Source organism: Mesoplodon mirus (assembly GCF_964341445.2).
Source record: "Mesoplodon mirus genome assembly, chromosome: 7".
Taxonomy (NCBI): Eukaryota; Metazoa; Chordata; class Mammalia; order Artiodactyla; family Ziphiidae; genus Mesoplodon; species Mesoplodon mirus.
The window spans coordinates 56,331,170-56,474,802 of record NC_138983.1 but is presented as its reverse complement, the minus strand read 5'-3'; the positions used below and the strand labels follow the sequence as shown (position 1 = coordinate 56,474,802).

General features: G+C 40.5%; 5 protein-coding genes and 1 pseudogene across 9 annotated transcripts; 4 read left to right on the top strand and 2 right to left on the bottom strand.

The window, feature by feature from the left end:
- Window positions 1–18,635: 18,635 nt before the first annotated feature.
- On the top strand, window positions 18,636–18,842 carry LOC309807819 (H/ACA ribonucleoprotein complex subunit 3-like; annotated as a pseudogene). The gene has a single exon. The product of its transcript is annotated as an H/ACA ribonucleoprotein complex subunit 3-like (transcript).
- A 15,049-nt stretch (window positions 18,843–33,891) lies between these two features.
- Window positions 33,892–84,547, top strand: MRPL48 (mitochondrial ribosomal protein L48). 4 transcript variants are annotated; one of them, XR_014294551.1, is made up of 9 exons: window positions 33,893–34,027; window positions 44,361–44,413; window positions 45,638–45,675; window positions 57,666–57,754; window positions 71,661–71,830; window positions 80,999–81,101; window positions 82,591–82,680; window positions 83,225–83,494; window positions 84,300–84,547. XR_014294551.1 is itself a non-coding variant. In XM_082626716.1 (8 exons), exons 1-8 carry the CDS (start codon window positions 34,007–34,009, stop codon window positions 83,297–83,299), a joined length of 639 nt encoding a protein of 212 aa, XP_082482842.1. In that variant the 5' UTR covers window positions 33,893–34,006; the 3' UTR covers window positions 83,300–83,530. The 4 variants fall into 4 exon arrangements, 3 of the variants coding, with proteins under 3 accessions (XP_082482844.1, XP_082482842.1, XP_082482843.1); XM_082626716.1 differs by lacking the exon at window positions 84,300–84,547 and having other exon boundaries at window positions 83,225–83,530; XM_082626718.1 differs by lacking the exons at window positions 82,591–82,680; window positions 84,300–84,547 and having other exon boundaries at window positions 33,892–34,027; window positions 83,225–83,530.
- On the bottom strand, window positions 46,827–47,889 carry LOC309807314 (large ribosomal subunit protein eL13-like). The gene has a single exon (XM_082626719.1). It carries the CDS (start codon window positions 47,514–47,516, stop codon window positions 47,163–47,165), a length of 354 nt encoding a protein of 117 aa, XP_082482845.1. The 5' UTR covers window positions 47,517–47,889; the 3' UTR covers window positions 46,827–47,162.
- A 590-nt stretch (window positions 84,548–85,137) lies between the features above and the next one.
- Window positions 85,138–85,987, top strand: LOC309807606 (adenylate kinase isoenzyme 6-like). Its single transcript, XM_082627429.1, is given in 2 exon segments — window positions 85,138–85,521; window positions 85,525–85,987. Coding segments are annotated over 2 exon segments (516 nt in total). The 5' UTR covers window positions 85,138–85,179; the 3' UTR covers window positions 85,699–85,987.
- A 5,549-nt stretch (window positions 85,988–91,536) lies between these two features.
- Window positions 91,537–95,413, bottom strand: COA4 (cytochrome c oxidase assembly factor 4 homolog). The gene is made up of 2 exons (XM_082626560.1): window positions 95,283–95,413; window positions 91,537–93,054 (listed from the first exon to the last, which is right to left on the bottom strand). Exon 2 carries the CDS (start codon window positions 93,040–93,042, stop codon window positions 92,788–92,790), a length of 255 nt encoding a protein of 84 aa, XP_082482686.1. The 5' UTR covers window positions 93,043–93,054; window positions 95,283–95,413; the 3' UTR covers window positions 91,537–92,787.
- A 16-nt stretch (window positions 95,414–95,429) lies between these two features.
- Window positions 95,430–143,175, top strand: PAAF1 (proteasomal ATPase associated factor 1). Its single transcript, XM_082626559.1, has 12 exons — window positions 95,430–95,604; window positions 96,777–96,817; window positions 100,198–100,301; window positions 105,047–105,136; window positions 118,584–118,682; window positions 119,308–119,458; window positions 126,991–127,185; window positions 132,422–132,513; window positions 133,863–133,978; window positions 135,527–135,609; window positions 141,243–141,325; window positions 142,728–143,175. The coding sequence occupies exons 1-12, from the start codon at window positions 95,558–95,560 to the stop codon at window positions 142,803–142,805; spliced, it is 1,179 nt and encodes a 392-aa protein (XP_082482685.1). The 5' UTR covers window positions 95,430–95,557; the 3' UTR covers window positions 142,806–143,175.
- Window positions 143,176–143,633: the final 458 nt, after the last annotated feature.

Here is a 143,633-nt window from a genome sequence, read left to right as displayed (position 1 = left end):
CGAGTGAGGTGGCAGCGCCAGAGCGCGCGCGCTGCCCTCCTGCGGTGGAAAGCGTCTCACCGTGGCGGCCATGGGAAGTGTGGCCCGTCGCAACTTGAGGGGAGGGGAGGGAATTGGGGTGGAGGCGGGGCCAGAATGGAGGCGGAATTGACCCCAAGTGGGGGTGAAGTCGGAAGGCCCTAAGGTGTACAGAAGGTTCCTCTTTCCTGAGCCCTCAGCTGTGCCTCACAGTCCTCAGATCCGCCCTTCACCTCTGCACCCACCTTCTCCATCTTCTTTCTTATAATTCTTCAGACGATACCCTACTAGGTACTGTTGCTCCCAGGAGTTTCGTAACAGAAGCAGGGCCTCCACATTTTTGTAGACAAGAAAGCTGAAGGTCACAGGAAGGAAATGATTTACAAAATACGTAGAGCCATAAAGTGGAACCCAGGTTTTGTCTTTTCCCCCAATTGAACCTCCACAACCTCCTCGTTGATAAGCCCATCCACTTCCCTAGCTTCACCTGGCTTGGTCTTCTCTTACCAACCTTTGTTCCTCAGATATGGACAGTTATAAATGACCCCCACCTTCTACTGTGATAGAAAAGGAGTTAGACGTCAGGTAAACCAAACCCTTCATTTCACAGGTGGTGAAACTGAGGTCCAGATAGGAAAATGGAGTTGCAAAAAGGTCACACAACAAATTAGAGGTAGAGCATGGCCCTGATGCAGGGAAGTAGACATTGAAAGATCACCTGGGGACTTCCCTGGTGGCGTAGTGGTTAAGAATCTGCCTGCCAATTCAGGGGAAACGGGTTCGAGCCCTGGTCTGGGAAGATCCCACATGCTGTGGAGCAACTAAGCCCATGCGCCACAACTACTGAGCCTGTGCTCTAGAGCCCATGAGCCACAACTACTGAAGCCCATGTGCCATAACTACTGAAGCCTGCATGCCTGGAGCCCGTGCTCCACAACAAAGAGAAGCCACCAAAATGAGAAGCCCACACACTGCAACGAAGAGTAGCCCCCGCTCGCCGCAATTAGAGAAAGCCCGCGTGCAGCAACGAAGACCCAATGCAGCCTAAAATAAATAAATAAATATATTAAAAAATAAAATAAAAAGATCACCTTTCTACAGATGTAGAAAACAAACATGGTTTATGGGAGGGGAGGATTAAACTGATAGATTGGGATTGACATATACAGACTACTATATATAAAACAGATAACTAATAACCTATTGTATAGCACAGGGAACTCTACTCAATACTCTGTAATGACCTATATGAGAAAAGAATCTAAAAAAGAGTGGATATATGTATATGTATAATTGATTCACTTTGCTGTACAGCAGAAACTAACACAACATTGTAAATCAACTATACTCCAATAAAAACTAATTTAAAAAAAAAGATCACCCATTCCTTCTAAAGCAGGGCTTCTGAATCTGCTGTAGGTGAGCCTCCCTTAAATTAGACATCTGCAGCATGTGTATCTTTCTGTGGAGAGAATCCATAGCTTTCATCAGATTTTCAACCCAGTTCATGACCCAAAAAATGAAGGTTAATGTCACACTCAAGAGGAGCTCAGGAATACATGACAACTAAGTGTAATGTGGGTATAACTAACATAACTAAACTGGTAAGTTTTAAGCTGAATGGGATCCTGGAACAGAAAAAGGACATTAGGAAAAACTAAGGAAATCTGAATAAATGTGGACTTTAGTTAATTACAATGTATCAATATTGGTACATTAATTGTAACAAATGTATGGTACTAATGTAAGATATTAATAGAGGAAACGGGGGATGGGGAGAAGTATATGTGGACTTTCTGTACTGACTGCTCATTTTTTCTGTAAATCTAAAACTTTAAAAAAATAACATGTATTAATAAAAGATAAAGGTTAAGAATTATCAAATTAGAGAATTTGTAATCCACACCTTACCATACTTCAGCCACAACTCACCATACGATAGGACAGCATTCGAAAAAGTAATCCTTGGCCTTGAAAAGGATGCTTTTAAAAACTGGTATCAAAAATAGTTCCAAGTTAATAATAAAAAATAAGTCCTTAAATTTGTGTTTAGAGCCTTACCATTCACAAAACACACTTGTGTACATTTTCTCATTATTTGAGGGTTATTATTTACTTAGCTGTAGAAATGGCAGGATCAAACAAGTGCCTTCTCAAACCCAGGGATGAATTGCTGAATGAACTAGAATAAATTAAGAGGAGGAAAAGAGATTCTTAAATTTTCATTTATTCTGGCCTATCAAGACAACAGCTATATCCCCAAATCTCCTTCTCTATTAAAATTTACTAACTTCTAGTTCCTCTCAGCCAAGCAGCAGAAAGATTTTAGATCATGCATCTAAAATGAAATGGTAGAAACCTGAGTTGTCACATGGATGTCTGATTTTTCTTTTTTAATACTTGATTTTAAAAGTAGCTTGTCAGGTCTGATAAGGCTCGCCCCACCAGTAACCCAAAACCCTAGTACACACAAAGTGCAGCCAATACCAAGACAATATTTAAGAAGAAAAGCTCTGCAAACAAAAATGAGTGGCTATTTTTTCTTTCTGATGGGTACCAGGTTTTCATTATGTTTCCTGAAATAGCCTTTAAAGTAACATCTGAGGATTGGAGCTATAATTACTTTGTACTTCCTCCAGAACTTTATGAATCAATTCTTCCCTGCTGCTTTGGTCTCTGTAATCACCTAGGTAGGTGAGGCTATTCCTATCATTTTGAAGAGCGATATGATATAATCCACCTCTTACCTCAGATGTTTTTAATGTTTTAACTTGACACATATAAGGCCTCATTCTCCTCTGAAGCCAATATCATATTTATCAAGTGCTCTGTGTAAGTCATATGTTTTATCTTTAGAGATCTTATGGTCTAAAAGTTACATATGTGCTATGGGGTTCATCAAATGGAGAAATTACTTGGGAGAAGGAGGAATTAAAGAGGCCTTTTTCAAGGATGCTTTCACCAGCACTTTCACTTGAATGATTTCTCTTAATCTTGAACACGTGCACCTCCCTCCCTCGTCTGAATTCCTACTAATTCTTTAGGTATCATCTTTTAAAAGTCCTCAAAAAAACCTCTCTGTCTGCTCGAATTCCAACAAAGAGTGTAAGTACTCCTGCCTGTCCTCCCATTGTACCCTATTCTTCCCCATCACTTAATTGTTTTTGTTAATTGTCAGTCTTCCCCACCTGACCATAAGCTTCATGAGGTCAAAACTCATGTCTTGTATTCCCAGCACTTTCAGAGTGCTTGCTCCACAGCAAGCATGCAACAGATATTTGCTGAATAAATGAAATAAATGAGAGAGATTATTTTTAGTTTTCTTCAAAAGGTGAATGGGATTTGGGCATGTGGAGATGGAAGGGCAAGAGCGTTTTGGAGAAAGAGAACATCACTTAAAATCATGTGATGTAAATTGATACTGCATTCCTTTACGACACTTGTGAAAAAGATGCCCAGATCAGATCTCATAACTAAAAACTGGGGACAATGGGAGAGGACAGCTTTGGCAGCTCCAAAGGGAAAGTACCTAGAGCTGTTTTTTTTGATCAGCTTAAAAGGGATTGTTGGGGCTTCCCTGGTGGCGCAGTGGTTAAGAGTCCGCCTGCCAATGCAGGCGACACGGGTTCGTGCCCCGGTCTGGGAAGATCCCACACGCCGTGGAGCGGCTGGCCCCGTGAGCCATGGCCGCTGAGCCTGCGCGTCCGGAGCCTGTGCTCCGCAACGGGAAAGGCCACAACAGTGAGAGGCCCGCGTACCGCAAAAAAAAAAAAGGGGGGGATTGTTAATTTGAAACCCATGAGTATGAGCAGGAATATAACATACAGAAATTGCAATATAATTACAGCTTGACTTTCAGAGACAAAAAACTTCTTGAGGGAGGACTGAGATTTCATCTTATTCCCTGTGACAGACACTATTTGTTGCCTATCCAACAACACACACACACACACACACACATTCACACACACACACACATTTCCACAATATATATTGGAAATGATAGATACTTTTCCAGCTTCCCTTCAGCTAAGCTATAGGCACCTAACTTGATCTGAGCCAGTGGGATACAAAGGAAATGTGCCAGAGACTTCTGAGATAAATTTTCTTCCTTGATGAGAACAGGTAGATGAGGAAAAACTGCCATTTATGTGCCATTGGATATGGTTATATGACATGATATCTAGAGCAAAGACATCTTGTGAACTTAATATATAATCCTGAAGAAAAAAGCCAACCACTGATGATGGCTAAGCAAAAAGCTAAAAGGAATCATTGGGCCACTGTACCAACCCTGGAACTGGACTTCCTCTGGATTCCTTTTTAGCAAAATAATAAATGTCTTTATATGTATTAATGTCTTCATAATATGTCTTTGTCATTGTTACTTGCAGCTGAAAGCATCTGACATTCTCATCTTTAGATCCCTTAAAACACCTCACACAACTCCTTGAACATTAGGCACTCAATACTGTGTGTGTGTGCTTGTGTGTGTGTATGTGTGTGTATGTATATATACATGTGTGTATGTGTATATATATATACGTATATATATATATATATATATATATATATATATATATATAAAATACAGTAGTGGTTACCAAACTGTAAAGTCTTTTTCTGTTTACTACCCCCTAAAAGGGATTTATTACTCTTGGAGAGGCAGGAAATCAATAAAAGGAGAAAAACTGCCCAGGTAAAAGGACTGAAATCATATTGCTCATATTTGAAACAAATAATAGCTCTGGCAGGAATTCAAATTCCATCAAATGTGAAGCCCTTCTAACCTACTCCACAAGTTATTAGAATCATTGCTACTAAAAATAATAGTGGGTCAATATACAAAGCATAAAAATGACAAATGCCCAATAATTCAAGGTGACCAATTAAATAAGCACAATTAACACAAGGTATGTTTAAGCAAGTCTCATTTCAAAAGGACTACAATTAAAAAAAAAAAAGACATAGGAGGCCTCATGTCAAAACCTGTTTTCCAAATACCTTGACCTTCAAGGATGTGCCATGGTAGAAGTATAAATGTTATTCAGTCAAGGTGGAGGAGAAGGCAGTTAGAACTTCAATGGAATTGTTCTACCTATTATTATGGCCAATTTATAAGCTATGTTACAAGACATTCTTGCTGCAGAGTGATCTACAAAATCTATTTTTGATAATTCCATTTTGTTCCATTTATGTGAATCATGGTCCTTGTTATGAATAATGTGATTTCTCAGAGCCTTAGATGTGAGGTGTTACTTCTAGGTTTTGAAATTGCAGTGGGAGAAGAGGTTGCTTCTTTTTATGTAGGTCCAGAATGTGTAATATCTGACACATTGCTGGAACTCTCCTCTCCCCACACTCTATTCCCCACAAATAATAAAGTCTCCTCTAAGATGTGCCAGAGAATGAATCACTCCACTTGCTACTAAGAGATAATCTCTCTCACAGTAGAAGAGAACAACTGCTTCTACTGCTGTTTATGTAAAGAACAGAGCATCTTAGGAAAGAAAAATGAGACCAATACTGTTTGCACTGAAATGCCAACAGACTGTACAGCCAAATTGTAACTTGCCTAAGATGCTAAGAGAAACCATCTCTTAGTGAACATTTTTTCAGATTTTTGAATTTTAAATAAAAATCAAAAGATATCAAAATCATTATGGTAGCTTAAAGCTGAAACTATCCAGTGAGATAATAAGCTGCAACGCCATTCAGAAAAATTGAACAAACTTCCAGTTTTAGGATGGTAGATTAAAGGAGTTTCTGCCTCCTTCCTTTTCTGAAATTGTTCCAAAACAAGAAGAAAAAGTAAAAACACAAACTCTGGCTGTGACATCTCTAACCCAGACCCATAATATTTTAAGTTGGGAGACAAAGATAGAGCAACGGTAACTGACTAAACAGAGGATAGAAAGTGCTTACTGAAGGGGAAAGCAACAAGAAGCAAGTCAATCAGCCAAGCAGAACCCCAGAAAGGATCAGGAATGTGAAATACCAGGTACCACAGAAGGTAGGGAAGAGAAAAGGGGCCCAAAACAAGAGAATTGTATCAAAGACGATATAAACAGTAGTTACAAACCTATCCCCATCTGTGGAGGAATGGCACGTAAGAAGCTCTAGGCTCATAAACCAGGCATAGTAGACTACTAGAGTGAGGTGCTGTCAGAAGATCTGGGGATTGATAACCAATGGTCTCTCTCCAAGCACCTTTCATAACACTGGCAGCATCTTATAAGCCTGAAAAAGAGATGGAAAGATCCTTCTGTATATAAGCTGAAACGTCCCAGAGAAAGGATCTGTAAGTTCTGAATATAGAGGTAACTTCAATAAAAAAGTCAGTTCACCACCAAATTATCTATAATGAACTCTTCTAATCAAGAAATTCTACCCCTCACATTGAGCTTCCAATTACTTTGATGCTTCTCTTAAATCTGAACAAACTGGGGCTTCCCTGGTGGCGCAGTGGTTGAGAGTCCGCCTGCCGATGCGGGGGACACGGGTTCATGCCCCGGTCCGGGATGATCCCACATGCCGTGGAGTGGCTGGGCCCGTGAGCCATGGCCGCTGAGCCTGCACATCTGGAGCCTGTGCTCCACAACGGGAGAGGCCACAACAGTGAGAGGCCCACATACCGCAAAAAAAAAAAAAAAAAAAAAAAATCTGAACAAACTGTAAAACTTACCATATATTTGATAAAATCTCCAATATGAAATAAAGAAAAATAAAACAAATAAGCCAGCAAAAAGAAAGAAAGATAGATAGATAGAAAGAAAAGAAAGTCTATGATAAAAGATATTGCATTTTTCGTTTGTTTTATTTATTTATTTATTTATTTATTTTTGGCTGCATTGATGCATGCAGGCTTTCTCTAGTTGTGGAGAGCAGGGGCTACTCTTTGTTGTGGTGTGCGGGCTTCTCATTGCAGTGGATTCTCTTGTTGTGGAGAGCAGGGGCTACTCTTTGTTGTGGTGCGCGGGCTTCTCATTGCAGTGGCTTCTCTTGTTGTGGAGCATGGGTTCTAGGCACGCGGGCTTCAGTAGTTGTGGCTTGCAGGCTCTAGAGCACAGGCTCAGTAGTTGTGGCACATGGGCTTAGTTGCTCCACGGCATGCGGGATCTTCCTGGACCAGGGCTTGAACCCGTGTCCCCTCCATTGGCAGGCGGATTCTTAACCAGTGTGCCACTAGGGAAGTCCCACTATTGCATTTTTGAAGGAAGAGCAAGATCCTATTTTTTAAAAAGGAACACTGTTTCAAAACAGGCTTTCTTGGAAATTAAAATTATGATAGCCAAAGTTTAAAAATAAAATAAAATAATTGGAACATAACATTAAGGAAATATTCCAGAAAGCATAGCAAAAAGCTAAGAGATGAGCACTAGATAATTTGAGGAGTATCTAAGATTAATCCAGGAGACTCAGCATGCAAATAATAGAAATTATATAGAGAAAAAATGAAGAAAACTTTAATACAGAGATTATTATAAAATAAATTATATAAAATAAGTTCTCACACCTGGTAGACATGAGTTTCCAAATTGAAAGTGTGTGTCAGGACTTCCCTGGTGGCGCAGCGGTTACGAATCCACCTGCCAATGCAGGGGACATGGGTTCAAGCCCTGGTCCGGGGAGATGCCACATGCCGCGGAGCAACTAAGCCCGTGCACCACAACTACTGAGCCTGTGCTCTAGAGCCTGCGAGCCACAACTACTGAAGCCCGCGTGTCTAGAACCCATGCTCCACAACGAGAGAAGCCGCCTCAGTGAGAAACCCACGCACCGCAACAAAGAGTAGCCCCCGCTCACTGCAACTAGAGAAAGCCCACGTGCAGCAGCAAAGACCCTGTGCAGCCAAACATAAATAAATTAAATTAATTAATTAAAAAAACAAAGATTCCATTGTAAAAAAAAAAGTGTATGTCAGAGACCCAGCAAAAATAAAAGAAAATCACTTCACACATTATCATGAAATTCCACATCAGAGACAAAAGAAGATCTTAAAAGTTCCCAGAAATTAAAACAGGACATATCAAAAGGATTAAAAACCAGAAAAGGGAGACTTCCCTGGTGGTCCAGTGGTGAAGAGTCCATCTTCCGATGCAGGGGATGAGGGTTCGATCCCTGGTTGGGGAACAGGGATCCCCCATGCCTGGGTAACTAAGCCTGCGTGCCACAACTGCTGAGCTTGTGCACCTCAAGTAGAGAGCCCACGTGCTGCAAACTACAGAGCACACGTGCTCTGGAGCCCTTGTGCCACAACTAGAGAGAGAAAACTGCATGCCTCAACGAAGATCCCACATGCTGCAACTAACACGTGGCACGGCCAAAAATATAAAATAAATTAAAAGGCATCAATGTTCTCAATAATAACATTGGAAATTGGGGAAAAAAACAAAGAAACTTCTAAGTGAAAAGATTTTCAAACTAGAATTCTATTCCCAGGCAAACTATCATTTAAATGTGCAGGTAGAGTAAAATATTTCCAGATGTACAAGGTCTCAAAAATTCACTCTTTTCCAAAAAGCTATTGAAGAAGACAAACAAGGAGTTAAACCAAAGAAAAGGAAGTTATAGATCTAGAAATAGTAGATCTTACACAGGAAAGAAGTAAAAGGTATTCCTAGGAAAAGCAAAAAAAGTCTAGAGAGTAACCAACCCAGACAGAGTAGCAGGATGTAGTTAAATTTAACCATACAGAAAATGGAGTTGAAGGAAAACTTGCCAACAAGTGCAAAAAACTAGACAAATGAAAAATAGCATTTTAGCACTATTAGACTTTTAAAAACTATGCATATATACACTTGAATTAAACGTAATTGAATTTTATAAATGGTGTTGGGAAAACTGGACAGTCACATGCAAAAAAATGAAACTAGACAACTATCCCACACCATACACAAAAATCAACTCAAAATGGATTAAAGACTTGAATGTAAGACCTGAAACAATAAAACTCCTAGAAGAAAACATAGGTATACTTTCTTTGACATTTGTCTTAGCAGTATCTTTCTAGATGAGTCTACTCAGGCAAGGGAAACAAAAAAATAAACAAATGGGACTACACCAAACTAAAAAGCTTCTGCACAGCAGAAGGAACTATCAACAAAACAAAATGACAGGGACTTCCCTGGTGGTGCAGTGGTTAAGAATCTTCCTGCTAATGTAGGGGACACAGGTTCAATCCCTGGTCCAGGAAGATCCCACATGCCGCAGAGCAACTAAGCCTGTGCGCCACTACTACTAAGCCTGTGCTCTAGAGCCCGCGAGCCACAACTACTGCGCCTGCGTGTTGCAGCTACAGAAGCCCATACACTCTAGTGCCCATGTGCTGCAACTACTGATCCCGCATGCTAAAACTACTGAAGTCTGCACACCTAGAGCCTGTGCTCCGCAACAAGAGAAGCCACCGCAATAAGAAGCCCACACACCGCAACAAAGAGTAGTCCCCGCTTGCTGCAACTAGAGAAAGCCTGCATGCAGCAACGAAGACCCAACTCAGCCAAAACAAAACAAAACAAACACAAAATGACAACCTACTGAACGGGGGAAGATATTTGCAAATGAAATATTCGATAGGGGTTTATACCCAAAATATATAAAGAACTTATACAATTCAACAACAAAAAAACAAGCAACCCAATTTAAAAATGGGCAGAGTAGCTGAATAGACATTTTTCCAGAGAAGACAAACAGATGGCCAACTGGTACTGGAAAAGATGTTCAACAGTACAAATTATTAGGGAAATGTAAATGAAAACTACAATGAGATATCACCTCACAACTGTTAGAATGACTATTATCAAAAAGGCAAGATATAGCAAGTGTTGGTGAGGATGTGGAGAAATGGGAACCCTTGTGCACAGTTGGGGGTAATGTAAATTGGTACAGCTACTGTGGAAAACAGTATGGAGATTCCTCAAAAAATTAAGAATAGAACTACCATATGATCCAACTATCCCACCTCTGGGTATTTATCCAAAGAACATGAAAACACTAATTCAAAAAGATATATGCACCTCTTTGTTCATTGCGGCATTATTTACAAGAGCCAAGGTATGGAAACAAGCTAAGTGCCCATCAATGGACGAAGGGATAAAGAAGATGTAAGATAGATATATATATTCATATATATGTATATATATGAATACTACTCAACCATAAAAAAGATGAAATCTTGCCATTTGTGACAACATGGATGGACCTTGAGGGTATTATGCTAAGTGATATAAGTCACATGGAGAAAGACAAATACTGTATGATTTCATTCATATATAGAATATTTGTTAAAAACTCAAAACAAAATAAATGAACAAACCAAAACAGACAAAAACAAAGTCATAGATATAGAGAATGGAGTAGGGGTTACCAAAGGGAATGGGGCAGAGGGCAAAACGGATAAAGGGAATCACCTTTTATGGTGACAGAAGGAAGTGCTCTGAGCACGCTGTGAAGTATACCGAAATAGAAATGTAAGGCTGTACACTTGAAATTTATTTATTTATTTTTAAATTTTTATTGGAGTATAGTTGCTTTACAACGTTGTGTTAGTTTCTACTGTACAACAAATTGAATCAGCTATATGTATACATATATCCCCTCTTTTTTGGATTTCCTCGTTCCTTCTTCTTTGGATTTGAAATTTATATAATGTTATAAACCAATGTTCCCTCAATAAAAAATAAATCTAGGCCTGGTAGCACAGTGGTTAAGAATCCACCTGCCAATGCAGGGGACACAGGTTCGAACCCTGGTGGGGGAAGATCCCACATGCCGCAGAGCAACTAAGCCTGTGCATCACAACTACTGAGCCTGCACCCTAGAGCCCACGAACCACAGCTACTGAGCCCGTGTGCCACAACTACTGAAGCCTGCGTGCCTAGAGCCCATGCTCTGCAGCAAGAGAAGCCACTGCAATGAGAAACCCGTGCACCACAACGAAGAGTAGCCCCCGCTCGCCACAACTAGAAAACTTTGTTGCCACGCAGCAACAAAGACCCAACACAGCCAAAAATAAATAAATTAATTAACTTAAAAAAAATCTAAAAAACCCTCAAAATTTAAAAATGTAATTGAATTTTTTTAAGTACTGAGATTCTTCATGCCAGACCACAATGATCTTTCCTCCTCCATGACTCCTTTAATTCTTATAGTTTGCACCAGTCCTTCATTAAGCATTAACCATATGCTACCTTCTATTGTTATTAAACTTCTTTTAGAAAACTAAATATTTTTGAGTATTTATTAAACACCCTAATTTATTTATACTTCATAATAACGCTATGAAGTAGATATTATTATCTTCCTTTAAAGTTTAGGGAATAAGGGAATCAGTCATAGAGCCAACAAGAGATGGGAATCACTTAAATCAGGATATTTACTGTTATCCTTGACCTTTTCTTCTTCTGTATCATTCATATGTAATTAGTCACCAAACCCTGTGAAAGCTATCTCTTTAACATCTCTCTGTTACAATTAGCTCCATTTTCACCGTTACCACTATTAAGATAATCTGAATGAATATATGCCTTTATACTCCTACCACAGGCCCATTTCAGCATGGCACCACAGTCCAAAGAAACACAAAATTGTCACTCTCTCCACTCCACAATGTTCTCCAATAGAGAGTCTCATTACACCTACAGTCAAAATCAATCTGAGGAATTTGTCAAAAATAAAGATTATGGAACACCAAGCTGAAACTACTGAGTCAAAATCTCTGAAGGTATGGCCTAGGAAACTGATTTTTAACAGGTGTAACAAGTGGACTTTTATGCACCCTAAGTTTGAGAATCAGTATGCTACTCCATACTTTCTTTGTGTCCTAGTTTGTCAATTAGATCATAAGCTATGCAAGGTAGGGTTGTACCTTATATGTATAACGTACCTCCAGGGTCTTGTAGGTATTTGATGCTCAGAAATATAGGTATTTTGGTACATCAGAGTTACATCATGGTGCATTGTGTTTATGACAAGTGTGAAATCTCAGCTGCATCTTGGCATACAGGCAGAATTTGAATAGATGGAAAGGGAGGAGAAAAAGGTAAAAGTACTGAAACTTGTATAAATAATATCATAATAACTACAAAGAACCAGTGTCAATATATATCTTAAAGTCTCCTGAATATAATTACCATTAGAATTCTCCCCCGGGGCTAAATAGTGCCAGCAATGAGTGGTAGAATCAGCCTGAAAATTCTCATTATTTTCATCAGTAGAAGCAAGAAGTTTCCATATAGCACTGACCCTAAAATATGTCTTCCTGGCTTCACCTGACATGCCTGTTATTGTTTTTGTTGCCTAGATCTGAGACTATCAAGGTTAGTGTGCAAAGGGTCTTTTTCAGAGGAGGTTTGTAAGAACATCTACATTACAGCTGGAGTCCAACACAGACAACAGAGATGACAACAGGGTCGACATGTGCTCTTTGTCCACACTCCATTGTAGTCTAATAAGGAAAAAAAAACCCATATAGGTTATTTGCTATGTTATCTGTTTACTAAAATTATTGGTTAAGATTCTTTCAACTAGAAGAAATAGAAAACTCAACTCTAAATAATTTAAATAGTAGGGCAAGTCACATAATGAAGTCCCAAGTTAGGGCACCTTCAGAGTTGGTTAATTTCCATCCAGCAATGTCGGCAAAGACCACCTTCTTCTGTCTTTCTGTTCTGCTTTCCTCGGTTTATTGACTTTGTCCTTAGATACTAGCATCCCCAGTATTCACAAGATGGCTGTCATAGTTCAAGATGTCACTTCTAGACACTATAAAGTCCAAAGAAAGAAGATGCCTCACTGCAACTCTTTTTATCTTTTTTGGCCCTGCCACGTGGCTTGTGGGATCTTAGTTCCCTGACCAGGGATTGAACCTGGGCCCTGGGCAGTGAGAGTTCAGAGTCCTAACCACTGGGCCACTAGGGAATTCCCCGATGTATCTCTATTTATAAGTGAAAAACTTTCCCCAGAATCTTCCCAGCAGACTCCCCATTACATCTTTCTTTTTTTTTAACATCTTTATTGGAGTATAATTGCTTTACAATGGTGTGTTAGTTTCTGCTTTATAACAAAGTGAATCAGCTATACATATACATATATCCCCATATGTCTTCCCTCTTGCATCTCCCTCCCTGCCACCCTCCCTACCCCACCCCTCTAGATGGTCACAAAGCACTGAGCTGATCTCCCTGTTCTATGCAGCTGCTTCCCACTAGCTATTGGTTTTACATTTGGTAGTGTATATATGTCCATGCCACTCTCTCACTTCGTCCCAGCTTACCCTTCCCCCTCCCCATGTCCTCAAGTCCTTTCTCTGGTAGGTCTGCGTTTTTATTCTCATCCTGCCCCTAGGTTCTTCATGACCTTTTTTTTTTTTTTTAGATTCCATATATATGTGTTAGCATACGGTATTTGTTTTTCTCTTTCTGACTTACTTCACTCTGTATGACAGACTCTAGGTCCATCCACCTCACTACAAATAACTTAATTTCGTTTCTTTTTATAGCTGAGTAATATTCCATTGTATATATGTGCCACATCTTCTTTATCCATTCATCTGTTGATGGATACTTAGGTTGCTTCCATGTCCTGGCTATTGTAAATAGAGCTGCAATGAACATTGTGGTACATGACTCTTTTTGAATTATGGTTTTCTCAGGGTATATACCCAGTAGTGGGATTGCTGGGTCGAATGGTAGTTCTATTCTTAGTTTTTTAAGGAACCTTCATACTGTTCTCCATAGTGGCTGTATCAATTTACATTCCCACCAACAGTGCAAGAGGGTTCCCTTTTCTCCACACCCTCTCCAGCATTTATTGTTTGTAGATTTTTTGATGATGGCCATTCTGACTGGTGTGAGATGATATCTCATTGTGGTTTTGATTTGCATTTCTCTAATGATTAATGGTGTTGAGTGTTCTTTCATGTGTTTGTTGGCAATCTGTATATCTTCTTTGCCCATTACATCTTACTGGCAAGAATTTCTTCATATAGCCATCCTAAATCTGTCACTGGCAAGAGAAGTAGGATTTCTATGATAAATACAAAAGTGTATGGCTATGTGGAGGGAGATGGGTTATTACAAAAAAAATTACAATTTTGTAATAAGGAAGAAAAGATGGAAAATGACATTTGGTAGTCCACCACCAATGTACACTACACTAACACACCAGTTCAGTTTCAAGTATGTTCTGCCCTGATACATGCATTTATTCATTCTACAATACTTTTACCTACTTTATACCAAGCACTGTGCTTTCTTACTGGAAAGACAAAGCAGAAAAAGATTCGGTCCCTGCTCTTGAGTTTATATCAATCTCCTGGTGAGACACATATGTAAAAATGTAAGCTAGAATGAAGTAATAGAGTAGCAGGTACATTAAAATTCTATTTTACTTGCAAGATCTGACAAGAAGAGTATATTATTGTCTATAGACTTCAGCGATCATATGTATATTTCATATTTCATCCATCACTTTGATACCTAATACAATATAGGTGAATCTTAATTTCCTCCTCCAAGAGGAACAGGATTTATCTGCTAATTTGATGAATTTTCTGTTTGCATTTTATTATAGCAAGAGCCCAAGAGAAGAACCACTGTTGATGATAAGTAGTTTTACTATACTATACCAGACTGGAGCTCAGGGCACAAGTCTAAGCTGGAAATAGAAATTTTGGAGTAATTGGCTTACAGATGGCAGTTGTAGCCATGAGGATGAATATAATCACTTAAGTAGGTGTAGGCTGAAAGGCCAGGACAGAACTCGATGGAACAAAAATAGTTAAAGTAAGGCACGGGGACTTCCCTGGTGGCGCAGTGGTTAAGAATCCACCTGCCAATGCAGGGGACACAGGTTCGATCCCTGGTCCGGAAAGATCCCACATGCCGTGGAGCAGCTAAGCCCGTTGGCCACAACTACTGAGCCTGCGCTGTAGAGCCCAGGAGCCACAACTATTGAGCCCGCATGCCACAACTACTAAAGCCCGCGTGCCTAGAGCCAGTGCTCTGCAGCAAGAGAAGCCACCGCGATGAGAAGCCAGCACACCGCAGCGAAGAGTAGCCCCCGCTCACCGCAACTAGAGAGAGCCCACACGCAGCAACAAAGACCTAATGCAGATATAAATAAATAAGTAAATAAATAAATAAATAAATTTTAAGTAAGGCAGGGACTTCCCGGGTGGTCCAGTGCCTAAGACTACGAGCTCTCAATGCAGGGGGCCGGGGTTCAATCCCTGGTCAGGGAAACAGATCCCTCATACCGTGACAAAAATTCCGCACGTGGCAAGGAAGATCCCGCGTGCCACAAGTAAGACCCGGTGCAACCAAATACATAAATAAATAAATATTTAAAAAAATAATAAAGCTTGGCAGAGAAAGTAATCTGTGAAGAATTATCAAAAAGTTAGGAGAGAAACCAGGAGAAAGTGATGGCTAGAAAGAAGGGAAGAGAAAGTTTCAAAAGGAAAGGTATGGTCAGTAGGGCCAAATGTATTCAGAGCAGTTAGGTAAGTTGTGGACTGAAAATCATTCACTGAATCTGTTCTCAAAAGGTGAGTGACTGCAAATGGGGCCAGGGCTCTTTTCAAGGCAATAGAAATGTTTTCAGATTTGATTGTGGTGATGATTGTACAATGTTGTAAATTTAATAAAAATCGCTGAATTATAATTAAGCCACTTAAAATGAGTGACTTTATCATATGTAAATTATATTTCAATAAAGTTTTCCTTTTTTAAAAGGTCACTGTCCTGAGTCAAAGAAGTTTCAATGGAGAGAGGAGGAGAGAAGCCACTCTTGGGTTTAAGAGGAAATGGGAGACTAAGAAATGGAGGAAAAAAAAAAAGAAATGGAGGCAAGAAGTGAAGACTCTCATTTAAGAAACTTTGTTCTGAAGAGAAGGAAAGAAAAAAGAAGGTAGCAAATAAAGAAGTGGGGCATACAAGGTCAAGAAAGGTAGGAAGATAGTGAGTTTAGTTTTACACATATTTCATTGAAGTAAGAATCCAATAGCTAGAGGTAGATAATTATTATTTATTGTTTTAGAAGTAGCAATTGCCATGCAAGTTTCCACAGTAGGTGGACATAGGATTGAAGCTGGAAAGGGAACAACACACAGCGGATACAAGTCCCCTCTCTGGTCTCCAGGCAAAGTCCTTTTCCCATAATTACTGAGCTCAGAGAATATCTGTAGCGCTTATTCATCTCTATCAGCTTCTAGGCATATAAACATCAACTGATCCTTTAGTATACTATATAGTGAAGAAAATCTCTCCACTCTCCCCATTCCAGTTCTTCATTATCAGGAAGTTTTTTCTTGTATTTAACTCGGATCTCTCTTTTAAAAATTGAGTGCTTTAAAACTCTTCATTTAAGCAAAATGTTGCATGCAGTTGTGCTTTCTGTTGTTAGTGTTTACAAGATCACCAGATATCCTAAAAAAATATTGGGTCACATCTCCAACCTCTCTAACCTTGGTTTCTCCATCAGAATTAAATTAAATGATGTCTGTAAAGCATGTAACATAGTGCCTGCACAGAGAAGGAACTCAGTAAATAGTTATCATTTGGAGGGAAAGATGCAAAAAAAAAAATGTTTATATAGAGATGTTACTCTTTTCCCCTTGGGATAACATCCCTTTTGTATTATTTGATAGAAAACTTAACATTAGTATCTGAACTATTAACCCATTTTACTTATAAACTCATAAATTAGAGAATGAAATTACTCACATTGCAAAACAATTCATCCATTGCAAAGGGGTCATAGGCTTCCTTTAAGTATCATCTTCTTAAGTGTTTGCTTAGAGTCATTAAATTCTTAACAGAAGGCAAACCCAAAAGCTCAAAGTATAACAAACCACTACTGATTAAATATCAATCACAAATTAAGATAAAGCAAGCTTGAAATTATAATGAAAAAAGAGCATTTAAGTGTCTAGCTTTCTAATTTTTCACTTTGCTGTATAGAGTTAAAATATTGAACAGTCCTGTTCAATACCAGGTATTTATGCTTTGGTAGTAATGAACAGGCAAAAGTCATGCTAATTCCAAGACAGAGCTTTACTACAGGGGAAGGACTCTGTTCTTCCAAATACAAATACCTGAAAGGGACCAATACTCAACATTCAAAGAAACAAACTACAGAGAGACTGACAGGCAGCTCTATATAGTAACATTATTATACATGTAGTTTTCATTTGTTTACATGTAATTTCAGTGTTCTGCCTTATATCTTCCAATATTATAAATTCTTTGAGGACACACATTTTACCTGTGGTTTGACCTACAAAGCCCAGCCCAGTGTTTTACTAAAATGTAATTTCAGTGTTCTGCCTTATATCTTCCAATATTATAAATTCTTTGAGGACACACATTTTACCTGCGGTTTGACCTACAAAGCCTAGCCCAGTGTTTCACTCTAGGGGTGTTCAATAAAAACATATTAAGTTGAAATAATGAGTGCATAATATTGGTGTATTAATTAGATTGGGTTGCCAGATAAAATACTGGATGCCAAATTAAATTAGAATTTTAAATTCTATATTCAAATTTAACTGGGCATCCTTATTTTTGTTTGCTAAATCTTGCAACTCTAATTATGAGTAACCTCTAGTAAGAAATCAGATCTTGCAGCCCCACAGACTGGCTAAGGGTTTCTTTCTTTAGCAGTGAGACCGACCTAATCCAAAGGCTTTAGAACCAAGCAATCTCACATCCTCAACAGAGAGACTGAACTAGAAAACACATACTATAATTGTCTGATTTTTAGAGAGGATAGAATAAAATACTCACTATAATTCCTAGTTGCAGAAAATTTGGGAAGGAGCAAAGGAGATAATTATTATGCCTTTTATATGTTCTTTAGAAGAGATATACTCTGCAGGTACAAAAATCATATTTAGATACACTTTTCTTTCAGGTCTGTTTATTTTTTTATTTTTTATTTTTTTTGCGGTACGCGGGCCTCTCACTGTTGTGGCCTCTCCCACTGCGGAACATAGGCTCCGGGCGCGCAGGCTCAGTGGCCATGTGGGATCTTCCCGGACCGGGTCACGAACCCGTGTCCCCTGCATCGGCAGGCGGACTCTCAACCACTGCCCCACCAGGGAAGCCCTGGTCTGTTTATTTTTAAAGGTAATTCTGATAGAAGATTGGCTCAAGGGGTGGGAAGGTTTGTGGAAAGGTTTGAAAGAGAGAACATTATAACTGGCAATTTCTGGGACTTCCCTGGTGGTCCAGTGGGTAAGACTCCATGCTCCCAATGCAGGGGACCTGGGTTCGATCTCTTGTCGGGAAACTAGATCCCACATGCATGCCGCAATTAAGTGTCATCATGCTGCAACTAAAGAAGCTCGCAGGCCAGAACTAATAGCCTGCGTGCCACAACTAAAGATCCTGCATGCTGCAAGGAAGATCCCGCATGTTGCAGCTAAGACATGGTGCAGCCAAAATAAATAAATAAATTTTCTTAAATTGGCAATTTCTTCACTTATAGAATTGACTGCTTAGTGAATGCAGCTTCTATTTTGGACAGATTCTTTTTTTTTAATTTCCAAAAGTAAAAACTTCCATATTTTTTTTAAAGCACAACATAATATGGGCAGACGGAATTGGACCCTCTGGCTTTGGTGTGGTCATGTTTCTCCAGTATTATCTCAATGAGCAGGGAGACCGGATCTACTCGCTGAAGAAGCTTGACCCTATGAGACAACAGACCTGCGTGGCCCATCCTGCTCAGTTCTCCCAGATGACAAATACTCTTGACACCAAATTACCATTAAGGCATGCCTTAAGGTGCTCGTGACCCAGCAATTGCACCCCGTCCTCTGAGGATCTCTTAAAATTTCAGGTCTCTTCTGCTGTCTGCTCACCCTCAAGAGACTTTCTGAAACCAAGCTCTTCAATCTGTGAGCCTTGGAGCTTTCCTACGACCCTTGCTCTTTGGAATCCAGTCTCATGATTGCCTTCGATCATGCTTGTTGTGAGGCAATCATGGTAGCATCCCCTTTAAAGGGAAGACGTTTGAATCTTCTTATACTTTGAATCAGTGCCAGGTTATTAAAATGATTTGAAGAAAAAAAACATAATAGGACCCCACCAACATTACCACCTACTCCAATTAGGACAGGGTCTAAAAATCCCTCCTATCCTTGTAATTTCTAATTGCTCTCTATCCCAAACCTTATAGTCTTGAAGGAAAAAAAAAAGCTACTTAAAGATGTCCAGAAATGAATGTGATGGGGAAGCATTGGCACTACATATACACCACACTTCATCTTGACTTGGACACATGCTGGAAGGACTAGCCTTGTTCAAGCCTTAATAGAGAGCAACATGTAAATCTCAGAGAAAGAGAAATTCATAATATTTACTTTACAAATTAATGAACAAAATAAGAATAAAGACAGTAACAGACCTAAAGTTCTCTGTACATATTTGTTGAATAAAATGATTTTAAACTTCAGACATATGTGCCCAATTTTTTTTAAAGTCAAATTTTGCAAGGACATTTCTATTAATGTACACGGGTAGAAAAAAAATTTAAGTGAAATTGACATTTTGGCTCTTGGCCTCAACAGGGAGCCCTTCATGTAACTCAGCCAGTAAAGATTTAGATTTCTAAAATCTTGGTATCCAAGGCCATGAATTAAAGGCCCGTTCTATAAACTTTATGTCCTGAAGTAAGCCAGGATCCTGCTTGTTGATCCTGCTTATTTATGTTAAATAAATAAATAAAATAAAATAAAATAAAAACTGGAAAATAACAAGTTTTCATGAGGATGTAGAGAAATTGGAACCCTTATCCATTGTTTTTTTTTAAAATTTTATTTAGTTTTTGGCTGCATTAGGTCTTTGTTGCTGTGTGCAGGCTTTCCCTAGTTGCAGCGAGTGGGAGCTATCCTTCATTGTGGTAAGCAGGCTTCTCACTGCGGTGGCTTCTCTTGTTGCAGAGCAGGGCTCTAGGTGCACGGGCTTCAGTAGTTGTGGCACGCAGGCTCACTACTTGCGGCGCAGGGGATTAGTTGCTCAGCAGCATGTGGGATTTTTCTGGACCAGGGATCGAACTCATGCCCGTGCATTGGCAGGCGGATTCTTAACCACTGCACCACCACGGAAGTCCCCCCTTATCTATTTTTGATGGGAGTGTAAAATGGTACAGCTGCTGTGGAAAACAGTATGACAGGTCCTCAAAAAGTTAAAACATAGAATTACCATATGACCCAACAGTCCTACTCCTAAGTATATACTCAAAAGAATTGAAAGCAGGGAATCAAACAAAATACTTGTATGGGAGTTTTCATAGCAGCATTATTCACAATAGCCAAAAGGTAGAAACAACCCAAGTGTCCATCAGCTAGCTAATAAATGGAAAAACAAATTATGATATAACCATACAATGGAATTTTATTAAGCCATAAAATGGAATGAAGTACTGATACATGCTACAATATGGATGAACCTTGAAAACATTATACTGAGGAAGTAAGTCAGACATAAAAGGACAAATATTGCATGATTCCACTTTCGTGAATTGCCTAGTAAAGGCAAATTCAAAGAGACTACCAGGGGCTGGTGAAATGGGGTAATGGGGAGTTATTGCCAAATGGTAGGGTTTCTATTTGAGGTGATAAAAAATTTTGGAAACAGACAATGGTGACAGTTGCACTACACTGTGAATGTAATTAATGCCACTTAAAAATTATTTAAAAGGATTTGCAACAACATGGCTGGAGCTAGAGGGTATTATGCTTAGTGAAATAAATCAAATCCTGTGTTTTCACTTATATGTGGAAACTAAAAAATAAGCAAATGAATATAACAAGAAACAGAAACAGACACAGATATAGAGAACAAACTAGTGGTCACCATTGTGGAGGGGGTGGGGAAGGGACAAGATAGGTTAAGGGGATTAAGAGGCACGAAGTAGAAGATATAAAATGAATAAGATACAAGCATCTAATGTAGAGCCAATGTTATAACTTTAAACGGAGAATAATCTATAAAAATATAGAATTACTACATTGTAAACCTGAAACCAATATAACACTGTAAATCAACTACACTAAAATAAAAAAATTAAAATGATTAAAATGGAAGTGTTCGGTACATACATTTCAGCGCGCGCGTGCACGTGCACACACGCACACACAAACAAAAACCTGGGCCTAAGACTTGATCTGGAGTAGGGTGACTCTAAATTCCAGAACAATCCACATATATGACTGTTGGGCCAATGGTAATTAATAGTATCACCTTAGGCTTTCAAATTTGTGCCAGTTTTAACAATAAATTATATGGTCACCCTATCGCTAAGGATCTGATTTTAAGTGGTTCTGAGATCCTAACAACAGGGCATTAGGACCTTGCAAAGGTTTTGTGATGACATCTCCTTTTGAAAACTAAAACCCGCCGGCCTCCAGGGAACTGGAGGCAGTGAAGGAAACCTCTGCACTTCACACGAACGCCCCGCTACCAACTGGCAAACCGCCCTTTCCTCTGGGTCCTGATAACCCGAGACTAAAGAGAAACACTGGGAGGATAAAAGCGGAGGCCAAAGAGCGAACTGCGCCGGCAACGTCTCGTTCCCGCCACACTCAGTATGGCTGCTCCTGTCGGAAGTGGGGGAGGGATGCACCACCTCTCGTACGCCCCAGAGGGGCGGGCCCTAGGAGCCAAATGAGCTTCAGCAGACCAATGGGGAAAGGCAAGGGGCGGGAACTCGCCAGGGGCGTGGGCCAGAGGGCCGCCGGGGCTGGGGTATTGTGGTTGCCACGTTATTCCCAGTTCTTGTGGCTGGATTTTGCCCTGTCGTGTGCCACCGTCAGCGCTTCCGGGTTGAACTCGAACTAAGCTGATCAGTCCTCACCCTATCCAGTGCTTGTCCCTCCCCTTCAAAGCCAGCCCTTGTCAATGCCCAGCTGGCCCCTCCCTCGCCTTTGAGATGACTCATCTTTGTATCCCAACAATAAATTGGCGGCGCCAGATGTGGCCTAACACGTTTGAACATAAAACATTTTTTTTTCTGATTATAAAAATATATGCGTAATTTAGAAAATTTGGAAATTTGGGAAAGCATAATGAAAAGAAAAATGCTGATATCCCACCGGCCAGAAATAATCATGACTGATTTTTGTCATTCTTCCTTTTTTTTTTTTTCTGTGTATCTATTTTAACACAGTTGGGGTAATGCTATATAAAGTCATGTATTCTTTGTTACAAAGTAAGTATTTTTCTTCGTCATTTTAATTGAATATATAGTATAAAGTATTCCATGGATGAATGTGCCATAATTTTTGTATTTCTCCAATGAGCGATTAAATACTTGGGGATTTAAGTGAATAGCAGATTAGGGGTGGGGCAGGTAGAGAAGGAGAGACAGCTAAGAACTGGCTACTCCACAACTTGATCTTCCCTTTGTAAAGTTGTTCCACAAGAATTACAAGATTTTAGAGCCTTTAGACACTTTACAGTCTTAAGATTCTAGAGTATTACACTCTTGAGAAACTCAGAATCATAATATCTTGGGGTGGTAAAGATCTCTGAAGAAACAAAACCAAACTTTCACCAAAAGTAGGAGTATCTAATAATCAGAGCCTTCTCAAAAGTTGGGTGTTTTCGGACTTCCCTGGTGGCGCAGTGGTTAAGAATCCGCCTGCCAATGCAGGGGACACGGATTCGATCCCTGGTCCGGGAAGGTCCCACATAATGCAGAGCAACCAAGCCACAACTACTGAGCCTGTGCTCTAGAACCCGCGAGCCACAACTACTGAAGTCCTCGTGTCTAGAGCCCGGGCTCCACAACAAGAGAAGCCACTGCAATGAGAAGCCCTCGCACTGCATCCAAAAGTAGCCCCCGCTCGCCATAACTAGAGAAAGCCTGCGTGCAGCAACGAAGACCCAATGCAGCCAAATAAATAAATACATACATTAAAAAAAAAAAAAAGTTGGGTCCTTTACATTTAAGATGTCACCTCTTACTAGATGTACTCAGTCTTTCTCCTGTGTTAAAATGGCTGTAACAACTCTTCACAGCCTGGTCAAGAAATATGTTAGGTCTTGTAGCCCCAACTTCTGGTAGGAGCTTTCCTAGTTATCTAAATGTTGTCTTGCACTACAGTTTCTAATTAGGCAGATAAGCAGGATAGAGAAGGAGGAGTTTTCCATGATTTTATTCACTTATTTATTTACTTGACAGGAGAGAAATAAGTTTTGATCTCTTTTGTTCCCTCCCATGGGACTTTCCATGGGAGTAAAGGGACTGACTGCTCAGGGAGCCTGTAATAATGGTAAATTGGCCTGAATGTGGGTCTCCAAGTAACAATTATCAAATGAGATAATGTTGAGAGGTAGAGGCTGGATGAAAAGAGCATTGGGTTAGGAGGCTAAAACCTGAGTCCACTTTCTAGCTGTGTGATGTTGAGCAAGTCACTTCAGTCCTCTGAGTCTTAATTTCCTCATCTTGCGATGAGGATGTAAGTCCCTCTACTTTCTTTATAAGATTGTGGTGAAGAATAATTGAGAAAATGTCTGTGAAGGTGTTTCAGGAAAAAGAAAGCACTGTGTTGCTGTTATTATTAGATGGCATAAACATTTTTTAAAGAAAGTTTTGAAACTTTTGAAGAATCATAATCCAGAAAAATTGGGGAAGAAGATATGGCAAAGGTCAAGTGGCATAGTAACTCCCCTAGGCCTATATGGCCGTGCATGTAGGGGAGTCCTTCATGAGGTCAGTGACCGCTTCTTACTTCATGACAGCATTATCAACAAAGGGTGACTTCTGTTTTACTCAGAAGGATTTACCTCTTTGGCTTGGAAGGAACAGGGTTACCTCAAGTGATTTAGGGTGGAGATTTGTTGAGCATTTCATGGTAGGGATACACTTGCTGGAGGACCCTGAAATGCTGAGCAGTCCAGTCTCAGGAAGAGTTGGAATTCAGGAAGAGAGGGTGGTTCTAGATTTGAGAAGGGGCTAGGGCCCACAATAGAGTTGGAAGGTCTGGCCTCCTTTTAGCCAGGCTTGAAGAATAATCTGTTCACTTGGATTGAGCTTTAGTTTCCTCATCTATAAAGTGGAAAGAATAATGAACTGCCTATGTATGGCAGAATAATGGAATCCAAGACCATTAGAAATGGAGGGCCTTCAGAATTATATACACATATAATGGATTAAAAGAGAGCTGTTCTAATTAAAGAAGAAGGCAGGAGTTTTGGAGGGTAGCCCTATCTACTTGGCCTTTCCCTTGATCTTAGAGCTCCTAGTGTATCATCCTTATTGTACAGTTTTGGATATTGAAGTCTAGAGAGAAGTGACTTGCTCGGGGTCACATAATGGTGGTGCTGGGACTTGAAAACAGGTTTCTTGAACCCCAGCGTGATTTTCTTTCCCTGAATATAAGCTGCTTCCTAAAACATGATAAGAGTATGTATAAAAGGCTGAGATTGACAGGAACAAAAGTATTAAGACTCCAAAGGATAAATGGGTAACCAGCAATTCACAAAGGAAATAAAATTGTATAACAAAGCATGGGAAAGGTTCAGTCATACTAACAACAGAAAATGAAAACTATGCAATTTATACTCTATTAGATTTGAAAAGGTTTTTGATATGAAATTTTTTACTTAACAAAATTTGGAAAGTTTTCAAATATATTAATATTCAATGTTTCTGGAGGTGTGGTAAAACAGGAAATACAGAGAAATAAAGTGATAGCAATTTGACAAAATATATCAAAAGCCTCAAAATGAATCTATCTGGAAGTAATTCTGCTTCTCATGATAGCTATCATTAGGAAGTAATTTTAACATGAAAATTTAGTATAATCTATAATATTAAAAGTAGACAATTTAGGATCCAATGATACATCTTTGTAATAGAATATTATTCAGCTACAATATGATATTTGCAATGAGTTTTTTTTTAGTAAACTAGGGTATAGATTATGTTATAATATACTGGAAACAAAACTACTTCTAAAATTGGATGCAGACCATATTAAAATTATTTTTTAAATACATGGATAAAAGAGAAATATAATGAAATGTTACTGTACTGGCTGTCTTTGGGTAGTGTTGATTTTGTTTATTTTTAAAAATAAATTTATTTATTTTATTTATATTTAGTTTTGGCTGCGTTGGGTCTTCGTTGCCACGCGCAGGCTTTCTCTAGTTGCAGCGAGCAGGGGATACTCTTCATTGAGGCGCGCAGGCTTCTCATCGCAGCAGCTTTTCTTGCTGCGGAGCACAGGCTCTAGGCATGTGGGTTCCAGTAGTTGTGGCTTGCGGGCTCTAGAGCATAGGCTCAGTAGTTGTGGCGCACAGGCTTAGTTGCTCTGTGGCATGTGGGATCTTCATGGACCAGGGCTTGCACCCATGTCCCTTGCATTGACCGACGGATTCTTAACCACTGCGCCACCAGGGAAGCCCTATTTGTTTATAATTTTCTATCTTCTCCAAAAGTTTTGCAGTAAGTATGCCCTCCCTCCCATTTTTAAGAAACAGTCCTCACAGACTCAAATAGGAGTAGCATATCATGAGAACTATTTATATTTTGATTAGGAAACTTGGGGCCAAAGATGTTAGTATTTGTCAGCAAGCCCAGTGTTTGTCCACAGATATTTTCTGGTGCCTCCAATATGTACATGCAATAAAGATGCTGAGAGAAACACAATGCTGAATCACACAGGGATTCTAAAATCAAAGAGCATGATCTGGGGGTCAGACAAACACATCTGTAAAGAACTATAATACAAGTGGTAAAGTCCAAAAGGGAGGTATAGGAAAGTAGGTTGAATGGAGTTATCAGTGTAGTAGAAGCAATGGGTATATAAATAGGAGTGGTTGGAATGGTAAATTGGAGATAGATCATGAGAGTTATGAATTCCAAGGAAAGGAGTATGTTGTTAAATTGGAAGGCTATAAGTAGCTATTGAAGGTTTTGGTGTGTTTTTTAATGTTGTTTCTTAAATAATGATCTCCATGATATATACTTCAGGAAGGCAGCTTTTGGAAATAAACTGGAGTGGGGATGAGACTGAAGGCTGTAGATCAATTAGAAGCCAGCACAATAGTTCAGGTGAGAGACAGTGAAAGTGGATCTTGGGAAGTAGATGTGGAGGTAAAGAGGAGGAGGCATTCAAATAAAGTCAGATAACTGGAGGATTGGACAATTGGGGATGAAGGTTAGAAGCTCCTATCTCAGTAGGTCAAGAAAGTATTCCCTGGGCTTAGAATACAGGTTCTGGGCTTCTAGAAAGATTCTCAACTGAGTTGAACATGTAGCTGCTTGGTGAGAGGCTCTTTGCACCCTCTCCCTCTCTTCTTATGGGCTTCTAAGATCTCACTAACCACTTGCGCTTCCCTCTTGCAGCCTCTTCCATCATCCTTTCTCCCTCTCTCCGGAGTTAGGTAATCCCCACTCACTTGGCCCAGCCCTGCACAAGCAGAAAACTCCTGGTAAAGTACAGGCTGGGGAGTCAGCACCATTTCTTTCTGGCTTTTTTTAGGTAGCCAGCTCTCTTCCGCCTCTGGCCTTCTTTTTTTTTTTTTTTTCCCTTTCAAGTATGATTTTCTTTGTACCAAAACTATACCAAAAAATAGAAGCAGAAGAGTCCTACTTGAAGCTAAAATAGTTTTCAGTTGGAGGTAGCTTAATGCATATATTTTCACTTAAGCCAAAAATTAGAGCTATTTGACATCCTTGGGAAACTTTTTATAATAGGTACCACAGAATTATTACTTTAAAGGAAGTTTAACCTGAGATCAAACATATTCTTTTAAAGGGCCTCCTTTTATTCTCTCTTGTTCCCTAAAGCTTTCTCTGATGTGGTTGTGCTGTGGGCTGGAACAGATATTTTTAAAAGCTTTTAAAGACAACTGGCTTGTAAAAATAAAGCCAGAAAGGCAAAAGTTTCTCCATGCTTTTGTGTGTGTGTGTGTGTGGTGCAAGATCTGGAAAAAAAATCTAAAATCCATAATTATATCTAGAAACCTATAAATATCACTCATTCATTATTCCATTTAACATTTTAGGAACCTCATTGTGTTCTACAAACTGTGCCAAATGCTGGGGATACAAAGAAAAATGAAGAATATTCCTTTAAGAATGTGCTACACAGGACTAAGTATAACATTAAGTGGACAAAGATTGGGAGACATCTGTCTTGAGGGGGAGGAGAAATTTACAAAGCTGAAGAAGTTGGTGTTTCAGTGCATTTAGCCTCCATTCTTATCTGGGAAAAGACTGACCTCATTGTTAGTTCCTCAGTTAAGTTGCTCGGGGCCCAAGTTCATGTGTGTTGTGTAAATGCCAATTCACCAAGTGTTGGTTTGAGATTTAGGATTGGCAATGGAAGGATCTCAGAGCTTCCAGTTTGCTTTTTGCTGTTGTTGACCATAAGAATGGACTTCCAGGGCCTCCCTGGTGGCGCAGTGGTTGAGAGTCCGCCTGCCGATGCAGGGGATACGGGTTCGTGCCCCGGTCTGGGAGGATCCCATATGCCGCGGAGCGGCTGGTCCCGTGAGCCATGGCCGCTGGGCCTGCGCGTCCGGAGCCTGTGCTCCGCAACGGGAGAGGCCACAACAGTGAGAGGCCCGCATACAGCAAAAAGAAAAAAAAAAAAAAAAAAAAAAAAAAAAAAAAAAAGAATGGACTTCCAGAGCTAATAAAATCTATTGTCATTACCCTGTTTTTGTCATGTACAAGGTGTTTAAGCTTAGGCAAGCCACCTATCTTCTTCCCTTAGTTTTGTCATCTACAAAGTGAGAAAACATACCTATCATCCTACCTTTGGTAAAACTGCATAATGTTCATGTAGGTGGTTTGATTATCTTTGTTAATATTTGAGGTGGAATAAAAAAGAATACTCTTTTAAAAATGCTCACAATTGGGACTTCCCTGGTGGTCCAGTGGCTAAGACTCCGAGCTCCCAATGCAGGGGGCCTGGGTTCGATACCAGGTCAGGGAACTAGATTCCACATGCCACAACTAAGAACCCGCACGCCACAACTGAAGATCCCACACTCGGCAATGAAGATCCTGCATGCCGCAACTAAGACCCGGCACAGCCAAATAAATAAATAAATTTTTAAAAATGCCCACAATCTAGTGGGAAAGATATACAAATGAGCAAATAGTTACAATATGCTGTGTTGAGGACATGAAAAATAGGCCAGAGAAGTATAGTGGAGGGACAATACCATTCCTGTGAAATGCATGCAAGAGGCTAAATAGGAAAGGTAACATTCAACTTGTGTCTTGAAAGAAAAGTAGCAGGGCTTCCCTGGTGGCGCAGTGGTTGAGAGTCCGCCTGCAGATGCAGGGGACACAGGTTTGTGCCCCAGTCCGGGAAGATCCCATATGCCGTGGAGCGGCTGAGCCCGTGAGCCAAGGCCGTTGAGCCTGCGCGTCCGGAGCCTGTGCTCCGCAACGGGAGAGGCCATAACAGTGAGAGGCCCCGCGTACTGCAAAAAAAAAAAAAAGAGAAGTAGGAGTTTTCCAGGTGGATGAGTAAAGAAAGGTCATTTCGGCAGAGAAAATTGCAGGTACAAAGGCAGGGAGGTGTGAGAGAGTATATCATGGTTGAAGAATTACAGGAATTTATGTTGACTGGGGAGTAATATTTGTGTTGAAAAGGGTGGCAAATGAGGCTAGATACGTAGACAAGTTCTAGAGAGTGAAGGACTTGGTATGTTGTATCCAGGAGTTTGGACTTAATCCTATAGGCTACTCTAGGGAGCCACTAGCCATATGTTGCTATTTACATTTTAAATAAAATTAAATTAAAATCCAATTTCTAGGTTGTACTAGTCACATTTCAAGTACTCAATTGCCATAGGTGGTTGGTAGCTACCATACTGGACAGAGCAGATAATAGAACATTTACGTATTTGCAGAAAGTTCTGTTGGACAGTACTGCTACAGGCAGTGTGTGGGGAGCATTAAACATCCTTGGGCAGGGAAGTGACACGGTCATATTTGTTATATTTGTGATTAGAAATATCACTCTGATGGCAGCATTAAGAATGGCTTGGAGGAGAGAGAGAGAGGGATTTGTCAAATCATTTTAAAAGTGAAGTGATCATAATTTACTATTTGGTTACCTCTTCCTTAGCCCTACTGTCTTAGCTGCCTCTCCTCTAGTATCCCTGCATCATGAAGGCAAAACTATCCAGAATTTAGGCCTAAAGGATGTACTTCAGGCAGCCCTTACAGGTGGCATTCAAATGTTCCATCCCTTTTCTTCTATTTCTCCCAATGGGGAGGTCACAAGGGATTTGTTGAGCCTCAATCTATTTCCTACTCTAGGCTGATGGCCCAAAAGGCTTCTAGAAAATAAAGAGAGGGGAAGCAGCATATCATATGCCTGGGAGAATAGGAAACTGGCTTATCTGCCACCTATTTGTAGACGGGTACTCAGTACTCATCCCAGGATATAACTCAGAATGTCCCTTACTGCCCACATCTAATCAGGCACCATTCCTGGTCATTATACCTCCTTAACATCACTTATATTAATTCCTCTCCATCTCTATCAGTGCCTTAATTTAGGCCTTCCTTCTTCTCTCTTATATTACTCCCTTAGGGAGCTTCCAGGTTGATGAGCACCTGAAGATTTGGGGAGAGTGGTGTGCTCAGAGAAAGTATGGAAGCTCCTCCTCCTTTCCCCATACTTTGCCCTATGCATCTCTTCCATCTGGGTGTTCATCTATAGTCTTTATCATATCCTTTTATAATAAACTGGGAATCCAGTTTAAAAAATTCCTCCCTTAGTCTTCTGGCTGGACTCGCTGGCTCCATTCTCTCGTCCACTATTCCATTCTTCACTGGCTCCTGACTGGTCAAATCTTCCCCAACCCTTTGGCCTAGGATTTAATGATGTGACTCTGTTCTTCCTCTCTAGTCTCTTTTCTCACCATTTTTTCTCTATGTCTACATTTCAGCCAAACTTGAAGCTCCCCAGACATTCATCACTCCCTCTTTTTCAAAACCACATAGTGAGTAAATGGCTGAAGCAGGATTTGATTCAATACATTTTCTCCCATCCTTATGTCTCTACAATGCCACTTGTGAAAGTGCAGACAGAAATGCTATTGTAGAGATGGGTTAGAGGTAGGAGAAAAAAGAGCTAGAAGAAGAGGAAGATTTCAATCAGTTCACCAGATGCATATTACCATGGTTCAGGCCCTGGAGTAGATACTGGAGATACAAAGACAAGTCTATAGAAGGCTGAAGCAAGAAGGTAGGAGCCTTAGTACCTGGAAAGTAGCCTGTGTTGAGGTGTGTCTTGGTATCCCCAAGAGAGTTTTAGTTTTTAGAGTCTGGAGACAAAATAAGTCAGAGAAGCTACAAAATAATAGATAGGGAAGGATATCTGATCATATCTGTATGAAAGTGTCCTTCTGGAAAGTTCAGTAAGCTCATATACCTTTATAACTCATGACATAATCAACAAAGCTTGGCAACAATAATATAGATTCCAATAGATTAATAGATATTGCTAAGGTATCTTTACATCCATGTATGCTGATTTCACCTCCCTTTTGGGTCCTTGATTCCTGACCTTTTAAAGTATTCTAGTTTAAAAGGGAAGCCTTTTACTTCGATACATAGAACTAATTGTCCTCTTCTTTTTACCTCTTCCCTTCAGCTTCCTCCCTCCTCAGAGTGTATGAACAACACAAAGATGGATTTGTATGTTACCAGATAGCAGTTACCTGGACTAGACAAGGAAAAAACTCTCTGGCTTAGCCAACCTGCCCTTCTGGAAACCTGTATTTGCAGTCCTATGGAGCCGAAGGAGCACAGGTGCTGAAATTAGCCAGCTCATCGCTTACAGTGTGCCTTATGTTAACTAGGTAACTTCTCTGTGCCTCTGTTCCTCATCTATGAAATAAATATAATGATCCCCAGCTTCACAGGGTTATTGGGAGAATAACCTGAAAAGATCTGACCTGACACACTAAGAACTTGAAGTGTTTTGTTTTGTTTTGTTTTGTTATTTTCTATTTAAAAATTCACTTCTGGGACTTCCCTGGTGGCACAGTGGTTAAGAATCCGCCTGCCAATACAGGGGACACTGATTTGATCCCTGGTCCCGGAAGATCCCACATGCCACGGAGCAACAAAGCCCGTGCGCCACAACTACTGAGCCCACGTGCCACAACTACTGAAGCCCGTGCTCCTAGAGCCCATGCTTCGCAACGAGAAGCCACCACAATGAGAAGCCCGCACACCGCAACAAAGAGTAGCCCCTGCTCGCCGCGCCGCAACTAGAGAAAGCCCGCGCACAGCAAGCAATGAAGACCCAACGCAGCCAAAAATAAATAAATAAATAAATAATTTTTTTAAAATTCACTTCTAAAAATCCCAACAGTTTTTAGATACCCATGCAGACAATAACCTGTGGTGGAGCTATGACTTGTCTGCTATTTCCCCAGGAAAAACGAATTGCCATCTCTATGTTGCCCCCAATACTTTACACACAATTTTGCTATTTCATCTGCCATACTATGTATTAATTATTTGTTACTTTCTCTTTCCCATGTTTGATTGTGAGCTCCTCAAGGACTGACATCCTGTCTGATTAATTCATTCCAGCACCTGGCACAAGATGTGTAGATCTGACTTCTAACCTCGATGTAAAAGCTGATTGACCCTAAGTGAATTTTCCGACATTCAATTGCCTCATAAAAATTGATAATAACTATTTTTTATTTGAGTGGCCGCTATGTGCAATGCATTATGCTCAGTGCATCATTTAACTGTGAATTTGTCTCTTTAGGTGGTCTCTTAGCAACTCTTCTCCACAGGGGTTAAGGGCTACCTTTGGAGGATGTAGATTTACCTACATAGCCCTTTGTAGCTCCTTGGAATTTCATCATAGGAAGGATTGATAAAGCAATAGGACAAGGTACCTTGGCAGGGTTTCTGACAACAAAGGAAACTCCCTGTTACTGAAGACCTATTCATATTTACCAGTTTTTACAACTTTTCCTTGCTAAGTACAAAAATAATAACAAAAACAGTAGCAGCAGCAATAATAACAGCAACAATAAAAATAACTGCATATTTGTTATTTCACTTGATGTTGACTTTGTAACCATGCACTCCCTTCATACAGAGTTTATATGTATATCTCTGTAACTGGAATCCTCATTGCTTTATAATTGTTTACAACTTGGTCTCCTTACTAATCTCTATGAGCCACTTAAAAATTGTATATATTTAAGGTGTAAAATATGATGATTTGATATACATATGCCTAGTGAAATGATTACTACAGTCAAGCTAGTTAATATATCATTTCCTCACATAGTTAGCTTTTTGTGTGATGACAGCACCTGAAATCTACTCTCTTAGGCTATTTCCAGTATTCAATATGGTGTTATTAACTATAATCATGCAGTACATTAGATCTCTAGATTTATTCATCCTGCATAACTGGACATTTGTACCTTTGACTAACATCTCCTCATCTCTCCCCTTCACCCCCACTGCCCCAACCCCTGGTAACCACCATTCCGTACTCTGCTTCTATGAGTTTGACTATTTTACGTTCCACATAGGTGAGATCGTGGATTGTCTTTCTGTGCCTGGCTTGTTTCATTTAGCATAATGTCCTCCACGTTCATCCATGTTGTCACAAATGGTAGAATTTCCTTCTTTTTAAATGCTGTTGTAATATTCCATTATACATATACTGTTTATACTGTTTTTGATAGTGGCTGTACAAATTTACATTCCCACCAGCAGTGTGCAAGGATTCCCTTTTCTCCACATCCTCACCAGCACTTGTTATCTTCTGTCTTTTTGATAATTGCCATTCTAACCGGTGTGAGATGATATCTTGTGGTTATGATTTGCATTTCCCTGATGATTAGTGATGTTGAGCATCTCTTCATATACCTATTGACCATTTGTATGTCTTCTTCTGAGAAATGTCTTAGATCCTTTGCCAAATTTTAAATCAGGTTAGTTGTTTTCTTGCTATCAAGTTGAGTTCCTTATATATTTTAGATATTAACTCCTTATCAGATGTATGATTTGCAAACATTTTCTCCCATTCCATAGGTTGTCACTTCACTCGCTGATTGCTTCCTTTGCTGCACAGAAAAACTTGTAGTTTGATGCAATCCTCTATGAGCCACTTAAGGGCAGGGACCATGTAAATATTCATCTCTGTCTTCCCAAGGTTCAAAGGATTGGCACAAAGTCATGCTAAGTAAATGGTTGATGCGTGTAAAATAAGTAAATGAATGTGTGCTGTGACATTATCTCATGTGAGAAGGGGTATGTCAGAGGGAAAACACTTTGTATAAATGAGACAGTTTGAAACTCAGCTCTGTCTCGGTCGGTTGGCCCTAGACAAGTCTCTTAACCTCCTGCAATATCCTTACATGTAAAATCCAGTGATAATATCTCACTAACAGGCTTCTTATGAGGAGTAAATTGATGCTCTGAGCATAATGCGCTGTACATAGTGGTCACTCAATAAAAAATAGTTATTATCAATTATTATGAGGCAACTGAATGTCAGAAAGGCTCACTTAGGGTCATTCAGCTTTTAAATAGAGGTTAGAAGTCAGATCTTCACGTCCCGTGCTAGACGCTGGAATGAATTAATCAGGCAGAACTTCAGTCCCTGAGGAACTCGCAATCAAACACGGGAAAGAGAAAGTAACAAATAATTAATATATAGTATAGCAGATGAAATAGCAGAATTGTGTGTAAAGTATTGGGGCAACACAGAGATGGCAATTAATTCTGCCCGGAGAATTCGCAGCGATTGTGACACGAGCTGTAGTGGGCGATTTCTAGACACTGAGCCTCAGAAGCTGCCGGAACCAAAGTGCTGCGGGAGTTGAGTGAGTCTCGGTCGGATATTGTTACCGGACCGGATCGAGGCCGTTCCGTCGGTGTTTTCGGACGCCCAGCGGTCGCGGCTTCTTGGGCCGATCTTCAGCTGGCACAATTACAGGCCGCGCAGCAGCAAAGGATGAATGGAGCTCTGGGAAAGGTAACGTAGTTTCCACGCACGCTGGGCGCGGGGGAGGTGGTGAAAAGAGCTGAGCTGCGAGGTGGCCGCGGGGCTCTCGCGCTGCTGCAGACGTCCGGGTAAGAGACTTGGGAGAGAGCAAGGCCCTTCCCAGAAGCACGTGCGGCGCCTTGTCAAAGGGTTGCGCTTAGTTGTCTGCTCCCGGGGCGTTAACCCGCGCGCCACGCCCCCCTTCGCGCTACCCTCGCCTCGCATTGGCCGGAGCCCCGCATTGGGAATCACAGCGGAATAGGTCCAAATAATATGTACGACCTTGAGCAGGTCATTTTAATTTTGCTTTAGGTCATCAGCTTCCAGATTTTTTCCTAAGAATACCGTTTTGACTCGCTGAACAGATTGGGATGTGAGGCTACTTGGCGACAAGGGAAGGGTAATAATAAAAAAAAATTTTACTTACAAAACCTTAATTACGTGACTGCAGTAAAACCGTGTGAACCACGTAAAGCATTCCTTGACTTTCCCTTGTCCTCTTAACAGATTTCAGCTGTGCTTTTTCAGTTGTACCATGCTGCTTAGAATAATGACTTTTTTTTTTGTAGTAATTCATGGTAAAATTTTATTCGAGGCATTAATTTGGAGACTGTACTCCATGATACACAGCATGATCATTGCTGCTCATGGATCTATTGGTCCTAACTTTGGGGCAGCCCCTGAATGTCTCTAGGTTTGTTTCCTTAAGGTCCCAAACCTCACTTCATGCTTAATGAAGTAACTCTCTGTTGTTCACTGTAGCCAAATTGTGAGAATTTAACTAGATCTGGTGAAAGGATAATAGAAAAAAATCAAAGTTTTAAAATTTAACTGTTAAAGATGGTCAGATTGGTGGCTCCATGCTCCTGCTCTAAGAGCCTTGATTCTGAGGAATGCTGAAAGGGAGGGATCATTGTTCAGGGAATACTGTTTTTGGCCATTCTATACTCCTGAACAGCCCATGGAAATCTGTCATAGGCTATCACCTAAAGATACAAGGGCATATAGGGCCCCTCTGGGTCTGATGCCACTGTTCCCTTCCAGACTCCTTTGTTACTGACTTCACTCTTCCGTTCTGCCCTATTGCTTTGGCCAGGTAGTCTCTTCTTTATTTACCAAATGCTGATTCCTAATCTTTGATCTTATGGAGCTTTCTCACTTGGAATGCCCTCACCTTTTTCACCACCTATCCAAATGCTCCATGGTTCAAGGCCCAGCTCAGGTCTCATCTTTTCCTTAAAACCTGTCAGACCACTCCAGCCAAAGTGCTTGTTTATTTTTTGAACTCTTAGCTGGTATTATCTTTTGGCATCTAATCATATGCAGTCTTGTGACCATCCTTGTCTCAGCCTGTCTGGAAGTGTTAGTTAATGCTTTACATTTATAAGGAAAACACATGGGATTTGCATCAGACCTGTGTTCTATCTCTTGCTAGCTGTGTGACCTTAGTCAGGTTACTTGACCTCGCTGTGCTTCAGTTTCTTATCTGTAAATGCAGATAATGGTGCCCATCATATGGAATTGTTGTAAAGATTATAGGAGATAATGTAAGTAAGAGTATTTTCTAAGTGTGAAGGACTATACAAATAGGAATATTGATATTATTCTATAGTTAATAAACTGCTTTCATTTCCATAATTTTATTTGAGCTTCATGATATGAGATAATACTGGAAGACACAACAGATAAGGAGGTGGAAGCTACTGGTGCAGTGTCTGATACATAATAGGTTCTCAAATGCTTTACCAAATGCCTGAATGAATGAATGCCTTGCTTATAGGTCAACAGTCTCTTTTGTGGTAGTGCTGAACTTGAGCCTAGATTTTCTACCCCTCCTAAAACCCCACTGCCTTTCCTCTTCTGAGTATTTTGTATCTCCCTAATTTGATAATAATCTTGGTTTCTCTCATCTGTGAAATGAGGAATGAAAACCTTCCTTGACCTTCCCAGTTGTCAGTCCTTCCCTTCTTTGTGACCTGTGCAGCCCATTATACTGATCTCATTTCAGTGTAATAAATAATTTGCACATCTACTTTCCTCATTAGAAAGATTGAGGGTAGGGACTTCCCTGGTGGCCCAGTAGTTGAGAATCCACCTGCCGGGCTTCCCTGGTGGTGCAGTGGTTGAGAGTCTGCCTGCCAATGCAGGGGACATGGGTTCGTGCCCCGGTCTGGGAGGATCCCACATGCCATGGAGTGGCTGGGCCCGTGAGCCATGGCCGCTGAGCCTGCGCATCTGGAGCCTGTGCTCCGCAATGGAAGAGGCCACAGCAGTGAGAGGCCCTCGTACCGCAAAAAAAAAAAAAAAAAAAAAAGAATCCACCTGCCAATCCAGGGGACACGGGTTCGAGCCCTGCTCCGGGAAGATCCCACATGCCGCGGAGCAACTAAGCCTGTGCACCACAACTACTGAGCCTGTGCTCTAGAGCCTGCGAGCCACAACTACTGAGCCCACATGCCACAACTACTGAAACCTGTGCTCCTAGAGCCCATGCTCTGCAACAAGAGAAGCCATCGCAGTGAGAAACCCACGCACCACAACAAAGAGTAGCCCCCGCTCACCGCAGCTAGAGAAAGCCTGCACGTAACAACGAAGACCCAATGCAGCCAAAATAAATAAATAAAAATAAAATAAAATAAAAAATTAAAGAAAAAAGAAAGATTGAGGGTAGGCAACTGTATTTTCTTCATGTCTGTATATACTCAGCCTACAGTGTACTTGACCTGATAAATATTGAATGAATAAGTGAATGAAAAAATGTTGACATTATGTGGTAAGTACACAGTAGAGCTGGGACTAGAACTGCAAACTCTCAGCTCAGTGCCTGGGACCCTAAGAAATCATCTCAAATTTTAGATGAGTGAGAAGCTCAGCTTTACTGGAATAAAACTGGGCGGGATCACATACCTCTTTAGGTCAACAGAAGTAGTAAAGCAGCGTTGATCCAATTAAGACACTAATGCTGATAGTCATCTGACTTCAGAAAACATACTTTTTGATCAAGATAGAAGGATGGTGCCTGTGGAAGTCAACATGCACAGGGAATTGGTAGTGACTCACCTGCTGAGTTACTTTGCAGAGAAAATGGATGGTCCTGGAGTGTCAAGCTCAGGTCTGGATGTCACTCACCCTCAGATTACCATTCTTTTCAGGGATTACCATACCCTTGAACCACAAGGATATAATTAGGGGAGGGGTGGTGATCACAAAAGATATGCTAGCCTTACCAGCCCAGAAGGAGCAACCTTGGGGACTGATCACGTAGTAAGATGTTTTCAAATGAAAACACTGAAAGCTAACATGGAGCAGAGTTCATATAAACAAATAGCAGTGAGGATTGAAAAAAATGACAAATCAACAGACATGAATTAGGAGGACATAAGAAGATATGAAACAGGAGGACAGGAATTTCAGAGGGCCTAGCAGGGCAGGGAGTCCAAAAGCCCAGCAAAATGGTCAAGAAGTTGGCTATTTCCTGGTCACTACTAGACTGTAAGTTCTGGAGGACAGGGACATTTCTCCATTTTATTCATGGTTTTATCTTCAGCACTTGTCACATACTAAAGTACATTGTTTAATAAATGAGGAACTGAACAATCACCACAGTTATTGTCACTGCTCCCAATTTGACCATTAACAATGTGCCTTGCAGTTGCTAAGTCCTTTTCATATAATATCTAATTTAATAGTATCAACAACTCTATGAGTTTTTGTTTTTTTTGTTTTTTTATTTAACTTATTTTTTTATACAGCAGGTTCTTATTATATGAGTTGCTTTATAACCTGTTTAGAGATAAAGAAGTGAGGTTTGGAGAGATTTACTAATTTGATCAGCAAATATTTATTGAGCACTTGCTATGTGCCAGAGTATGCTAGATGCTGGGATGTAGTAGTTCCTGTCTTCAAGGAGCTTATATTTCCAGCAAAATAGACTAATTAAGCATATAACTACCTTTTGCTGTATACCTGAAACTAACAAAATATTGTAAATCAACTATACTTCAATAAAAAAAAGTATAATTACTTAACTAATTGTGATAAATGCCTCAAAAAAAAAAAAGATTCTGTGTGCTATATGGTGTGTATAACAGCAGAATTCAAGTAAGTCTGAGCAGTCAAGCAAGTTTTCTTGGCGATGTTACACGACTAAGACTTAAAGAATAATAGAATTTAGACTGGGACAGCATGTGCGAAGGCCCTGAAATGAGAACACGTTTGGAGTTCCAAAGGGCCCAGAGGAAATTGGAGGAGAGAGAAGCAAGGGAGCTTGTATCAAGGGAGAGTGTGAGGAGTATGGGGATGAGAGTTGGGGAGATGGTAGGGGATTGGGCTTACATTTCAGTGACCACAGTTGTTTTGAAACATTTAAGTCCTGGAGGAAGGTAGGGAATTGGGCTTAACAGAGCTCAGCTGTGGCCTAAAAGTGCCATCCAGCAATACGGTGTGAGGCCAGATATTCCTTTCTTCCTCCCTTCCTCTCAATCTCTCTTTCTCTCTTTCTTTCTTTTTAAAATCGAGATATAATTCACGTACCATGATATTTACCCTTTTAAAGTGGATAATTTAGTGGTTTTTAGTATATTCATAAAGTTGTTCAGCCATCATCACTAATTCCAGAACATTTTCATCACTCTAAAAAGAAACGTTGTACCCATAAGCATATACTCCTCAATTCCCCCCTCTGCCCACCCCCTGGTAACCACTAATCTACTTTATGTCTCTATGGATTTGTCTGTTCTGGTCATTTCATATAAATGAGATGATATAGTATGTGAGGCCAAGTATTTCTTTTCTTTTTTTTTTATTATTATTTTTGCGGTACGCGGGCCTCTCACTGTTGTGGCCTCTCCCGTTGCGGAGCACAGGCTCCGGACGCGCAGGCTCAGCGGCCATGGCTCACAGGCCTACCCGCTCCGCGGCATGTGGGATCTTACCGGACCAGGGCACGAACCCGCATCCCCTGCACTGCACCACCAGGGAAGCCCCAAGTATTTTGTAAGTGACTTGCCAAAGATCATACAGCTAGTAACATGGAGGAGCTGATATTCAAACCCAGGTCTGTGTGAATCTATAACCTGTGTTCCTAACTGCCTAAAGACTCAGTGCAAAGACGGGCTTTGATAGTCACCATATTAAACACATTCAGAAGAGAATGGCCAAAGGAAAAATTACAATCAATTTCAAAAGAACTTAGGAAAAGGTCAGCTCAAACACCACGTATTAGCTGTGTGCATCAGACATATTAATTAACATTTCTGAGCTTTGGTTTCCTCACAGTAATATGGGGGTAGAAATATCTACTTTACAGAATGGTTGTGAGGGTAAATGCAAATGATGTTTGGCATAAAGCAGGTGCTCAACAAATGGTAGGATTATTTAGGCTATTATTATTATCATTATTATATGAATTTCGCTGCTATTAACTTGGTATTGTTCTTTTGAGAGGTAGTATGGCAGAATGGAAAACATGGGTTTTAGAGTCAGATTTGGTTTGAATTCTTGGCACCTCTTACCAAACCTATGACTTTAGGCAATTTACCTAAGCCTCTGTTTTTTCTTCTATAAATAGAGGCAATTATTTCAATGCCTCTATTAGAGGATTGGTGTAAAGATTGAGCAAAGTGCTTAGCGCAAAGGATGTACTCAATAAGTGATAGTAACAATGCTATTTTAAATAATATTTGTTAATATACAAATATATTCTGTTAATATTCATAAGACAGTTGCTTGCCTCATGGGCCCCTTACCCACTTCTGTCACCATCCACCCCAGGGCTCTGGTGTCTGAAGCTACTCACACACCATAGACTTTGCCCCGTGACTTCAGTTCTTAGGTAGCTGTGTAGTCCTTTTCTGGTTCCTGACTCCCGAGCTCATGGGACAAGTATTTTTGTAACCCACTGCAACAGCTCTGTCCTCATTCATTCATTCAGTAGAGTCACTGGCCTTTTCTTCCATTTGGTCCAGAGCTGGAGCTGCTCTTCATTTGCTGACTGTGGGGAGAGAATATTTGTGGATATAGTCCCAAAATAGATTACTTTTGTCCTGATAAATGATGCCGAGCATTGCAGGGGAGAGGAAGCACGTTTCCCAGAACTGAAAGGGAGAGTTCACACCACAGTTTGAATGTCTTCCAGACAGTTGTCAACCTTTAAAAAGGTTTGGCTTTTAGATAATTAAATCCATAGCTATTGTGGAGACTCAGAAATATGAACAATTAAAGTGAGGAAAAATCAGTCTCATCTAGATCTTTCTTCCCATCCAATACCTCTTCTGTATGAAGTGACCCATTTAAGAATACATTCTGTTCACTCTGATTTCTATTCTGTTTGTCGTGGTTGATAGATCTTGCACCGGGAGGGACGTTAGAGTCATCTGTTCTAACTCCAGAGAGGGGAAAATTACTAGCCAATCACTAGTATGGTGACCAATGTAGGAGGAGCCAGCCAGAGCTCCTGTGTCCTGGGGCTCCCAGTTGCCTGCTCTGTCTTTTATTCTGGCCAATAAAAGGTTAAGCATATTCTACACATGTTTACAAAGTCTTTTAGTATCTGATTTAATTGTCATTTTTAGGATTGTCTGCATACTTTGTCCTTCCTTCTGTTATTCATATCCTTCCCAATCTTCATGACCTCACATTCTCTGAGAGACTTTTCCTAAATTTGATCATTTCCCCCAGTGAATTCCTAAACACTAATACATTCATTTATGGCAGAGAGGGTGTAGAATAGTGGAAAAATTATAGGCTTTGGAGTCAGAGAAACCTAAGATCCTATGCTAGTTCTGAAAGTAGCTGTTTGACTTTGGGTAAATTACTTAATCTCAGTTTCCCCAACTGTAAAATGGGATAATAATACTTATCCTGTAATGGAATTATGATTTAGACACATGGTAGGTGCTCAACAAAATAGATGTGGGTGGTAATAAATGGTAGCAATGATTGTCACTTATTCACTTCTTCCTAATCATCTATTTATTTACTAAAACAACAGGAAGATGATATGACTCTTGCCCTTGATCTCTTGGTTTAGCATAGTGGCCTATGGGTGATGTTAAGAGTTTCAGTGAATCTCTTGAAGTAGTATGCAAACGTTTTTTCCCCCTTACTTACTTAATTTATTTGGTTCTACATACTACATTTAAATTTTTTTTTTTTTTTTTTGGCCACACCATGCGGCATGCGGGATCTTAGTTCCCCGACCAGGAATCGAACCCATGCCCCTTGCATTGGGAGCGTGGAGTCTTAACCACTGAACCACCAGGGAAGTCCCCACCTGCTACATTTAAAAAAATTGAAGTAGAGTTGATTTACAGTTTCAGGTGTACAGCAAAGTGATTCAGTTATATATATATGTATATATACACATATTATATATATATATATATATATATATATATAGATTCTTTTTCATATTCTTTTCCATTATAGGTTATTATAAGAATATAGTTCCCTGTGCTAAGTATGCAAACTTTTGTATATTCGTGTCTATATGTATTTGTCTGGGGAGAAGGATCATGATTTGGGGGAGATTATCAGCAATATCTGATCTATAACACCCCAAAAGCTAAGAACTTCTCCTGGCCATCAACACCTGGATTCCCTGCCAGAGGTGCTTGTTGTTTGTGCACCTATTTTGACTTAATCATATAATACTGTGGTATTGCTTAGCTGTTTAATACAAATGTGTATTCATATCTTCAGCCATTCAAATTCCTATAAGACAGGGGTTGTGCTTACATTTTTTAAACAGCTTTATTGAGATATAAGTCATATACCATATAATTTGTCCATTTAAAGTATACAATTCAATGGCTTTTAATATCTATAGAGTTGTGCAGCCATCACTACAATCAATTTTAGAACATTTTCATCGCCCCAGAAAAAACCCCATATCCCTTAGTTGTCATCCCCAGCTCCCCAGACCCCCCCAGCCCTAGGCAACCACTAGTCTTTCTTTCTCTATAGATTTTCCTATTCTGGCTATTTCATATAAATGGAGTCATACAATATTGGCCCTTTGTGACTGTCTTCTTTTATTTAGCATAATGTTTCCAAGTTCATTCATGTTGTTATATTTTGTTTTTACAGTCCCTTTCATATTCAGCACACTAGTTGACACATAATAGGCTTTTTAAAAAATCTATTTTTATTTTTAAAAACTTTATTTATTTTTGGCCTCGTTGGGTCTTCGTTGCTGCGCGTGGGCCTTCTCTAGTTGTGGCGAGCAGGGGCTACTCTTCGTTGCGGTGCGTGGGCTTCTCGTTGTGGCGACTTCTCTTGTTGTGGAGCACAAGCTCTAAGCACATGGGCTCAGTAGTTGCAGCGCATGGGCTGTAGAGCATGCGGGCTTCAGTAGTTGTGGTGTGTGGGCTTAGTGGTTGTAGTTCGCAGACTGTAGAGTGCAGGCTCACTAGTTGTGGCACACAGGCTTAGTTGCTCCGTGGCATGTGGGATCTTCCTGGACCTGGGATTGAACCCGTGTCCCCTGCATTGGTAGGCGGATTCTTAACTACTGCGCCACTAGGGAAGTCCAGGCTTTTTTTTCTTAATTAAAAAAAATTTATTTATTTATTTACTTATTTGGGCTGCGCCGGGTCTTAGTTGCAGCATGAGGGCTCTTAGTTGTGGCATGCAGCCTTCCTAGTTGTGGTATGTGGACTCTTAGTTGCGGCATGCGAACTCTTAGATGCGGCATGCGTGCAGGATTTAGTTCCCCAGCCAAGGATCGAACCCAGGCCCCCTGCACTGGGAGCGCAGAGTCCTACCCACTGGACCACCAGGGAAGTCCCCATAATAGGCTTTAAAAAAATAAAATTTAGAACAGTTTTAGAATTACAGAAAAGTTGCAAAGATAGTACAAAGAATTCCCATATACTTCATATCCAGTTTTCCCTGTTATTATCTTACATTAGTATGGTACGTTTTTCATAACTAATAAACTGATATTGATATATTATTATTAAGTCCATACTTTATTCATATTTCTTTCATTTTTTAAAATCCAGTGTGCTTTTTCTGTTCTAGGTAGGATCCCATCCAGTATATTATATTACATTTAGTCATCATGTCTGCTTAGGTTCCTCTTGTCTATGACAGTTTCTCAGACTTCCCTTTGTTTCTGAAGGCTTTTACACATAATAGGCTTTTAAGACATAAATGTTGAAGGAACTGAAATTGTTCCTCAATAGTGGACAGGATTTTCTCTTTGTGTTATGGGACCTTAAGGGCATTTATTATTTATTATCTAGTTACTTTATAAAAAGAACTCCTCTATGTTAAGCACTCCCTTAGTAAACCTATAGCAGTGATCTTTTGAGTAGGTGCCAGCAGGGCAGAGTGAGATTAAAATAACTGGGTTGTTGGGGGTAAGATTGTGGGGAGTGGGGGAAGCTGCCACTGCAACTGCCTCCTCTCATTGTTATTGTTTTGTTCATGTTGATATATTATTATTATTATTATTATTATTATTATTATTATTATTAAGAGAGTGTGGTGTAATAGAGGCATAGTCTTTAGAGTGAAACAGTCCTCTTAGCCACTTATTAGCTATAATTTCTTGGAATATAAATTCTATGGGCCTCAGTTGCCTCACCTGTAAAATTGCCTTGCAGTGTTTTGAGAATTAGGGAAGAGTTCAGAAAGTCCCTTGCATGGCGACTGTGCTTGACACATACATAATAGTTGTTGATTGATATTAGAAAATATAAATTAAGGACTTCCCTGTTGTCCAGTGGTAAAGAATCCGCCTTCCAATGTAGGGGACGCAGGTTCGATCCCTGGTCAGCGAACTAAGATCCCACATGCTGTGGGGCAACTAAGCCCACGTGCCACAACTACTGAGCTCATGTGCCACAAACTACAGAGCCCATGCACCCTGGAGTCTGTGTACCACAACTAGAGAGAGGAAACCTGCACGCCACAACTAGAGAGAAGTCCGCATGCTGCAACGAAAGATCCCACATGCTGTAACTAAGACTTGACGCAGCCAAGAAAATGAATAAATAAATAAAATAAATAAGTATTAAAAAAAAGAAAATATAAATCAAATTAGAAAGGGGAAATAGGGTGAAAAAAAAGCAACCCAAGTAGTGCAGGGGGGTTGGGCTCCTGTTTTTCGAGCATTTTCTGTAGTGGGTAGAATAGGAAAGAAGATGGCCTTGGTTTACCTGCATGTTTGGTATTAACTGTAGGGCAGTTTCTTTGCTAAACAAGAGACTTTGGTTCCATTTTGTTTTGTGTACTGTGGGTTTCTAGCCTCTTTGTGAGAGGTACTTGGAGATCTGTGAATGCTTACAATTGTTCTAACATGGCTATTTTGCTGTAGGCGCTGTGTCTGAGGAATGACACCATTTTTAAGCAAGCCTTTTCCCTCTTGAGGTAAGGATATTAATAACAGTAAAAATATAGCTAATATTTGCATTCCACTAGGTGGTTCACACAGCATTCTTCTTTCATCATCTCCACTTACATGTTTACTAAGCATCTCAAGCATTAACTCCCCTGCAAACTTACTCCTTCCCCATTCTCAGTAAATGACAACTCCATTCATCTAGTTGCTCAGGACAAAATACTTGGAATCATCCTTGACACTGTTGTTTCTCTCACTCTACATGTAATTCTTAAATAAATCCTGTCAGCCTTGCTTTTGAAATATGTTCGAATAATGCAAGGCTATTGCAAGAACGACTTCACTGGTCCTCTTCCCTCAGTTTCACGTCTTCCTATTCATTGCTCATCTATTGCCAGGGTTAACTTTCTAAAACTTAAACTTGATCATATCACTTTTGTGATTAAACTGCCAGGAGCTTCCCACTGCCCACACAGAGTAAAGACAAAACTCCTTAACACAGTGTTTGAGGTTTTCATAACCTGACCCCTGATTACCTCTTTTACCCTGCCCGCTTCCCTGCTGCTTAAGTGCCACTCACATCCACCTGCTTGCTGTTCCCCAGATATACTATTTTCATACCTCTGCCTAGAATGCTTTTCCTGTGGGGCTAAATAATCGAGAATAGTTCTTAATTTTTTTTTTTTTTTGGCGGCGCGCGGGCCTCTCACTGTTGTGGCCTCTCCCGTTGCGGAGCACAGGCTCTGGACGTGCAGGCTCAGCGGCCATGGCTCACGGGCCCAGCTGCTCCGTGGCATGTGGGATCTTCCCAGACCGGGGCACGAACCCGTGTCCCCTGCATCTGCAGGCGGACCCTCAACCACTGAGCCACCAGGGAAGCCCGAGAATAGTTCTTAATTTTGAAAACCTCATTTCAAATAGTTTCACCCCTCATGAGCATGCTTTCCTTTGTATTACACCAAATCTTGTGCATGATTTTGTTCTGGATAAGCACTGTACTGTGGCTCGCATCTGTTTACGTACCCTCCCAACTAGACCATAGATAGAGACATTTTACTTACTTTTGCATCCTCAGGACCTAACAGATTGACCCATAGTAAGTACTTAATAATGTTTACGGAAAGAAGAGAAGGAGGAAATAAGGAAATATGTAGCATTGATATATCCTTAATGAGGAGCATACAAGTTTTGGTAGCTTTGCAAATAGATGTGGGTATCTAATTGTATTCAACATACTTTCTTCCTCTTTTTAGGTTCAGAACCTCAGGAGAGAATCCCATCTGTTCTGCAGGTAAACAGTTATTTCCTGATGTAGTCTTCCTGCTTTAAGTGACCCTCTAACTCTATAATAATTTTGTCTAAAAAGATGCCTAACATATATTTGAGAAGAGTGCCTGGGACCAAATCCTACCCCTCACATGGAACAGGACAAAGGGCAAGAACATAAAGTAGTGGTTTAAGAGCAAGAGTTCGGTAGTAAGTTTGGATTCCAACTCTACCACATACTATTCTGTGACTTTGAAGTACCTCTCCATAGCTTGGTTTCCTCACTTTAAAAAATGAGGAGAATTATAGTACAAACTACAGTGAATTATTTGAAGATTCAGTGAGATAGAACATATAAAGTGCTCAAAAAAAGTTAGTATTGGGACTTCCCTGATGGTCCAGCGGCTAAGACTCCGCACTCCCAATGCAGCGGGCCCACGTTCGATCCCTGGTCAGGGAACTAGATCCCACATTGCCACAACTAAAAAATGATCCCGCATGCCACAACTAAGACCCAACACAACCAAATAAATAAATATATTTTTTAAAAAGTTATTATTATTATTATTCTTGCTACTATTTCAGACCTGTCTTTCATGTCCACTATCTACCAGGCTAAGGCTTTTCTTTCAGTATTTTATCCAAAATGAATGTTCATTCAATCTGGTCAACTCAATGAATTTCAATCTGTTTCAACACTATTATTTGCCAATTTTGCTTTGTCTATTATATGACAAATTTCAAAGCAGCCATTGGATAGTAATGACATCTGTTTTTTGACTGAAGAGTATCAGAAACAGGGAATTCCCTGGTGGTCCAGTGGTTAGGACTCCACACTTCCACTGTAGGGGGCACGGGTTCGATCCCTGGTCGGGGAACTAAGATCCTGTAAGCCACGTGGTGTGGCCAAAAAAAAAAAAAAAAAAAGTATCAGAAATAAAGGAATGGGAGCAAGGAAGGGAACTAACATTTACTGAATGCCTAGTATGTGCCATGCAGTGCATAAGAAGTTTTACATCCATTAATTATTTCAGAAGATGGTGGCAATGTGTAGAGAATCACCACTTCTACCAGGCCTAAAGCCCAGCTTCTCAAAATATGTGCTTCTTTTTATTTATTCATTCTATCAACAAACATTTATTGGACCAGGCTGTGTTTTAGGTGTTGGGGGAACAAAATTAAGATGATATAATCCTCACCATTTGGAACCTTACAGTGTTATAAGAAATATTTTTTCCCAAAAGAATATTATAATGAACACTTCTATACCCATTACTTAGATTCAACTGTTGTTAACATTTTGTCATGTTAGCTTTCTTTTTTTTTTTTTTTGTGGTACGCGCAGGCTCAGCGGCCATGGCTCACGGGCCCAGCCACTCCGCGGCATGTGGGATCTTCCCGGACCGGGGCACGAACCCATGTCCCCTGCATCGGCAGGCGGACTCTCAACCGCTGCACCACCAGGGAAGCCCCTCTTTTTTTTTTTTTTAATAACAAGTTGCCAACAGCACTTTATTTTTTCTTTTCAACATCCTGTTCTGTAGCTTCCTTGGCCCTTTTTGACCAGATGCCAAAGAGCTGGACATTGGCGTGGGCCATGCAGAGACTGGCGAAGGCCTTGAAGTTCTTCTCCTCCTCTGTGATAACTCTGGCCTTCTCCTTCTTGTAGATGTTCCATATGGGCATGACTGGTCCGGTCAGCTGGGTGGCCAATTTGAGCTTTGCAGCAGAGCTGTCTCCCTTCTTGGGGGCTGAGGTCTTCCTGCGGATCTTGCGTGCCGGCTGGTTGAACCACGTGGCCACGTGCCGCTGCCAGTTCTTGTGGAAGTGGGGCTTCAGGATCATATCATTACGGCTGGGCGCCATGGCTGTGGCCAACTGGCCTGGGGAGCAGGGAGGACGGAGAGCGAGTTAGGGCCCGGGCGCGGCGGCCCGAGGTCGCGCGCACCCATGTTAGCTTTCTTGATCAGATGTTATGATACTTCACCCCTGAATACTTAAGCATGCATTTCTAGAAACAAGGATATTCTCTACATTCTATTAAAGAACCACAATAGCATTATCTCCCTGAAGAAAATTAATAATAATGCCCCCATGTCATCTAATACTCTATCCATTTCCCCAGTTGTCCCCCAAAAGTCTTTTATGAGGTTGTTTATAACCAAGAGCCAATGATGGTTCATGCTTTGCATTTTGCTATGATGTCACCTTTAATGCAGAACAGATCTTTCACTAATTTATTTCTACAACAGTTGCTTTTTGATTAGGCTGGACCATTTGACTTATAAAATTTCCCCCCTTTTTAATTTGATTATTTCTATGCGGTATTTTATAATATGTCCTTCTGTTCCTTTCCTACAAACTAGAAGTTACATCTAAAAGCTTTTCTAGATTCAAGTTACACAATTTTAGCAAGAAAACTTAATAACTGATGCTCTGAACTTCATATTGCATCCTATCAGGAGAGGAAAAAAAAAAACTAAGAAAATCTGATCATAAAAGTGAAAAGCAGCCATTTTAGAGAATATGGAAAATAAACACACACACACACACACACACACACACAATACACACACGAAGAATCTGAAGGAGCTGAAGAAAATAAAAATCACTTGTAATCCTACCATCCAGAGATTATTGCTTAACATTCTGGTGTATATCCTACCAGGTCTTTTTCTAGGCGTTTCTTTCTCTCTTTCTGTGTGTGCGTGTGCATGCATGTGTGTGTGTGTGTGTGTATTTTTTTGTCTTGCAGTAATGGGAACAAATTATATATAATGCTTCATAATCTTTTTTTCTACTTAATCTATGGTGAACATGTTTCTACTATAATAAATAAATAAATATCTACATAATTATTTTGAATATACTGCCTTAAATGGAACAACTTGTAGGGTAAGAATCTGAGTCTGGTTTTGAACATGTTGAGTTGGAGTGCTTGTGAGGAAGATATACTAAGTAGTCCATTGGAGACACTGATCTTGAGCTCAAAATATAGGTCTGGGTTGAAACTGTGAATTTGGAAGTCATCATATTGTTGATTTTAATTGGAGTCTTGGGAATGAATGAGACTACCTAAGGAGAACAAGTAGAGAAGAGGCCCAAGGATCAGGCCCTGAGGAATTCCAACATTAAAAAATTGGGTAGAGGGTGCAAGATATGGCTAATGAGCTTGAAAAGGGAGGCCAACGTGGTAGGAGAAAACCAGGTTAGTATAGTTTCATGGCAGCCAAAAGGAGAGTGTTTCAGGAAGGAAAGAGTGGTTAACCACATTACAGTTTCAGCTGTGTGCTGCTGAGAGGGGATCGCAAAAGACATGAACTAACGATGTTCCTTGGTTTCGACAACAGAGGTGACCTTAGGGAGAGTAGTATCTGTGTAGGTGTGGTGAGGTCTGTTGTGGAAATCAACTGCATTGACAGGTGAATGGGAGTTCAGGAGTTAGAGAAAGCTATTACAGACAGAACGTTTAAGAAGTTTGTCTTTGAATGGGAGGAGAGAGAATTGGCAGGAGCTGGAGAGGGATGTGGGATTAAAGAAAGATTTTTTTTTGATGGTTATTTTTCTCTTAATTATACCTTTAATTTTGAAAGATATAAAAAGTTATAAAAAAGTGAAAAGGGTGATATGTCAAATAAACCCAGATTTGGCAATTATTAACATTTTGTTAGACTTTCATTTTTTTTCTTGTATATTAAAAAATAAGGATTATGTTCAAGACCCATTTATTCCCTACTCTTGGTATCATCCCTTATCCCATAACCAGAGAAAAAGTTCATTTTGAACTGGTATGTATTCCAAGGAAGGTTTTAAAAATATATTAAAATTATCAACTGTTAAAAATTATAAAAGCATGCAAATGGTAAAAATAAATATAAATTGACAAAAGGGTGTATGATGAAAGATTGAATTTTTTCTATTTCCCACCTAGTCTCACTCCTCAGTGTTATGCATCGATAGCAGTTTCTTGTATATTTTTCAGGAAAGTTTTATGCATATATGAACATATATGTTATAATGCTGGATATTTAGCTTGTTTTTAGTTTTTGTTATTTCAAAAAATGCTACAACAACTGTTTCTATACATCTTTATAAACTTGTTCTGTACATTTGTAAGTTAAATTCCTGGAACTGAAATTGCTGAGTCAATGGGTTGTCAGTTGAAAATTTTGGTAAGTATTGTCAGATTGCCCTTCAGAGAAGTTGTATTAATTTACATCTCTATTTTCCTGCCAAAACTGGATTTTACAAAACATCTTACTTTTTTGCTGGTGAAAATTGTCTCATTTTAATTTGCATTTCTTGAGAAAGTTTGTGATCTTTTCATATTTTTTTGGCCATTTGTATTTCTTTTCTTGTAAACTGCCTGCATATATTTTTTGCCCATTTTTCTTTTGAATTGTTTCCTTTTTCATTTTTGATTTGTAAGAACTTTTTATATAGTTCTTTTTTTTAAATGGAAGTTCTTTTTAAATTTTATTTAATTAATTAATTTATTTTTGGCTGCGTTGGGTCTTTGTTGCTGTGCATGGGCTTTCTCTAGTTGTGGCGTGCGGGGGCTACCCTTCGTTGCGGTGCGTGGGCTTCTCATTGCTGTGGCTTCTCTTTGTTGCAGAGCACGGGCACTAGGCACGCAGGCTTCAGTAGTTGTGGCATGTGGGCTCAGTAGTTGTGGCTCGCGGGCTCTAGAGCGCAGACTCAGTAGCTGTGGCACATGGGCTTAGGTGCTCTGCGGCATGTGGCATCTTCCCCAACCAGGGCTCGAACCCATGTCCCCTGGATTAGCAGGTGGATTCTTAACTACTGCACCACCAGGGAAGTCCCATGGCCAGTTGTTTTAACATTTATTGAAACATCCATCTTTTCCCCATAGATTTGAGAATGTCACCTTATCATATAATAAGTTTCCATATGGATCTAGAACTACTGTATTGTAACTTAGTATTGTTTTATAGATCTGTCTGTATATTTGATACCAGTACCAAGCTGTTTTAATACTACTGGTTACTGTAGTTTTGAGGTATATTTTAGTATCTGATTCCGAGGTAGTTTTTTGTTTTATTTTGCTTTTGAAACTGGATTAAATGGGGCATGTTAAATGCTGTTGAAAAAAATCCAATTGAATAAAAGATCCTTTTGACAAGAGAGGTAGGGACAGTAACAATTTACTCAAACAGCTTCCTATTTGGAGAAATTTAAGTTGTCTCCAAAATTTTGCAATGTAAACAACACTACGATAAACATCCTTGTACATTAGTATTTCTGCCCTTTTGTGATTATTTACATAGGATATATTTCTAAAAGTTTAATTGTTGGGTCAAAGGAAATGCACATTTTAATTTTTTTTTTTTTGGCTGCACTGGGTCTTTGTTGCTGCACGCAGGCTTTCTCTAGTTGTGGCGAGCAGGGGCTACTCTTCGTTGCGGTGCGCGAGCTTCTGATTGTGGTGGCTTCTCTTGTTGCCGAGCACGGGCTCTAGGCATGCAAGCTTCAGTAGTTGCAGCACACAGGCTCAGTAGTTGTGGCACGTGAGCTCAGTAGTTGCAGCGTGCGGGCTTAGTTGCTCTGCAGCATGTGGGATCTTCCCGGACCAGGGATCAAACCCATGTCCCCTGCATTGGCAGGCGGATTCTTAACCACTGTGCCACCAGGGAAGTCCCAAAATGCACATTTTTAAAGCTATTGATGTGTATTGCCAAATTGCTCTTCAGAAACATTGTACCATTTTATAGTTTTTTTGGTATTTGAGAATCCCTTTTTATACACTCATCAACATTGTTATTTTTTTAATATTTGCTGATATTAATAAGTTAAAAAATGCCATCCCTTGTATTTGTAATTTGCATGTCTTTGATTACTAGTTGGTTGAACATATTTTCATACATTTACTGGCCATTTATCGGTTCCTTTGCCCATTTCAATTGTGGAATCTCAGTGCCTAGAAGGCTCCAAGGCCCAGGGTAACTCACCAATATCAGCATGCCAAGGTAATTCTCTTTGAAAGGACACAGCTTTGTTGGCATTTTTCATGCGTCTTTGAGATTTCTTTAAAGTCAGAAATTTCAAAATCGAATTATAATGATGTTCGGAAAAGAAGAGTAGGAAGCAGTGTCCTGTTCCTACCTTTACACATCATACTCTCTGTGGGCCCTGGGTACCATCCCAGCTGCTCTCTCTAAGGGATGGGCCTCATTGTAGTGACCGTCTTTTTCTTACTGATTTAAACGTACATTGAGAGGTAGAAGTAAATATATAAAGACGTCTAAAGAGGTTAAATGAAGGGAACTCAGACTCTTCTTATTATAGCATGAGCAAAAAGGTGGAGTCATCAAAACATGGTACATTCGGGACTTCCCTGGTGGCTCAGTGGTTAAGAATCCGCCTGCCAATGCAGGGGACACGTTTCGAGCCCTGGTCCGGGAAGATCCCACATGCCACAGAGCACCTAAGCCCGTGCGCCACAACTACTGAGCCTGCACTCTAGAGCCCGCGAGCCACAACTACTGAACCTGCATGCTACAACTGTTGAAGCCCGCGTGCCTAGAGCTCATGCTCTGTAACAAAAGAAGCCACCGCAATGAAGCCCACGCATCACAGAACGAAGAGTAGCCCCCGCTCGCCGCAACTAGAGAAAGCCCACACGCAGCAATGCAAACCCAACACAGCCAAAAATAAATAAATTAATTAAATAAATTTATTTTTAAAAAAAACATGGTACGTTCAAGTCCAAATAGTTCAGTGTAATTAGAAAAACTGAAAGAAGTTTGAAAAGAGATTTTGAAAAAAGTGGGTAGCCGCCAGAGCCAAATCATTGCAGATTGTCTTGGTAAAATATATCTAGAATTTCAAAACAAAACAAGCAAACAAAAACACCCCAATGCTTACTGAGCACATACCATTTGCCACGTGCTGGGGTGTATCTGCCCTTCAGGGATGTGTATTGGATGGAGAAAATGTCCTGTAATTAAACTCTTGGCTGGGGTTACCCCAGCTTTTTCCTCTTTCCCTCCTGCATAGCCCTGCCAAAATGCTTGTTCCAATTTTGAAGGAGAAATAATTAAAATGAAGTTGTTTATCCCCATCCTGGATTGATGGGTTTAGTTCCCAGTTTAGTAAACAAGGACATTGAAGGACAGTCGGCTCTGGCATATATAAAGGGAAGGGATGTGTTGTGGGAGAAGTCAATACATGATTACATTCTATAATTGTACTAACTGAAAGATTTTCAAAGCCTCCTTTTGAAATCATGGGGTTTTGTATCTTCTTCAACGAAAAGAGTTGCTTTTTCTCTCAAGAGGCTGCAATGTTAATATGACAGCAGGAAACCAGCTTAATGACACAAGCAGGGGAAAAAATTCAGTTGAACTTAATGGAAATCAGAGGCTTTCAAACTTGTAAATTTTATAATGAAAACAACTGGCTAATTAAGCAGTTTAACTACTGTTAATTTGACCAAAAACCTTTCATTTAAGAGAGAAAAGGGTTAATTTAACAGTAGTTTGAACCAGCTTCTTAATTAACCAACTGCTCTAATTATAGAAATTGCCCCAAACTAAATTTGAAAATGCCTCCTTGCCAAGGAATTCCAGTAGATTAGAGGCTGAGGCAAGCATTTGTGGTATTTTCACCTAAGATGTGTCATCATCTCAAAGATCACTTTTGGTTCTGCTACTTGAAACCACTGGTGGGTGATTGAATTTCTGTGTACTTAAAGATGGTGACGAGTGCCTGGGTTGTTGTTGTTTTTTAATTTACACAAAATATTTTACTATATAATGGAGGCATGGGAGAGCTGCAACTGTAAACTCTTGATGATGTTTGTATGTTTAGGGCAGCACAGAGATGACATTTAAGCTGGCCATGGAGGCTGTGAAGGATATCACCTGTCAGAGAGGTCCAGTCCCAGCATGGGGGACAGCCCAGCACCACACAGAGGCATGAGAACTGCATGGTTTATACAGAATGGCAAGTGTAGCTCTGTGGCTGAGAAGCAAGGTTTTAAAAGCCTGGAGGATGGAGAGTGAGGACGTGAAGTGGTTGGAACTAGATTATAAAATTGAGACTCTTAAATGCTTGCCTAAGGAGTATGAACTTCAGGCAGTGGAAAATCATCAAACATTCTGAAATATAGGAAGGACCTTCCTTGTCTCATTTATTGGTATTACTGTAGTGCCTGATACAGTGCCTGGCACAGAGTAAGTCCTTTTTAAAAATTGTGTGTGTGCAGTGAATAAATGGTTGAATTAATGAAAGAGAATAACATGATTAGGTTTGTGTTTTAGAAGGATTAAGTTGTCAGCTTTAGAGGATGGAATAGAGAGGGGGGTGTGGATACAGGAAGACTAACAACAACAACTCAGCCAAGGATACTACTTGAATCTTTGCTTGAACTTCCATCCACACTCCCCCTCCCACCACCTTCCACCCACAACAACCAAAGAGATCTTTTAAAAACACATTAGACATGTAATTTCTCCGCTGTTCAGCATGAAATCCAAACCCTTAACATGGCTCAGAGTGGTGGGTTCCAATCCACTGCCCTAATCTCTGGTGCACTCAGCCCCTCTCACTTTGCTTCAGCCACATGGACAGTCTTTTTGTTCCTTGAATGTGCCAATCTGTGTCCCCCTCGGGGGCCCTTGCACATGCTATTCCCTCTGCCTGGAACATTCATTCTCTATCTTTTTACCTAATAAACTCCTATCTGCCTTTCAGGTCTCAACTTATTTTATTTATTTATTTGAGTAGATAATGCATGTACATGGAACAAGTTTTAAAAGATACAAGAGTATAAAGTCATCAGTAAGCCTCTCTCTCCTGCCGTCTAGCCACTTCTCCCTGGGGATAACCACTATTACTATTTTCCTCTGAAATCTGGTTTCAGTTCACATGTCATTTTTTTTTAGAGGCCTTTCCTGATATTCCAATCTAAAATAGATCCACTGATTGTATTGCCATAGCGCTTTTTATCATTCATCACAATTTGTAATTTCATATTTATTTTGTGACTATTCACTCCTCCATTAATGATTCCCTCCTCCTACTAGACTATAAGCTCCATAAGCAGAGTTTTGTTGGCCTTGTCCCCTGTTATATCTCCACCTCATTGCACAGTGTCCAGCACATCATAAGTACTGAATAATTAAGCCCTTCCTAAACTTTTTGCCTGTTTCTGTAAGCTCATCTCTTGCCACCCTGCTGCTTATACTCTGCCTTGAAATTCTCTCTCTGGGTCTTCCCCTCCCCATACTGTGTTCTCTCTAACTCCTAGTCATCTGTCAGGTTTTACTTAAAAGCTACCTGCTTTAAGAATCCTTTCCTGACACAAGTCCAGCCTTAGTGCCTCTCTCATGTATATAGCCCTTATTGTAGGTAGCCCTTATCACCTGCATTGATATTACTGTCTCGCCACTAGATCATAGATTCTGTATTGCAGGGACTTTGTCTTTGCCCATTGTTACAGCTCCAGCATCTAGGGCAGTAGTTGGTACCAACCCAGGCCTGCCATGGATATTGGGTTGGTTGTATATTGCACAACTCTAGTGTGTGCCATTCACATGGTTGTGAGGGTATAATAGTTTCTGGCTACCCCAGTGGGTAGTAATAAATATTTGTTGAATGAATAAACATGCTTTGGAGAGTTCAGTGCTTTTTAGGAGGTCATGTTTTAAAGTCATAATAAAATCTTTTTGGATGGATTAATTTTCAAGGCTCTGATCTGAGGATGATTGAGTACCCAGTCAAGGGGATTTGGATATCAGCTGTTTGGGTGGGGCCCCAGGTTGCAGAGTCTGGAACCTAGAGCCTCAAAGAGTCATCTGGGACTGTGGCCAAGAAGATACCTCAGTTATGTTCAGTGCTCTTTGGAAGCCTGTGCCAAAAATACCTCCTTCTTCTATGCTTGGTAAACTCTTACTCCTCTTTCAAGAATACAGCTGTCGGGACTTCCCTTGTGGTCCAGTGGTTAAGAATCCGCCTTCCAATGCAGGGGACACGGGTTCGATCCCTGGTCGGGGAACTAAGATCCCACATGCCGCGGGGCAACTAAGCCTGTGTGCCACAACTAGAGAGAAGCCCATGCGCTGCAATGAAAGATCCCGTATGCCGCAGCGAAAATCCTGCGTGTTGCAACTAAGACCTGATGCAGCCAAATAAATAAATAAATAATAAAGCTGAGAAAACTGACTTAAAAAAAAAAAGAGTTCAGCTGTTACCTCCCTGAACCTATTCCTCTGTACCGTCTTCCACTTCTCCCCGCTCACCCCTAAGGTGGAGTTAGTTGTTTTTTCCTCTAGGTTCCTTGCTCTCATCTCCATTAAAGTATTTTGTACACTATAAGGTAATTATCTGCTTTTCCATCATCCTTCCCCAGTACACATTGAGTGTCTCCAGGGAAAGTAGTATATTTTAGTCATCTTTGTAACTGTCCCAGTATCTATTCAGTTGTTGGCATATAATAGTAAATGCGGACTAATGCACATCATGGAAGGGATCCATGATATACCAGGGTTGTCTTGATGAAATACTGTGGATTGTAAACATAGGGTAAGTCTCTGAAGCCACGATTCTTGATTGGCCTGGCACAGAGCAGACCTGCTTGGAAACATATTTTAGAAAAGAGAAGCTTAAGAAACATTTCACTTGATGTCATTAGACTTTTCCACACCATTTTGTGTTTAGCCCCCCACAAAGTGGTGGCCCTGGGGAGATGCAGGACCACAGGAGCTGGGAGGGAAGGGAGCAGGACCTAGGACTAGTACTTTTCCAGAAGGTAGGGAACAAGCAAGAGAGACAGACAGGCATAACAGAGCTGTGTAGGGCTGGTTCCAGTGAAGGGTAGAGATAAGGAGCTGATATCAGATATGGGAACGATCAAGTCTAGCTAGATTTTTTTTTTTTAATTTGGCTGCATCGGGTCTTAGTTGCGGCACGCGGGATCTTCGCTGTGGCATGCGAGATCTTTCGCTGAGGTGCGTGGGCTTCTCTCTAGTTGTGGTGTGTGGACTCTCTAGTTGCGGCACGCAGGCTCCCTAGTTGTGGCTCATGGGCTTCAGAGTGCACGGGCTCAGTAGTTGTGGCGCGCGGGCTTAGTTGCCCCGCGGCATGTGGGATCTTAGTTCCCCAACCAGGGATCAAACCCACATCCCCTGCATTGGAAGGTGGTTTCTTAACCACTGGACCACCAGGGAAGTCCCTAGCTAGATTTTGTATTCCAGAAATTCAGATGTTATAACACATCTGAGAACAGGCTGTTCAGTCACATAGACCTGGGTTTAAATTGCAGTTCTGCCTTTTACTTGCTGGTTGACCTTGGCCAATTCTTATTTTTTTGAGCTGCAGTTTCTTTATTTGTAAATGAAGATAAAAATAATGAGGATTAAAGGAGAATATATATATATCAGCAAGTCCTTCTTTGACGGGAATCTGGATGGCATATCTCTGGGTCTACCACAGTGAATATGTGTATAGAGATCCTATTTTTTACATACACACTGTTCTGTACCTTAGGTTTTTAGTTGTTATTGTTATTCACTTAAAAAAGTCTGTTGGAGATTATTACATATCAACACAAATAAAGCAAATTAGATAGTTTAAAAAACTATGGAAATCTGTGATTGTCCTTTTTCCTGGTTGTATTTGCCACCTGTCTCTTTCTCTGAACAATCTTCATTGGAAAACTTCAAAAAGATTATTGCCTGTTGAGGAACAGAGAAAATGAGAGCCCTGTGAGAATGTATTTTGTCCCCCTACCACCAGTGGCTCTAGCAGGAGAGAATTTCTCAAAGAAAGATGGGTGGTGGGGGTTAGATATAGTTCAGGGGCCAAACGGAGAGAAAAATGGGGTAAACCGAGTGTCAGCTCAGGATCAAGAAATAGCTCTGGTTCTTTAAACCAGCAAGAGGCTCACTGTCCCCAAATATTCCATTTCACAATGGAGAATTTGTCTCCTCATGTATGATCTATCTGTCCCTGGAGGAGCTTTGAAACAGGTTTGTCTTATTTTCTCTCTTTTAGGTGGCATTCTGCTGAGCATCAGTCGGCACTACAGGTCACAGCCCACGCATGGCATTGGAAGATACAAGCACCTAGTTAAGGCACAAGAGGTAAAAGGGGCAGGGGTCCTTTAGAAAAGGATAGCGTGCAGCTTTTACAAAGACCCCGAAGATCAGACGTGCATAGGTTGGATTATACTGGAGCTAGAAAGGATAGAGGGTTGTCCCTCAATCCTCTCCAGTTAATTAGTTTGGATATGATCCAGAGTGGAGACGTTTTTGCCAGTTCCTAATCTTGTCCCTAGGCCAGGTTATCACAGTGAAAAGCAAATGATTTGGTTTTATTATTTGTGATGCTTAAAGAAAATATCTTCTTAGTACTTAGTTCAATACGGACCTCACAATGGAAATGATATGTTCAGTTCAGTTGAATGAATGGTTTGTGGCACATAGAGGTGGATTAACATTTTCAGCCAAATAGCTGATTTTTACAGTATTTACAGATTTAAAATATGTATGTGTTTCTTTAATCCATTATCACAGATAACTGGGAGTTATTTCTAAGCATTGTAAGATTATTTAGCCTATTTCTTTGGCTCCAGCTGAAGGATTGCTTCTGTGGTGGTTAGATTTTTTGTGCATTTGCAGAGGATTTTGTAGTGGGATGGACACAAAACTGGCTTGAAAGTCAGACATTCTAGCTTTGGGTCACGATTCTATCACTTCCTGTAAACAGTATAGTTAGGAAGATTTTGCTGGGGAGATTTCAACATCGCTTTTGGTTCTTTGGCTTAGTTCGATGCTCCCATGCAACCCCGCACATCTCCCATTGCCTCTCTCACCTTGGCAGAGGTCCAGTACCACTGCATTTGGGCCTCGGAAGCCACTAAACTTGCCACGTTCTCCTGAGCAACATCCTTATATCAAGGAATTTCATGACAGGAGTGTTGCCACACCTGAGGCTTGTATCAGGCACCTTCCCAGCAGGAAACAGCCCTACTAAAATTGCTCCTTTGTGATGAGAAGAGTACTGAATTGGGAACCAGGAAGCTTGTGTTCTAGGCTTGGTTCTGCCAGTTATTAGCTTCGTGATTTGGGGTAAGTTAACCTAACCTCTTTGGGCATGGCAGGCCCTGAAATTATATGTAAAATGTTTTCTATGTGTGACTTTTTCTGGGAAGAGAGTCCATAGCTTTTGTCAGACTCTTCACAAAGTTTGAGAAACTCTGGATTAGAATATCTTCAAGAGTCTTTCAGCTCTGATATCATGTAACTCCATAATGCTCTGATACATTTTTCAAACATTTATTATGTACTAGGTACTGTTGGGGGTGCCTTGCCTATTCATACTGAGTTGAAATAAAATTTTATAGTATGAATGAACAAGACCTGGTTCATGCTCACAGGGAGCTGATAAACCACTAGAGGTAAGACACAAATAATTATGCTCCCAAGCAGAAAGTGACAAGTGCTAAAAGGAAGATACAAAGTTCTATTTAAAATTCAGAAGAAGGAGTGATTTACACCCTTTCTGAGTTGTGACACCTCAGAGTAAGTTCTTGGAGTTATTTTATTTGGGGATATCCCCCTTCTAAAAGTCTCACATAAATTAGCAGAAAATAAAATTAGTTTTGTTTGGGTGTGAGTTTTTTGTTTTTTTTAATTTCTTGGGATCCTCCCTCATAGATAATTTTCTGTATATACCATGCTCTGGCCCACTCCTTGGCTTGTTATAAAAGGAAGCTTAATGGCATGTCTAATGCCATCTGTCCCATCTTTCTCTCCAGCCTCCTCTCCCATCTCATGGATACCATACTCAAATCATCATACTGTTTTGAGACCTCTCACATGCTCTTCTGTCTACTTGGAAGACCTGCTCTCCTTCTTCACTTGGCCAATACATTCTGAACATCTAAATCCCATTGAGGTAGCAGGATGAGGAGGGGAAGAACAAATCTCCCCTTCTGAGAAACCTCTGATTCCCTGCACTGGGTTACTTGTCCTACCATGAGCTGCTGGAGTTCCTTGTGCTTCCTCTATCCTAGGACTTGCTGCTCTGTTTTAACCACCTGTTTTGATGACTGTTTCTCCTCCTAGATGATGAGCATACTCAGGGTAGAGGCCATGTCTCATATTTTTTCTGTATCCTCAGTGTCCAGCACAAAGCCTGGCATCAAGTAGAGGATAAATATTGACTGAGCTGAACCTAAATGTGGTTATTAGAGCTGCCCTGAGGTTTTGTAAATCAGAGCTGGCAAACAACCCATTCTCTACAAACAGCTGCCTCCAGATGACCTTGGTTGCTTGAAGGGAGTGATGCTCCCTTTTGTTAGGGCTGTAGGCTTTTCTCTGATGTCATTCATTGTTCCAGGGTGGCTACCACAATAGGGCTGGATGGTGATGGAAGCTGCTAGAGGCTCCTCACTTCCCGCTCAGAACAGCACAATGAAAACTTTCATCCGCCAGCTTACAGAGGCTCTGTCCCAAGTCCCTGTCTCTTTTGTACCCCTGGGGAACTGGACTGGAAAAGCTAGAAGTCATCTTTTGGCTTCCTTTCTTCCCTGAACTTAGAACCTAGAAAAAACAATAAACAGCCACATTCCCGTTTTTTCTTCTCTGACTCTCAGAGAAGAGTCTGGCTCCTCTACTCTCTTGAGCCCTACATCCCTGAGACAAGAGTTAATTCTCATGCACAAAGTGGCCAACCCTTGTCCCTTTTCTGCTGGTATAATCTCTTCACTCCTCCTTCCAAAGGTCCCACACTCAGCCTTATGACTCCTGAACCTTGGGAAGGAAAAGGCACATCTACCTCACCTCAGCTTTCCTTGTCAATACTGGTTTTATCTCTGTCGTGCATGGCCTGGTTTATAACTCTAGGTTGGTTCCCATCCCTCCATCCTCTGCCCTTGTCCTTGATGCTTCTCTGAGGAGTTAGTGAGAAGAGAGATGAAAACGAAGCTTCCTCTTGGGTGGCAGCATGGGGGATGATAGCAAACCATTTTTTCTGTATCCCCAGTGGGATTTCAGGTCTCTCAGCACAGACCCAATCTCCTTCTCAGTGATTTCCCATTTTGCACGCTATAGTTCAGGCACATTTTCTCATACACCCATTTGGTCTCATGCTTCTGTGTCTTTGTACATGCTCTTTCTTTTTTAAGACATGATATCTTCCTTTTTCTTCTCTCATCATGTAAGACCCACCTTGACTCATGGCAGTGGGGGATCACACTTCAGAGCATATCTGCAGCCATAGCACTGTGTCTCAGTGTGTAATCTCATTATTCCTTCAACGGCCCTGCATCATTCTGTTAAATTTAAAAGGCTTCAGATTGTTTGGAGTGATTTTTATTTGATAAAAATAAAAAGAAGGGGCTTCCTTGGTGGCTCAGTGGTTGAGAGTCCGCCTGCCGATGCAGGGGACATGGGTTCGTGCCCCGGTCCGGGAGGATCCCACATGCCGCGGAGTGGCTGGGCCTGTGAGCCATGGCCGCCGAGCCTGCGCATCCAGAGCCTGTGCTCCACAACGGGAGAGGCCACAACAGTGAGAGGCCCGCGTACCACAAAAAAATAAATAAATAAAAATAAATAAATAAAAAAAAAGAATATAGTCCTTCACATTTGTATAGTGCTAGGTCATATCTCCCAAGACCACTTACTTACTTGCCCTCAGCTGTTGTTCAGCCTCCAATTTTAGGGTAATAGCAGCCCAAGAATAAAAGCATTGCCAAGAGGAAGATGTGGGAGGATGAAATGGAGACAACATAAATTGCTGTCAGTTTTAGCTGTTATATGTTCTATTTTTCGGGCTCTGGGGCAAGAGAGTAAGGTTTTTGAACTCAGACAATTTATTTCCTCTTTGTAGAAGGGCCACTAGGAATCAAGATACCTTTTCTCTTGGAAACTTCATGCTGTTCTGACTGTTGACATAGAGGAGGTGTTTGTCATTTCTGACACCTACTTATTTTGTTGTAGCACTCATAGACTGATCAGCTCTAACAGCCACAAGTCTGTGAGGAGACTGTGACATCACTCCCAGAAAAATCAGCAGATCAGAAGCACTTTGTGGTGATAGTCCTAGCTTCCTGGAAACAGAAAGATTGGTTTTGCTGGCCTGGTGACTGTAGGGCTAGACATGGATTATAGGACTGGCTTACAGAGAGTCGTTTTAAACTAGCATCCATGTTTTCCCTCAAGTCTGCCTCCTGTAACTCATTGAAAAGAACAACCGTTATTGAGTGTCTGCTATGTGCCAGGCACTGTGCTTTGCACAGATGATGCTGTGGTGAGTGGGACACAGTCTCTTACTACAAAAAGTATGAAGTGGCCTGGGAAGGATAGTGCTCAAAAATGTAACTAGGGCTTCCCTGGTGGCGCAGTGGTTGAGTGTCCGCCTGCCGATGCAGGGGACACGGGTTCGTGCCCCGGTCCGGGAAGATCCCACATGCCGCAGAGCAGCTGGGCCCGTGAGCCATGGCTGCTGAGCCTGCGCGTCCGGAGCCTGTGCTCCGCAGCGGGAGAGGCCGCAGCAGTGAGAGGCCCGCGTACCGCAAAAAAAAAAAAAAAAAAAAAAATGTAACTAAAATACACGTGGGAAGTGCTTTGCTTGGGAAATGAACTAAATATCAAGAGAGCAAAGTTAAAGATGCAGTTCTCCCTGAAAGTGTCAGTGGAGGTGTTATAGAGTTCAGCTCAACAAACATTTATTAAATACTACCTGTATTCTTACACTGAGTATGTAAAGTGAACTGACACTCATCTAGGAGTATGCAGTTGCTTAGGGTAGCTGGAAACACTGGGGCTGTAAAAACTATAAAAGAGTTTCCCAGAGCTTTGCCAGACACAGAGCGATTCCTGTGAAGACCTGACTTTTAGCCTGTGCCATTAGAGCACCCTGGTCTCCAGCCCACTGGGCTCGCATCCTGCCTTGCCTGTTCTGCTAAATTACAACAGTGTCAGAGTTTTAGAGAGATTCATTTTTGATATGAGTAAAAGTAATGATCTCTTTCCATTTTCAAAGTGTTTTCCATCCATTATCTCAGTGCCTCTCAATCCATAGGCCCTTGGAACACCGGTGATCCTAGAATGGAACCTCTCCTCAGGTTTAATAATGGCAATCTTCCACATTTTAGAAAGACAATTAAGTTAATGGATAGAATTTTCTAAATTACACGTTTTTCTCCCATCAGTTTTACTTGATGAACAGAGAAACTCATGTTTTCATATTTTTTGAAATGCAGAGAACTCCATTTATATAATCTAACCATATGTTCTGCTAGTTAAGTCATTCTTGTTTTATACAGTGAAAGCACATTGATGAGTATTTCATGTGCTTCACAAAGGGAAATGTGATTTTTTCTTAGGCCCTTTGTAACCAACAGATTTGAAAACCATGCTTTTTGCTTCACCAACTATCCTGTGAGGTAGACTGGGCAGAAAAGGAAACTGAGGAGCATAAGTGATTTTTCTATGACCATATGGCTAGTAAATAACAGAATTAGAACCAGAATTTAATTCAGCTCAACTCAACATTTAATATTGCTGGGCTCTAGAAATAGAGAAATGAATGAGACATAATACTTTCTTATTGAGGTAGTGGTTTAGCTGCCATAAGAGGGAGATCCACTCAATCAAGGGGCTTAAACAAGATAGAGTTTATTTTTCTGTCATATAAAGTATAGGTAGATATTCCCGCCTTTTGTTTTGCAACACTTATCATACTGCTTCTATCTCATAGTCTGAGATGGCTGCCTCCACTTAAGCCTTCATGTCCACATTCCAACCAGCAGGAAGGGGAAAGGGAAAGCAGTATGTGTGAGCTTGTATCCCACTGGCCAGAACTTGGTCACATAACCATACCCAGCTGCAAGATTGGTTGGGAAATGTAATTTTTATTATAAATGGTCATGTGCCCAGGTAAAATTCAGCAGGTCCATGATTAAAGAGAAAAGAGAGAATAGATATTGAGGAATCTGGCAGGCTCTGCGTACCTTCCTTAAAGAGAAAGACAGAGAATAAGAGAAATGTTTTAGAATTAGGCAGACCCAAGTTAAAGATTCAGTTCTTATGCTTACTAGTGTAAGTCCTTGGGTAAGTTACTTAACTTTTACAAGCCACAATTTTCTTGCCTTTAAATAACCATGTTATTTAAATGCTTTGTGAGAAGTAAGTTAAAAAAGAAAGCTTTAAGTACTTAGCACAGTGTCTGAAACATGGAGCCCATAAGGAGTTACTGGTGGTGATAATGATGATGCTGATGATGGCATTAGTCCCTCTTTTTACAATCCCATAGCACTCTATTTTCCTCCCTCAAAACATGCATCTTCTTATAATTGTTCTATGTATGCCTTTCCCAATAGATTGCAAGTTTCAGCAAGCAGAGACTATGGCTGTCTTAGTTACCATCATATCCCCATTGCTAACCCTGGTCTGGCTTATCACAGAAAATATTTGTTGAATAAATGGATACATGTGATAAGTGATAGTGGTGTATAATGAGGAGGGGGTTGCTATGGGAACACATAGGAGTAGTACCTAACTCAGCATGAGGAATGAGGGAAGTCCTCCTGGAAGAGCATGAACAGAGTCTTAAGAAATGACTAGAAGGGACTTCTCTTGAGGTCCAATGGTTAAGATGCCACGCTTCCACTGCAGAGGGCGTGGGTTCCATCCCTGATCGGGGAACTAAGATCCCGCACGCTGCGTGGGTGCCGCAAAAAGCAACAACAGCAACAAAAAATTACTAGGAGTTACTCACATTGAGGATGTTGGGTGAAGAGTCAGACTGCAGGGAGGGGAAACATTCTGGGCAAAGGTGCAAAGTCATTGATCCTGGAGATGCAGTTGGGAAACTTTTAGCAGCTTGTTAATCCTGGAATCTCAAGTGGGCACTAGAGGATGAAGGGACATGAGTAGACAAGTCTAGATCAACTTTTTTTAAAGTTGCCATTTATTGAGGAACTACTGTATACCCTCATATGTCATGCAAAAAACCTGAGTACTGACCTGCTCGTTGCACTTTCAGCTGCGGCCACCTGAGGTCATTGCTCTTGGGTTTTAATTGACGTGGTGCAGCAAGGTAGCTTGTGTTGAACTTGCCATGGGAGGTGGGCTGCTTGTTATGATTAAATTGAGAGGACTGGTTCTTTTTCTTCTTCTTTTTTATTTTTTTATTTTTATTTTTATTTTTTTTCTTTTTGCGATATGCGGGCCTCTCACTGTTGTGGCCTCTCCCGTTGCGGAGCACAGGCTCCGGATGCGCAGGCCCAGCGGCCATGGCTCACGGGCCCAGCCGCTCCGCGGCATATGGGATCCTCCCAGACCGGGGCACGAACCCGTATCCCCTGCATCGGCAGGTGGACTCTCAACCACTGCGCCACCAGGGAGGCCCTCTTCTTCTTTTTTAAATTAATTAATTAATTTATTTTTGGCTGCATTGGGTCTTCGTTGCTGCGCACGGGCTTTCTCTGGTTGTGGCGAGCGGGGGCTACTCTTCGTTGTGGTGCGCGGGCTTCTCATTGCAGTGGCTTCTCTTGTTGCAGAGCACAGGCTCTAGGCGGGCGGTCTTCAGTAGTTGCGGTGCGTGGGCTCAGTAGTTGTGGCGCACAGGCTTAGTTGTTCCACGGTATGTGGGATCTTCCCGGACCAGGGTTTGAACCCGTGTCCCCGGCATGGGCAGGTGGATTCTTCACCACTGTGCCACCAGGGAAGTCCTGAGAGGACTGGTTCTTTCATGTGTGTCTTCTCTCTCCCTCTTTCTCTGAACTGTAAGCCTCTTTAGAGCTTGGACTGTGTTTTCTCTTTCTTTGGTTTCTTTCTTTAGAGTGGTTGAATCAGCACTTTGCACACAGCAGGTGCTTAGTAAATGTCTCATTCTGTAAAGCATACCAGTAGGATACTTGGTGCTTACCTCCAATTTGTAGTAAAAATAATGTCCTATCTGTGTACATTACTCAATCTTTCTTTAAAGATACCACTTATTGAGCAACTACTATATACCAGACGTGTAACCACTGTGTGCCAGGTTTTAAAAGCATTATTTCATTTTACAGTATTATAAATGGTATATTTTATTTAATCCTCAGATATGCTGTGGTTATTAAGGACTCTGTTTAAGGAATCTAAGACTCATTAAATGACTTTCCCAAGTGGCTATTATTTCCAGAGCCATTATTTGAACTGACAGTGGTCAGAATCCATCTAATGTCCATGCTATTTCCATTTCACAGAAATTCACTATTTTGAGCTTCACAAGAACTTTAGATGTTAGAGATGAAGACACTGACACCTAGAGAGGTCACTCAATGTCATGTAGTGACTAAGACAGTACTTGAGCCCAGATTTTCTTTTTTCTTTTTTTTTTTTCAGCCATGCTGTACAGCATGCAGGATCTTAGTTCCCCAACCAGGGATCAAACCCGTGTTCCCTGCAGTGGAACCACAGAGTCTTAACCACTGGACTGCCAGGGAAGTCCCTCAGATTTTCTTTGGCTTCCTTCTTAGTCTAGGGCTCTTTATGCAGCACCAGGCTGAGCCTCTCTGCCATCCCAGTCAGGGTCAGGCCTTCTGTCTGGTGTACATTTCTTGAGTGTGCTACACTGAGTTATAAACATAACCACTTGATTTCTGTGCACCCTACGGCTCATTATGGACTGTTCAGAGTACCATCACCAAATCATTTAAGTCCCCAGGTGTAGCTTTTAAAATTTCCATCAGCAGAATTTCTGGAAGCTGTATGTGCTGCAGGCCTGTCAGCTTTTCATTTGAGGGTTCAGATGATACAATTTCTTCCCAACTTTCCCACCCTAGAGAATGCCACCTATAGTGATAGGCAGCTACTCTCATTACTTTTGCAGAATCTAGAGGAGATAGCCTGGGTTTGGGGCCACAGACTCATCTTCTAGCCATGGCTAGACCCAAAGTGGTTGCCTTTTCCATTTCCTTACTATTGTAACCTTTAAACAAGTCATTTCCCCTTTCTGGACCTTGACTTCCCCCTTATATAAAATTAGGGGAGGAAAGAAGGAGAAACTAAGTTATCTCTAAGTTATCTTCCAGCTATAACAGTCTGTGATTCTAATCTGAGTCCTTTCTCTATCTGTTCTTTGCCAGCAAAGTTCCCCAGTAGCCTTGGCCAAATAACATCCTTCAGAGGACCTCAGTTTTCTGTCTGTAAAATAGGAGTAATATGGATATTTCTGTACAAAAATGGTTTAGTGATTTATCCCATGGCCCATTTTGGGCATCATATTGTACTTCTGCAGGGATCCAAGGATGGCCGCCCTGGGCCAACTCATGGTGAATCCAGGTCAGTCACAGGGGTACCAAAGTTTGATGGTGGACAGTAGTCCATCTTCCCTGCCATCTTTCTCGTAGCCTCCATTCCTTTCCTGCCTACCTCTCCTTCATGGGCAGTCAGGGTGGCCTTCCCAAAACACAGCCCTAGTTATGTACATCTCTTGCACAGATATCTTTAATAGCTCCCCATGGCAGTCATGAAGGTCTGAACTCAGGCAGTAGGAATAAAAAGGAGGGGATGAGAAAGATTGAGCAGGTAAAATTATAGGAACTGGTGTCTGAAATCTCATGCACTCAAGCTCTTGCTAGCTATGCTGTGCCCTGGCTCAGAACGGAAATATAATATCACAGTGGACTCCTGATGGTGTGGATTGGTCCAGACAGATCTAGGCCAACATGGAAAAGCAAGTGAGATGCCAAGAGGGATACTAGAATCAGCTTTCTTCTTTTTGTTCTCCTAAAGCGACACCTTTGAAGAGCCCTGGCATTTTCCCTGGTTAAGAAAAGCCTCCTGCAGGCTTCAAAGAAGCTCCTCCCTTCCCTGATGGAAAATTTCAGCCACTCCCCTTTGCATTCTGACTTTAGCATTCTTCACAGCTCTGACTACAGTACTGTCATGATGAGAAGTCTGGATCGCTGCATTTGGCCTCGGGTATGGTGGGCTCTGCAGGAGAGCCAAGCCCCTGCACCTTGATGGTTGGTTATAGAAGTTGGCTTCTCACTCATAGCAAAGTCTAGGACCCTGGGGTGACTACCACTATTAAGAACTTTAATAATGCAGAGGCTTCAGTGAAAAAATTTCTGCATTGGGAGTCAGGAGGTCTGGGTTAGTTCCTAGGATCTGTCCGGTGTGGCTGTGTGACTCTGGGGGACATGTTTAATCTCTCTGGGCTTCATATTCTTCCCCTGCAAGGATGAAGAACTGGGAAAAAGTTATCTCTAAATGCCATCCTATTCTAAAATTCAAAAATAGTGATTCACTGCATGTTGTCTCTCTGCTGGGCCCTGTGCTAGATGTGAGGAATATGAAAATGAAAAAATAATAATAAAAGTTAATGTTTATTGAGTGTTTAAATATGTGCCACAGATTGAATTAACTATATACAGTATTTTGTTCAGTTCTCAGAATATCCCTGTGAGATCAGGTTTGTATCAGTTTTACCGGCCTTGTGAAAGGACCATTTCTTGGTCCTCCCCCTGTTTCCCCAGATTGGGCCCCTGCTCTCTTAGACTGACCTGGAGAGCATTTATGTGAGAGAACCACTCTAGGTGCTCTGCCAGGAACACCTCTGCTATGGCAGTAACTAGGCTGTTGGCTGTTAGATAGGTGTGACTTAAGACATGTAAATAGATCCCCACCCCATTTTTTTCTTTAAAAAAATTTTCTACCAAATAGAAAGATTTACTCTAAATCTCCAATAATTAGGACAGTGTGATATTAGCTCAAGAATAGACAAATAGCCCAATGGAGCAGGATAAAGAATATAGAAACAGATCCAAGTATCTCTGAACATTTATTATATGACATAAGTGACACTGCATTGCAATGGTGCTGGGGTACTTGGGTCAATTGGATTGAATAGTCATGTGAAAAAAACTGACTTGACTCCTATTTCACACCGTACACAAAAAGCACTTAAAATGATTGTAAATCTAAATGTAAATATTAAAATAATCAAACTTTAGAAGATAACATACAAGAATATCCTCATGATCTTAAGGTAAGCAAAGATTTCTTAAACAGGACACAAAAGTCACTATAAATATAAAAGAAAAAAATGAGTAAATTGGACTACCTTAAAAATAAGAATTTTTGCTCATCAAAATGCACCATTAAAAAGTGAAAAAGGAAGACACAGAGGAAGAAGATATTTGCAACATGTATGTTTAACAAAGGATCATGTCTAGAATATAGAAGGAAACTCTGCAAATCAGTAAGAGAAAGGAAGGCAACCCAATCTAAAAAATGGGCAAAATACTTGAATAGGCATGTTATAAAAGAGAATATCCAAATGGCCAGTGGACATATGGGAACATGCTCAGGTTCAGTAGACTTAAAGGAAATTCAAGTTAAAGTCTCAATGCATTACCACCTCATACCAACCAGAATGGCTAAAAGAAACCGACCAGAAAACCTGACTATACTAAGTTTTGTAAGTATTGGCAAGAATGTAGAGCAACAAGAATGTTCGTGTACTGCTGGTGGGAGTCTAAATTGGAAACCACTTTGAAGAACAGAGAACTTATTAAAGATGAACCTCTACATTGTCTGTAACTCAGTAGTTCAAGTTCTGGGTATATCCCCAACAGAAATACATACATATGTTCACTGAAAGATACATGCAAAAACATTGGTAGCAATACTGTTCATAATGGCTCCACACTGGAAACAACTCTAATTTCCACCTACAGTAAAAAGGATAAATAAACTATAACATATTCATATAATAGACTTACTAGGGCAATGAGAAGGAAAGAATTCCTGTTTCACCTGAAACATGATGAATCTTACAAACATAATGAGTTAAAGAAGCTGGACACAAAAGAGAACATAGTATATTATTCCATTTTCACGAATTTTGAAAAAAGACAAAATGAGCATATGGTTCTAGAAGTCAGACTAGTGGTCACCAATTTGGGGGGCAGGAGACTTTTGGGGGTGCTGGTAGTGGTCTGTTTCTTGTTCAAGATACTGTTTATACAGGTATTTTCACTTTGAAAATTCATTGAGCTGTGTACTTATTTATGCATTTTTAGTATGAATATTGTAAAAACATTTTTACTAAAAAATTTTAAAAAGCAAGGTAGATTTTAAGATTCTAACTTTGAATTGATAAAAGATTCATATTATTAAAAATTCAAAAAATATAGAAGGGAAATAGTTCAAAAGTCTCCTTCCCATCCCTGTGCCCCATCCATACAGTTCCCTCCCTCATAGGCAGCCAATGGTATTAGTATTTTTGTATACCCTTCCAGAGTTATTTTTTGATATGCAAACAAATAAATATGTAAGTAATTAAACACACACATCTATTCTCCCCCACCCACCCTTTGTATATGTATGGCAATATTCTGAAAGCATTATTCTACAGTCTGCTTTTATCATTTAATTTATCTTAAAAACCTTTCTGTATCAGTACATAAGGAAGTTCCTTATGTCTTCTTACAGCTGCATAATGTACTATTGAATGGATGTGCCATGTTTTATTTAATAAGTTCCCCTCCTGATGGGCATTTAGGTTAAATTATTTCTGGTTGGGAAGCTTTCTTGATCCTGATCTATGCCGTGTTACATATCTGTTTTCCCAGGGCTCATACTTTTTACAGCAGTTTGCACAGGTTGATATGTAGTGAAGCAATACTTTATATGAAAGAGAAGGGTAGAAATAAAATAATTTGTCTGCCTCTAAGTTTTTAAAAGGAAGGTTGTCTAAATAATTGGACTGCAGAATTTCAAAGCTAGGAGGGCTGGAGAGAAGTAATTCTGCACTTTCTTGTGATTGATTTCTTTAAGATTCCGATGAAAGTTAAGATTCTCTCCTTAGAAAAAATGTGTGCACGTGTAAAATTTTGCATATAAGTTTTGGGGTTGACACACCCCTTGAAATTCCTTTATGGATTCTAGATTAAGAATCTGTTGGGAGGGCTTCCCTAGTGGCACAGAGGTTAAGAATCCGCCTGCCAATGCAGGGGACACCGGTTCAAGCCCTGGTCCGGGAAGATCCCACATACCACGGAGCAACTAAGCCCAAGCACCACAACTACTGAGCCTGCACTCTAGAGCCCGTGAGCGGCAACTACTTAGCCCACCTGCGTGCATAGAGCCGGTGCTCAGCAACATGAGAAGCCACCGCAATGAGAAGGAGCCCGGGCACCGCAACAAAGAGTAGCCCCTGCTCGCCAGAACTAGAGAAAGCCCGTGCGCAGCAACGAAGACCCAACGCAGCCAAAAATAAATGAGTAAATAAATAAATTTATTTTAAAAAAAAGAAAAAAAAGAATCTGTTAGGAATTCCCTGGTGGTCCAGTGGTTAGGACTGTGTGCTCTCACTGCCAAGGGCCCAGGTTCAATCCCTGGTCAGGGAACTAAGATCCCACAAGCTGCAGTAGCCGCATAGCACAGGGAGATCAGCTCAGTGCTTTGTGACCACCTAGAGGGGTGGGATAGGGAGGGTGGGTGGGAGAGAGATGCAAGAGGGAAGAGATATGGGAACATATGTATATGTATAACTGATTCACTTTGTTATAAAGCAGAAACTAACACACACAAAAAATAAATAAAAAAGGATTCTTTATTTCCTGTAAAAAAAAAAAAAAAAAACATCCCACAAGCTGTGCAGCATGGCCAAAAAAAATCCTCAAGAATCTGTTATCTAGCATAACCCCATTAATATAAAAATTGGGAAACTGAGGGCCAGATTTGGAAGGTGAGTTTCAAAACTAGTTAATGGCAGAAGACAGTCACATGTATGTATGTTAAATAATGCCAGCAATATTCCCTCTCCTTTCATTGACTGATGCTACAGCCCAGAGTGTCAAGGGAGGCTGCCCATTCCTTCCCAGGAAAAGTTCAATTTATAGGTAGGATAACCTGAGAGAAAAGTGGTAAACAAATTTAACTGAAAGATTGATTTTTTTAATGTATATATATATCAAGATGGTATGGTTAGAATTTCTTGTACAATACTTTGATTTAGTTTCTTTTTCTTTTGTTTCCTGTTTAGCCCAGGAAGAAGAGGGGAAAAGTGGAAGTGAGACCCATTAATCTGGGGACAGATTATGAATATGGGGTTTTAAACATTCACCTGACTGCATATGATATGGCCCTGGCAGAGAGTTATGCCCAGTATGTTCACAACCTCTGCAACCATCTCTCCATTAAAGTCGAGGAAAGGTATGAAAGATGCCTTTGCATGGGATGTTCTTGGTGTGGGTAGTATGCTCTGCTTTGTTAAATGAAGTTTTGAGATATAATTTACATGTAGTAAAATTCACTCTTTTTAGGTATATAGTTTGCCACAATCAAAATATAGAACAAGTCCATTAAGTTCTTAAAACAAAAAGTTCCTGGGTGCCCAAGGTGTAGTCAATTTCCTCTCTCTTTCCTCTCAAGTCCCTGGCAACCACTGATTGATTTTCTGTCCCTATTGTTTTAAGTTCTCCAGAATATCATATAAATGGAATCATACAGTATGTAGCTGTTTGTTTCTGGCCTCTTTCACTTAGCATAATGGGTTTAAGATTCACCTGGGGTTTTGCAATATTCTGTTGCTGAATAGTATTGCATTAAATGGTGAACCTTAATTGGTTTATGCATTCAACAGTTGATATACATTTGGATTGTTTCTAGTTTATTGGCAATTATGAATAAAACTGCCATAAGCTTTCTCATACCAGTTTTGTAGGGGCATGTGTCTTCCTTCCTCTTCAATAACTACCTAAGCCTGGGATTGTTGGGTTGTATGGTGAATGTATATTTAACTTTATAAGAAACTGCCAAACTTTTTCCAGAGTGGCTGTCCTATTTTGTATTCCCACCATCAGTATATGAGAGTTTCAATAACTCCTTACCCTGGTCAGCACTTAGTTTGTCACATTTTTTTAAAGTTATTCTAGGAGATATATGGTGGTATTTCATAGTGGCTTTATTTTCTTCTTCTTCTTTTTTTTTTTGGCTGCACTGCCCGGATTGTGGGATCTTAGTTACCTGACCAGGGATCGAACCACTGCCACGGCAGTGAAAGCACTGAGTCCTAACCACTGGACCTCCAGGGAATTCCCCATACCACACTATCTTGATCACAGTAGCTTGATTACTGAAAAAGCAACTTTGTTCTTTATTCAAAATTATTTTGGCTCTTTTAGGGCCCTGGGTTTTTCATTAAAATTTTAGAATTAGCTTGTTGATTTCTACAGAAAAGAGCCTGATGGCATTTTGGTGGGATGTGTTGAATCTGAGGATCAATTTGAGGAGAATTGACATCTATTTTGAGTCCTCTGATCCATTAACATGGTATATCCCCCCATTTATATAGATATTCTTTGCCGCCTGTGCTTTTTACATACTCTTTGGGTTTGCTGGAAAACTGTAGGGAAGGAGAACTAACATTTACTGACTATCTCTGCCAGGCCAGGCACTTTACATATTTTATCTCAATGTTTGAGAAAGTGTGGGATGCCCTGTGGTTTGCCTTAAATAACATGAAATCACATGGTGAGAAATTTCTTCCCTTTTTAATTCTTGTTAAGCCTAATTATGTCAAGGAGAAATTCTTAGTGTTGTGCTGGTATGTCCCTAACACCACTGAAGTACCTCCTAATCTTTATAAGAAAGAGGGGGCCTCAGGTTCAGAGTCTTTGGCAAACACCACCCTCTAGCTAGAATTTTATAACATTGTTTTGTTTTCACTGTATTTATGTTTAGCTTACCTTCTTTTTATGTCAACTGATACTCATTTTTCTATTTACTGTAGTGATATAAAGTCAGGCTTATTGAGGTATAATTTACGTTAGTAAAATTCACCATTTTAGTGAACAGTTTCTGTGAGTTTTGACAAATGCATGCAGTAGAATAAATACCATCATAATCAGGATATAGAACATTTTCATCATCCCAAGAAGTCCCCTCCTCCCTTTGTAGTTAATCCCTTGTCCCACCCCCAGTCCCTGCAACTATTGATTTATTTTATGTCCTTGTAGTTTTGCCTTCTCCAAAATGTCATATAAATGGAATCATGCAATATTTTTCTGTTTGAGTCTGGCTTCTTTCACTTAGGATAATGTATTTGAGATTCACCCATGTTGTTGCCTGTGTCAAGTAGTTTGTTCCTTTTGGTTGCTGAGTAGCATTTCATTGAATGGACGTACCACAGTTTGTTTATTCATTTGAAGGACATTTGTGTTGTTTCCAGTTTCGGGCAGTTACAAATAGAGCTACTATAAACATGTACAGGTGTTTGTGAGAACAGAAGTTTTCATTTCTCTAGGAGTGTGATTGCTGGGTCAAATGGTAAGAGTGGTGTATTTTTATTTTTATTTAGTTTTAAAATAAATAAATTTATTTATTGGCCGCATTGGGTCTTCGTCACTGCACGTGGGCTTTCTCTAGTTGTGGCGAGCGGGGACTACTCTTCGTTGTGGTGAGTGGGCTTCTCCTTGTGGTGGCTTCTCTTGCTGCAGAGCATGGGCTGTAGGTGTGCAGGCTTCAGTAGTTGTGGTGTGCAGGTTCAGTAGTTGTGGTGCGCAGGCTCAGTTGCTCTGCAGCATGTGGGATCTTCCCAGACCAGGGCTCGAACCCGTGTCCCCTGCATTGACAGTCAGATTCTTAACCACTGCACCACCAGGGAAGTCCTGTACTTTTAAATTTGTAAGAAACTGCCAAGCTGCTTTCCACAGAGGCCATACCACTTTTCACTCTAACCAGCGACATGAGTTCCAGTTGTTCCACATCTCAAGTTTCTTTTTAAAATTCATTTTTAAGTGAGTTGATTTAAAGAAAAATATTTAATAAATAATAGTTTGGGTGGTTGGTTTGCCATTGTAGCAAGGTAATACGTGGCATCATATGTGGATATGGCAAAAATTATACTTTCTTACTCAATAGATATTAGTATATTCCCATTTTATAGATGAGTAAACCAAGGCTCTGAAAGGCCAAAATTCACAGAACCAGTAAGTTGCCTGGATTTAACCCAGTTCTCCATGACTCCAGTATTTTTAATTATATAGTATTTTATTTTAAGTCCTTAAGCCAAATTTGAACTTTTAAACCTTTATTACTTAGAGTATAACTGTGCTAAATGTGCTCCTTAGAAGATTGGATAATCAGCTGTGACTTTAGCTCTCACAGCTGATAGTACTTCAATTGTTTTAGGCCTAAAGATGTTCTTTATCTTTTTCTGATGCCCCAGAGAGTTGGTTGCTCTTTCAGCACTTGACACATACCTCTATCATGTCACTTAGTGCTCTGGGCTGTAATCATCTATTCATTTGCCAGCTCCCTTCCCCCCTGACTACATGGGGACTTGTGTTCTTCTTCATTTCTTCAGTACCTAGCATAAAGCCTGCCACATGGGGAACATTAAGCCATTCTTGAAAGAATGACAGGTTCTTGAATATGACTACACAATCCAGTTGTGTAGTATTCATTTCCTAAAGTTTAATGAAAGTGCTTTTAAGTACTTAATTAAAGAACTGCTGGTTGAGTCTCTTCTTGCTCTGTGGTAGGCATTGGACTAGACATTCTGACTGGAGGATGCAAAGGTAAATGCCCGATTTCAAGGAAAGTGTGTGTGTATGTGTGTGTGCACACACACACATACACACACCAAAAAAAATAATTATAACATAATATGAAAGTGATAAGTGAAAGATAAAGTTTAATATCAGTTCCAGGAGGCAGAGTAGCATAATAATTTAGAGCAATGCTTCTCAAAGTACCACTCTGCGAAGATATCAGGAGCTTATGCCAAAATGTACATTAACGCTTTGCTTCCTTCATCAAGAAACTCTTGCTATTGAAAACAAAATGTTGATTGAATTAAAGTGTGTTTACTGACTGTTTCGTGCTTCTTATCTTGTCTTGAACTGATAACAAGCAGTTTGCTTAGCAGCTTGTCTTTGGATCACACTTTGAGTAACAAGTGGTTAAGAGTAAAAGCTCTGGAATCAAACTGTCTGCATTTAAACCCTAGTTCTACCAGTTATTAGCAATATGACCTTGAGAAATTCTGAACCTCAGTTTCTTTGTCTTCATAATGGGGATGATAATTTTCCTATTTCTTTGAGTTCTGAAAATTAAATAAGAAAATATATAATAGCACTTAACAGAACGTTGTAAACACTCTGTAAATAATATTATTGTTATTAGTAATTAATGAGATGTTTTTCAGCTGGCAGGGATTAGGGGTAGCATCTCAGACGTGGTGGTGGCAAAGAGGCATTAAATGCCATTTACAGAATGTTATCATACCTACAGTGGATCAGCTCCTTGGAATAGTGTTTTAAATTTTCAGAAGGACTTTTTAAAATATTTTGTTTTTAATACCCTACTGTGAAAAGCTCTGGCTGCATTTGAGTAAAGGCAGGCAGGCAGTAACATTTGTTGAGCACCTACTATCATAACAGCCAGCCACTCTGCTAAATACTTTTTTTGTATATTATTTTACTTAATTCATACAAGCACCTTGCCATAGTGTATCAAAGCATTGATTCTGGAGCCAGACTGCTTAGGTTTTGCTCTTGTTCTGCTACATTCTTACTGTGTGATATTGGGCAGTTTCCTTAACCTCTTTGTGTCTTGGTTTCCTCATTTGTAAAACGAGGCTAATAAAAGTACCTATCTAATAAAGCTATTGTGAAAATTAAGGGAGTTAATATATTTAAAATGCTTACAACTAAGTCCAGAAACTTTGGCTGCTATTATTATTATTGTTATTATTAGTAGTAGTATAATAAAAGCTTGCCTATGGTCATAAGTGGCAAGGTCTGGATTTGAACCCACTTCTTTTCCTCCAAATTCGTAATTCCCTGTGACTGGTGCTCCACACTGCTTTTAGTGTAATCTTTCTAGAATGGAAATATGATCATGTCACTCTCATGCTTAAATTCCTTCCATGGCCTCTCATTCCTTTAGGCTCAAAATAAAAGTTCCTCACATACATTGCTAGGCGCTCCATGGCCTGGGCTTGCCTCTCTCACCTTAACTCACACTTCTCTCTCCCTCTCCTTCTATCTCCAGTTACACTGACTTTGTTTTTTGTTCTTTCCCACCTCAGGAGCTTTGCACATGCTCTCTAAAGCCTAGAATACTCTTTCCCCTTCAGCTAATCAGCCCCTATTTTTTTCTTAGGCTTTATTTTATTTATTTATTTATTTTTTGTGGTACGTGGGCCTCTCACTGTTGTGGCCTCTCCCGCTGCGGAGCACAGGCTCCAGACGTGCAGGCTCAGTGGCCATGGCTCACGGGCCCAGCCGCTCCGCGGCATGTGGGGTCCTCCCGGATCGGGGCATGAACCCGTGTCCCCTGCATCGGCAGGCGGACTCTCAACCACTGCGCTACCAGGGAAGCCCTCTTAGGCTTTATTTAATGTCACTTCTTCAGAGAACCTCATTAAGTTAGGTCTTTATGTTATATATTTAGGAGAAGTAAAGTGTATATTCTTCCCTGGTGGCGCAGTGGTTAAGAATACGCCTGCCAATGCAGGCGACATGGGTTCAAGCCCTGATCCGGGAAGATCCCACATGCCGCAGAGCAACTGAGCACATGCACCACAACTACTGAGCCTGCGCTCTAGAGCCCTTGAGCCACAGCTACTTAGCCTGCGTGCCACAGCTACTCAAGCCCGTGCACCTAGAGGCTGTGCTCTACAACAAGAGAAGCCACCACAATGAGAATCCCGCACACCACAACGAAGAGTAGCCCCTGCTTGCTGCAACTAGAGAAAGCCCGCATGCAGCAATGAAGACCCAACACAGCCAAAAATAAATAAGTAAAATAAATAAATTTATTTTTTTTAAAAAGGGTATATAACTTCTCTTTCAAAATGCTCATTCCTTACCCTCATAATTACTTGACTATTATTAGACTCTAAGATATGTAAGGCAGGGATTGTTTCCGTCTTCATCAGCAGTCACGCTAAGACCTTGCCCAGTACCTGACACATAGTAGGCACTGAATGAATATTTGTTGACTTGGATTGAGTTCCAGTAGGCATGAACATGAATTCTAGGATGACAGAATGAATGATGTGCTGCTTTTTGCCTCTTTCCTGGTTCTTTGCTCCAAATAGTAGAGCATAAAGAGATGTTCATTTTTAACAATTCACTTCTCTGCACTGATTGAGGTTTTCAGACCATCATATCAGGCATTCTTACTGCCCAGCTTTTCAGAGATAAAATGATTTTCTTTTCTTCTGATTTTCATTTTATCTTGATCCATTTTTCCTTTAGTAGTTGGGGGTAGGGCTCTGACCTTGAGATGGAATTGAGCAGGAGGGCTGTGTGCTAGCTTTTGTTCTATAAATGGTCTGCCTTGCTGCAGCTGCAGCTCACCCAGAAGATGAGAGGAAGGGGCCTCTCCTGTGGGTCCTTTAATTTGCCTGCATCCCTTGCTGAGCAGGTGTCTGGAGAGATGGAAATCTTACTCTTCTGGGAGCAGTTTCCAAGCCTGAAGCTGACCCAGCTCCTGTTCTCTGTGGAGAGTAAAAGCATCATTCATCATCATTCTCTGCAAGGCTGCTCTTTCCTTTTTTTTTTTAATCCACTTACATTTTTTAAAATGGAGGTATAATTTATATATAGTAGAGTCCACAGATTCTAAGTTCCCTAGCATCCCAGCAGGGTCCCTTGGGTCCTATCCCAGCAGTACTCTTAAAAGCTAGCACTATTTTGTCATGTTAGGTTGACTTTTGAAATTCAACTACTTCATTTCTTCCCTTCTGTTTTTTTTTTTTTAATATTTATTTAGTTAGTTAGTTACTTTGGCTGTGCTGGGTCTTAGTTGCAGCATACGGAATCTTCATTGCAGCCTGTGAGATATTTTTTTACTTGTAGCGTGCGGACTTCTTAGTTGCGGCATGGAAACTCTTAGTTGCAGCACACATGTGGGATCTAGTTCCCTGACCAGGGATCAAATCCGGGCACCCTGCATTGGGAGTGTGGAGTCTTACCCACTGGACCACCAGGGAAGTCCCTTCCCTTCTGTTTTTACTATCTGATCATCCAAGTAATGTTTATTGCAGAAAATTTGGGAAGTACAGAAAAGAGTAGATAATAAAGAAAAAGATACCTATACTCTTACTACTCAAAGGCCTATTATACTTTGAAATGACTAGAGTTCTCAGTATTTTTTTTTATCGAACTATGCCTGGTTTTTCTGTCGGTTCTCTTCGAGGGCCTCATGCCTCCTTATTTTTGTAGAATGCCATTTTTTGGAATGGCAAACATCTATGTTCATTCTTTACATCTTGATAAAGCCCTACCTCACCTGTGAAGCCTTCCCCAAACTCTCCCCCTTCTCTCCCTCTTGTCCCTGTAACGTTTGGTACATACCTATATGGCCTTTGTCTTCCTGTAGTGCAGGTGTTTGTGTACATACCTGTCTCTCCAAAACACTCTTAGCAAGCTCCTTGAAAGCATAGACTGCATAGTGCCCACCAGACTGCCTAGGACAGACAGGATCTCAGTAAATGTTTGTTGAAAGAGTGAATGAATGAATAAACAAATCAATGGAATCTTGTAAGTGTTGAGGAATAAAATGCATGTTTAGTGGCAAGAATGAACAATTCTCACTTTATTCAGTCTTATCTGTGGAATGTCAAAAAGGAAAAAGAGCATTTTAGAGTGCTGTTTACTTTTTTGAAAGCTTTTACATAATTACTTTTTTTGATTTTCCATAACAAGTCTATGAACGCATCCCAATTTTTTTTTTTTTTTTTTGGCTGCACCACGTAGCATTCGGGATCTTAGTTCCCTGACCAGGGATCGAACCCATGCTCCCTGCAGTGGAGGCGTGGAGTTCTAACCACCGGACCGCCAGGGAAGTCCCCAATTTTTTTATATAAGGGAGTTATTACCAAAGGTAAATTTGAAGAGATCAGAGATTGTGCTATAAAATGGAAAGGGATGTTATTTAGGGAGGCTATCTGGAAGTTTGCAATACCTAGCATTTACTCACTGTTTATAAGGGCAAGGGAATTGGCATTTGTAGGCACAGTATACCTGGCAAATTACTTATGTAATCTTATTTAATTATTGCTACAACCCTATGAACTAGGTATTATTATCTTCATTTAATAGCTGAAGAAACTAAGACTCAGAGAGCTGAATTAGTTTGTCCAAGGTCAAATAGGTAGTAAGCGGCAAAGCCAACATTTAAATCCAGTACTGACTCTCATGTTTCTAATCCATTTTCCGTTACGCCAAACTTCTTTTCGTAGCAGTCCATCTGTAGAGGGCCATACTCCTTACTCTTAATTGATGAAGCTTTGTGTGGCATGAAAATTCAGCAATCCTACTGTTGTTATTATTATTCCATTTATCTTCAGTTTGAGGAATTTTTGATAAGATGAACACAACACTAATACCATATTTCTGTGTAGCCATCAGTCCTATCTCATCACCATATCTGAGTCTCACAATAGTCTACTGATATAAGCCTAGATTGTAATCCCCTTTATACATGGAGAAACTGAGGCCCAGAGTGGGAAGGGACTTGCCTAAGTAAATATTGCTAATAAGTGACAGGGCCAAGAATTGACCCCAAGTCCAGCACTCTTTATTGTGGCATGTAGGTCTGCTGAAGCCAATTGAAGTGAGCAGAGACTACAACAATGGTTCTCAACCTGGGGACATTTAACAATGGTGATAATTTTGATTGTTAGCACTCCGGGGGTACTACTGGCGCTTTCTTGGTGTAGAGGTTAGGGGTGCATACTCCAGCCCCCACAACAAGAATTATCTGTTCTAAAGGGTCAGTAGTGCTGATGTTGAGAAATCCTGCTCTAGAACTGGAGCAGGGGACTTCCCTGGCGGTCCAGTGGTTAAGACTCAGTGCTTCCATCGCAGGGGGCACGGGTTCGATCCCTGGTCGGGAACTAAGATCCCACATGCTGCACGACACAGCCAAAAAATTTAAAAATAAAATAAAATAAAAATAGAACTGGAGCAGGATTGGGTTTCGTGCTTCGTTTCTTCAGAAGAGGTGAAATACCCAAGGTTAACCTCCAAAGTGTACCTAGTGATGAGCTTGATTCTTTTAGAACTGGCTATTCTTTAGTAGCAGTAAATACTTAGTAATCACCAGGTTTTATTCAGAATGTTATATTAGGTATGACTGGGGATGCAGAAAAGTATTAGACATGGTCTGTTACCTCACGGAGTTTAGAGATTTCTGGAGGAGGCACAAGAGGATCTGGTTACTTTGCCCCTGGCTGAAGATAAACAGCCCTAGATTGCAGGAGCTACTGCGTGCAGTAGTGGCTGTACTCAGGGACTACCCTGACTGAAGTGGTGCTGCTGGCTTAAGGGAACCCTCCCAATAGCTGACTCTTCCTTCCCACAGTTATGCGATGCCCACCAAAACCGTGGAGGTGTTGCAGTTGCAGGACCAAGGCAGCAAAATGCTCCTGGACTCAGTTCTTACCACCCATGAGCGAGTGGTTCAGGTAGGTACTCTGGGAGAAATTTGAAATGTATTTGCCTCTCCTGGTTCTTTTCTCTATCCTGATCTCTTGGTTGAGCTTCAAACCTGCTATCCAGTTGTCTACTGGGTTTCTCCACTAAGATGTTCCACAGGTGCCCTCACTCAGTGTATACAAAACTAATTGTAGAGGGACTGATGTTTTTTTCCTGTAATCCTCCTCACCTTTGAGCTTAATGCTTGACCCTTCTTTGCCCTTGGGTATCCATTCATTCTCCAAATTCAGTGGCTTCTACCCCTAAAAATCTTTCAGATCCATCCACTTTGCTTTACACTCATATCAGTGTGATCGTGTCATTGTCCTGCCTAGAACCCCTCAGTGGCTTCCCTTTCGCTCTGTACCCATTAGCAGCACTCCTCTTTCCCCATCCCCCCAGGTCCTGGCAACCACTAATCTGCTTTCCACTTCTATGGTTTTATCTCTTCTAGGCATTTCTTCAAATGGAATTATATAAAATATGGCCTTTTATATCTAGCTTCTTTCACTTAGCATGTTTTCAAGGTTCATCCATGTTGTAGCATGTATCAGTATTTCATTCCTTTTTACTGCCAAGTAATATTCAAATGTATGGACATCACCCCTTTTTGATCCACTCAAGAAACATCAGGAAGGTAACCAGAGGGATGTTAAGGTAGTAACACCCTAAATCTATGTTAAATTTTTAAATAATTAAAGTACTTACAATCTTGGTTCTTTAAATATTATCGGAATAAATTATTTGAGCTACATTTTATGACAGCTCTAACTTGCCACTGAGGCTCACAGGATAAAGTGTGAACTCTTTGATTAGCACCTAAGTGCCTTCATGTTACTCTTCCAGCTTTTCTTCTTCACACCCCCTTTCATTCCGGCCACACATGGCACTAGTTTCAATTCCCTAGTACTGTGCTATTCCTCCACATTTTACTGAATATTGCTTCCTCTGCCTTAAAAAAAACTCCACACTACTGTTGAATTCTCCCGATTTACTCCTGTATTTCAAGACTCTAACCAGATGTTACCTCTTTTGGAAGCTTTTTCTGACCCTCCTGATTGTTAGGTAGGTGTTTCTCTTGTGGGTTCCCACAGCCCCCTGCATGCCCTTCTACCACACATCTGATTTAACTCTGGATTCTCAGCACAGGGTCTGACAACATCAGGTCCCGGTCTATGTGGGTAAACCTGAGTTGATTCAGAAAGTCATCCTGGACTTGACCTCTTGATCCAGTTATGACATTCATTGCCTACAAGAGCAGATATTGGCCATGACCATCTTAGTAACCAGAAACCAGACAACTTGGTAGATCAGCAAGAGAAATCCTGGAAAGTCTGGGCTCCAAAACCAGCTCTGGGTGTTAATCCTTCACCCAAAGGCCCTCTAGCTCTGCTGCAGCTGACATTTGAGCCCTTGCCATGTCTGCCCAATCACCTAGGTTTCAGTGCCTCTCTTAGAGCATCTTCTTTCCTTTTGCAGATCAGCGGTTTGAGTGCTACATTTGCAGAGATTTTCTTGGAAATAATCCAAAGCAATCTTCCTGAAGGAGTCAAACTGTCAGTGAGGGAGGTAGGTGCTAATTTGAGAAGAGGCCTGCTGGTGGGCTCAAAATATGGAATAGAAAATCTGGACTGGCTGGCTTTAGAAACAGAAAGACATGTGAATAATTTAGCCCAGATAATAATCATCAGGAAAGGTGTGCAGGCTGCTTGACCGTGATCATTATTCTGGCTTTTCCAGTGCATCAGGGATGATGCTTTATAGACCATGGAAGTTGAACTCCATCACAGCATCCTGATATTAGGCGTGAGCCCATTACACCCACAAATTCCCTCCCTTGAGGCAGATGTATAGCAGAAAGAACATGATTTACGATCACATACAGTGTAATTAAACAGAACACAAATAGGGAAATGTACTTAAGGCAGGGAGAAAGTCCAATTCAACTTTGAATCCTTGATACCTAATATAAGTCTGGTACATAGTAGCTACTCAGTAAAAGTTGAATCTAAATCATTTTCTACAGAGCTGGCTGATGGATCCTTTTCTGATGCTGGGCATATTTGAGTAACTCTGTAGTAATTCCCTCTTATCTTCTTTTTCTTCTCCTCAGCACACTGAAGAAGACTTCAAAGGAAGATTCAAAGCTCGGCCAGAACTGGAAGAACTGCTAGCCAAGTTGAACTAGTTCCCTGCAGACCCTTTCGTGCCATCACTGGTGATACTGAGTGGCGACGGGAAGAGCTTCCTGGGTGGCCAGAGTCAAGCAGCAGACCCTGACCCTCAATATCATAAGTACCCATCTCCACAGCCAGGGGTGCCTCCTCTCCTCTGTGGAAGAGTGCTTGCTGATGGTCACCACTTTCCTTTGAGCCAACCCTAGGTATCTTCCATCTAATAAAAATCTGCTGTTGATGAATGTGTGTGTATGTGAGAAGTCAGTCCATCCTGTCGAGTATATTTAACTAAGGGATTCAATTTCTCTTTGCCTGGTGCCTTAGCACATAAGCATGTCCCCCTTCAGTATTTCTCCAATTAGAGTGAACTCATCCTTTAAATCAACCTGGCATGGAGTCCCTTTAGTGAAGCAGACGATCATAAGTAAACTCTCTGTGGATAGAAGGCATAGGGAGGGAGATTTTGTATATGAAAAAAACCCTCCAGATAGGATCAGGGTCTGTCCATAAGTGAAAAAAAAGTACCTTGTGGGGTAGTGAGTGACCTGTCATAAGTATGCAGGTAGATGTTACATAACTGCAAATTAGGGTTGCCTGGAATGAGTTTAAGCAAAGAATTAAAGGTTGATCTTGGTCACGTATCAGAAAACTACTACTTGTGAGCCAAATCCCAACAACTGCCTATTTGCTTTTTTTTTTTTTTTTTTTTGCGGTACACGGGCTTCTCACTGCTGTGGCCTCTCCCGTTGTGGAGCGCAGGCTCAGCGGCCATGGCTCACGGGCCCAGCCGCTCTGCGGCATGTGGGATCTTCCTGGATCGGGGCACGAACCCGTGTCCCCTGCATCTGCAGGCGGACTCTCAACCACTGCGCCACCAGGGAAGCCCGCCTATTTGCTTTTTAAAAATAATTTATTGAGGCGAAATTCACATGTCACAAAACGAACCTTTTTTTTTTTTTTTCCGGTACGCGGGCCTCTCACCGTTGTGGCCTCTCCCATTGCGGAGCACAGGCTCCGGACGCGCAGGCTCAGCGGCCACGGCTCACGAGCCCAGCCGCTCCGCGGCATGTGGGATCTCCACGGACCAGGGCACGAACCCGTGTCCCCTGCATCGGCAGGCGGACTCAACCACTGCGCCACCAGGGAAGCCCAAAACGAACCATTTTAAAGTGAATAATTCAGTGGTATTGAATGCATTTGCAGTGTTGCGCAACCTCTATCCAGTTCTAAAACCCCATTGCCTGTTTTTGTAAATAAAGGTTTATTGGAACAGAGCCCTGCTCATTCATTTACACATTGTGGCTGCTTTTATGCTTCAATGGCAGAGTTGAGTAGCTGTGACAGAGACTGTTATGCAAAAACATTTTTACATGGTCCTTTATAAAAATAGTTTGTCAAACCCTGATCCAAGTCATTGGTTCTCAAACTTAAGCATACATTAGAATCACCTGCAAGGCTTTTTAAAATATTTATTTATTTATTTATTTATGGCTGTGTTGGGTCTTCGTTGCTGTGCGGGCTTTCTCTAGTTGCGCTGAGTGGGGATTACTCTTCATTGCGGTGTGCAGGTTTCTCATTGCGGTGGCTTCTCTTGTTGCGGAGCATGGGCTCTAGGTGCACGGGCTTTACTAGTTGGGGCACGTGGGCTTCAGTAGTTATGGCTTGCGGGCTTTAGAGTGCAGGCTCAGTAGTTGTGGCACACTGGCTCAGTTGCTCCGTGGCATGTGGGATCTTCTCAGACCAGGGCTGGAACCCGTGTCCCCTGCATTGGCAGGCGGATTCTTAACCGCTGTGCCACCGGGGAAGCCCCTGCATGGCCTTTTAAAACACAACTTATGGTCGCGTGTAGGGCGCCTGTGCAGAGGCGTCAGGAGCCAGCACGGCGAGGACCATGTTGCTTCCGAACATCCTGCTCACCGGTACACCAGGGGTTGGAAAAACCACGCTAGGCAAAGAACTTGCATCAAGATCAGGACTGAAATACGTTAATGTGGGTGATTTAGCTCGAGAAGGGCAGTTATATGATGGCTATGATGAAGAGTATGATTGTCCCATTTTAGATGAAGACAGAGTAGTTGATGAGTTAGAAAACCAAATGAGTGAAGGTGGAGTTATTGTTGATTACCATGGTTGTGATTTCTTCCCTGAACGCTGGTTTCATATAGTATTTGTGCTGAAAACAGATAACAGTGTTTTGTACAAAAGACTTGAAACTAGGGGTTATAATCAGAAGTAACTAAAAGACAATATTCAGTGTGAAATTTTTCAAGTTCTTTATGAAGAAGCCTTGGGATCCTACAAGGAAGAAATAGTGCATCAGCTGCCAAGCAATAAACCAGAAGATCTAGAGGATAATATCAATCAGATATTGAAATGGATAGAGCAGTGGGTCAAAGATCATAGCTCTTGACTTAACAAGAATGCCACTTTACAATCACTCTTGATACCTCTCTGCTGACATCATATAAATTGTTCAATTATCAGTATCAGTACAACTTTCTTATTGAAATTGTGCTGTTGGACTCATAGGTGGATAGTATAAAGGTTTATGTTTAGTTTTTTTCTCCATGAGAAAGCTAAACAATCTCAAATATAATGAATAGTATTATTAAGGATTGAGAGTTAAAACTGTAATTTTTTAATGCTTCAGTTGCTAAAGAATAAATAAATCTGATTTAAAAAAACCCCAAAAAACAAAAAACAAAAACACAACTTACTAGGCTCCATCCCCAGATTTTCTGACTTAGGAGATCTTGAGCAAGGGTGATGCTGCTGCTGGTCCAGAGTTACCTCTTTCAGAACCACTAGTCTAAGTTGACCTCTAATGTTTTTCCTATTCTGAGCATTAGTGCATTCATACTTTTGTACAGAATAGCTATAATTTATTGAGCTAGACCCTATGCTAGGTACTACATTAGCTCTAATCCTCACACCAGTTTTTTAGGGTGTATATATGAGTGTGCGTGTGGATAGTAACTGTGAGTATCTGAGTGTGAGTGTATCTCACTCACATTTATTGAGCCCTAATTTGCTATATACTTTATACAGATTATCCTTGAGATTGATGGTATTATCTCAGTCTTACAGGTGGAGAAACTGAGGTTTGGAGAGATGAAGTGACTTCCTAGGGTCACACAGTTATTAAGTGGCAGACCCTGTCCCCCCCTACTTTTCTGGGATACCCCTGCATAGAGGTCTGTGGGACCTTAGAGCATTCTTAGCATTGTGTGTACTTTTCTGAAACTCATCAGTTTCAGTCCTGAAGTTATTTTGTTTTTTTCGACTTGGTTTCCAAAGGCAACAAGAGGAAACTCAGATTTCCTCTCAAGGTGTAACACTAAGGGAGGGCTGTCAAGATAGCAGGTGCCTTCAATTAAAATGCTTTTCTGAATTCAAATTGAAGGCTCAGCAGGCCAGGACTTACACGTGAACCCCTTTGGAAGTGTGGGCAGAATTTGCCAGGTGAGGACTGATATTTTGGTTGCAGAATTGCTCATTGCCGAGTCTCCTTTAGGGAAGATGAAAGAGCAGCAGCTAATGGATGAGTGTAAAGTTGGAGGATGTGTAGTGACTTGAAGATAAAAAGGTGAATAAACGCATGTATACACACAGACACACGCTGCCTCCATATCATGTGGGCAATGGGCAATGTCATGTGGACCCCATTTAGGAGTCTGGAATACAGTGGTATTTTCCAGTTGCCCACCTTTCCTTGTTATTAATTTGTGAAAGCACGATGTAAGGTTTCATAAATTGACAAGATATTAGAGCTAAGGGACCTTAGAACCCAGCCAGCCTAAAGCAAGTGCAGGTTAGGGGCCCAGGAAGGGCAGTGCTTTACTCAAGGTGACAGGGCACCTCGTTGGCAGAGCTGGGAGCAGGATTCAGATCTCTTGATTCCCAGTGCATCACTTTCCATTACATCACTGAGGGATGAGTCAGGCTTCTCTCTTAAACAGGAGGCTGCTGGGTTCTGTCACCTTGGAGCTCTTGTGTCACTGACCTAGTTGATTTATCCTCTGACCAGAGCCAAAGGGCTTTTGTTGCTCATGATTAGTCTGACCTGAAACAAATGGAAATTGCTCATAATGCCTTATCCTGGTAAGAGGGACAGATATTCTGATTGCTAGAACCTCAGAGTTACAAAACAATTATAAGCTTCATTTGATTTTCCAGAGGGAAATGAACTTCCCTAGGATCACATGGCAGTGAAATCAAATGGAATGCAAATCTCTGGGCTCTAGCTTGAAAATACCATCCCCTCCCTTCGTGAGACAACCTACAATATTATAAAGAAAAGAGGCAGACAAACCTGAGCTATTCCTAATTTCTACGTTTATTAGTTTTGAGGCCTCAGGTGAGTTATTTTAACCTCATTAAGCCTCAGTTTTCTGATCTGTAAAGTAAGGATAATCCCTTGTAGGGGCTTGAGATGGAGATGATGTATAAAATGGGCAAGCACGTGCTCAGTAAATGTTAGATTACCTTCCCATCTAAACCTCACTATACATTTTTTTTAAGTTTATTTATTTATTTAGGCTGCCTCGGGTCTTACTTGCAGCACACGGGATCTTCTTTGCAGCATGTGGGATCTTTGGTCGCAGTGTGCGGGCTTCTCTCTAGTTGTGGTGCCCAGGCTCCAGGGCATGCAGACTCTAGAGCACGCAGGCTTGGTTGCCCTGTGGCATGTGGGATCTTAGTTCCCCGACCAGGGATCAAACCCGCGTCCCCTGCATTGGAAGGTGGATTCTTAATCACTAGACCACCAGCAAAGTCCCTCACTGTACTTTTATAAAAGATTATTTTTTCATTGAGGTATAATTTATCTATAGTGAAACACACAGATCTTAAGTGTATATTTGATCAGTTTTGAAAATGCAGTCACCTATGAAACCTACACTTATATCAAGTTAAAGAACATTTCCATTTCCCCAGAAAGTTCCCCTACATTCTTTCATAGTCATTCTTCCCAGAAACAACCACTAATCTTATTCCTATTGCCATAGGTTAGTTTCACCTATCTAGAACAATATATAAATATCATAGAGTTATAACCTTTTGTCTCTGACTTCATTCACTTACCCTGATGTTTTACCCACATTGTTGCATGTAGCCATAGTTCATTCCTTCAGCATACTTTTAGTTTTGAACCCAGTTAGGGTTAAATTATGCCTAGTACCGCTGCAAAAACATGAGAGCTAGGCAAGAGAGAAGAAAAGGAAGGTCAATGGATTAGGAATCAGGGTAGCTGGGTTCTAGTTTTGGCTCTATCAATGCATAACCTTTGAAATAATCTGTTTTGATCTTCATTTTACAGATGACTTAACTGGCCCAGGAGGGAAAGAAACGTGTCCAAGGTCACTCACAGGGATAGCTCCAGGTCACTCAATTCCTGGTTGAGTACACATTACTGAGATTTTTAGAAATGGATTTTTATGTGGATCAGTAACTTTCAAGAAGGACCAAATGTCCAGGTTAAATGGGAAGTTTTCCTAGTGAAGGCCAGTGGATTCCTCAGCTTGTTTGTCCCTTTCTTCTGGCTGGGGATGCCTTGTTCCTCCACCATCGAGCCTAAAAATTGCCAGCTGTGGATTCTGAAAGGGTATTTTTTAGTTGGACAGAAAGAAATGGAATCTGGATATTCTGGCCATTCAGACAATATAGCAACACTCAGAGACCCCAGTCCCCACTGTTCTAGGATGTAAAGTATGTAAAGCTCTCTGAGCATGCATTGGGTTATGTCTGGAACTAGACCTGCTGACAAGGCACTACAGACAGAAGCAGCCAATGTGTCTTGTGCTTGTTTAATCTGTACTTTAATCTTTGTGCCATTTTTGTCTTCATATGTCTGATCTCCCTGGAGAATTTGAAATGATTCATTTAGTTCTTAAACCGCCCCCCCGCCCCGGAATAACTTTCATTCTCAGACATTTCAGGTTTGGAGAATCACCTCCATATTTAGACAGAATAGCCAGGCTCTGAAAGATGTCCAGGCTCTGAGGAATGAAAAGTCTTCAGAAGATAACTGCTAGAGAAGAAAAGAACCCCTCCTGCTTCCTCTGCCTGTTTTAAGTCCCTGCTGGAGCAGAGCACGGAGCCCTAGCTTTCCATACAGTGGAAAAGTATATAAGGTTTCAGCCTGGACTTCCTCCAGTTCTCCTCGGATTTCTAAAGTCAGCAGCCCAGGATTTGGTCTGGCAACTTTACCTGAGGGAGGAAGAGTGGGAGGAGTATCTCATTACTCATCTAGTAAAACACTTTACGGTGCACCTTTGTACTGAGCACTGGCCATATCTCCAGCCAAGGAACTTGCAGGGAAGAGCCAAATCATGAGTCTGCCCTAGGCCTAGCCAACGGTGGCACCCAGCCAACAGATCTCTCCACTCATCCCTGGCACCAGGCCTCTCTGCAGAGGTAGATGTAGAGTGTATAGGGATAGGCATGGACCACCCTAAACTCCCGGTCCGTGGCTGTGGGCTACAGAGCAGAGAGACTAAAAAACCATACTAACCTAAAACACTGTGGGGAACTTTCACTGTTAGTTTCCTTTTTTATAAAGCACTAAAAAAAAAGTAAAGTAATATGTATTAACACAGTAAGTATGGTTACTTACTGTGTGTTAAGCACCGTATAGGTACTGGATGCTTGTGAGAGAGAACAGAGAATAGCACAGGCTTTAGAACATACACTTGGAGTCTGACGCCCAATCTGTCCTTTATTTCCTCCTCTGTAAAGGAGAGTTAGTAGTGTTATGAGGATTAAATGAGATAATGTAACTCAGGACAGTGACTAGCACACAATAATAATAATAGCTAACATTTAGTGAATGCTTACTATGTGCCAGATGCTATTTCTAAGCTCTTTACCAATATTGACTCATTCTTTCAACAATCCTATGAGGAAGATCTACATTTATTAGCTTTGATGCCTTTCAGGAAGGTATTATAACTGCATGTCTACAGAAGAAAACACAGATCCTGAGATGTTAAGTAGTTTGCCCAAAGCCACACGGCTAATAAGTGGCATAGTGGAATTTGAAAGCAGCATATCATAGGGATTGAGAGCACAGACTCTGGAACCAGATAGCCTGAGTTAAATGGTTCATACATACTAGTTATAGTAGTTCAATAAATACTAACAACTTTTATTACCAGGTATTTATATATTACCTCTCATTTAATTCTCTTAGTGTACCTATTAAATAGGAATTATCCCCATTTATTGATACTTGAGGAAACAGGCTTGGGTGGCAATAGAGCCCTCTTTGCCCAAACACATTCTGTGACCGTCCCAGCGTTAGCTCCCTGTCAACTGGAGTCCTTCCAAACCTGCTCCTTCCACTTAGCTGGTTTGAAAGCCATTCCTCCTGCTGAGGTCCTTCCACCCTTTCCCTTTGCTAGAATACCCTGCCCCCCATGACCTATTATTTCTATTTTAATTATACAAATTAATATATAGGTACATTTCTGTTGTAACATATTTGAATATATAAGAATACAGTCCTTACTGATAGAACTTCACACTGTGACCACTTATTCACTGTTATAAACAATGCTGCAATGAACATAATAGATGTTTAAGCGGATTCCTAAAAGAGGTTAAATATTTAAAACATTTGTAGATCTCACCAAATTGCCCTGAAAAGCTTTACTAATTTATGATCCCTTCAATAGTGTGAATGTGTCTGTTTCTCTCCATCCCCACCAACACTGGTCATTATAAATACTTTTAATTTTTGTCAACAGGATCATCTAATAGTACTTTTGTTTTTAAAATCTGTATTTCTCTGATTATAAGTGATGTAGAATATATTTACATTTTTGTATGTTTTGGGGGCATATTTAACTTTGTTCACTTTTCAGTTGGGCTATTTGCTTTTTCTTACTGATTTCTAGTTTGTTTGTTTTTTTTTTTTGCCGCACCATGCGGCACGCAGGATCTTAGTTCCCCAACCAGGGATCAAACCCGTGCCCCCTGCAATGGAAGCAGTGTCTTAACCACTGGACCACCAGAGAAATCCCTCTAGGGACTTTTTATTTGTTGCAGATGGTAATCCTTTCTGCTATATATGCTACAAATATGTAGTGTCTACTTCATCTTTAATGGTGTCAACTCAACTACCTCCCTTCTCTTTGAGATTCTTGCTGACAGCTGCAGTCCACACTGCTACCTCCGATGACCCACAGCACTGGGTACACATGGCCCAGCAGAGATTCATTCATCCTTTTATATACACACACACACACACACAAACATCCCCTTCTGCCTGAAGGCTGAAATTGGATTTTATTGTTCTTTGAACTCATATTCCTCATATCTTCTCCCCTTCTCTCTTTCTCTCCTTCCTGAATACCAACACAAAGGCTCAAAGTAGTTTCAGGGCCTACTATATTTCAGACTTGTGCTTCTAATATATATATATGCTTAAGAAATGTTACTGATGATGATGAGAGCATATGCCCCTTTGCATTCCAGTTCCATAGCAGGGGTCACCCTCCCAACTCCCTTCCCACTCCCAAATGTCAGACAGAAAGTAATAGACTGGGTAATGCAGTTCCATGGAAGAAAAATGAAAAGTGGTGGCAACTGTTGTGAACTGGAAAACACATCCACCTAAAAGAGAAATTGTTAATTCAGCTCCAGCAAATTGTTAAGTAAGAATATAAGCTCCATGTTGGCAGCTTCTCCACTTTTCAAAAGCTGAAAATCTGTATGTTAAATGTACTTTTGAAATGTCAAGCCAACATTGTGTGTTTTTTTGTTTGGGAACATGTTGAGGTCAGACTCTTCATCTGTTAATGCAACAGAGTCTGGCATATGAGAGGCACTCAGTATTTGTTTTCCCATTTGCCTTCTTCCTTCCATTAGACTGACTGAAACATCCAGAACAACTGATGAAAAAGAAAGTCATTTACATCATTGTCAGGAATTAATTAGTTATTCTAGTGTTGTTTTGTTTCTCTCTTAAACCAGACTAAAGCAACACAAAGGCAGAGATCATATTTTCATCATATCAATTTCCTACACAGTGCCTGGCACATGAGAAGGTCTCAGAAAAACTTGATGTTTTTGAACCAATGACTGAATAAATGAAGAACTGACTAGGTAACCAATTTACCTTTAGATTGTAAATTTACTTTAAAATTAAATGTCCATGTAATCAGCGCAGTACTTGGCGCACTGACCCAAGATGTAGCGTAGGAGAGCATCCCTTAACCCATTTCTTTGTTTTACGCAGCAAATACTGGTCAATATTTAATATCGGTGATATAAGATGGGTGAGGATGTGTGGGATCTCAACATGACAAAATGACTGCTCTTTATGGCAGTCATGTCCAAACCCATGGCTGCCTGGCTCTCAACCCCAGGCCCAAATACTATCCCCAAGTCTTACACTTCTTGGCCCACACTTCCACCGTGGAAGGATTTCTTTCTCCCATGATCTCTCTGGGTGCTAGTTTCTGCAGGGCCATCCTCTGGGGACAGGTGGTGTGAGGTCTCAGCTGTGGGCACTGCTTTGCTCTTTCGTCCTCTGCAGCTCCTCCCGTCGCCTTGCCTGCTGTTCACTCATGCAGTCCCTAAAGGCCTGCACCTGTGGCTGGCACTGTCGCCAGTCCTGGTGCTGGGCCATGCACTCCTGCACTGCATAGTGGGAAGCAGCACAGCCAGAGCGGGAGATCAGCTGGTCCAGTGGGTCCTCTTCTTCATCTTCTTTCTTCACCTGTCGGGACCAGGTATGGCCTTGAGCTGACATCTTTAGGAGTCTCTAGAACATCAATGGAGGCAAGGTTAGAGTAGGGACATGATTATATATGACACTGTTCCTGTTATAAATAACACTGACCACTGCACTGTTATAGCCTATTTAAGCATATGTCTCCCCTTGAAGGTTGTAAGCTATTTGAGGACAGATACTGGGCCTGATTCACCTTGGTACCCCTAGCACTAGGCCTGGCAGAAAGCAGGCCTGCAAAATGGTCTAAACTGAACAGAATGAGATAAAGTGTATGAGAATACTTAGCACAGCACTAATAACCTCGAATAGATTCTACTAATGGAATCTGAATTAAGTGAAATGTTTCCTTTCTGGGGAAGCTATGTTCTTTTCTCCAATTAGCCTTATTCTATGTCTGGAGAAGAACAAAGTTTAGCACTTGGGAGAGTATCCAGATATGTGTAGAGTTTGACATATGAGAGAATGGAGAGAGTTGTGTGGCTGTAACATAGAGCATACAGGGTCCAGGGCAAGAAATGAGTCTGTGAGGTGTGAGAGTATTTAACGTGAGGTGTATCTGCCCAGACTGTCTTCCTACAATCATCTGCTTCAGAACACCTAGCACAAGGTAGCATACAGAAGGAACTTAAGAAAGGTTTGAAGATAACTGACCTCAGCCTTTGTACAAATTCTACCATGACAGACTGTAAATGAGCTAAGACTACTTAATGCTTTTCCTGGGTCTCTGATTCATTCAACAAGTGATCACTGAGTACCTATCATGTACCAAGCACTATGCTAGATTTGAAGATACAGGAATGACCTAGACAGACACAGTTTCTGCCTTCATAGAGTTTACAATCTAGATAAGTAGGCTGTTTACTTGTGTACAGTGTGTACAGACAGCTAAGATTGGGAACACAGTGGAGGAATACCTAATCCAGACAAGGGCAGGAACAGGCAGGGAAGGCCTCTAAACTGAGGCGTAAAGGATGAAAAGGAATAAGCCAGAGATGTAAAGAATATTCCTGGTCAATGGAACAGCAAGGTGGGGGTTTGAGACAGAATTTGGCATGAGAGGAACTGGAAGTTCTACATGACTGGAGAACAGAGTATGAGAACAGGAAAATTAATGAAATTGGTGAGTTGAGAAAGTATCTTATCATAGGAAGGCCTCATATTAAGGCGTTCAGAGGGCAATGGGGAAGTCACAAGAAGGATTTAAGAACTCTATAGCCCTACACAAAACTCATTTGCTTTAGAGGCAGTATAACCTAAGGGAGGAGGGGGAAACTGGGCTTTGAAAACAGACTTGGATTGGAAACTTAGCTTTGTCACTGACTCACTGGGTGGTGACTTTGAGCAAATCACTTCAGAATCTCTCTTGAAAAATAGAGATCAAATCTACCTCAGAGGATTGTTGAAGACTAAATGTGATAGTGCGTGTAAGGAGCCTGGCACGTCCAAAGAGTTGGATAAGTAATAGCTCCTATGTTTTCCTCTTCCTAAATACACTGTGAGCTCTTTAAAGACAAGGGCAGGGACTTCCCTGGCGGTCCAGTGGTTAAGACTTTGCCTACCAATGCAGGGGGTGTGGGTTCGATCCCTGGTCCGGGAGCTAAGATCCCACATGCCTAGTGGCCAAAAAACCAAAACAGAAAACAGAAACAACACTGTAACAAATTCAATAAAGACTTTAGAAATGGTCCACATCAAAAAAAAATCTAATAAATAAATAAATAAAGACAAGGGCAAACCTCTTGGAACAGTGCGGTGGAAAGAACAGTGCCTTGGATCCTAAGCCAAGAAATCTGGGTTCAAATACTTTACTCACTTTACTATGCACACACCTTAGCATGCAATCTTTTTTAGTTTCCTTCTGAAGGTAATATTTAACTCTTAGAATTACTGTAAGGATTAATATCCTGATAAGTCACAAGTGAGTGCAAGGGCTACAATAGGACTCAAGTAAATGCTGCCGTATTCTTTCCCCACTACAACCTAGCTTCAGTCTTCCCTAGAGTAAAAAAAGGAAGACCCTCGCTCAGAGATCAAGACAGGCTAAATGGTCGGTAGCTGGTTCGCGGAAACCGGCCGGGCAGAGGAAGGCACGGTAAGGACGGGAAAGCAGAGAAACCCAGGTGGCTAAGTCACCTATGGCTTCTCTGGCTCCTCTCCCACCTTCAGAAGAGGACGCATGCGCGTGCGCGGCCGCTGGGCACACCCCCAGTTGTGCCAGCTAGGCTTCACGGCGCAAGATCGCGGCACACAGTGCTCACCGAACACGCGGACAAGAGGACCCGAACGCGCGCTCCTGCACAGCTGCGTCGGTTTTGCAGGCACTTGGAACTCTTCCGACTCTCCTGTCAGGAACCAGCCTCCTGTAGGAAGCGCGGGCGCACAAAGGGGCGGGGAGGGGAAAGAGGATCCACCGCGCATTTTCATTGGTGGCCTCTCGGTGTAGATCCCGCCCGTCGTTCTCGACGCAGCGCCTAAGCGGGGACCCACTTCCGTGAAAGAGCGGAAGACGCGGGTTGGTGGAGGCGGGATCAAGATGGCGGCGCCTTTGAGGATTCAGAGCGACTGGGCCCAGGCTCTCAGGTGAATCTAGGTCCAGAACCGGGACGGAGGAGGCGGGTAGCAGATGTTGCCTTTAGGTTAAGGAGAGCCATGCCCGATCCAGGATATCCGTAGGGGTTACCTCATCAATTGTTGAGGGAACCCTGGGTCTAGAAAAAGAAGTCTCAAACCCACATGGTCATTGTTTTTCGTTCTCGCAAGAGCTGGGCCGAGGCCGAGGAAACACATATGCGCCGTGTGATTTCAGAGACAGAATAGGATCAGTGAGTTGGAGAAAGACAGAAAAACTCAGAAAAACTGGGAGGCAGGAAGACTCTTGGCCAAGTAGTCATGGTCATTTAGCAAATAGTTATTGGTCCTCAGTTATTTGCAAAAGTCCCAGTCCTTTCCACCACCACATTGTCTTTGAGTGTGTGATGGAGTCTTTGTATGCTCCTCGACCCCTAGTGGTATATTAGTCATATTGTACAGTTCTTTTCAGGAAACAGTGTAACGCCTACCATGTCCAGACTCACCTAGATAGATGCTCGGCGGAGTTCAGATGTGTACTCTAAAGTTAAGGGGTGGTTCCTGCCCTCCAAAAGGAAACAGCTTAATTGGAATGCACAGCAAACCATTCATTTATTTAACATATATTAATCATATACTGTGCAAGTTATTATGCTAGGCACTAGAATGAGTACAGCAGTGCCATGAATGGCAACTATTATACTAATACGTTTTTCAAATGGAAACAATGGTGACGATGACTAAAACATAGTCTCCTGCATTTAAGAAACTTACACTTTTCTAAGTGGGCTGAAATAAAATACACATTGCTTACTACAACACAGAATGTGTAAAAGGAAGACCAGTGACATTTATTGAGGGCCACCAAGTGCCTTTGAGAGCATGCAAGACCAGAATCAAGAAGTAACTTTGACCAAGATTGTGCAACTAATAAGTATTTCATGAAATGTTTGATGAAATACTTGAGCTTCATTTAACCAGCAGATCTATTCGTTAAACACTTAATCCACAAATATTTCTTCAACAAATAAACAAAATTTGTCTGTGCCTGGATGAGATGTTAGACTAGATCATGTCTAAGTGCTGTGGCCAAACTAGAAATTATATGATCTTTCTCCCTTGCATCAGTACCATCCTTTTTTGACATTGAGTGAGCCTAATTAGGTTTTTGTCTCTCTTCATAGGAAGGACGAAGGGGAGGCCTGGCTGAGCTGTCACCCCCCAGGTAATGTCCTTAAATCTATATGCCTTCCCTTTAGAGAAAGAGGATTTACTACCCCTAGGAGAGAGCTTCCTTTCTCCTAGCCCAAAGTTCTTGCATAGTGCTAAGAGTCTTCAAATGTTCTTGACCACTCTGCTGTAATGATTCTGCAACTCCATTCTAGGGGAAGACCTTCAGATTGGTTTTCCATTTGGAAGCCACAGACTTATTCATGGAGACATTGCTGATGCTTCTTAATCAGTCTCTTAGCCATATATTATTGTATTCTAAGCAGTTCTATAGCTTCAGTTGTGACCTTCCTGATTATGATTCCTAGATCTATAGCTTTAGTTCTGACCTCTCTTCAGTTTCAAGCAGACATTGAGTAGTTGTCTGCTATGCATTTCTTCTTAAAGCTCTCACTGTCATCTTGAGTTTATCAAATCCAAAGCCTGAAGCTGAGCACTTCTGTTGTCAAACAGGTTCTCCTTGATTTTCTCAGTTCTTAAGTTACCACCATTCTAAGCATCAGAGTAAAACACCTGGTCACCTCACCCTGTCATTTACCATTCCCAAGGTTTATAAATTTTCCTTTGTTTTACTGATTATTTGTCATTTCAGAGACCTTTGATATCATTTTATAATGAGATATTTTATTTCTGTGAGAACTAGAGTTTTAAACAGAATTTTCTTTTGAGGAAATTGATGCTGCATCGAAGAAGACAGGGTAGCTATAAGGTCTCCAAATCAAGGGTTTTTGTTTTATTTTTAAAGATGGGAACTAATTGGAGAGCAATTAAAATATAGGTTGTAGGTAGAGAAGTGAAGGACTAATAGAAAAACCATTGTCTTAGAGGAGAGAGAAGGAGATTGAATTAAGTCTAAAAGCCTAAGATGAAAGAAGGTGAGGGTAAGTGTAGATGTAGATAAATGCAAAGACATGAATATGGAAATGTGAGAGTATCTTATAGCCTCAGTTTTCTTTGTGATGTTGGAGGTAGGGTCAGCTTTTTCTTTGAAATAAAATGTGCGTTATCTATGTTCTAGATGCTTTACATACATTATTTCTATTCCTCACAACCGTATCAGGTAGGTACTATTAGCATTCTAATTTTTTTTAGATAATAGCTGTAGTGAAATATAATTCACATATGATAAGGTTTATCTTTTTAAAGTGTACAATGCCGTGGATTTTAGTATATTCATAGAGTTGTATGTCTGTCACCACTAATTCCATACATTTTCATCACCCCTAAAAGAAGCCCTGTGCTCTTTAGCAGTCACTCCACATTTTGCCCTCCTCCTAGCTCCTAGCAACCACTAATTGACTTTCTGTCTCTATGGATTTGCCTGTTCTGGACATTTCATATAAATAGAATCATAACATGTGGCCTTTTGTGTCTTTCATTTAACATAACATTTTCAAGGTTCATCCATTTTGTAGCATTCATTTGTTTTTGCGGCCAAGTAATGTTCTCTTGTAAGGATATATCACATTTTTTGTCCATTCATCAGTTGATGGACATTTGAATTGTTTCCAATTTTTGGCTGTTATGAAGGAAGAAGGTTTTGATGGCAGGCTAGGTGTTATAAGAACTGGCTGCTCTGGGGAACAAAAGGGGCAAAAGGACTGCAAAACTGTGCAGAGTTTGGAAAATGGTAAATTGTAGTGGTGCCAGTCTGCACAGTTGTGTCCTTTCCTGTGTCTGCACTCAGCAGCCTACATGTAGAAATGTAGAAGGTGAGTAGTTAGATCATTCCCACTTTTGTTATATAGACAGAATACTGAGACTGAGATCATTTCAGAGACTTTACAAATGTAGAGAGGTCATTGAGGGTGATGACAGGGGATTGGTTGAAATAATGTACCAAAAGGGCTAGACTTCATAGGATGGTTGGTGAAGTCAGGAGGGAATCATGAAATGTGACAAAAAGCAGAGTTCACTCAATCCTATTTTTTTTTTTTTTTTTTTTTTTTTTTTGCTGTACGCGGGCCTCTCACTGCTGTGGCCTCTCCCGTTGCGGAGCACAGGCTCCGGACGCACAGGCTCAGCGGCCATGGCTCACGGGCCCAGCCGCTCCGCGGCATATGGGATCCTCCCAGACCGGGGCACGAACCCGTATCCCCTGCATCGGCAGGCGGACTCTCAACCACTGCGCCACCAGGGAGGCCCCACTCAATCCTATTTTTGTGGCATCTTTCCGAACTAGAATTTCATGCAATTTCTCTGCAAAACCTACTTCACTAGATCTTCTCTAGTCCATAACTTCTACCCTAGATGGTGAGTTACTCCATTAGTATCTTTCAACTACCAAACTGGTATATTAATTGATGCCTCCTTCTGCCTTGTTCTTTGTGACTTTTTCTTATTCTTGACACGCCCCTCCCTGACTTGGGGTTTCCTTTCCCTTATCTTTGGCCTAGTCCTATCTTTTTTCAAGATCCTACTTAAGTCCCACCCTCTCTAAGAAGCTCTCCCACTCTGCATGAATCCATGATGGTTTTTACTTCCCTCTTACTCCTAGAATTTCAGTTTGCTGCAAGTTACTTACTGAATAATTTGTAGCACCTTGCTAGTTTCTGAGCTCAAGGACTTCACAGTCTGGTGGGGAGGCCAGAAATGTAAACAGCGTGTTATGGGCTGTTGCAGAAGTGTATATATAAAGTGCAGAAGAAGAATAGAATGTTTTTAACTCCATTCTACCATCTACATATGTTTATGTGTAGGATAATTCTTATTTAGCCCATATCACTGCAAAAGCAGTGTCCTACTTAAGCAAATTTTCCAGTTATTGAAGCTTAACTCTTTACTTTGTATTATGTGTATATACTGTGGATAAATGCATATGTTCATGTTCATCTTCACCTTTCATCCTGGTAGAATTCCATTTCATAGCCAGTAAAACTGAGGTTGAGATTACTCTAGTCGTTTTCTCTACAAATACTATATTGTATCTCAAAATCTTTGTTCCTGGCTTTTAGCCCTTGAATATATTTCTTCCAAATTAGGTTTGCCTAGACTAGTGCTCTTTTTACTTCACCTCACTTTTCACACAAGTGCCTGCTTTTCTTTCATGAGCCAATTTCCTCGCATTTTCTTTTTTTTTTTTTTTTTGCGGTATGCGGGCCTCTCACTGTTGTGGCCTCTCCCGTTGCGGAGCACAGGCTCCGGATGCGCAGGCCCAGCGGCCATGGCTCACGGGCCCAGCCGCTCCGCGGCATATGGGATCCTCCCAGACCGGGGCACGAACCCGTATCCCCTGCATCGGCAGGCGGACTCTCAACCACTGCGCCACCAGGGAGGCCCTCCTCTCATTTTTACAGATGCCTGAATCGGGTCTTCAAGGAGAAAAATGTTTAATTCTTCTTATTTTTTTGAGACATGCTTTTTTGTGTTATATAGGGAAACCAACTTTGTATGGCAGCCTGACTTGTCAAGGAATTGGCCTTGATGGCATCCCAGAGGTTACAGCTTCGGAAGGATTTATTGTGAACGAAATAAACAAGGTAGGTTTTCATGTCTTCTACATAGCACTGTGTCCAAAACTATGGTAGTACCTATATATGTACTTTAAATATTTATACTGTTATCTGCGTATCAGTGTCGTCTCCATTTCATTTCTATAATAATCATAGTTTTTACTGCCTTTGAATGTCAAGAGTTTTCTTTTTCTTTTATATATACATATGCTTTTAGATGGAAACTTCCTCTTACTTCCCTTGTACCATTGCTGTCCAATAGATGAGTGTGAGCCACATATGTAATTTTTTTTATTGAAGTATAGTTGATTGACAGTGTTTCAGGTGTACAGCAAAGTGAGTCAGTTATGTATATACATATATATTTTTCAGATTCCTTTCCATTATAAGTTATTACAAGATATTGAATATAGTTCCGTGTGCTATACAGTGGGTCCTTGTTTATCTATTTTATATATAGTAGTGTGTATCCACATGTGTAATTTAAAATTTTCTAGTAGCCACCCAAAAGTAAAAAGAAACAGGTGAAATTAATTTTAATAATGTATTTTATTTAACCCAGTATATCTAAAGTATTATTTTAACCTGTAATTAATATAAAAAATTATTAGAGATAGTTTTTTTTTATTAAGTCTTTGAGATCCTATGTATATTTTACACTTAGAGCACATCTCAATTCAGACTCTAATTTTTTTTTTGTGGTACGCGGGCCTCTCACTGCTGTGGCCTCTCCCGTTGCGGAGCACAGGCTCCAGACGCACAGGCTCAGTGGCCATGGCTCACGGGCCTAGCCGCTCTGCGGCATGTGGGATCTTCCCGGACTGGGACACGAACCCGTGTCCCCTGCATCGGCAGGCGGACTCTCAACCACTGCGTCACCAGGGAAGCCCCTAATTTTTTTTAATATAAAATTTATTTATTTATTTTTGGCTCTGTTGGGTCTTCGTTGCCATGCACGGGCTTTCTCTGGTTGCGGTGAGTAGGGGCTACTCTTCGTTGTGGTGTGCGGGTTTCTCATTGTGGTGGCTTCTCTTGTTGCAGAGCACGGGCTCTAGGTGCGCGGGCTCAGTAATTTTGGCTCGTGGGCTCTAGAGCGCAGGCCCAGTAGTTGTGGTGCATGGGCTGAGTTGCTCCGCAGCATGTGGGATCTTCCCAGACCAGGGCTTGAACCCGTGTCCCCTGCACTGGCAGGCGGAATCTTAACCACTGTGCCACGAGGGAAGTCCCAGACTCGAATTTTTTATTGGAAATACTTGATATGTATTTAGGTTTTTAAAAATCTACAGTTGAAAACAGATTCACATATCTAAGTAGTTCCAAACATACTTAAAAAGTTTTCCAGTAACTGAATCAAGTATGTTTTTAAACTAAACTTTAAATAAAATTAAAAATTCATTTACTCATTTGCATTAGCCACATTTTAAGTGCTCAGTAGCTTTATGTGGCCAGTACCCACCATATTGTACAGTGTAGTTTTTTTTTGTTTTTGTTTTTGTTTTTTTTTTGCGGTATGTGGGCCTCTCACTGTTGTGGCCTCTCCCGTTGCGGAGCACAGGCTCCGGACGCGCAGGCTCAACGGCCATGGCTCACGGGCCCAGCCGCTCCGCGGCATGTGGGATCCTCCCGGACCGGGGCACGAACCCATGTCCCCTTCATCGGCAGGTGGACTCTCAACCACTGCGCCACCAGGGAAGCCAGTGTAGTTTTATAATGTGTCTGGGCACACCTTGGTGAAGACCTGTATTAGTAGTACTTAATTGTTTTTCTCATTGGTCTTTGAGGTGAGTAGGTGGCCATATGTAAGTGTTGCAGAACTCATGATCTGACTTTCCTTCCTCTTTTTTTTTTTTTAAATAATTAATTATTTATTTTATTTTTATTTATTTCTGGCTGTGTTGAGTCTTCGTTGCTGTGCGCGGGCTTTCTCTAGTTGCAGCGAGCGGGGGCTACTCCCTGTTGCAGTGCGCAGGCTTCTCATTGCGGAGGCCTCTCTTGTTGCGGAGCACAGGGCTCTAGGCACACAGGCTTCAGTATTTGTGGCTGGTGGGCTCTAGAGCTCAGGCTCAGTAGTTGTGGCGCAGGGGCTTAGTTGCTCCGCGGCATGTGGGATCTTCTTGGACCAGGGCTTGAACCCATGTCCCCTGCATTGGCAGGTGGATTCTTAACCACTGTGCCACCAGGGAAGCCCTCCTTCCTCTTTCTAATGGCAGCAGTCAGTGTGCTCTGCTGAGATGATTCCCAAAGGGTGAAACAGCCTTTTTTGGTGTGTGTATAATTAAGCTTTTTCAGTTGTAAAATATTTCAGGTGTACTGACAAGAGTAGAGAATACTTTGTTTTTTACATAAGATCTTTAGATGTTCATTCATTACCCTCTGTGCAAAATAATAAGCTACATGTTATTATATATTTTATATTTGTTTTTCATAAACAGTATTGTAGAAAGTTCCAGAAGATCTGGGTCCAAGTCTTAGTTACTATGACACTTACTAGCAATATGGTTTTGGACAAATAACTTAGTTACCTGAGCCTCAGCTTCCTCATCTATAAAACAGAGACAATATTCTACCTCATAGGCTGATTAGTGGGGAGTGAAATTGCATATGAAAGAAACTAAGATATTAAAAGTGAGTTATTGTTTATCATAACAATCCTGTGGGATTGGCATTTTAAATTTACATTTTGCAGATAAACAAACAGATTCAGAGAGGTTAATTAACCCCTAATAATCAAAGCTAGTTAGACTATGTCAGAATTGAAACCCAGTTCTATTAACTTCAAGTATAACACTACCTTGCAAGCCTACATTTTTTCCAGGTGTTTGCCAATATCCATCCACAGCCTGGGCGCTGACTTCCTTTCTTCCCTTTGTACTCAGGCTGTGATACAATCCTTATCTTTTCCAATATCACTACTAATTTCTGCAGTGTACTTGCTAAGTCAGACAGTAAATGCTTATGGTTGAACGTTCATTTGTTTCCTAACTGCAATGAGTCACTTTGCTGTTTGATGTTGCTACAGTGTTCTATTATACAAATCTGTCATTATGCTTAAAAACCTAACCTGGAAAGATAAAAAGTTTGACTTTTAATTTTATCTTAATGTGGAATATTCACACTTCCCCCTCACACTGAATTTTGTCTGTTTTGATATCTCCTGCAGCTTTTCTTTAATATCTTTTCATTAACAGCATGATTCTCTACTGCTAGAAGGTAATTCAACATTTATCTTCCTTCATAGTCTGTTTATGGATTAAAGGGTGATTTGCAGGATCGATAAGCAGGAGAAAACCACTGATTCTTGAAATCTTTTACATAATTAGCCCCAAAGAAATAGTCTTCTGAGAGCAAACCCAGTTCTTACAGAGGCTCGAACACTAAGCTTTCAGAGCTCCTCATGTCCTTGCTTGGTATGAATATTTAGCCAGGAAAGTTTAGCTGACACTTTAGTTTTGGGTACAGGAGACAATTCCAAATCCGGGTCAGCTCTTGCAGCTGTATGGGCTTTGTCATGTGGTTAGAAGCAAAAACTCATTTAATGAAAGGCCTGCAGGCAGCCAGGCATAGATACGCTGGCTAAGAAAGTACTGTTTGTATAGATAATCGAATTCTCTTTTTAAAGGAGAAGACCTGTAATAAGAACATATTGATTTTCAGTGATGAGACTATTATAACTTTGAAACTGTTCTTTCTAGTGAACTATGAGGACTGCGCTTGTTTTACATAGATTAGCCTTATAAAGAGGTTCAGAAAATCTTGATTATTGAAGGCATTTTCATTGTCCAGCAGAATTTCCAGAAACTTTCAAGTACTACTGCAGAAGAGATAACAGGTTAGGGGCCATTTGGTGAGAGCAGCTCCTCAGCTCTGTGTAGGAGATATACACTTAGGGGATGGTGTTAGTATTCTGCAAATTAGAGTAAGGGATTGTTGTACTGCAAGAATCCTTGAGGCGATGTTTACCAAGCCTTTTATACCTCTGCCTTGAAACACCAACATATTTACCCTAAATGGTTGCAGTCTGCCTTCAGCAAGTCATGTCACTTGAATCTAACATCTGGTTCTAGGTGTAATTTACTACTATGTCACTAGTGTTATCTTGCTGTAGTAGCTGAAATATATGTGATAATGACTAGTCAAAACATGTGGGTAATCATAAGACAGCTATTTGGTGATGACCAGTCTATGAACATGTATAGTCAGTTTAAGTCCTAGTTGGGAATGGGCACCACAAGCCTGACCAGGGCCTACACATTGTGTGAGTATACCGTAATTTACTTTACCTACTTTCTTACTCTGGTAACTATACATGTCAGTAGTCTAACATTTTTTCTGAAAGTTCTTTTATAGGCAGCAAGTTTACTTTTAGACTAGTCTTTTCAGCCCTAGGCCCGGGAACTGATGCTGTTTTTTCACAACTGTTGGTACTATTCCTTGCCACACTGCTGACTGAGAGTACTGGTATTAGATTTTCTTATGAAAATTAATGTTCTCGTGTTTGTCATTTGTATCTTATTGTTGCTTTGTCTTCTATGGAACAGTTTTCTTCAACATAAAAGCATAATGGCTCAGCAGTACCAAATTACATTGCAGCCCTCTGCAGTAAAAGGACTGCTGATCTGTAGGGGAGTGATAGTGTCTTGGGTTGGGGAAGGAGGATTAGGGTACACACTTAAAAGGTAAGCGTGTTCTTTCGTCCTAATGTTTTCTTTAAGAAGCTTTAATTCCATTGGAGTAGCTTTACTGATGGATTTCATTTTTCCTTCTCTGTTTAGAAAAGCATTCATATTTCATGTCCAAAGGAAAATGCATCTTCGAAGTTTTTGGCACCATATACTACTTTTTCCAGAATTCATGCAGAGAGTGTAAGTATTCTGATTAAATGAGGAGAAAATATAATAACATGTTAGTTTTTCATTTTATCTGCTTGTCTAGTGCTATAAATATATTCATGATTAATGTATTTTTCATTTACTTTGCATTATAGGATGACACAGCTGATAAAGTGTGGTATGTTTGGCAAAACTGGTACTTGGGTCCACTTAGAATAAATATACAAATCCACTCACTGGTAATCTCAAAGAAAGGAATTGTATGAAATTTCCTTATATATGTTTTACCAGAGCTACTTACCAGCTTTTGGATAATGATGATAGTAGTTGATGTTTGAGTAATTTGCCACTGCTCATATTTCTGTCCCTTTGCCTAACGGAAGGGGCATTTTCTCAAAATTCCAAGCACAGCATATTGAGGGATAATTTTCAAAGGTCTTCGTGATAAAGGCCTTTCTACTACCATAAGCTTTTTAGAAGCAGAAATGAGAAATAGGTGAATAAACTGATTATATTAAAGCCTACTGCTTCTTAGTGTGTGGTACATTTTCAAAAATAGCTGTTTTTATCCTTATTGCAAAACAAATATATATTTAGTGATGAAAATTTAGGAAATGTAAAAGTGAAAATCACTCATTTCTATAATCTAAAGATAACTATTGTAAGCTTTTGTTATGTAACACTTATGAATAATAATCACAGTAATCTTGCCATTTGCAGCAACATAGGGGGACTTGGAAGGCATTATGCTAAGTGAATTAAGTCGGAGAAAGACAAATACTGTATGATGTCACTTATATGTGGAACCTGAAAAATAAAACAAACTAGTGAACATAACAAAAACAGACTCACAGATATAGAGAATAAACTAGTGGTTACCAATGTGGGGAGGGAAATAAGGAGGGGCAAAATAGGGGTAGGGGATTAAGAGGTACAAACTATTATGTATAAAATAAATAAGCTACAAGGATATATTGTACAACATAGGTAATATAGCCAATATTTTATAATAACTATAAATGGAATATAACCTTAAAAAATTGTGAATCACTATTTTGTACACCTGTAACTTATATAATATTGTATATTAATGTATCTCGATTTTAAAAAGTTAAAAAATAATCATAGTAATAGCTGACATTTATTGATCACCTGCTATGTGCCAGCACATGCTAAGCTTTACATATCATTATTTTACTTGATCCAGTCTTTTTTCTTTAAATATTTTACCAAGTAGATTTTTACAGTATGTTGTTTTATAAGTTATTTTTTAATTCTTAATAATATATTATATACATCATTGTGTGTTTTATGTGTATTATTTTAAAAGTTGCATAGTATTCCACTGTTATGACTATACTATAATTTATTTTTCTAATCTTAACATTACCAGACATTCAGTCATTTCCGATTTCGTGACTTCATATTTTGATGTTATAGCTAACCCTTTTCTCACAAAGATAAGAAAAAGTTAGAGTACATTTATAAAAGTATAATGTTGAGTCACAGGAAATATACAAGGCTGTTGGTATGTTCTAACTGACTTGCACTTAACTGATTTGAGTCAACTGTTGCTCTACATTTCCTCTGTAAACCATTCTGACTTACGCCCACAACACATTTGCAGCTTGTAAAGTCTCTGAGGTCTGCATACTGACACTCCCAGTTAAGCTGAATGCTTACCAAGGGTCAGTTACAATGCCAGTTGTATTGTTTTTGAAATTATGTTAATTAAATATATTAAACCAATGAAATATGAGTGTGAAAGACAGAGTGACTATGTCTTTGAAAACCAAGTTGATTGCTTCATAGAGACTTGATAAAGAAGAGGTTTTGTGTTTTTTTTTGTCTGCGCCACGCAGCATGCAGGATCTTTGCTCCCTGACCAGGGATTGAACCTGTGGAGTCCTAACCACTGGACTGCCAGGGAATTCCTAAGAAGAGTTTTGGTTTTTTTGTTTTTTTTGTTTTTAATTTATTTATTTTATTTTTGGCTGTGTTGGGTCTTTGTGTCTGTGTGAGGGCTTTCTGTAGTTGCGGCAAGTGGGGGCCACTCTTCATCGCGGTGAGCGGGCCTCTCACTGTCGCGGCCTCTCGTTGCGGAGCACAGGCTCCAGACGCGCAGGCTCAGTAGTTGTGGCGCACGGGCCTAGTTGCTCCGCGGCATGTGGGATCCTCCCAGACCAGGGCTTGAACCCGTGCCCCCTGCATTGGCAGGCAGATCTAAGAAGAGTTTTTTAAAAACCTGCTATTTTAGTATGTGTGGACAAGATAAATGTAGTAGAATATTAGGGGAAAGATTTTTTTTAAAAACCCTGTATAAATCTTTGCTCTTAGATTGCTTTGTAAGTGTGACTAAAGATTTGCCTTGCTTTAAGGAAATTGGAAGTTGTGTACCTTTTGCTTATAGTATATTACAAGCAAGTCAAGATAAAGCTTCCTCATGGTAATTAGTGGACTGATGAAAAGATTAGTGAATATTAATGTACATTTATATATTTGAGTTAAAATAAAATATAGGTATTTATGTATCATTTTTTTTTTTTTTTTTTTTTTTTTTGCGGTACGCAGGCCTCTCACTGTTGTGGCCTCTCCAGTCGCGGAGCACAGGCTCCGGACGCGCAGGCTCAGCGGCCATGGCTCACGGGCCCAGCCGCTCCACGGCACGCGGGATCTTCCCGGACCGGGGCACGAACCCGCGTCCCCTGCATCGGCAGGCGGACTCTCAACCACTGCGCCACCAGGGAAGCCCCTGTATCATTTTTTATTATTTCCTACTCTAACTGAATTTTTTGATTAACTGACGTGCTACTGGGCCCTATCCATTGACTAAAAAGACTTTTACCATATTGCTTTTCTACCAGTCTGACTTGACATTCTCTGCTGATACTGGGTATTCGAATTTTTTGAAGTTTTACCATTTTTAGGGATGGTGTTTCATTGCTATTTTAACTTACATTCCTTTGATTAGTTATGAATTGACCACTTTTTCATATGTTTATTGGCCTCTCTTCATGTCATTTGCCCATTTTTCTAAGTGTGAATTTTTTTCTTTATTGATAAGAGCTCTTCTTACAATAAGGGTATTGATCCTTTGCTATATATTTTGCAGTTTTTTCTAGCTTATTGTTTATTGTTATTTGTTTATTGTGTCTTGACATACAAAATATTTAATTTTCTAGATAATGAAACCTATCAATTTATGGTGACTACCTTTGGGACCCTGCTTAGGGTAGTCCATGATTTTATATATATAAATATATTTTATATATATATATATATATATATAGTAATTACACAGCATAATGGGTAAGAGCAGGGACTCTAGAGACGGGCTCATTGGATTTGACCCCCTGGATTCGAATTTTGGTTCTACCACTTACTAACTGTGTGACCTTAGGCCAGGTACTTAACCTTCCTGTGCTATAGGTTCCTAATCTGTAAAATGGGAGTAAAAATATTTATCTCTTAGGGTTGTTATGAGGATTGAAGCAGTTAGAATTGGGTCTGGAACATGGCAAGCACAATATAAATAGTGTTTGTTAAATAAAATTATAAATATAGTAATCTTTGAATTTTTATGTTTTATTTTTTACATTTCAAACTTTATTTTTGTTATTTGATTTGAAATAGGGGTCTAACTTAATTTTTTAAATTTATTTTATGGAAGTTTAGTTGATTTACAATGTTGTGTAACTTAATTCTTTTTGAAATGATTAGCTTGTTACAGCACTACAAAGTAATCCATCCTTTATCTCAAGGACTTGAATTGTCATCTCTTTTTTTTTTAACCTCTTTATTGGAGTATAATTGCTTTACAATGGTGTGTTAGTTTCTGGTTTATAACAAAGTGAATCAGCTATACATATACATATATCCCCATATGTCTTCCCTCTTGCGTCTCCCTCTCATTCTCCCTAACCCACCCCTCTACGTGGTCACGAAGCACCGAGCTGATCTCCCTGTGCTATGCGGCTGCTTCCCACTAGCTATCTATCTGTTTTACATTTGGTAGTGTATATATGTACATGCCACTCTCTCACTTCGTCCCAGCTTACCCTTCCCCCTTCCCGTGTCCTCAAGTCCATTCTCTAGTAGGTCTGTGTCTTTATTCCTGGCTTGCCCCTAGGTTCTTCATGACCATTTTTTTTTTTTAGATTCCATATATATGTGTTAGCATATAGTACTTGTTTTTCTCTTTCTGACTTACTTCACTCTGTATGACAGACTCTAGATCCATCCACCTCACTACAAATAACTCAATTCCGTTTCTTTTTATGGCTGAGTAATATTCCATTGTATATATATGCCACATCTTCTTTATCCATTCATCTGTTGATGGACACTTAGGTTGCTTCCATGTCCTGGCTGTTGTAAATAGAGCTGCAGTGAACATTGTGGTACATGACTCATTTTGAATTACGGTTTTCTCAGGGTATATGCCCAGAAGTGGGATTGCTGGGTCATATGGTAGTTTTATTTTTAGTTTTTTAAGGAACCTCCATACTGTTTTCCATAGTGGCTGTATCAATTTACATTCCCACCAACAGTGCAAGAGGGTTCCCTTTTCTCCACACCCTCTCCAGCATTTATTGTTTGTAGATTTTTTGATGATGGCCATTCTGACTGGTGTGAGGTGATACCTCATTGTAGTTTTGATTTGCATTTCTCTAATGATTAGTGATGTTGAGCATCTTTCATATGTTTGTTGGGAATCTGTATATCTTCTTTGTAGAAATGTCTGTTTAGGTCTTCTGCCCATTTTTGGATTTTTTTTTTTTTTTTTTGCGGTACACAGACCTCTCACTTTTGTGGCCTTTCCCGTTGCAGAGCACAGGCTCCGGACGCGCAGGCCCCGTGGCCATGGCTCATGGGCCCAGCCGCTCCGCGGCGTGTGGGATCCTCCCGGACCAGGGCACGAACCCATGTCCCCTGCATCGGCAGGCAGACTCTCAACCACTGCGCCACCAGGGAAGCCCGGGTTGTTTGTTTTTTGATACTGAGCTGTGTGATGAGCTGCTTGTAAATTTTGGAGATTGACAGTTGCTTCATTTGCAAATATTTTGTCCTATTCTGCAGGTTATCTTTTCATCTTGTTTGTGTTTTCCTTTGCTGTGCAAAAGGTTTTAAGTTTCATTAGGTCCCATTTGTTTATATTTGTTTTTATTTCCATTTCTCTAGGAGATGGGTCAAAAAGGATCTTACTGTGATTTATGTCATAGTGTTCTGCCTATGTTTTCCTCTAAGAGTTTTATAGTGTCTGGTCTTATTCATTTTGAGTTTATTTTTGTGTATGGTGTTAGGGAGTGTTCTAATTTCATTCTTTTACATGTAGCTGTCCAGTTTTCCCAACACCACTTATTGAGGAGACTGTCTTTTCTCCATTGTATATTCTTGCCTCCTTTACCAAAAATAAGGTGACCATATGTGCATGGGTTTATCTCTGTGCTTTCTATCCTATTCCATTGATGTATATTTCTGTTTTTGTGCCAGTACCATACTGCCTTGATTACTGTAGCTTTGTAGTATAGTCTGAAGTCAGGGAGCCTGATTCCTCCAACTCCATTTTTCTTTCTCAAGATTGCTTTGGCTATTCGGGACCTTTTGTGTTTCCATACAAATTGTGAAATTTTTTGTTCTAGTTCTGTGAAAAATGCCACTGAGTTTGATAGAGATTGCATTGAATCTGTAGGTTGCTTTGCGTAGTATAGTCATTTTCACATTGTTGATTCTTCCAATCCAAGAACATGGTATATCTCTCCATCTGTTTGTATCATCTTTAATTTCTTTCATCAGTGTCTTGTAGTTTTCTACATACAGGTCTTTTGCTTCCTTAGGTAGGTTTATTCCTAGATATTTTATTCTTTTTGTTGCAATGGTAAATGGGAGTGTTTCCTTAATTTCTCTTTTCAGATTTTTCATCATTGGTGTATAGGAATATAAGAGATTTCTGTGCATTAATTTTGTATCCTGCTACTTTACCAAATTCATTGATTAGCTCTTGTAGTTTTCTAGTAGCATCTTTAGGATTCTCTATGTATAGTATCAATGTCGTCTGCAAACAGTGACAGTTTTACTTCTTCTTTTCCAATTTGGATTCCTTTTATTTCTTTTTTTGTCTCTGATAGCTGTGGCTAAAACTTCCAAAGCTATGTTGAATAGTAGTGGTGAGAGTGGACAACCTTGTCTTGTTTCTGATCTTAGAGGAAATGGTTTCAGTTTTTCACCATTGAGAATGATGTTGGCTGTGGGTTTGTCATATATGGCCTTTATCATGTTGAGGTAATTTCCCCTATGCCTACTTTCTGGAGGGTTTTTATCATAAATGGGTGTTGAATTTTGTTGAAAGCTTTTTCTGCATCTATTGAGATGATCATATGGTTTTTCTCCTTCAATTTGTTAATATGGTTTATCACATTGATTTGATTGATTTGCGTATATTGAAGAATCCTTGCATTCCTGGGATAAACTCCACTTGATCATGGTGTGTGATCCTTTTAATGTGCTGTTGGATTCTGTTTGCTAGTATTTTGTTGAGGATTTTTGCATCTGTGTTCATCAGTGGTATTGGCCTGTAGTTTTCTTTCTTTGTGACATCCTTGTCTGGTTTTGTTATCAGGGCGATGGTGGCCTCATAGAATGAGTTTGGGAGTGTTCCTCCTTCTGTTATATTTTGGAAGAGTTTGAGAAGGATGGGTGTTAGCTCTTCTCTAAATGTTTGATGGAATTCGCCTGTGAAGCCATCTGGTCCTGGGCTTTTGTTTGTAGGAAGATTTTTAATCACAGTCTCAATTTCAGTGCTTGTGATTGGTCTGTTTATATTTTCTCTTTCTTCCTGGTTCAGTCTCAGAATGTTGTGCTCGTCTAAGAATTTGTCCATTTCTTCCAGGTTGTCCATTTTATTGGCCTATAGTTGCTTGTAGTAATCTCTCATGATCCTTTGTATTTCTGCAGTGTCAGTTGTTACTTCTCCTTTTTTCATTTCTAATTGTATTGATTTGAGTCTTCCCACTTTTTTTCTTGATGCGTCTGGCTAATGGTTTGTGAATTTTGTTTATCTTCTCAAAGAACCAGCTTTTAGTTTTATTGATCTTTGCTGTTGTTTCCTTCATTTTTTTCATTTATTTCTGATCTGATCTTTATGATTTCTTTCCTTCTGCTAACTTTGGGTTTTTTTTATTCTTCTTTCTCTAATTGCTTTTGGTGTAAGGTTAGGCTGTTATTTGAGATGTTTCTTGTTTCTTGAGGCAGGATTGTATTGCTATAAACTTCCATCTTAAGAACTGCTTTTGCTGCATCCCATAGGTTTTGGGTCATCATGTTTTCATTGTCATTTGTCTCTAGGTATTTTTTGATTTCCTCTTTGATTTCTTAAGTGATCTCTTGGTTATTAAGTAGTGTATTGTTTAGCTTCCATGTGTTTGTATTTTTTACAGATTTTTTCCTGTAATTGATATCTAGTCTCATAGTGTTGCAGTCAGAAAAGGTACTTGATATTATTTCAGTGTTCTTAAATTTACCAAGGCTTGATTTGTGACCCAAGATATGATCTATCCTGGAGAATGTTCCATGAGCACTTGAGAAGAATGTGTATTCTGCTGTTTTTGGATGGAATGTCCTATAAATATCAATTAAGTCCATCTTGTTTAATGTATCATTTAAAGCTTGTGTTTCCTTCTTTATTTTCATTTTGGATGATCTGTCCATTGGTGAAAGTGGGGTGTTAAAGTCCCATACTATGATTGTGTTGCTGGTGATTTCCCCTTTTATGGCTGTTAGCATTTGCTTTATGTATTGAGGTGCTCCTATGTTGGGTGCATAAATATTGATAATTGTTATATCTTCTTCTTGGATTGATCCCTTGATCATTATGTAGTGTCCTTCTTTGTCTCTTGTAATAGCCTTTAACGTCTGTTTTGTCTGATATGAGAATTGCTACTCCAGCTTTCTTCTGATTTCCATTTGCATGGGATATCTTTTTCCATCCCCTCACTTTCAGTCTGTATGTGTCCCTAGGTCTAAAGTGGGTCTCTTGTAGACAGCATATATACGGGTCTTGTTTTTGTATCTATTCAGCCAGTCTATGTCTTTTGGTTGGAGCATTTAATCCATTTACATTTAAGGTAGTTATCGATATGTGTGTTCCTATTACTATTTTCTTAATTGTTTTGGGTTTGTTATTGTAGGTCTTTTCCTTCTCTTGTGTTTCCTGCCTAGAGAAGTTCCTTTAGCATTTGTTGTAGAGCTGGTTTGGTGGTGCTGAATTCTCTTAGCTTTTGCTTGTCTGTAGAGGTTTTAATTTCTCCTTCAAATCTGAATGAGATCCTTGCTGGGTAGAGTAATCTTGGTTGTAGGTTCTCCCATTCATCACTTTAAATACGTCTTGCCACTCCCTTCTGGCTTGCAGAGTTTCTGCTGAAAGATCAGCTGTTCATCTTATGGTATGGGGATTCCCTTGTATGTTATTTGTTGTTTTTCCCTTGCTCCTTTTAATATTTTTTCTTTGTATTTATTTTTTGATAGTTTAGTTAATATGTGTCTTGGCATGTTTCTCCTTGGATTTATCCTGTATGGGACTCTCTGCACTTCCTTGACTTGATTGACTATTTCCTTTCCCATATTAGGGAAGTTTTCAACTATAATCTCTTCAAATATTTTCTCAGTCCCTTTCTTTTTCTCTTCTTCTTCTGGGACCGCTGTAATTCAAATGTTGGTGTGTTTAATGTTGTCCCAGAGGTCTCTCAGACTGTCCTCAATTCTTTTCATTTTTCTTTATTTTGCTCTGCAGTATTTATTTCCACTATTTTATCTTCCAGGTCACTTATCCGTTCTTCTGCCTCAGTTATTCTGCTGTTGATTCCTTCTAGAGAATTTTTTTTTAATTTATTTATTTTATTTATTTTTATTTTTTGGCTGTGTTCGCTCTTTGTTGCTGCTCGCGGGCTGTCTCTAGTTGTGTCAGGTGGGGGCTACTCTTCATTGTGGTGCGCTGGCTTCTCATTGTGGTGGCTTCTCTTGTTGCAGAGCATGGGCTCTAGGTGTGCGGGCTTCAGTAGTTGTGGCTTGCAGCCTTCAGTAGTTGTGACTTGCGAGCCATAGAGCACAGACTCAGTAGTTGTGGCACACGGACTTAGTCGCTCCATGGCATGTGGGATCTTCTCCGGACCAGGGCTCAAACCGATGTCCCCTGCATTGGCAGGCAGATTCTTGACCACTGCGCCACCAGGGAAGCCCCCTTCTAGAGAATTTTTTATTTCATTTATTGTGTTGTTCATCATTGTTTGCTCTTTAGTTCTAGGTCCTTGTTAAACATTTCTTGTATTTTCTCCATTCTATTTCCAAGATTTTGGATCATCTTTACTGTCATTACTCTGAATTCTTTTTCAGGTAGACTGCCTATTTTCTTTTCATTTGTTTGGTCTGGTGGATTTTTACCTTGCTCCTTCATCTGCTGTGTGTTCCTCTGTCTTCTCATTTTGCTTAACTTACTGTGTTTGGGGTCTCCGTTTTGCAGGCTGCAGGTTCATAGTTCCCATTGTTTTTGGTGTCTGCCCCCAGTGGCTAAGATTGGTTCAGTGGGTTGTGTAGGCTTCCTGGTGGAGGGGACTGGTGCCTGTGTTCTGGTGGAAGAGGCTAGATCTTGTCTTTCTGGTGGGCAGGACCGCATCCAGTGGTGTGTTTTGGGGTGCTTGTGACCTTATTCTGTTTTTAGGCAGCCTCTCTGCTAATGGGTGGGGTTGTGTTCCTGTCTTGCTAGTTGTTTGGCATAGGGTGTCCAGCACTGTAGCTTGCTGGTCATTGAGTGGAGCTGGGTCTTAGCGTTGAGATGGAGGTCTCTGGGAGAGCTTTCGCCGTTTGATATTATGTGGAGCTGGGAGGTCTCTGGTTGACCAACGTCCTGAGCTCGGCTCTCCCACCTTAGAGGTACAGGCCTTACACCCAGCCGGAGCACCAAGACCCTGTCAGCCACATGGCTCAGAAGAAAAGGAAGAAAAAAAAGAAAGAAAGAAAGAAAAAAATAACATAAAGTTATTAAAATAAAAAATAAAAAAATTATTAAAAATAAAAAAGGGCCTCCCTGGTGGCGCAGTGGTTGAGAGTCCGCCTGCCGATGCAGGGGATACGGGTTCGTGCCCCGGTCTGGGAGGATCCCATATGCCGCGGAGCGGCTGGGCCCGTGAGCCATGGCCGCTGGGCCTGCGCGTCCGGAGCCTGTGCTCCGCAACGGGAGAGGCCACAACAGTGAGAGGCCCGCATACCGCAAAAAGAAAAAAAATAAAAATAAAAAAAAATAAAAAAGATTAAAAAGTAATAAAAAGGGGGGGGAAAAAAGAAAGAAAGAAGAAAGCAAGCAAACCGAAAAACAAATCCACCAATGATAAGAAGCACTAAAAACTATACTAAAAAACAAAAAACAAAACAAACAAAAAAAACAGATAGACAGAACCATAGGACAAATGGTAAAAGCAAAGCTATACAGACAAAATCACACAAAGAAGCATACACATACACACTCACAAAAAGAGAGAAAGGAAAAAAAAGTATATATCTTTTGGGAAGTCTGAGATCTTCTGCCAGCGTTTGGTAGGTGCTCTGTAGAAGTTGTTCCACATGTAGGTATATTTCTGATGTATTTGTGGGGAGGATGGTGATCTCCACATCTTACTCCTCCACCATTTTGAAGGTCTCTGAGTTGTCATCTTTATCCAGTATTTAGGAATGCTTCATTGATCTGTCTGTTCTTTTGCTGTAACTAAGGAATAGATCTTTAGCTTTAGGCTCTGACCTAGGTTTGTATCCTAGCTCTGCTCTATCCCCTTGGGGAAATTAAACTACCTCTTAAACCTCAGATTTCTCACCAGTACTTAAAGATTTTTGAGTGGATTATATGAGAGTAGTGTCTGTTACATGTCTGGCACGTAATAGCTAGCTATTCAATAAATGTTAGTTCTCTTTCCTCTTTCTCTTTAATAAAAATCTGGAGGAAGGAGACAACTGGTATGATGTATAATCTACTTTTCAGTTTTCTATCACTTTGGAAGAATAGATAGTTCAGACTTAATTACTTTTTAGGTCTAGGAACTAGGGCCCCAAAGGTATGTAACTGAGATAAATAACACAATATCCCTATTCTCTCCAGGAAGAGTATATTAACTGAGAGGGTACCAAATAATATATCAGAGTTTCTCAACCTTGGCAGTATTGACATTTTAAGCTAGATAATTCTTTTTTGTAGGGGGCTGTTCTATGCACTGTAGGATGTTTAGCTGCATCACTGGCCTCTAGCTACAAGTTGTCCGTTGGATATCGCCCCCAGTTGTGACTACTAAAAATGTTTACAGACATCACCAAATGTCCCCCCAGAAACAAATTGCCCCTGGTTGACAACCACTGTGATACATTGAGTTGGCCAAAAAGTTCGTTTGGATTTTTCTATAACATCGTATGGCAAAAACCCAAATGAACTTTTTGGCCAACCCAATATAAACGTAGAAGCTGAAGACAACTGGGGGAGGAAGTGGTGAACTCCTTGGGGAGTTGGGAAAACCATTTACCTTTTGAGGAGTGGGTCATTTTTTAAAAAATAATTAATTGTCCCTTTATTCTATTTCTTATTCTCCCTTTCTCTTATTTGAGCTCATTATTAGGTGATTCACCCATTTATTAATCACCTACTATACTCCAGATACTCTTCTGGGCACTGGGTCTATATAGTAATGGATAGAACTGTGGTATAGAGCCTGTATTCTAGGGTGTGGGTCCAGACAGGATTTGCCAATGACTTGGATATGAGATGTGAGAAAATGAGGAGTTGGGATAATTCCAAAAATTTTGGCCTGAGAATTGGGTAAATTCTGGTGTCACTTACTTGGGGGACAAGTAGTTGCATTGGTAGGGAGTGGAGGAAATAAGAGTCCTGTTTTGGACATGTTAAGTTTCAGGTATCCACTGTAAAGCCAAAGATAGATGCCTAGCAGGCAGTTGGATAGATGGCGCCTGAGTCAGGAAAGAGGTTGGACTGTATTGCTTTAGGGATTAAATTGACTTCAGAGTGAGTAGGAAAGTGTTTAAATATGTTTTGTTTCTGGGACCCTTGAATGGGGACAGTAGCTGGTCTCATTGATACAGGTCAGATGGCTTTACTTTCTTATCTAGTGTTGATGAGCTGCTTCATCCCTCTTCCCAAACTGTTATTAGGTATTTGTTAAGTAGTTACTCTGTACATAGCCTGTGATTTGTGTGAGAAAGTGCTGGACATGGTTCTGACACTTACAAAGCTCATCATGTAGTTGGGGAGCCAGAATAGAGTTGAACTTGACAGTACTGGTAGTAAGATTTAAGGCCCAGGATTAGGGTGGTAGCAGTGGTGTTGGAGAAGAAAGATAGATCTGAGAAATGTCTCCTACACTAGAATGTGAAAGCAGTATCCACCAATGAGAAGCTAGGAGCAGAATGGGATTATTATGAGGATCAAATGATTCAGTGTATTTGAAAATGTTTTATAAATGATAAAACATGATATAAATGTTAATTGTTGTCGTAATCCTTAAAATTAAAAGAACTACAATTAAGTTAATGGTCCTTTTATTGAGGAACCAAAATAAAGAAGAAAAAGTCTTAGAAAGGGTTAGAGTTGACCCATATATCCCTTTAGTTTTTGCCAGACCTATTCATTATGGCTTAATTGACATAGAAATGTAAAGTGGAAGGTTGAATAATTAAAGGCAAAGTTCCTATTTTTTTTTGTTTTTTGTTTTTGAAAGTTCCTACTTTTTAAAAGTAATTTAGGTCATATTGGAATCATAGTTGCTGGGAGTATGACTGTGATTATGTATCTCAGTCTTACATTTCTGGAATATTTGCAACTGGGTGTTTTTAATAAAAAGGGGATATTATGTATGCATGTATTGATATATGAAAGAGGCTTGGCATTCTGATCATGGCTTATTCATGAAGTGATTCCTAATATTGAAATTGCATAAGTGAATTTGAGAATTTTTCTATTACTTATTCTGAAATACACACACAGACAGTTAAGATTTTACAGAGGGAATGTAAAGTAGTAAATTGGAAGCATCTTTGCTTTTCCTTAAATCCTGGTGCATCTTGGAAATCTGTCTTTTTGTGTAAGTGGGTTCCTAAGAATTAGGAGAGGTATCTTAATTTTAAAATAAAATAGCAAAAGATAGAAACTATGGAAATGATATGGGAATAAGTAACTTTATAGCTGAAGCAGGAGATTATAGATGACTACAAGAATAGTTTTTTGTTTCGAGAAATAAAGGGTTTTGGCTCCAGCCTTGTTGAGAGATTGGTGATGATAACTCAGCCTTCATATGAAACACATGTCCTTTGTGTTGGGAAGCATAGGCTTGAAGAAGTCTTAGAGGAGTGTGAAATGAGAGAGGTTTATAACATATTTCAAGGGAAGAAGAGCATTTCGTTATTTGTAACAGTGGTTGTTTTGTCGTTTAAACAGATAACATGCCTGGACATTTCCAGTGGAGGAGGCCTTGGTGTATCTTCTAGTACCGATGGGAGCATGAAGATCTGGCAGGCTTCCAATGGAGAGCTCAGAGTAAAGGCTTTGGGTACACTTTTAGGGTGGTCTGAGAAACCTTAGACTGGGCTGTGGAAAGAAGAGTGGCCCATTCTGAAAATGTAGGAACACTGCACTTCAATTGATCTTTGTTCTTCCATTTGTTAATCTGAGAACCATGCTCAAGTTTGGTGATTTGCCAGAACAGATTGGGGCTGGAACAGTGGAAGAGCCAGGCTAGTGAATGTCTGTGGGTGGATGGTATGAACTGCCTTCAGTGACCCATTTCTAAGACAGAGTAGCTAGGCTGTTACACTGACTATGTGGCTGAGCCCCCCAACCTGTACAGAGGATTTTAAGAAAAGACAAGTAAAAGAGCCCTCAAGCCTCCTCAGCTTCTTAGATGTAGAACTAGACTTAGGGATGGCTATGAGAGCTATGGAATTCAAATTCACAACATTTGCATCCAAAGCCCAGGAAAGGGAGCCAGCAGCTCTAAGAACATTACCTGGTATACAGGTGAACTCAAGAGATGCTTTGGACCTCTTTCGTTTTAAAATGCAGCATGTAGATATGTCATTTACGGGACTAAGGATATGGGAGGTAAGAGAACATCAAGGGATGGACAAGAGAACTAGCATGGAATTTTCTTTTGTTTTTCCAGAGAGTATTGGAAGGACATGTGTTTGATGTGAATTGTTGCAGGTTTTTCCCATCAGGCCTTGTGGTTCTGAGTGGGGGAATGGATGCCCAGCTGAAGATCTGGTCAGCTGAAGATGCTAGCTGTGTGGTGACCTTCAAAGGTCACAAAGGAGGTATGAAGAGTGATTTCTCCTAAAGGTTTCTCTAATGATCCCCAGAAATGAATCACCAAAAAGATAGAAACAGAATCCAGTTATCCACAAAAACACAAGTAATTCATCCAACTGGCCATTTAAATGAACTGGTATTTCCCCAAGGATTAGAAATTCCTTTCCTTCTCAGTCTTATTATTGCTATCTAGAATTAACTAACTTACATAGGTCGTTGTTTTCCACAATTGATAAGGGGAAAAAAGCCTCCATAGGAGGTCATCTACTTGTGTGCTGGGGAAAAAAGAGAGAGAGGTGTGCCCACTATTTCACATTAGTCCTTTGGCTGAGGTGATAGTAAAAGCTGTGTTGCAAACAGCTGCATCACCAGACATCAGATAGACCTTGGTATTGATGGTCGATTCCTGTGGATTTAAATCACAGTTCAGTTTTTTAAAATGGATTAACCATATAACCTGTTGATACCAGATTGTAGAGACAGAGTGAGAACATCTTCCCTCTGTAACTGATTGGTTGGTTTGTTGGGAAAAAAAGTTAATTTAGAGATGTTTTATCCTTAATTTGGAATGTTTAAAAAATGATAAATATGTCATTCTTATTTTTACAAGTTTGGATATTTTTGAAAATGTAATAACATCCCCAAATAATTTCTTACCTTGATCCCTCCTTTGGGACCATAATACACATCATCTCACCACTCATTTGGGAATTTATTATGTATTTGGCCTATACTTATGGTATTTAACCCAGTGTTTTTGCCTTATGTACCTGACTATATTATAAATAGCTTGTGTGTAGAGGTTGATTTTTTTTAAGTTTTAGTATTTCTTTATAATGGTTTGTCAGATTACATACAGATCATCTAGCAAACACATGTTAACCTTAGCAAATAAATGGGTTTTTGGGCTTCCCTGGTGGCGCAGTGGTTGAGAGTCCGCCTGCCGATGCAGGGGACACGGGTTCGTGCCCCGGTCTGGGAAGATCCCACATGCCGCGGAGCAGCTGGGCCCGTGAGCCATGACCGCTGAGCCTGTGCGTCCAGAGCCTGTGCTCCGCAACGGGAGAGGCCACAACAATGAGAGGCCTGCGTAACAAAAAAAAAAAAATAATAATAAAAAAATGGGTTTTCTTCTGAAACTTAAGTACATGGGTGCATTGAAAGGGAATAGAAGGGATATATAGAGCCTTCTTCACGTTCATTCCAAAGAACTGACAGGTCCGAGGAGTCAAAGCAGCCTGCACTGTTGGGGAATCCAGGAGCCAAAACTGTCTAGAAGAAGAACACTGAGGGATTCACCTTAGATCTGGCCACCTTGAAGATTCAAGGCATGGGGGACCTTTCCAGTGGAATAAGGCATAGCTCTGCGTGTTGAACTTAACAAGATGCATATTTAACATCTGTGCACATTTAACTTCAGAATACCTTTGGATTACTGTAGTTACTGACTGTGCCCTCCACATGAATCCTGAGTCTCCCAAATGTTCCTCAGTTCTTAAGAATCCATGTGTGTCACTTAGCTTAGGGTGAACTGTAGAGTGTTTGTTGATCTGATTTAAGCTTTTATTCATATAGTTCCATTCTTTTGGCCTTGTGAGAAAGTTCTGGGGTGGGGGTAGGCACTTCTCCAGAGTATAACAACCCTTACTTTTGTTTCCTTGAGAGGGTTGTTTTTTATTTTTTATTTATTTTTTATTTTTTTATTTTTTTTGCGGTACGCGGGCCTCTCCCCGTTGTGGCCTCTCCCGCTGCGGAGCACAGGCTCCGGACGCGCAGGCTCAGCGGCCATGGCTCACGGGCCCAGCCGCTGCGCGGCATGTGGGATCTTCCCGGACCGGGGCACGAACCCACGTCCCCTGCATCGGCAGACGGACTCGCAACCACTGCGCCACCAGGGAAGCCCTTGTTTTTTTTTTTTTGTTTGTTTGTTTTTTAAATTAGATTGAACAGAAATGATAAGCTTTAGGGGAAATTGCATGAATTCAGATCCAGGTTAATGTCTGTCAGGTCTTGAATGCTTCTCTCCAGTTAGTTCTATAAAGGAGCCCCGGGTTTGGGGTTGCCCATTCTTCAAAAGTATGGAGCCAAAATCAAGATTAATCTCCAATAACAGTGGCATATATGGGTCACTGTCTTTACCTAGTTGACTTCCAATTTGCTTTGTGTGGCTCCTTTTTTACAGTCTCTTTAGTTCTGAGATTTTGAAGCATTTTAATAAAAGTCATGAACCACATGAAAAACAGAAGAATTATTATTTGCATTTGTGATCTTTAGTGTTTTCACAAGTGGTGACTAAATAAGAGAAGCAGAAGATAGTGTTGAAGTGAACATGGTCTTTTATTGCCTAGGTAAGTCTTGGCAAGCAAGACATAAAAGGAAGACTAGACTGAACATTACCTGATGCTTATTGCAAAGAATCGTTTGGACACTAATAGAGCGGCTCTGTATAAAGATCTGTTATAAAGGATAACCTTTCATTAGCTTAATTAAGTCCCTGGCTTGCTTACTGCTTCTGGTATATGGAAACATGATAGTAAGGGAGCCAGTACAGTAGAGTGGCAAAGCATAGTATTTGGAGACATACAAATCTTTGTTTAAATCTTAATTCTTCCATTTAAAGTCTGGGAAGCCTTGGAAAGTTGCTTAACTTTTCTGAGCCTTATTTCCTCATACGTAAAATGGGGATAATAGTATTAAATGAAATAGTGCATATGAGAGATTTAGTATAATCCCTGGTATGTAATAAGTGCACATTGAATGCTATTATTGTTCATAAAAAATATGACACTATACTTTAAACCCTGCCAGGAAAGTTGAACCTTGTGATGTTTTAAAATACTTGTCAAATGTGAAAAGCAGAAATTGTTATTTCTAATACAGTAGACATTTTTTATCTTAGTTGATATGTAATTTGTCTTTTCTAATACTTTTAGATATATGTTTTATATTTATTTAAAGGATTAGTGTGTTCTTAAGCAGAGGTAAGATTTTTGTAAATCTGTCTAATGAACAGATAAACTGAAAGCAGTGTTCTATTTGTAATATATGAGTTTACTAAGTAGCTCTAAAATGTACTTTGATCAGTTTGAAAATTTTTAATTGACCAGGCCATTTAATTAAGGTTGGTGAATTTGGAGATATATATTCATAATCTTAATTCTTTGTAATAAGCACCAGGTCTTTCATAATCTGTGAAAACACTGAGACCAAATGAAACACCATTTCAGTTGATTGGTTGAGGTTTTTTGCTCACCAAGGTAGGAAAGATGCTTACATTTGAGAAACCAGGTTGCGTTCTTTTCAAACTCTTATATACTTTCTCTGAGATAGGATATGCTGCCTCCAAGTAATAGGTGCTTCAAGGCTCATTATTTTCTGAGATCTGAATAGAGTAAACTTGTTAAAAAACCTGCCTAGAAATATGAAATTTGCTCTGTTTCTTACTAATACTTATTTCAGTCATAGTTTCATCTAACATTATTCTTATTTCCCAGACTTTGGCTATGATGTTTATATGTGAATCAGCTGAATCTTTTCTTGAATGCACATTTTTTTTCATCTTCGTTTATATGTTGAGGACTTCTGTCTGTTTGATTTGATATCTAAAGCCTTTGTAACTCTGCTAGGTCTTAGCTATGGCTACTTCTCTTACAAAGGCATTCCTGCTACTTTCATAGCTTCTTCTTAAGGTAATTCCTCACAGATTCCTGCTCCTGTAAGGCTTCTCTTTCTTTTATTCTTGTCACCTAAGAGTAAAGAGACCCACACTAGATGCCACTGTGTTGTAAGTGACATTTTATTAGAGAGGGAGTGATAGTTTTCCACTCTACTTTCATAAAAAAGGAAAACTTCCTAGATGGCAGCTCTTTACTGAGTATTAGTTGAAATTTGTACACAGTTAATACCATTCACAGCTCCCTAGCCACAGCTGTAGCATCCTGTCTTGGATACATATTTTTCAGAACTTTTTTTTTTTTTTAAGTTTGCATCACTTCCATGGAACTCAGCATTTTTACATAGTGGTTGGAACTTCCCAATAAAGACATAAACAGATCTTTGATGGCTTAGTAAGAGTTGAAGCCCCTTCCTTATGTTCGTATTGGTGATTCCTTAAGATTCTTGAAAGATCTAAGATCCTTTTCTAGGTAGAATGCTGAGTGTGTTATGGAGATAGAGTGGAAAGGTGGATTTTCTAAACTCAAGGTACTTTATGATTACAAATTATGTTGTAAATAAGAAACATAAAATAGCAACAAGATATGTTGCCTCCTTAGATCTGCTTCTGAGGGAAAGACTACTTTTAAAAACGTATCTAGGCTAACACAACACTGTAAAGCAACCACATTCCAATAAAAATGAATTAAAAAAACCAACATATAACCAAAAATAAATAAATAAATAAAAGCTTATCTATATGGCCTTTATCCAGGAGATATATAAGTACAAGGATTACATTTTATTTTTCCAACAACTGTAACCAGCTATATAAATTGTATTTAGTTTTTATTTTAAATTGGATATATTTGGAAACTTACCCTGTGAATTAGGTCCCACCTGAGAAAATCATATTTTATCAAACAGGCCCTAAATTGGCTACTTTTTAAATTTGTGGCATTTTTATGAATTCATCTTTTTTCTGAAAAGGGCTTTCAAAGTGAAATTTCCACTGAGAGTTGAGGCATGTGGTTAACTGCATGTCTCACCCATCACTTGTACCTTATATTGAGCTTTTGTAGAGTTTTTGTCAAGGTTTGTATATCTGAAGTCATCTCGTCTTGAGCAGAATGGGAGCAAGCCAGGGCACTAGTTTACTAAGTAACCTTTGATCAGGTACTCTTATTACTCAGCCTGCAAGTGTTTATTGGGCACCTATAATAAGATAATTAAATGGGTTTTAATAAAGCAAGTACTAGCCCCGCCTGTATCACCATAGGGCCAGACTCCCTTTTTACTCTACAGTCCTATGTTGTCGCATATATGCCTCTGAAACTTTATGTCCTTGACTGTCTCTGCCTTTTTACAGTGTGTGCTCCTGAGGCCAGGGATCATAGCAAATAGTCAGATAAGGGGTGACAAAAGGCTTCAAAAGTTATAAAAATCTGTGGACATTTTGGATATTATAACACTCTGCATCTTACTTGATCTTTTTTAGCAGATGGTCCCCTGTCGAGGTATGGTACAGGGGCCCAGGAGATGTGTATACTCAGCTTCCTGCTGGGCTTCTCTAACACTGCTCTGGCAAAAGTGGAGCACTGGCTCACACTACCTGTCTGCAAACAGGTGAGGTAGAAGCTCAGCTTCCCCTTGACCTTGCTGACGCCTTCCTGGTAAAAATGGGGCACCATCTTGCATCACCTCAACTTGCACCACTTCCTTTCCTCCAAGTGGGCTTGAAAGCTCTGTTTCCTGCTGACTGACGCCAGGGGATGGGTTGGGGAAAGTGGAGTGCTACTTCCCTTTCCCTCATGTTTTACCTCTTTCCCCCATTGGTGCTGGGTGAGAGTAGAGGCCCAGCTCCCCGCTGACAGTACCCTGCCAGGCCTGGTCAGCGTCGCTGGGTGGGGGAAATTGGAGAGCTGTCTCCTGCTTCCGTGGGGGTTGAGGTAGAAATCACTCCCTGTTCAGCCCCGCTGAATCTTTGGGAGAGGGGAGGTAGCAGTTTTTCTGTTGCTGTTTGAGTAAGACGGATATCGCCAAAAAGGTTTTCTGTACTGTTAGGCCACCCTTTTCTCAGTCTTCTGCCTAGAGGCAACAGACTTTTCTTGGAGTTGTTTGGTGGTTGTTTTTTGTTTTTAATTTGTGCCTGTTTTTGTTTTTGTTTTTTTTTTTAGTTCTATGTTAGAGGCTTCTGCAGTGTCCTGTCTAGGATATATGGGAGGCAGTAAGGAAATCCAGGGAACTCATTGCCCTGTTGTTCTTCAAGTCCTGAGGTCCCTAGGTGGACTGCTTTCTTCTTTACATCTTTCAGCCTTCTTGGGCTTGTTTGTTGTCTTACGTCCAGGGTTTTTTAGTTGTAAGGGGAGGACCTAGGAGGAATGGGACTACTCCATCTTGGCCAGATGAGAAGTCACTCCTTTTTTACGATTAGCTCCCAGTGGAAGCAGCAGGATCTTTTAAGACAGTGATTTTCACACTGAACTGTCTAGGATGTCTACTTAATTTTTGTTGAAAAAGCAGGTTTTATACGACCCAGCAATCCCACTACTGGGCATGTACCCTGAGAAAACGATAATTCACAAAGCGTCATGTTGGGCTTCCCTGGTGGCGCAGTGGTTAAGAATCTGCCTGACAATTCAGGGGACACGGGTTCAAGCCCTGGTCTGGGAAGATCCCACATGCTGCGGAGCAACTAAACCCGTGCGCCACAACTACTGAGCCTATGCTCTAGAGCCTGTGAGCCACAGCTCCTGAGCCCACATGCCACAACTAGTGAAGCCCACCCTCCTAGAGCCTGTGCTCCTCAACAAGAGGAGCCACTGCAATGAGAAGCCCATGTACCACAACGAAGAGTAGCCCCCGCTTGCCGCAACTAGAGAAAAGCCCTCGCGCAGCAATGAAGACCCAATGCAGCCATAAATTTTTTTAAAAAAAGAGTCATGTACCACAGTGTTCATTGCAGCACTATTTACAATAGCCTGGACATAGAAGCAACCTAAGCGTCCATCGACAGATGAATGGATAAAGAAGATGTGGCACATATATACAATGGAATATTACTCAGCTATAAAAAGAAGTGAAATTGAGTTATTTGTAATGAGGTGGATGGACCTAGAGTCTGTCATACAGGGTGAAATAAATCAGAAAGAGCAAAACAGATACCGTATGGTAACATATATGGAATCTAAAAAAAAAAAAAAACGGTTTTGAAGAACCTAGGGACAGGACAGGAATAAAGATGTAGAGGTGGAGAATGGACTTGAGGACACGTGGAGGGGGAAGAGTAAGCCGGGACGAAGTGAGAGAGTGGCATGGACATATATACACTACCAAATATAAAATAGATAACTAGTAGAAAGCAGCCACATAGCACAGGGAGATCAGCTCAGTGCTTTGTGACCACCTAGAGGGGTGGGATAGGGAGGATGGGAGGGAGACACAAGTGGGAGGGGATATGGGGATATATGTATGTATATGTATAGCTGACTCACTTTGTTATACAGCAGAAACTAACACACCATTGTAAAGCAATTATACTCCAGTAAAGATTTTTTTAAAAAATAAATGAATTTAAAAAAAAAACAGGTTCTAAAGCCAAAATAATAACTTGAAAACCACTGCTCTAGAAAACCATATGCCACTAAAAATTAAATCCAAAGCTTCTTTTCCATGTCTGTCTCTTGCAGCTAGTCATTGGGAAACAGGGACCCTGTTCTGTTTATTTCTGTTTTTCTGGCACTTGGATGTGCCCAGCCTGTAGTACATATCCAGTACTTGTTTGTGAAGGAATAGAGTCATTTATGCATATCCGTCTTCTCTGCCCTTGTAGTTCCTTTACTACCTACTCCATCTTAGGGTCTTTTTTTTTTTCTCTTGCCAGGTATCCTGGATACAGCCATTGTTGATCGGGGGAAGAATGTAGTATCTGGTTCTCGAGACGGGACAGCACGACTTTGGGACTGTGGGCGCTCAGCCTGCTTGGGAGTCATTGCCGACTGTGGGTCTTCCATCAATGGAGTGGCTGTGGGTACTGCTGACAACTCTATAAACCTCGGCTCCCCTGAGCAGATGCCCAGTGAGTTGATAACAGTATATGAATTTATTTTGTTTCCTTATATTCCTTCAGTGTTTGCCTTAGTTTCTCCTTTTCTTCCTCGTTCTCTCCTGCTCTGTAGCTGGTATTTCCATTTTTACCATAAGATTAATATTTGTTGCATATCTACTATGTTTCTGTTGCTTTGGAATCTACAAAGGAAGTATATGTCATAGTTACTGCATTTGAGTAAGTACAGTTTAATTTAGCAGATGAGACTAATGCCTATAAAACAGAGAACAATAAAATTTTGGCTGAAGTAACTTAGTGATTCACTTAATGCAAATATAATGGTTTTTTGGAAGAAGAGAGTGTTTTAGGTCAGTATAGATGAGAGGTGTCACAAAAGAAGTTGAACCTTGAAGGATGGATTCAAGTTGAACAGACAAGAATGGGAAGGATGGGAGAATGGGAACTAGGGCAGGGGTAGAGGTAAGGGCAGTTCACATTAAAATAGTGTGGAGAAGGGCTTCCCTGGTGGCGCAGTGGTTGAGGGTCCACCTGCCGATGCAGAGGACACGGGTTCGTGCCCTGGTCCAGGAAGATCCCACATGCCGCGGAGCGGCTGGGCCCGTGAGCCATGGCCGCTGAGCCTGCGCGTCCGAAGCCTGTGCTCTGCAGCGGGAGGGGCCACAACAGTGAGAGGCCTGCGTACCGCAAAAAAATAAATAAATAAATAAAATAAAAAATAAAAAAAATAAAATAGTGTGGAGGTAAAATTGACTATTGGGTAGAGATATGCTTCGTTGGGCCAGAAGTTGGCGTAAGCATAGTAGGGGGAAATAGGTGAGTAGAGTGATAGCTCTGGTTGAGTCAGAATGATAAAGGCAGCTTGCATTCTTTTCTTATTTTCCTATGATTATAGCATACTTGCTTCTCTGTTTCCATAGGACTGTTTTTCTACCATCATCTCTGCTTCTCGCATTTTTTTTTTAAAAAGGCTTTATTTTTTAGAGCAGTTGGTCCACGTGAAATTGAGCAGATAGAGTTCTTGTATACCCTCTGCCCACACACCTGCACACCCTCCCCTGTTATCAGCATCCCCCACCAGAGTGGTACTTTTGTTACAATTGATAGACCTAAACTGACACATCATTATCACTCAAAGTTCAAGGTTTAAATTAGGATTCACTCTTGATGTTGTATATTCTGTGGGTTTGGACAAATGTATAATGACATGTATTTATCATTCTAGTATCATGCAGGAGTTTCACTGCCTGAAAAATCCCTTTTGCTGCACCAATTCGTCCTTTCATCCTCTATAACCTTTGGCAACCACTGATATTTTTACTGTCTTCATGGTTTTGCCTTTTCCAGAACGTTGCAGTTGAAATCATAAACTATGTAGCCTTTTCAGATTGGTTTCTTTCACTTAGTAATATGCATTTAGGGTTCCTCCATGTCTTTTCATGCATTGTTACCTCATTTCTTTTTTTCCATTCATTTATTTATTTATTTTTAAATGTTTTTCAGGGGGGCTTTCTCTAGTTGTGGCGAGTGGGGGCTACTCTTTGTTGCAGTGCATGGACTTCTCATTGCGGTGCATGGACTTCTCATTACGGTGGCTTCTCTTGTTGCAGAGCACGGGCTCTAGGCACACAGGCTTCAGTAGTTGTGGCGTGCAAGCTCAGTAGTTGTGGTGCACGGGCTTAGTTGCTCCGCGGCATGTGGGATCTTCCCGGACCAGGGCTCGAACCCATGTCCCTTGTGTTGGCAGGTGTATTCTTATCCACTGCGCCACCAGGGAAGTCCTTGATACCGCATTTTTTTAAGCATTGAACAATATTCCATTGTCTGAATGTACCTCAGTTTATCTATTCATTCATCTACTGGAGGACATCTTGGTTGTTTCCAAGTTTGGACAATTATGAATAAAGTTGCTATAAATATCCCTGTGTAGGTTTTTGTGTGGATATGTTTTCAGCTCATTTGGGTGAATTTTGCCCCTCACTGTGGACACACTGCAGGTACTCTCCTCACTCTCTTAAACTTCCCATATAGATACACTGTGGTCCAAGAACTAAAATGGTTGTGACTACCACATGTTGCCTGGCCCCTCTTTGGGAATTAATCGATTAATAGGAAGAGTATTTCCCAAAGTGTGACACATGTGCAGTGAGTGGTAAACAAGATCATTTCAGGCAGTACACATTTTTAATAGTTACATATTAATGCACACATATCTCACTTCAAACCTAAGATTTCACAGATACTACTTAAAATAAGGTTGAGTTTTTTAAAATTAGTTGGTTTAAAGTAATTTAAATGAAAATATTCTTGTTTCCTCTATTTCCTCACTTCCCACTTACTCCTCAACCCGCCCTAGGATGGTTTGTGCCCCAGCTTCTTAACCAGCAGCAGCTCTTGTCGAGGTCACCAGTGACTCCATGTTGCATAATCCAGTGTTACTTCTCTGTGCTTATCTTTCCAAATTCTCAACAGGATACAACATAGTAAACTCTTCTCTTCAGGACACTTTTCTTTTTTTTTTTTTTTATTAGTTTCTGCTTTATAACAAAGTGAATCAGTTATACATGTACATCTGTTCCCATATCCCTTCCCTCTTCGTCTCCCTCCCTCCCACCCTCCCTACAGGACACTTTTCTTTCTTGGCTTCTGTAATACCACACTACACTGCTTTTATTTCTATCTCATTGGCTGCTGCTTCTTAGTCTCCTTTTTTTAAAAAAAACATTTATTTATTTATTTGGCTGCGTTGGGTCTTAGTTGTGGCATGTGGGATCTGTTTTAGTTGCAGCATGTGGGATCTAGTTCCCTGACCAGGGTTTGAACCCGGGCCCCCTGCATTGGGAGCATGGAGCGTTAGCCACTGGACCACCAGGGAAGTCCCAATCCCCTTTTACATGTCTCCTTTATTCTACCTTTAAATATTGGAGGGCCCTCAGCTCTATAATTTCTCTCTTAGGTGATCTCATCATTTCCATGACTCTAAATATTGTATTTAAGCTGGTGATTTCCAAAAGTATATCTAAAGCATAGATCTTTCACTTGCATTTCAGACTCTATTTAGATGTCTAATAGACATCTTGAACTTATAACATGGAGTGTTTGATTTCCTCCCACCCCAAATCTGTTTTTCCCCATCTCAGTAAATGGCACCACCATCTTCTTGCTCAAGCCCAAAGCCTGAGATTCATTCAAGATCCACCCCCACCTTTCCTCATGTCCTGCATCAGCAAAGTCTGTCATCTCTACCTTCAGAATGTTGCTCATATTTTCACCTCACATTCTCCCTCCAGCTCTCCCTTCCTCCTGCCAGCATCCTTATCCATTCTACCATCATCTGTTGCCTGCACTATTCTATAATCTATTCTCAGAGGAATGATCGTGGTCATTTAAAAATCATAAATCAAGGGACTTCCCTGGTGGTCCAGTGGGTAAGACTCCATGCTTCCAATGAAGGGGGCCCGGGTTTGATCGCTGGTTGGGGAACTAGATTCCACACGCATGCCACAACTAAGAGTGCGCATGCCGCAACTAAGAGTCCAGATGCTGCCACGATGATCCAGTGCAGCCAAAATAAAAAAATTTTTAAAAAGTAAATAAATAAAAAACATAAATCAAGTCATATCACTCTCCTTTGTCTCTACTGTCCTCTAGCAGCCTCCTTTTTGTATATTTTTGTTTGGTTGGTTTTTTTGGCCATGTGGGATCTTAATTCCCCAACCAGAGATCAAACCTGCATCCCCTGCCCTGGAAGCATGGAGTCTTAACCACTGGACTGCCAGGGAAGTTCATAGTGGCCTCCTTTTATACATATGTTTGGCCCTCCATATCCATGGGTTACTCATTCAGAACACAATCCACAGTTGGTTGAATCTACGGATGTGGAACCTTTGGATATGGAGGGCCAACTCTGGGGACTTGAGCATCTGCGAATCTTGGTGTCTGCAGTGGGTCCTGGAAGCAACCTTCTGTAAATACCAAGGGACAACTATGTATTAAAATCCTAACCCCTTACCATGGCTTATTACAAATGCTTACACTTTCTAATCCCTGCAGTCCTCTCCAGCCTCAAGTCACACCACCCTCTGCCAGGTCCACTGTGTCCCAGCCATAGGTCTCTGTTCTTTGAGCACAACAGACTGCCAGCCTCCCGGCTTTTGCCTTGTTCTTCCCTTAGCCTGGAATGTACCTCCCAAAACTTTTCATATGGCTGTCTTCTGTTTACCATTCATGTCTCAGTTGAAAAATAACCTCCATTAAACCTTTTTAAAATTGAAGTTTAGGGCTTCCCTGGTGGCACAGTGGTTAAGAATCCGCCTGCCAATGCTGGGACACAGGTTTGAGCCCTGGTCCAGGAAGATCCCACATGCTGTGGAGCAGCTAAGCCCGTGCGCCACAACTACTGAGCCTGTGCTCTAGAGCCTGCGAGCCACAACTACTGAGCCCGTGTGCCACAACTACTGAAGCCTGCCCGCCTAGAGCCCGTGCTTTGCAACAAGAGAAGCCACGACAATGAGAAGCTCATGCGCCGCAACGAAGAGTAGCCCCCGCTCACCACAGCTAGAGAAAGCCCGCGTGCAGCAACAAAGACCCAACGCAGCCAAAAATAAATTAATTAATTTAAAAAATAATAAAATAAAATTGAAGTTTAAAGTTACCTTCCCCCACTCATTTTCCCACCATCTACTCCCTTTTGGTCATATTTTCCTGTTTTATTTCCTTTGTGGAACTCATCACTGTCTGAAGATATCCTACTTGTTTATTTGCTTATTTTACTATTTCCTATTTCTACTAGAATCTAGAATCTAGAATCTACTACTCCTTGAGAGTAAGTACCTTGTCCCTCAGTAAATATTTGTTTAGTGAATGGATAGATCTCATTTCCTCCAGACCGTAAGAGCCTTGAGGGCAGAGACTGTCTACTTTGTTCAGCCTTGTACTCCTGCTCCAAGTATGGTATCTTTCCATATTACAGATGACTTAATATTTTAAGTTGGGTTTATTGAGATATATTTTACATGTAGTAAAAGTCATCCTTTTTAATTGCACAGTTCTGTGAGTTTTTACAAATATGTACAGTCATATAAACAATACCACAGTCAAGACATAGAACATAATAAATGTTTTTTTAAGATTAATAAGTGAATCACTAACAGAATAATTCAGTAAACAGCCATCAATAGTTGTGCTTTCTGGGTGCTGCCAGCTGATCAGCCTAGCCCATTATTGACATAGCTCATCTGTCATGCAGGCGAACGGGAGGTTGGAACAGAGTCGAAAATGCTGCTGTTGGCCCGAGAAGATAAGAAACTTCAGTGCTTGGGACTGCAGAGCAGGCAGCCGGCAAGTGGTTCCTCTAAGACCTTTGAACTCTGGGGCAACCTGGGTCACTCTGATTCTTGGAAAGCTGTTTTGAAGACATTTCTAATTTCTCTGTATGTTCACCTTTTGAAGAAGCTGCATGAGTGAGAGGCCGTACAGTACAGTGATTAAGAGCATGGGATCTGGAATAAGGGCAACATTTAAATCCTGGTTCTTGCTAATGGCTGTGGCATTGGACAGGTTACTTAACCTCTCTGAGCCTCAGTTTCCTTATCACTAAACTTGTCATAGTAGGATTTACCACATAGGGTTATGTGATGAGATTAAATGTCCTACTGCTTTGTGACCTTTATCAAGTCACTTTCCCTCTGGGCCTTAGTGTGCTGTATGTAAAATGATAAGGTTCTATAGATTTCCTTCTTCCTCTAAGGTAATGTGAAGATTTTCTGAGTAAAAGACTCATGCATTCAGGGCTCTAGATTAATTAATGACCAGAATATCTTTTGTAGAAGAATTGAATTTTCTTCCTTCATTTGCTGAGGTTTTGCCAAGCAGACTATGCTCTTAATTGAACTCTGAGTTTCTTGAGATTTTCTAAATTCCTTTCCAGCTCCTGTCATCATCATCCAGACAACTTGAATGATTTGGTTTGACCACAGGCTTTGTATTTTCATTTCATCTCATGACTTCAGTGTGCTGGTGATGTTTCCTTTTTCAGAGTTTGTTCTGGGAACATCACTATTTTTGATCATATTGCCTTTATACTCTGAATTTCCATGCTGGCTTTTACTTCCAAAGGGAAATTAGGGGTTTTTGTTTGTTTTGTTTTGTTTCTTTTTTTAGAACTTTCAAACTTTACTGTTTGAACTAACACTAAGGAATAAATAAAAGTCTAATAGTTTGGGTTTTTTTTTTTTTTCAGGTACATGGGTGACTTGTGATTCTTTAAATTGCCACTTTGTTTCTTTCCCTTCAAAGGGTTGTCACAAGTGCCTTGAAGCAAACTTAAATGTGTGAATTGCAAGTGTTGATCAAATGGAAGGTTGTGCTGAAAAGGGGGTAAAGGAGACTTTTTGGTTTCAAGGATCCCATGAGTCAATGTGTTAAGGGGAAATCGTATGAAACCTGCTGCCTCCGACTACAGTATTATATAACCTGCTTAAGTTCTCAGTCAGCCTCAGGTTCCTGAAATCCTGGGAGTGCTTCCCCCCTCAGTTGTTGATGAATGCTTAGTTTAGATCGGAAGTGCTTAAATGTGGAAGAAAGAAATTCTGTACTAAAAATAGTAAAATTCTCCTTTTCTTGGTGCCTGTGTATTCCTGGAAACAAATTAATCTTTAAACAGCATCTTTGTCTCCTACTTGTTCCAGGTGTTCCTCTTTATTGGCTCAGATGCCTTCAACTGCTGTACTTTTCTTTCTGGCTTCTTGCTGTTGGCTGGGACACAGGATGGAAACATTTATCAGCTGGATGTGAGGAGTCCAAGGTGAGTCACCATTTGTTTGCATGATGCAGGTCTTCTGCAGAGTGGAAATTTTTATTGGCTTTCACAGTGATTTAGTCTGGCATACAGATGGCTATTGAATCAAGGGTATGTTTTTCCATTTATAAAGGTTTTCCAGTGTGAATTGTCTGATTGTTCTTATTATTCCTGGAATCGCATTAAAAGGTAATTTGATTCATACTGTCATGATTGTCATGATTGCTTTGGAAATTAAGCTTAAATAATGAACTAACATTTCACTTACAATAATTGTGTAAAACTTTTCATTTTAAGGAGGTTAATAATTTTCTTCATGGTGTTAGATCTGGGTTGGCCTAAGATTGATCATTTTTAGTTCAGGTAAGCCAGCTCTGATTCTTTATTTGGCTGTGATCATAACCTATCTAAAATAGACTTTATCCTGGTCTTAAAGATATCCAAAGGGAATCCACAACCTATTTGTCCCAGGATTTAACAGTTTCTACAATTCTGTCCCTTCCTCCTTCTGTTTCCTTCCTTTGTTCAACTGTTATTTATTGAATGGCTTCTGTAGGCATTGGGCTTTGTGCAGGGCAGTGAAAAACAGGAATAAAAAATAAAAACTCTGCCTTTGAGGCATTTGGAGTCTAATAGTGAAGATGAACAAGTAAAAGACTGTTATGACTCAGTGTGATCAGTGGTCTGACAGAGCTACACACAAGAATTTCAGGAAACATCAAGAAGGAAAGGGAAGAAGGTGAGACTGCTTCTCCAAGGAAATGAGGCTTTAATTGGATCTGGTCTAGTAGAAAGTTCCCAAGTAAAGAAGAGAAGGACCTGCCTTAGGTAGAATAGCATATAGAGAAGCATGAAAGCATGTGAAAGTATGGCACTTTAAGGGACCTCTGTGTAGTTTAATATGACAAGTATGTACCCTGCCGATGGAGCAGTGATGAGAAGTGATGCCAGACAGGAAAACAGGAATTTGCTTAGAAAGGGCTTACATACCCTCCCAAGGAGTTTGGACTTTATTCCAAGAGCAGTGAAAAAATTTCAGCTGAAGAATGACTAGCTTATACCTTTTATTCCATAATTTAAGTTACTTTATTTTTGTACTTGTTTTTGCCTCCATGGAGATAGGGAACCTGATTATTGTTATGAAGTCACATATATGTAATTGATTCTCACCTTCCTCTTTCATTTTACAGAGTCCTGACAATTTTAATATTTCACAGTTGTCTTAATTCTGTCTATAAGTAAAACGATTAACATATTGTTAACATTGTTATCTTAAACCCTTGTCAGGCGTCCCCTAAAAACTGGAAATATCGGTGGTGACTTAGTTCGTTCAGCTCAATAACATGTTTAGATTCACTCCAAGGTGGTTTTGAACAGACTACCTTGATCTACCATTCAAGGATTTTGCCAGGAAGGAAACCATATGAATGTTTAATTTCTGTCCACATTTGTCCTTTGTGCTGTTATGCAGTTACTGCTGTATGTTGAATATAGTCAAGCATTGCTTTTGAAGGAAAAAAATTGTAAAATTGCCCCATTTATTCTGAATCCTAGGGCTCCAGTACAAGTCATCCACAGATCAGGAGCACCAGTTATGTCCCTGCTGAGTTTCAGAGACGGATTCATTGCTAGTCAAGGTGGGTCCAGGGGCCAGTTGAGGGAGGTGATTTTATACAGTTCAACTAAACATAGGTTTAAGTTCCTGGCCTGTGGCAGGGCTAGGCTCATAGTCCTACACGATTCTTTGGCACACTGTACTTTTTACATAGTATTTAAGACCCTACTTGTAATTGTCTCTGCCCCCTCCAACTTGAGCTCCTTGAGAGTAATGACTGCGCCTTATTCATCGTGTTATCCCCAGCATTTAGTTCAGTGCCCACTATGTAGTTGGTGCTCAATAAACATTGTCAGAGTAAACACACTGACCCTTATTGCAAATCATTGAGAATTCAATAACGAATCAGTTACAGTCTCTGCTCTAAAGGAACTCACAGTTAGTAAGGCAGACAGACATGTGGACATGTGATTGAATACCATTTGATAAGTACTGCAGCAGAAGACTATATGGGAACATGGGGAACAGCTAACTCGAGTGGTAGGAGTGCTGCTGGGATGTCTTCATGGACTGGGTGATGTGTAATCCAGTGAATATTTTACCAACTGGAGATGTAAATATGCACATTGAAGGCCAAAGCTATAGTGTGTGCAAAGTCATAAATAAGTGAAGGGGGGCAGAAAGAAGGGATCTATCATTTATTAGGTGCCTAGCATGCAGTAGGTACTGTGTTTGATGTTTTACATGCATAGTCTGGGTAAAGTGAGTACCTTGGTGTAGCCAGTACAAAATATTTGGAATGGAGTTTGGGAGTGGGGTTGGGTAAAATACATGGAAGAAGGTGTCCATTAAGGGACACTGAATCCTCATAGGAATGATGTAGGTGAGGAGGACTGGTCTATAGGCCTGAAGGGACCACCTTATGTGAGTATTTTGGTATATCAGTTAGGATGTTTTTGGCTGTTAGTAACAGAACACCCAACTGAAAATGGCTTCAGTAATTAGGAAAATGTACTACTTCACTTAACAAGACATTCAGGTTTATGGTGGCTCCACATTAGATTAATTTAGTGATTTGAAAACAAAGTCAACAGAGAGACTAAGAAAAGTTAACTCACTATGGTATCCTGGATTGTATCCAGGATGTTAAAGACTGGTGAAATCCAAAAAAATATAAACTAAAACTGGCTGAGGGGCATATGAGAACTTATTGAACTATCTTTGTAACGTTTCTGTAAATCTAAAATGATTCTAAAAATATTTTTAAAATATTTTAAATTTAAAAAATGAATAAAAGCTTTAGCAAGGAAAAAAGAAATAAAATCAAGAACCCAGCTTTGCTTCATCTTTTGGCACTCTCCTCCCTAGCATGCTGACTTTTTCCTCAGGTTACAGCGCAGGATAGCTGCTGCAAGTCTCATCTTCACATAACATAGAAACTGTTACCCTTTTTAAGAATGAGGAAGATTTCCTCAGGAGCAGCCCAGCAGACTTACTCTCCTATGTCATTGGCCAGAATTATATAATATATGACGTGCCCAGAAGACCTAAATAGACATTTCTCCAAAGAAGATACACAGATGGCCAACAGGCACATGAAAAGATGCTCAGCATCACTAATTATTAGAGAGATGCAGATCAAACCCACAGTGAGGTATCACCTCACACCAGTCAGAATGGCCATCATCAAAAAGTCTACAAATAATAAATGCTGGAGAGGATGTGAAGAAAAGGGAACCCTCCTACACTGTTGGTGGGAATGTAAATTGGTACAGCCACTATGGGAAACAGTATGAAGTTTCCTTAAAAAACTGAAAATAGAGTTGCTGTATTATCCAGCAATCCCACTTCTGGGCATATATCTAGAAAAGACAAAAACTCTAGTTCAAAAAGATACATGCACTCCAGTGTTCATAGCAGCACTATTTACAATAGCCAAGACGTAGAAACAACCCAAGTGCCCATCAACAGACGATTGGCTTAAGAAGATGAGGTGTGTATATATGTACAATGGAATATTGCTCAGTTGTTAAGAAGAATGAAATATTGCCATTTGCAGCAACATGGATAGACCTAGAGAATATTATACTAAGTGAAGTAAGTCAGAGAAAGACAAATATATGACATCACTCATATATGAAATCTAAAAAATAATACAAATGAATCTATATACAAAACAGAAACAGACTCACAGACATTGAAAACAACAATAGGCAACCAACAGCATCCAGATTTCCATGGTCATCTCTCTGATATAGGCACCCTTTGTCCCTGTCAAAACTGGTGCCTTATTTCCCTAGCCCTTTGATTTCCAGACCATAGCAAAGAGTAATCAGAAAGAGATATGGGAACATATGTATATGTATAACTGATTCACTTTGTTATAAAGCAGAAACTAGCACAGCATTGTAAAACAATTATACTCCAATAAAGATGTTAAAAAAAAAAAAGAGTAATCAGGAATCTGTAGACCTAAGTTTTCTAGCTGTCTGCACTCCCTCTCTCTCAATCTCTTTCTCCCACATGTCTGGGCATCAGTTAGTGATGCAGTGGTACTCTATATAAAACCTTAAAAACAGTACAGCTGGCATAAGCTTGTGACAGCTTCCCTTGATGCTTCTGCCAGCACTCATGATCCTATTTTATTTTATTCCTTTTGCTGCCATACCACACTCTTTCCTTGAAATCTCTGCAGTGTGCCCTCCATCCCCATCCTTCTGTTCAAACTGCCCTCTTGAAGGCCACCAATCATGAGCCTCTTGCTAGATCCAGTGGCCTTTTATGTGTACAGTCCTCTCTTGTCCACTAGTCCCTAAGCTTCCTTGAGGACAGGTGGCACGTCTTCTTCGTCTCTGTAACCCTAGCTCTTGCACAGGACTGAAGAATCTCAGCAAATGTTTGTTGAATGAGTGAGTACATATGTTTCATCTTTCATGATTCTTAGTGGTAATGGATTTTGTTATGTTATTTCTTTCTTAGAACTATGAGGTCTTTTGACTTCGGTGATACTAATTAATCTCCTGATCATTCCCTTTCTCCAGTTACTGCTCCTTTCCCTGATTGCCCTGGTATTGTGCCTAGCATGATTCATGGTTTACTGTAGGTTCTCTAATTTTTTGTTGACGTTGAATCCTTTTGCTCTTCCTAGTATTGTTGCCATCCCTAAACCAGAGATACTTCCTGAGTTCAGCCTTTGTCCTTCTACCTTTTCTTCTCCATGCTTCCTCAAGGACCGACTGTTCTCATGGTGTTAGCTGTTAATGATTGGAATCCATAGCTCTAGCCCTGATCTCCTACTTAGCCTTTATTTTATTGGGCAGTTGCATGATATAGAAAAAGCATGGATTTTGGATGCAAACTGACAACCTAATCAATGAATTTATATCCTCACTCCATCACTTACTATTAGATTCAGCTCTATGAAATTCCTAATATATGGCCATTTTTGATTTATAAAAATGGCAGTTGTATATGGTTTAATCTAATAGTCCTATGACCTTTGTAAGCCACTTCACTTTTCTAAGTCTCAGTTTACTTACAGATAAAATAGGTACTCGACATAAAGTAGACATTCTATAAGTGACAGTTTCTTCTTACTCCTGTAACTACCCCTTACCCTATAAGCCCTCCTAAAAAGTGTTTCTTCTCATCATGATCCAGTGAAAAAGCACACACTCACAAAAAGTAGAATTATGCTATAGGGAAAGATATGTGGAAGTATCAAAGGAATAATAAGTGTTACAAGAGGTTGATGGGAGGAAGGGTTTACTATATGGGGTGGTTAGAAATGGCTTCCTAGAGGGAATGGGAATAGAGCTGGGGCTTATCAAGTAGATTTGTGTATAGAAACTTGAGTGCAGAATAAGAGCTATGGTAATCAGATTTTCTTATCTCCCCTGTCAGTATTTCTATATGTATCTCTAAAATATATACGAATTCTTTTTTGGAAAAAATTATTTTTAATAATAATAATGCAAGAAATGATAAATTCCTCCTGTATGCTGCTGGTTGCAGTATAGATTAACAGATAAATTAAAATTGATTAACATGTAATTTGGAAAGCAGTTTTTCAGATTTCCAAAAAGGTTCAAATGGTTAATTAATATCTTTTGATTCTTTTCCAGGGTTCTATACAAAGTCATAATCTTAATATAGAAAAAAACCTTATGTATAAAGATATTCTTTTATGCAGTATGCTCTCAACCATGTAAAATAAAACTTTACACAGAAAAGGTTGGAAAAATACATTAAAATGTGAACAGTAATTATATTTAGTGGTAGATATGGGTGATATTTTGCTTCTGTTTCTTTACTTTTATTTTTTATTATTTTATTTATTTATTTATTTATTTTGCGGTACACGGGCCTCTCACCGTTGTGGCCTCTCCTGTTGCGGAGCACAGGCTCCGGACGCGCAGGCTCAGCGGCCATGGCTCACGGGCCCAGCTGCTCCGCGGCATGTGGGATCTTCCCGGACCAGGGCACGAACTTGTGTCCCCTGCATCGGCAGGCGGACTCTCAACCACTGTGCCACCAGGGAAGCCCTAATTTTTTTTCTTTTTGGCTGCACCGTTCAGCATATGGGATCTTAGTTCCCCAAACAGGGATTGAACCTGTGCCCCCTGCATTGCGAGTGCGGAGTCTTAACCACTGGACCACCAGGAATGTCCCTGTTTCTTTATTTTTAAAGTTTTCTTCAGTGAGCACGTGCTACTTTTATATTAAATAGAACAGGAACAAAAAAGTCACCCATTCAGCAGTTTATAGATCATTCCAAGTTTCATTTGACCATGCTCTTCTGAGAAAATTAAGTTTAAAAATTAGATATACTTTTATTTTCTTGGTATAACTTTTCTCCTTTGCCTGATTTATGTGGTCAAGTTTATAGATTGAAGAATAATTTTGGAGCATAGTTTTATATATATATATATATATATATATATTTTATTTATTTATTTATGTATGTATGTATGTATGTATGTATGTATGTATGTATGTATGTATGTATGGCTGTGTTGGGTCTTTGTTGCTACGCGCGAGCTTTCTCTAGTTGTGGTGAGCGGGGCTACTCTTTGTTGCGGGGCACAGGCTTCTCATTGCAGTGGCTTCTCTTGTTGCGGAACACGGGGTCTAGGCGCACAGGCTTCAGTAGTTATGGCACACGGGCTCAGTAACTGTGGCTTGTGGGCTCTAGAGCGCAGGCTCAGTAGTTGTGGCGTGTCGGCTTAGTTGCTCCACAGCGTGTGGGATCTTTGCGGACCAGGGCTCAAACCCGTGTCCCTTGCATTGGCAGGTGGTTTCTTAACCACTGAGCCGCCAGGGAAGTCCCAGGAGCATAGTTTTCTTAAAGAAAACATTTATATGGGCAAATTCCCTGTTAAAAATCATTGTCTAGGATAAGTTTGCAAATATATGTATAAGCCTACAGTTGCTTGCTCTGTGCCCTTAGCAATTATTGCTAATCAAAGACAACTCTTCTTCCCACTGAGCTTGCACTTGGCCTTCAGATCCTCTCAAGCCCAGCATTTTAGGCAGTCACTGTAGGTCCTCATATTTGGCCCACATAATGAGTCCTGTCTACCATTCTGTGTCTTAGGACAATCTTCTTTAGGCTAGTGATGTACAGAAATAAACTAAAATGTTGAGGGGTTTGGTTTTTTTTAACTTTGCATGCAGCTTTCTCTTCAGTTATCTTGTTTTCTTTCTGCCTTTTAGGTGATGGAAGCTGTTTCATTGTCCAGCAAGACTTAGACTATGTCATTGAGCTCACTGGGGCTGACTGTGACCCTGTGTACAAGGTACAGACCTGAGAGGAGACCAGGCCGGGGTGATTCTCGCCTGGGACCTAGGGCTTTTGAGGGGACTGAATCCAGATACTTTGTGGTTATTAGGGGTAATACAATACTAAGAGGTGGGATAGGAAGAAATAATTTTGAGTCAGAAGTGACTTCATCACTTACTGGCTCTGGAAACTTAAAAAATCACTTTACCCCCTCAGTCTGTCAATTCATCTGTAAAATGAGGATAACAGTGAGATAATGCATATGAAATTTCTTTGTATATTTTAAATATTCTGTAGATATTAGCTATTATTACTATTGTTGTTGTTATTATTATTATTTAAGTTCAAGACTGATTTGGTTAGAGTGAAAAGAGAAAAATGAAAGGGGAAAGAATGTTTGTTGACCAGACATTGTTCTAGATGTTTTTACGTATATTATCTTATTTAATAGTTGTTATCATCCCTTGAGGTATAATATTATTATTCCTATTTTTTCTTATAATTTAGAAAAATTTTATAATTAATGCATACTTATAAAAATTCAAACAATACAGACTGGTACAGACTTAAAAGTCTGCTTTAAGACTTTTTTGGTTCCACTCTTTCCTGAAGTAACTAGCATTAATAGTTCGACATGTATCTTTTAAGACTGTTTTTGGAGAATTTGCAGTTACATCTTTGTGTATTTATGTAAATAATATAGTTTTGTCTTTATTTTGTACATAATTGGGATCATTCTATATGTATTGCTCTATGACTTGGGTTATTTTACATGACATTTTGGAGCTCTTTCCAGACAAATGAATATATAATAGATACATTTCATTTTTTTAAATTCCTGCATATTGTTCTGTATTGTGAATTAACGTATCATTTTCATTTTACAAATGAAGAAATGGGCCCAGAGGGGTTGAGAAAGTTGCTCTAGGTCATGCAGCTACATATTAGCAAACCTGTGATTAAGCTAACTCCAGAAATCGTGCCATTTCCATTAAATTAGTGGTGCTTAGCCTTCTTTGAGTCTCAGACTACTTTGAGAATTTGATGAAATCCTCCTCAGAAAAAAAAAGGCACATTTTGAGAACTCCTTTGCATATAATTTTATGAGGTTCAAGGATAGCCAGGCCTTTCTATGGACCATCTGCTCCCCCAGTACACACTGTCTGCGCTAAACCATGCACAATGCTAGTGGGTTTGTTCTCCACCTGGCCACTTAGTTTCTCTGTTTTGTAGTCATGAGCCCCCTTGATTCTGGCCAGCTATTTTTTAAAATATATATCATGGATGTAAGTCTTGTCTTTGGAGTCAGTAAAGCTTCTCAGACTCCTTTGTACTAGTAGGGGTCAATGACAAGGCTCTCTCTTTTTGAAATGGAAGAATCCCGGGCTTCCTTTGAGCTGTGAACCCCTGTGTTTCAGATCGCCACATGGGAGAAGCAGATCTACACATGTTGTCGAGATGGTCTTGTGCGACGCTATCAGCTCTCTGACCTCTGACCCCTTGGGAAGAGGAGTCCCAGTTAATGAAAAAGATCGACTCTGATCAGCAGTGAGCAGAAACATCATCAAAGACCATGGAAGGACCATGGGTGCCCTTTATTGTATTGGGTACCCTTTGGAAGCAACAAGTCAGCTGCGTTGGCCTATGTGGAGCTACCATTCCATGACAGGACCCACTTTGAAGTGAGTAAGAAGCTCACATGTGCTCGCTGCATTTGTCCCAACTTCTCCCTTAAACTCATCCCAGCAACATAGGACAAGGATGTGGATGCTTATAGTTTGTCACACCGATTGTGTTAAATGTTTACAAGGACCGGAGGACTGAAGCCTGTTCTCTGGAGGAAATAAAGAAAATATGTTTGGAGGAGTCTGAATTTGAGAATCTTTGTTAAATACTCCTGCTCTAGCAAAAAGTCGGTCACGGTGATGGGATTCCCTTCTCAGGCACTTCCTGTTAGCCTGGCTATAGGGTAGGGCTACTTGACAGTAGCAGTAAATATCCCATACTCAACCTGGGAAAGATTCTTAGACAGGTAGGGTAACCAAACTTCCCAGTTTTCCTCAGACTGAGGGGTTTTCTGCTACATGCCTTCTGTCCCAGGCAAACTGATATGATTGGTCACCCTTAATACAGGTGATGAAGTTGAATCATATAATTGTAAAGGCAGCGGCTATCAAAGTGTGGTCCCTTTGGACCACATAACAGCTGTGTCCAATCACCTGGGAACTTGTTAGAAATAGAAATTCTTGGAAACCACCGCCCCCCACCCACCCTTTCAGACTTAAATCAGAAGTTCTGTGGATGGGGCCCACAATCAGTATTTT

Excerpts from the sequence above, each read along its gene's own strand:
- MRPL48 (XM_082626716.1), top strand. The coding sequence starts at position 34,007 with ATGAATGGAGCTCTGGGAAAG. Across the intron at positions 44,414-45,637 it reads CAAGCCTTTTCCCTCTTGAG|GTTCAGAACCTCAGGAGAGA; the intron begins GTAAGGATATTA and ends TCCTCTTTTTAG. Across the intron at positions 45,676-57,665 it reads GAATCCCATCTGTTCTGCAG|GTGGCATTCTGCTGAGCATC; the intron begins GTAAACAGTTAT and ends TCTCTCTTTTAG.
- COA4 (XM_082626560.1), bottom strand. The coding sequence starts at position 93,042 with ATGTCAGCTCAAGGCCATACCTGGTCCCGACAGGTGAAGAAAGAAGAT.
- LOC309807314 (XM_082626719.1), bottom strand. The coding sequence starts at position 47,516 with ATGGCGCCCAGCCGTAATGATATGATCCTGAAGCCCCACTTCCACAAG.
- PAAF1 (XM_082626559.1), top strand. The coding sequence starts at position 95,558 with ATGGCGGCGCCTTTGAGGATTCAGAGCGACTGGGCCCAGGCTCTCAG. Across the intron at positions 127,186-132,421 it reads CTCCCCTGAGCAGATGCCCA|GCGAACGGGAGGTTGGAACA; the intron begins GTGAGTTGATAA and ends TCTGTCATGCAG. Across the intron at positions 132,514-133,862 it reads GACTGCAGAGCAGGCAGCCG|GTGTTCCTCTTTATTGGCTC; the intron begins GCAAGTGGTTCC and ends TACTTGTTCCAG.